At 39.7% G+C, this 144179-nt stretch overlaps 1 protein-coding gene across 1 annotated transcript; it reads left to right on the top strand.

Moving 5' to 3' along the window:
* Positions 1–24811: 24811 nt before the first annotated feature.
* Positions 24812–125447, top strand: TTC39B (tetratricopeptide repeat domain 39B). The gene is made up of 20 exons (XM_069474206.1): positions 24812–24956; positions 51319–51353; positions 73027–73119; positions 78676–78786; positions 81619–81750; positions 82742–82818; positions 87840–87907; positions 90842–90906; positions 98822–98927; positions 100026–100091; positions 101633–101741; positions 102312–102379; positions 102470–102529; positions 103992–104153; positions 104776–104867; positions 108725–108851; positions 111691–111799; positions 118188–118305; positions 120578–120694; positions 123546–125447. The coding sequence occupies exons 1-20, from the start codon at positions 24915–24917 to the stop codon at positions 123634–123636; spliced, it is 1848 nt and encodes a 615-aa protein (XP_069330307.1). The 5' UTR covers positions 24812–24914; the 3' UTR covers positions 123637–125447.
* Positions 125448–144179: the final 18732 nt, after the last annotated feature.

Raw genomic sequence — 144179 nt, 5'->3', positions numbered from 1 at the left:
TGGAAACATTTGTATCTGTCTGGGTCTTGCTTTTACGCTTTGTTAAGCAGGACCAGAACAGAATTTGGTCAGGACTAATTTTGCCCAGCCCTGAGGCAGTTCCCTTCTGAGTTCTCTACTTGATGTTCTGTGAATTGGTTTGTCTGGCGGGAACATGAACTATTACCAGAGCAGCGTGACCTCCAGGATTGTTCCCCCTGATCACCTGTGTACTGGGAGTAACTAGCTGAGGACTCAAGGGGAATCTTTCCCAGACTCCAGATTTCTCTCTTTGTAACTCTCTTCTTTCTTGTACTCTGCCCTGTGAAGCCCAGCTGCCTTGGCCTCCCTGAACTTTCCCCTGTATCCTCAATTCATGGGGACTATTGGGCTTCATCTAGTTTCCCTCAGCCTAAGCTGTACCTGGAAACTCTCTCCAGCTAGTAAGCCTGGGCATTGATGGGCTCACTTGCTTTGTTTCCCATCTCTCAGGGATCCCATCTTGCACTGCCTGATGTCTGAAAACCATTATTTATACACATAATTTTTTAGTCATTTTAGGTAGATGGATAAATCTGGGCCTTGTTACTCTATTTTGTTGGGAAGCAGGAGTCACTTTCTTATTATTTTTGAGCTTGACATTGAAGGATACCAGGATATGCCTCCTCAAAATATGCCTCTTTGGCGTACGGATCGCTTTGAGATAAAGGCAACTGGGAACCAACAGATGCAGGAAAAGTCCTAACTGCCTAAAAGTAGAGTATAAATTTCCCCCTTTGTAAAATAAATTTATATTTATAAAGAAAATTTCTGTTTATAAATGTGTCTCTGTACTAGGAAGACGGGTACTCTGGGAGACAACCTGTATCACTTGAGAGACTCTGGTCTGTACAACAAGACAACTCTTATTTACTACGTATTTCCTCCCTCTCTCTCCTATAATTTGCCTCCCCCACCCAGAAGCTCAAAATTTCTTCTTCTTCTTCTTCTTTTTTTTTTTTTTTAGCCTAAGGTGATATATGAGCCTCAATTATCTGGCCACCTCCTTGAATCTTATTTCTTTGTGAAACTCCTGTGGATACTTACATAATTAAACTTTTTTCTCTTGTTAATCTGCCTTTTGTCAGCTTAATTTCTAGAGCCCCAGTGGGAGAACCTAGGAAGCTAGAGGGAAAAAGTTTTTTCCTCCCCTACAGCATATATAATAGAACTGCTCCACTTGAGCCTACAAATGTGTGTGTGTGTGTGTGTGTGTGTTTGCTGATCAATGTGTGTGACAATGCAAAGAGATGGGGGAGGGTGATAGGGATTAAGTCACTTGTTTCATTTAAAACATAATCTCCAAATGCATTTTTGAATAGTAGTTTTTTTTAATGACATAAAAATTAATGTTCAAGTAAATGATATAAATATAGTACAGATAATATAAAGTGAAACCTAAGTATCCTGCTTGACTCACAACTCTATCATCCAATCCCATCTGAATTCCTAGAAAGAATCACAGCTAATAGTATTTTTGTGTATTTTTCTTTTTTTTTTTTTTGTAGAGATGGGGTCTTGACATGTTGTCCAGGCTGGTCTCAAACGCCTGGGCTCAAGTGATCCTCCCACCTCGGTCTCCCAAAGTACTGGGATTACAGACATGAGCCACTGCACCCAGCTTGTTTTTGTAAAATATAATTCAAGCATGGTATAGCATTTTTGACACAAATAATCATTAGAGACATAATTTAAATTCTTTTTTTTTTTTTTTTTTTTTTTGAGACAGAGTCTCACTCTGTTGCCCAGGCTAGAGTGAGTGCCGTGGCGTCAGCCTAGCTCACAGCAACCTTAAACTCCTGAGCTCAAGCGATCCTCCTGTCTCAGCCTCCCGAGTAGCTGGGACTACAGGCAGGCACCACCATGCCCGGCTAATTTTTTCTATATATATTTTTAGCTGTCCATATAATTTCTTTCTATTTTTAGTAGAGGTGGGGTCTCGCTCTTGCTCAGGCTGGTCTCGAACTCCTGAGCTCAAACGATCCGCCCACCTCGGCCTCCCAGAGTGCTAGGATTACAGGCGTGAGCCACCGCGCCCGGCCCATAATTTAAATTCTTAATATTCTATCATTACTTCAAGAGCTAACATATTTAATAATTAATTTTTTGCTATATCTTTTAAATTTTGTTTTGATTATGCATTTTAAGGAAAGTTGAATAAAGTGAGAGCATTTTCCAAGAGCGCTCTACAGTTTTTCATTAATATTTTAAAATAGTAATATCTTCTCATTTTTCAATTTTGAAAAAGAATAGAGAAATATAAAGAAGAATATAAAAATTATCTTGAATCCTACCACCCAGAGATGACTTTGACCATTATAGCTACTTAGTGATTCTTTTACCAATTAAATTGGCAGAAGACATCTTTACCCTAATAAAATTATATGATATAACACATAAGGATTGTCTTGGCTATATGTAATATGTACCTAATAATTGTTTTGTGTGTGTGAGACAAGATCTTGCTATGTCTCTCAGGCTAGAGTGCAGTGGCGTCATTATAACTCACAGCAACCTCAAACTCCTGGGCTCAAGTGATCCTCCTGCCTCAGCCTCCTGAGTAGATGGGACTACAGGCATGTGCCACCATACCTGGCTAATTATTCTTTCTTTTTTTTTTTGTAGAGATGGGGGTCTCACTCTTGCTCAGGCAGGTCTCGAACTCCTGGCCTCAAGTGATCCTCCTGCCTTGGCCTCCCAAAGTGCTAGGATTACACTCATGAGCCACTGTGCCTGCCCCTAATAAACATTTGTTCTCTCTCTTTTTTTGTGCTCTCTCTCTTTCTTGTTCTCTCATTTTCACTCTCCTTATTTAATTACTGTTCTCCTGATTAGGTTTATGTGATGTTCAGTAAACACATATTGATGAACTAATTAAGTAGGATGGCTGATTTCATTTATTAATTCAAAATATATCTCTTGAGCAAAACATATATAGTCCCTGTACTGATGAAGTTTTTACAGTCTCAGGAGAGACTACTGTTAATCAAGTAACCATACAAATAAATATATACCCACAAACTATGATAAATACTATGAAGGAAAAGAGGCTATGAAAGAACATAACATGGGCCTGATCAAGTAGAGCATCCAGGAAGTTTTTCCTGAAAAAGTATTCTGTCCCACATAATTGGAAGATGGTTAGGAAGTGAAGTCTTCCATGTGCCCCAAAGGTGAGAAGACTGAGTGTGTACTAGTAATGTGTAGCACATAACCAAGCCTGTATTTGTAGATCATAACTCTGATAAGAATTATGATAACAGATAAAATGTATTAAGCACTTGTATGTACTACACATTTTATGTGGTTTATTTTATATATCCCTTACTCCATCTTTATGAGTTATAATTGCCCCCATTTTCTACATGAAAAAAATTGAGGTTTAGTTGGATTAAATGACTTGCCAGAAGTCACAAAGCAGGAGAGTGGAGATTCTGTTTGAACCTAGGTTGGAACCTGGGCGCTTGCTTGGTGCCATCTTGCCTCCCCCATGAGAAGGATCCATTGGTGAGCAAGGGAGCAGAGTCAGCGAGATCAGCTGGGAAGTCAGGTGAGAAATGACGAGATGCTGACTTGCCCAGATTCTGGGCGGATGGAGAGAAGAGGCATTGCAAAGGTGCGATGAGAGGACTCAGTGACGCATCAAATGTGGGAGTGAGGGAGAGGGGTTAGTCAACAATAACTGAGTTTTCTAGCAATTTGCGAGAGGTTTAATGCACCACGAGAAGTGTGGATGGAGATGTCAAGCTGGCAGGAGGAAACGCAGATTTGGAGCTGAGTTGGAGCTGTTGACTTGAGAATCCTGCACCTGCAGATGACAGTTTACAAAGGTAGTGGGTAAGATATCCAGGGAGAAAACAGCATGGAGCGAGAAAAGGGTTAAGACAACTTTTGGAGTGAGGTCAGAGGAGGTGTGTATGGGATCCTACTGTTTAGGGGAGGAAGGAGGATGAAGAGGAAGGAATCAAACAGAACAGAGAGCATCTGTCAGAGGGACTCAGACCTCTGCCTCCATGGCAACTTGGAATTCAGTAACACAAATTCCCATCTATGAAAGAGTGTTCATGTCTGTAGGTTAGAGCACTACCTAATTAGGACTTTGCCTTTAGACATACGAGGTCTGTCTGGAAAGTATCCAGCCATGTAATATGAAAAATAGAGATATTTATTGAAGAAGATACGAGAAACATTGTAGATAGGACAATGACATTCCAGTCCCCTTCAAAGTAGGCACCTTGGGACCTCACACAGTTCTCCCAGTGTCTCTTCCACTGTTCAAAACACTCTGCCAAATCCTTTGTTGGCGTTGCCATCGGCTGCCTTGTCGTATTTTTCTGAATCTCATCGAGGGTCTGAAATCTCTTTCCTTTCAAGGGTGATTTTAGTTTTGCTAAAAGCCAGAAGTAGCAGGGCACCAAATCTGGGCCGTACGGGGGCTGAGTCACTTGGGTGATTTGATGTTTCACCAAAACACTCTGCACGAGACGTGATGCATGAGCAGGCGCATTGTCGTGATGAAGCTGCCAATCACCAGGTGCCCATAGCTGCGGCCGTTTTCTTTGCATTGCATCTCTCAGCCGCCAAGAACACTGAGGTAGTACTCCTTATTGTTTGGCCTGGACGAGTGTACTTGTGATGGACAACACCTTCCCAATCAAAAAACACAGTGAACATGGTCTTGAGCTTGCTGCAACATTGCCGCGCCTTCTTTGGGGCGTGGAGCACCAGGTGGTTCCATTGGGATGACTGGGCCTTCATTGCCGGATCACAGCTGTAGACCCACGATTCATCTCTGGTTATGAGCTTCTTGAGGAAATCTGGTTCACTGGTGGTGGTTTGAAGCAAGTCATTAGCAAAAGCAGCAGGATGTTCCTTCTGCTCTGGTAGCAGAAGCCATGGAACACATTTTGCCACAACAGGTTTCATGCCAAGATCCTGTGTCAAAATCTCGGACGCAGTAGTTTTTGGAATCCCCAGATCAGCCTCTAGTGCTCGCACTGTCAGCAGCTGATCTTTGTCAGTTGCAGCCCATACACGTTCAACATTCTCAGGTGTTCTGCTTGTTGTAGGCCTTCCGGAACATGGATCACTTTCAACAGATTCTCAACCATCTTAGAAGCGTTTGTGCCACATTTTTATTTGCACTGCACTCATTGCATAGTCTCCCGAAAGACTTCTGAATCATCTGAATAGTTTCCGTGGAGGAATGTTCAAGTTTAACACAAAATTTAATGCAGATTCGTTGCTCTACTTGCTCAGTCATTTTGAATGCAGAGACCGCACAATACACATGCTCATGCAAGGCATCTAGCGCCCCACTGACTAGTACAGTGACGTCGTCATTGTGCATTCAGGTGCATTCGAGTCCACTCTCCTTGGCTGCCAAGTCACATCGATGTCTCACAAACTATTCTCATTACATTAATAATGGCTGCATACTTTCCGGACAGACATGTATGTTTTTTTTTTGACCCAGAAGTTAATGAGTTCTAGTGTTTAATTTTAATCTCTTAGCCTTTAAGAATGGACATTAAACTGAAAAGATTAGAAACCAGTTGGAAAAAGTGAACCTAAAACATAAAAGGAAGAAAATGTGTCATAGAAAAGACAATAATTAAGATAGTGTTTCAGAACAGAGTTTGGGGTATGAGCCACCCAGCCCAGCCTCTTGACCTTTGTTAAACATTAACTCCTCTAGGAAGTCTTCTCTGATTCAAATGAAGCCCTGTCATCCTCAAATGCCCTTGGTACTTTGTACTTTCTTCTGAGAGTTTACAAGGTGTGTATGCTCAGAGGCAGATTAAAATTAACACATGACTTTAATGAGGTTCAAACTTCCTGGTCCTTCACTTGCTCAGGCTTCTGTGGGTGCTGGGAGTTACAGGGAGTTGAAAGGTGACCTAAGTGGGAGGAGAAGCCAGGTTGTAACCAGAATGCACTTATATGAAAGCATGTGATAAATTGCCTAGAGGCTCACATCTGTAATCCTAGCACTTTGGAAGGCTGAGGCAGGAGGAGCACTGGAGGCCAGGAGTTTGAGACCAGCCTGAGTAATATAGCGAGACCCCGTCTCTACAAAAAAATTTTTTAAATTAGCTGGGTGTAGCAGCACATACTTGTGTTCCTAGCAACTCAACAGGCTGAGGCAAGAGGATCTCGAGCTCACGAATTTGAGGTTGCAGTGAGCTATGATGACGCCACTGCACTCTAGCCCAGGTGACAGAGTGAGACCCTGTCTCAAAAAATAAAAAAATAAATAGACTAAAGAGATATAAGAAGAAAGGGACCTGAATCTCCAAGCCTTTGGTAGTTTGTAGTGATTTATTTTCTCACTATGAATATTCATTTTCATACCTAATTTGGTATTCCTAATTTTGTACCCCCAATTCCTCTTTTGCTTAAAGGGGGCTCCCAAATCCCAAATCACCACACCCAGCTAATTTTTCTATTTTTTGTGGAGATGGGGAGGGGGGTGGTTCTTGCTCTTCTTGTTCAGGCTGGTTTCAAACTCCTGGCCTCAAGAGATCCTCTCACCTCAGCCTCCTAGAATGCTAGGATTATAGGCGTGCACTACTGCACCCAGCTGGAAACCTTTTCCACTGGACAGAAATTGTTTGCAACTTATAAATCTTTTACAATCTAACTTTAGAGTCTGGCACCAATCATTACTAGATGGCAAGTCAAATACAAGTTACAAAGCGTCTGGTTGGTAATGAGTTATCTCAATTGATTGTTCACAGTTATAGATTGAATTCTTTGTTCTACTCTCTCCCCTCTTTCACTACCGAACTTGACTAGTCTTAAAAAAGATTTTTTTAATTAAGAAAAAGGTTACAAAGGGTGTGATACTCTTAAGACAGGCTTATGAAACAATGATCTAATTTAATATATTTAATATGTTAAGTAAGAAAAATGACAATGCATTAAACATAAACCCCAAGCTTCCTAACAATTTCCTAAAACACAGTTAAACAATCTGTTAGGTTAGAAAATGCTCCATGCCACCAAACAATTAATGTGGTTGTAAACAATAGTTGTTTTGCAGGGGGCCATGACTCTCTTAGTACCAGCAACATTTTTGAGGCAGAATCCTGTTGTTGACATTTGGTGTACTTTTCAAGACAATATATGTGAGATTCTGATATTCTACCAATTGTATTAGAAATATAACTCAATACTCTTCCTGAAAAGTGTTTTGGGAATGTAAATGTAAAATTTTCCTTAATATTGGCTGAAAAAAAATTGAGTAATATGTATGTTCTAAGAAATGTGGGTATTTAAAACTAAACGGCAGTCTACAGGAAAACACCAGACATATTTTTGCAGAGTACCTCTTTAGTGTATCTGTGTATTCTGAAAATTCTTCCATCTACTCTTGTGTTCTCCAACAGACAATTTCTCTCCCTGGAGGCAAATGGTGTTTTCTGTTTCTTATATATATCATTCCAGAAATATTCTCTGCATACACAAGTAATATATGTCCTAAAAAATGCTGAATGTTCTACTTTCTGTTGCTTCTAGGTTTTGGAAGCCCCAAAGGCCTGAAATAAAATAGTGGGTGCCAGGGACCTTCATACTTACATAGTAAAGCAGGGACTTCACTAGACCATCTGTGTTGAACATGCAAAAGGAGTGAGTTTCCAAATTCACTTTGTGCCCTTGGCCTATTAACCACTTTGAGATAATGCAAGAGAAGGCTAAGAATTCATTAGGGGTCACTGAAGTAATGAGATTTGGGGAGAGAAAGTTATTAGTGTCCTGTGCAATTCTGCCCCCCTCCCCTTGCTCCCAACTCTGGGAGAGCACAAGAGGGGGATGTTTCTTCTCTTCTACTCAAGCAAAGGGGTTTTCAATAAAACCACCCAGAAAGCTTGATACACACAACTGGAGCTTGGGGCATAGGAATGGTGTCTGCCTGTGCTGGGGGAGGTCTAAGTAAAGGCTGATGGAGGGGTGGGCTGGGGACTTAGCAGGAAGGGGTCTTCATCAGGTGCAACCTATGCCTCCTCACACCTCAGGGACAAATGTGTGCTTCTCAGACTCCATTAGATGAGGTCCTCACAGAAAAGAGCTGCCTGTAGGTTGTCTTCAATAGGATCCTCGGACACTCTCCAGGAACTCCTGAGAGGTTAAGAATCCCCCCACTCCACAAAGAAACATCTTTTGTGGGAAGCACTGGGGATGAGGGAGATTGAAAACCCATCTCCACAAAGAATCTACAAAGGCCCCCTGTGAGAGGAAGGACCAGCATTTGTGATCTGCTATACCTAGAGGGCACCTGTACTAGTCAAGTAAGTTTTTGTGCCTTTTACCCCTGTCGTTCCAACCCTCGAGGCTCCCGAAATTATTACTAGTGGCAGCTGTGGGGAGGAAGAATGAGAGAGAGGAAACAGGCTGTGTTCTCTTTCCCCACTGTAGAAGCTTGAACTGTCGTGCGAGGAAGTTTTAAATTGAATGACATTTGGAGTTTTATGATTAGTAGGCTGGACTAGACTCTAGACTATCCCTGAGTGATGTGAAAATCTACAGAACCTGCCCAAGATTCCATGCAGGAGCAGAAAACGGCCGGACTGGAAGGGGCAGTAGGAGAGAGAATTGAATTGCTTCCTGTTTGTATCTTATCATTTCCGGCTTATTCGCTGTATCATCATGACTGTGGGTCAGTGAGCCCCACCCTGCTGGCCAGTGCCATGCTCAGCCCTGAAGGGTTACCAGACAAAGCACTGCCCCCTTCCTTGTGATGAGCAGGCATCCAAATTCTTGATTTGCCGTTGTTGAATGCCGGCTTCCCAAATATCACCAATACCGCCTGTTGATAAGACACAGCTGAGTTTATTGCTCATCCTGGTGAGAGAGCATACCCCAGAGAAAACTTTGGTGGTGTCTTGGAAGCGGGAAGGCAAGGTGCAAATTGAGAATGGAAGCTTGGTTTTGGATAGGAATTTCACTGTGGGCACTTGATGAGAACTAGGTAGGGATCATGATGTAAATTGTTTAGGGTAGGTGGAAACAGCAAGGAAAGCATTTGAGGGACAGGGAAGTGGAAGAGTCAGGGCGTAAACTGTCTGTAGAGGCTATTGGAGAGTGAATATGTCTCTCCTATAGATCCTCAATGAAGAATTCAGGGCAAGAGTCTCCTGAAATAATAGAGTTGTAGCAAGGAAGGTAATGGAATAGTAAAGTCATGTTAATGCAGATAGTGAGCTGTGTACTGTGTACTGTGTGTGTGGGGGGTGGTGTTAGTTCCAGTCCTCAATATATTTACACTTTTTAAAATTGTCTCTTAATTTTTTTTTTTTTTTTTGAGACAGGGTCTCCCTTTGTTGCCCAGGTTGGAGTGCAGTGGTACACACGATCACAGCTCATTATAACCTCAAACACCTGGGCTCAAGAGACCCTCCCACCTCAGCGTCTTCAGAGCTGGGACTACAGGTGCATAATGTCATACCTGGCTAATTTTTTATTTTTGTAGAAACAAGGCCTCACTATGTTGCCCAGGCTGGTCTTGAACTCCTGGCCTCAAGAGATCCTCAACTTCCCACAGCACTGGGATTATAAACCTGAGCCACTGTGCCTGGCCCTCAACCTGGTTTTTTTTTTTTTTTTCTTCTTCTTCTTTTTTTTTTTTTTTTTCACATGACTATGGATCAGTGAGTGCCACCCTGCTGGCCAGTGCCATCCTCAGCAGGCCGGGGGCAGACACTCAGTGAGGGCTGCAGCTCTTCCCTTCTCTGAGTGATGGTATAGGGGAGGGCAAGATCACCTCCACCCCCCCCCCCCCCCCCCCCCCCCCCCCCCCGAGCTCTGTGTGGTTCAGTCTCTTTGGCCGGATCTAGAAAACAAATTGTCACAGGCTGATTAACAAGAGAAAAGCATACAAATTGTATTCATTTTAAATATACATAGGGATCTTCACAAGAGAGTAAAATCCAGCGAAGAGGCCAGACCAAGATACTTTTAGACTTATACAAAGAATAAATCTGTGAAGAAATGACAGGACAAAGGGGATTGATTAGGGACAGTAAATTCTAGGGGAGTCACTAGGAGATATAGGGGGGTGGTTAAGCTAGAGGAAAATAAGTGTTACTTCGGGACATTTATTCATTCAGGTCCATCGCAGTCCCCAATTCCCAGTCTCTGCTGATATTTTCTCACACTGGTACAGGAATGGTGCCCCTCTGAGAGGAATCTTTATGGCTTACAGCATGCAGGAAGGCAGGTCAGCTAGCCCTTTCTGAAACTACACTTTCTCCAGTGTTTTCAACTCAATAATCAATATACGAATTCAGTATATTTTGGGATGGCATACCCTTCACTCCTTCAATAAGACAGGCACCCAAATTCCCACTAAGGAAACAAGGTCTGGATCAGGCATCACAGGGGACTCAAAATAGAAGGAAACAGAGCTCCGGCACCTGCAGGGAAGGAGGGAGAGGAGAAAGGGAGTCCGGTTATGTACAGTCATTGTGAGCAAGAGCAGCCTCGACCTCTGAAGCTGCTTGCTGGTACTGGTGCCTCTGCCTGTCCTGGCATCCAGGTCACATTTATGGATCCTTTTACCTGTCTCTGGATCCAGCAGGCATCCAGGAGGTAGCACAGTGCATCAAAAAGAGCTCTATATCTATTCATGCAGTACTCATTGCAGTGCAAATTGCTGCAGTCTTTCTGAAGGGCAATTTAGCCAGCTATAGTAAGAGTCTGGTAAAACTTATACTGTACAAGAGGATTAAGTTCACCTTCAGTAACTGAGACCTAAAATAACAATGATTTAAACAAGATGGAAGTTTATATTACTCTCGTGTAAAATTCCAAGAGTTGCTACATGTTTTAGCTCCAAGAAGGACACAGGTTCCTTCCAGCTCAATTATGAATCAAGAAGCGAGAACCACTTTCCAGGCACCAGGATGCAGTGTATCCATGAGGGATGTGACCAAAGCAGAGGAGGGCAAAGGGCACGTCATACCTATCTGTAAGAAAGCGACCTGAAAGCTGCCACGTAAGAGTTTTGCTCACATCTCACTGAGAAGACCTCAATCACGTAGCCAGTCCTGGCTGCAGCGGACGCTGGGAAATGCAGTCTATTTCTGACGGCCATATATCTGACGAAAAATTTTGGAGGGAGGGGGAAAGAATTCTGGGGAACAATCGACACTGTTCTGTGTCTAGCTTATTTCACTTAATAGTATATCTTGGTGATGATTCAATATCAGTACTTAAAGAGATTCCTTACTTTGATTTTTTGAAGGCTGAATAACACTCCACTGTAAAATTCCCAAATTTGCATTATTACAAATAGTCACTGTTAGGTTTGTTTCAGGTGGGAACCCAAAAAATGTCATAACTCCTGTGAAACAAAAGCCGCAGGAGTCTGGAGAGTCCAAGGTTGTAAATTTAACATTGACAACAGACAGCTGCAGCAAATGCATTCCTATCACCCCTGAGGGTGAAGTTTATCCCTCCCTCTCTCTCCTGATAAGAACCAAAGCTACCTGCTCCCCTATCTCTGCAGGTGTTACTCACTGGCTCCTCCCTCCCAGAAACCCTCTATAAAACCCAAGGCTTCCCCCTCCCTGCATCTGCACCCAGATGCTCAAAATAAACATTTTACTACACATGAGGCTCCGGACCTAACAATCACCACAGTGAGTAACCTTGTGCATAGGTAGTTTCACACACACACGCAAATACACACACACGAATATATTTGTAGGACAAATGACCATATATGGGGTTGCTGGGAATTTGTAATTTTGGTAGAATATTGCCATATTGTCCTTACTAGAGTTACAGCAATGAAAATCTCAATACCAATTATAACCCTTTCTAACATAGCACTTTATCAAACTTTTTAAATCTTTGTCTATCTAATACTTAATATGCAATTTTAAAATAAGCCAGTTGCCATGACGCAGGCCTGTTCTTAGGAGGCTGAGATGGGAGAATCACTTGAGGCTAAGGCTGTAGTGCGCTGTGATTGTGCCTGTGAGTAGCCACAGCACTCGAGCCTGGGCAGCACAGCAAGACCCCATCCCTATCAGAAAAAAAAATTAAAAACAGTACTATGATTAAAAACTTTTGAAGAGTAACAGAATATGCAACACCAAAATATGCCACTTTGGCATGAGGATTTGAGCTGAAGGCAATTGAGAAGCAACAGATACAAGAAAAACTCTCTACCCTCCCCCTATTTGCCTAAGAGCAAGACATAAATTTGTAAAGGTGTTCCCCGACCCACCCTCCAGGACAACAGTTAATCACTGGAGATAACTCTTGACCCTTAGCCCAGAGATGGCACCAGAAAATCTACCTCATAAACTTTACTAACTAGCCCTTATCTTCTATTAGTTCCGCCACATATTTACCTTTCCATAAAGGTAAGGTTCTAAGGTTACTCAAAGTCCTTTTCCTTTGTCTTATCTCTTCTCTAAAAATCTGTTGTTCTTTTTCAGGATGCTATATAAGCCCAAGTTCTAATCACCCTTTTGAGTTACTCATCACTGAGAGCTCTCATGTGAATGCTCGAAGCATATGTTAATAAACTTGTTTTCTTCTTGTTCATCTGTCAGTCTAATTTTATAGGGCTGCAGCCACAGAACCTACGATGAATAGAGAGAAAAAGGAAATTTTTCCTGGTCTACGGTTTTCACATATATCTTTGCACCCTTCACTGCTTATCTTTAAAAGCCAAGATCCCAGAGAAGAATTATGAGATCAAAAGGGGTGCAAAATTTTAAACTCTTAATCCTGTTTGCCAAACTGTTTGCCAGGAAGATATGCTAATTTTCTAATTTCCACCCAACAAATTTTGAAAAGAGATTACTTAAATAGATTGTAAAGAGGTAAAGTGCAGTAGGTAGGAAGATAACCTTTAACACATCAGAGTTTGAGTTGGAATCTTTTAGATTCTCCAAATAGTATTGATTTTTTTTTTTTTTAATCAGTTGGCTAACTTGGCTGAATACAAACAGTAAACACTGTTTCCCTCTGCAGTGAGTGGCAGCTTAAATTTCAGTTCAGTTCTTTGAACCTTAGCTGGGCAGCTTGGAGTTGGCCTCACATGTGCATGGTTCAGGGATCAGCCAGAGGTTTGGTCAAGAATTTATACCGAGAGGTTGGAGTCCCTCCTTCCGACCTCTTCTCTCTCTTGGATCTCTCTTCTCAGTTTCCAGTTGCTGAGGTTGCCCTGAATTCTGTCCTTGGGTTCTTTGAACTAGTAAAACTGCACATGTTCGATCCTTAGCCTTGGTGCAAAATGGGGTCTGCCCTCATTCTAAAGCTCGCCACCCCCTTTAGAATCTGCTTTTTTGGGTCTCTCTCCAGCACCTTCAGGTTGCTTTCGGGTCTTTTTGGGGGGTGGGAGTGCAGAGTTTATGGTTGTTACTTGCAGCAGAGTTGGCATCACAGGAGCTCCTTAGCCAAGACTAGAAGTATAATTTTCAACGCCTCTTATCCTCTTTTCTACATTTTCTCCTTAGCATTTATCTGTGTCTTACATACTATAATTACTTTTTCATTCTGTTTCTTTTGTCTCTCCCCTACTGGCATGTAAATTTTTCGAGAGCTGTGAATTTTGTCTGATTTGTTCATTGCTATATCCCCAGTGCCCAGACGCAGCGTGGCAGGGCGGATATCAGAAGTATTTGACAACCAGTAAGGCGTGGCTATCAAAATAGATGCCCAGCCAGTGAGAAACATCCCTGCATGTCAATACCAGTGTAATCCGTAACAGTGATTTGAGCTGAATATCAGCCCCACAGAACAGGTGCTAAATGAATGAATTGAGTCATTTTTTTGTACATGTAGGCAGATGTTTTTTGAAAGCATGGAGGTTCTCCGAAGTCCTGTATTCTTGTTACAGTTGAACACAGTTGCCTTTCTGAAAATATAGAATCACCTCCTGTTTTCTTTTAAAAATTGTGGAATTCATATAACATAAAATGAACTATTTAAAATTATATAGTTCAGTGCATTTAGTACATTCATGATGTTGTGCTACCATCTCTTTTTATCTAGTTCCAAAACAATTGCATCACCTCCAAAAGAGACTCTGTATTGATTAAGTAGTCACTCCCTATTCTCCCTGACCCCCAGCCCAGGCAACCACTAATCTGCTTTCAGCCTTTATAGACTTATCTGTTCTGGATACTTAATATAAATGGAATTATGCAATATGTGACTTTTGCTTAACATAATGTTTTTTAAGTTCATCCAGGTTGTAGCATGTATCAATTCTGTTTTATGGCTGAGGAATATTCCATTACATGAATATACCACATTTATTTATTCATTTATCTGTTGAAGGATATTTTGGCTTTTAGGAATAGTGCTGCCATTAACATTCATGTACAAGTATATGTTTGAATACCTGTTTTCAACTCTTTTGGATATATACCTAGGAGTAGGATTGCTGAGTCATATGGTAATTCTAAATTTAATTTATAGAAAAACCATCAAACTGTTTTTCACAGTGGCCACATCATTTTACATTCCCACTAGCAATGTATGAGGGCTCCAATTTTTCTATATCCTTGCCAACACTTATTTTTCTTTTCTTTTCTTTTCTTTTCTTTTCTTTCTTTCTTTCTTTTTTTTTTTTTTTTTGAGACAGAGTCTCACTCTGTTGCCCAGGCTAGAGTGCCATGGCGTCAGCCTAGCTCACAGCAACCTCAAACTCCTGGGCTAAAGCGATCCTCCTGCCTCAGCCTCCCAACTAGCGGGGACTACAGGCATGCACCACCATGCCCGGCTAATTTTTTCTATATATATTTTTGGTTGTCCAGGTAATTTCTTTCTATTTTTAATGGAGACAGGGTCTCGCTTTTGCTCAGGCTGCTCTCAAACTCATGAGCTCAAACGATCCACCTGCCTTGGCCTCTCGGAGTGCTAGGATTACAGGTGTGAGCCACCGCGCCTGGCCTTTCTTTTTTTTTATTATAGCCATTCTCATGGGTGTAAAATGCTATCTCATTGTGGCTTTAATTTGCCTTTTTCTAGTGAGTAATGATGTAGAACATCTTTTTATGTGCTTGTTAACCATTTGTTTATCTTCTTTGGAGAATGTCTATTCAAGTTCTTTCCCACTTTTGAATTGAGGTATTTGTCTATTTGTTGTTGAGTTGAAAGAGATATATATTTTAAGATATATTCTGAATATTAGGCCTTTATTAGATGTATGGTTTGCAAACACTTTCTGCCATTCTGTAGGCTGTCTATTCACTTTCTGGGTAGTGTCCTTTTATGTTTTAAATTTTATGAAGTCCAATTTATTTTTTATTTGTTGCTTGTGCTTTTGGTATCATGCCTAAGAATCCATTGTCAAATTCAAGGTCCTGAAGAGATACCTTCTTCTAGGAATATTATAATTTTAGCTCTTACATTTAGGTCTTTGATCCATTTTGAGTTAACTTTTACATATGTTGTGATTAGTGGTCCAACTTCTTTCTTTTGCATGTGGACATCCAGTTGCCCCAACACTATTTGCTGAAGAAACTATTCTTTCTCCATTGAATGGTTTTGGTATCTTCTCAGAAATCAATTGGCCATAGAGGTATGGGTTTATCTGTAGGGTCTCAACTCTATTCTATTGGTTTATATTCTATCTCTATGTCAATCCCACAGTGTTTTGATTACTATATCTTTGTAGTATGTTTTGAAATCAGAAAGTGTGACTCATCCAACTTGTTCTTTTTAATGATTGTTGTGGCTATGCCAGGGCCTTTACAACACCATATGAGTTTTAGGATCAGCTTTTCCATTTCTGCAAAAAAGTCCATTAGGATTTTGATAGGGATTGCATTGAATCTGTAGATCACTTGAGGAGTATTGACATCTTAAGAATATTAAGTCTTTCAATCCATTAACACAGGATACCTTCCAATTTATTTAGGTCGTCTTTAATTTCTTTCAGTAATGTTTTGTAGCTCTCAGTGTACAAGTACTGTACCACCTTTGTTAATTTTATTTGTAAGAATCTTATTCTTTTTACTGTTATTATAAATGGAATTATTTCCTTAATTTTCTTTTCAGATTGTTCATTGCTAGTGTATAGAAATACAACTGATTTTTATGTGTTGAACTTGTGTCTTGAAATTTTACTGAATTTCTTTGCTAGTTCTAGTAGGTGTTGTGTGTGTGTGTGTATGTGTGTGTGTGTGTAAATTCCTTGGGATTTTCTATATATGAGATCATTTCATCTGTGAATAGAGATAGTTTTACTCCTTCCTTTCCAATTTGGATGTCTTTTATTTCTTTTTCATACCTAATTGCCCTGGCTAGCATTTCCTGTACAATGTTAAAAAGCAGTGGTGAAAGTGGGCATCCTTGTCTGATTCCTGACCTTAGGGGAAAAACTTTCAGTCTTTGACCATTGACTATGACATTAGCTGTGGGTTTTTTCTTATATATGGCCTTTGTCATATTGAGGAAGCTGTCTTCTATTCCTATTTTGTTGAGTATTTTTATCATAAAAGGTTTTTAGTCTTGTCAAATACTTTTTCTCCCTCAATTGAGATGATAATGTGCGTTTTTTAAGCCTCATTCTATGAATGTGTTGCCATTGTGTTGATTGATTTTTGTATGTTGAACCATCTTTGCAATTGCTGAGAGAAGTCTCACTTGGTCATCTGTACGATCCTTTTAGTTTGCTGTTGGTTTTGGTTTGCTGGTATTTTGCTGAGGAGTTTGGGTTCAATATTGATAAGGAATATTGATCTATAGTTTTCTTTTTTGTGATATCTTTGTCTGGCTTTGGCATTAGATAATGCTGGCCTTACAGAATCAGTTAGAAGGTTTTCTTCCCCTTATATATTTTTGGGAAATATTCCTTTAAATATTTGATAGAATTCACTACTGAAGCCTTCTGGTTCTGGGCTTTTCTTTGTTGAAGGGTTTTTGACTGCCGATTCAATCTCTTTATTTGTAATAGATCTTATTCAGATTTCCTCTTTCTAGTTGTTATTTTGGTGGTTTGTGTATTTCTAGGAGTTGTTCCATTTCATCTAGGTTATCTAGTTTGTTGGTATACCATTTTTCATGATATTCTTTTATAATCCTTTTTATTTCTATAATGTCATTAGTAATATTCCCGCTTTTATTTCTGATTTTAGTAATTTGAATTGTTTCTCTTTTTTTTTTTTTTTTTTTTTTTGAGACAGAGTCTCGCTCTGTTGCCCGGGCTAGAGTGAGTGCCGTGGCGTCAGTCTAGCTCACAGCAACCTCAGACTCCTGGGCTTAAGCGATCCTACTGCCTCAGCCTCCCGAGTAGCTGGGACTACAGGCATGTGCCACCATGCCCGGCTAATTTTTTGTATATATATATTTTAGTTGGCCAGATAATTTCTTTCTATTTTTAGTAGAGACAGGGTCTCACTCTTGCTCAGGCTGGTCTCGAACTCCTGACCTCGAGCGATCCACCCGCCTCGGCCTCCCAGAGTGCTAGGATTACAGGCGTGAGCCACCGCGCCCGGCCTGTTTCTCTTTTTTTTCTTAGACTAGAGGTTTGTCACTTTTGTTGATCTTTTCAAAGAATCAACTCTTGGTTTTGTTGATATTTAATCTTTCTTTATTCTCTATTTCATTTGTCGCTGTGCTAATTTGCTTCTTTCTGCTAGTTTTGAGTTGAGTTTGTTCTTGTTCTAGCTTCTTATGGCATAATGTTAGATTATTGATTTGAGATGTTTCTTCTCTTTAATATAAAGGTCTTATCCTTTTTGCACAGACTAAACATTTTTTATCTTTTTCTTCCAAAGAACCCTTTGGTATTTGATGAACTTTTTCTGGAATTATTTCAACGTTATTCACAGTATAAAATCTATGACTTTTTTAGATTCCCTGTGCATGAGCAGTGACATAAAAATACATTTTAAGTCTACCAAGGGTCTATGTTTCTAAAGGTCTTGGAATTGCCTGATAATAACAAAATAAACAGAATTATGGTGGGTGGTGGGTGGTAGGGGTAGGGTAGCTTCTAGAGTATGTTTGTTGTACTAGACAGCTTTTGGAGTATTTATGCCTTTCCTAATCTCTCCAAAAAATGATCTCCAGACCATGGTTATATCCTTCCTGAAATAACCTTGAGAAGAGGTCCTTAACATGTAGTTTATCCTCACTGAGTAATGACTTTGGGCAAGCCATCTAATGTCTCGGAGCCTCAGTTTCATCATCTGGAAAATGTAAACCCTTCCTATTTCATAAGGTTTTTGTGAAAGTGCTTAAAAGATAAGAAAACAGTTAATGCATACAGAAATAACACTTTTCTGCCTTTGAGCCCAGGCATAACTGCTGAGCCAGATCAGAGGCTCTCAGACTACATCTGAGGCCCATTAGCCTGGAGCCTACTTTCCACCATTTAAATATGTTTACAGAGAGAGCTCTCTGCTGGGAAATCAATGGGGAATTTCGAGTCATCTAGAAACTTCAAAAAGAGGTGAATGTGTAAACACAGTATAACGTATATAGACTATCATAAATTGTTTTACCTTAAAATCCTTTCTCTCCCTAGCACATTAGCTAGTATAATATTTTGGGACAATTACTTAAGAGACCTACTAATTTGGGAACATGTAAAACCATTTTGTTGGCTACTTCTAGTCACCACATCCCAGTCTCCATCACAACTGTGGGTCAAGGAGATCTTGCTTCAGTTCAATCTCTAGAATCCCACAATTGTGGTCTTTCAGATATGGAAGTTTATAAACTCTAACTTCTCACTCTGTATTACACACACACACACACACACACACACACACACACAGCTAAAAAAATTAAAGTGGACCGTTCAAAGTAAAAAACCCAGGTCTCAGCTGGGCACAGTGGCTCATGCCTGTAACCCCAGCATTTTGGAAGGCTGAGGTAGGAGTTTGAGGCCAGCTTGGGCAACATAGTGAGACCCTGTCTCTACAAAAACTAAGAAAAATTAGCCGCTGTGGTGGCATGCACCTGTAGTTCCAGCTACTCGGGAAGCTGAGGTAGGAGGATCACTTGAGCCCAGGAGTTCGAGGCTGCAGCGAGTTATGATTGCGCCACAGTACTCCAACTTGGGTAACAGAGTGAGACCCTGTATCAAGAAACAAACCAACCAACCCAGGCCTCAAGGTGAGGGGAGATGAGGCTTTAATACTGGTGTTGTGATACCTGTGTAGGCGTCAGGCTGTGGCTTGGAGTAGTGAGACCCTATCTTTTTTTCACAATAGTCAAGGGGACAAAGTACAAACTTATGAAAATAAAATAAAGCGGTTTTGTTGAGTCACAGAAAAAAAGATATATTCTTATCACTTAAAGATTGTTTTCCTTATTGTTGGAAAAATATCAAGGAAAACATTGTCACAGCTTTCATTCAGACCAAATGTTAATGTTAGGCCACGTGTGCTAAATAGTAACATGTTTTAGTTCCTTAAGACCATAAGGGGCAAAATATCCTACACTGGGTAATGTATACATAATAGAAATTTACTTCTCACAGTTCTGAAGGCTGGGAAGTCCAAGTTCAAGGTGCTAAAAGATTTCATGTCTGGTGAAGTCTTGCCCTCTGCTTTATAGATGGGTCCTCTTGCTGCATCCTCTAATGGTAGAAGGGGAAAGGCAGCTCCCTTCGATTTCTTTTACATACATAAGAACAGAACTCTCATGATTTAATCATTTCCCCAAAGGCCCTACTTCTTTTCTCTGCTGCTGCTGCTGCTGCTTCTTCTTCTTCTTCTTCTTTTTTTTTTTTTTAGAGACACGGTCTCTGTCACCCAGGCTGGAGTGCAATGGCACAATCATAACTAACTGCAGCCTCGAACTCCTGGGTTCAAGTCATCCTCCTGCCTCAGCCTCCCAAGCAGCTGAGAGTATGGGTGTGCACCATCACACCTGGCTATTTAAATTTTTTTATGTATAGATAGGGGTCTCACTATGTTGCCCAGGCTGCCTTCAAATTCCTGTCCTCAAGCGATACTCCTGCCTTAGCCTCCCAAAGTGCTGGGATTACAAGCATGAGCCACTGCATCTGGTCAGTGACTCTTCCTTTCACTTGAACACTTAGAGGCCATTGCAGAGTTATTAATTGGCCTAATCTCAATATTGTTGTGTCAGGGAATAGGAAGGCCCAAAGAGAGGGAGAGAGATGGGGGAATTGCCTGTCTGTGGAGCAGTCAGAACACACATAACATTTGTCAACTAAGTTCACTGTCTAAAATGGGAATGGTTCATGGCACCCCAAAACAAATACAATAGTAACATCAAGGATCACTGATCATTACCATAATAGATATAATAATAATGAGAAAGTTTTAAATGTGAAAATTATCAAAATGTGACACAGAGACATGAAGTGAGCACATGCTGTTGAAGAAATGGCACAGGTGGACTCACTCAACACAATGTTGACACAAACCTTCAATCTGTAAAAAACACAGTATCTGTAAAGCACAATAAAGCAAAGTGCAATAATATGAGGTATGCTTGCAGTTGCATAATTGTTCCAATTCAGCTGTTTGTTCTGGTCCAACATTGATCAGAAGTTCTAAAATGATTTTGCTCGAGTGAGTGGGGGCGGGTTGTATGAGAACTCAGAATATCTAATAACATATAATAGAAATCTGGAGGTTGGTACTTCAAGTCTTTGTATGGGAGCACCACAGATATCAGGAACCCAGACTCCATTTGCCTCTTTGTTCTACTCTTCTAGCTTAAGGCTTCTATTCTCAAGGTATTACCTCGTGGTCCAAGAGGGCTGCAGCAGCTCCAATCACCACGTTTTAGGCAGTGGGAAGGAGGAAGGGCAAAAGGGGAAAGGGGCACATGCCCCCAGTTGAGTTATTTCCCTTCAAATATATTTCCTAGAAGTGAAGTATATTTCACTCAGAATTCAGTTACACCTGCCATTCCTAATTGTGCAAGAGTCCTTTGAAATTAGTCTTTTAGCTAGGCAGTATGCTGCTCTTTATAAAATCAGGTTGTCTTACTAATGGAGCTAGGGGAGAATGAACAGGGGGTGATAATGAGCTGCCTCTGCCACAGATAACCTATCTATTCTTATTGGTCTTGTTTTTAAATCTTGAATGCTCTGCCCTGAGATTGCATGTTGCCAAAGTTACTCTTTGTGGTGTTGCTCTCTTCTTTGGGTCTCACTTTCCTCATCTGAAAAAACGGTGTTACTCTAAAAAGATGTTGTGAAAATAAATAGGAAAGCAACTGGAAAGATTTTATATATATGAAAAAAGTGAATAAACAACTGTTACGTAGAGCAAAATTAATGTTTACCCAGCTCCCAGTCCTTGGCACAGGGATATTCTGAAGGGAAGATTTCAGCCTCCATTAAGTGATGAGGTTTTTTTTCCCCTAATATGGAAGCCTCTGCTAGGGACGTGAATTATTTCTCTTTAGGTCACTGAAGGACTTCCAAGTGCTTAGCGCTTATATAATTTTGAAAAAATGAGTAGGTATTAAAGATAGTCATCATGCCTGCCACATTGCCCTAGAAAACAGTATTTACATTTTAGACTACATATAATTTACATTCTTTAAATCTTCCTCATTATTACTGGATTATGCTAAAACATTGGCATTACTGGGTCTAAACAATAATGCTTAACATACTATGAGCTTTTCATACTTTCATTCATTCATTCAATAGCCATTTATTATTTATTATGTGTTGGGCACTGGGGTTTTTGTTATAGATACAAAGCACAAGGTTCCTCCACTCCTGGAGCTTATATTATAGCGTGTGTGTGTGTACGCGTGTGCATGCGCTGTTGTTGCGGGACACAGATCATCAACAAATAAACAAATGAACAAGAGAGGTCCAGGTAATGATCAGTGCTCTGAATCAGGAGGATGTGACAGAGGCTGGCTGAGAGGGAGGAGCTGTCTTGAAGGGGAAGTTTTCCTTGAGGAGCTAAACATGAATGTGAGACAAAGCCATTGACAAACACGAGTTACAATGAGCACTTATTTCATGGATTTGAGCTTCTCCTACTACACAAATCATGAAGATTCAATTTTTATTTAAATCAAGTATCAGCAAAAAACTCTACATCAGCTAAGGGTAACAGGTTCAGGAACATTAAAGTTTAGATTGTGTGCAACATTAGATTTATTTTGAAACCCAAACAGCTCCTAGTAGGTGTGGCTTCAAAATGAACCAATTCACACATCCTCTTGCTTAGTCTCTATGCTAGTTGCTTCTGGGAAATGGAAAATCTGAGTAATCTCACTTGACTGTTAGAGTATAATGTTATCAGTGAACTGGCAAGGGGAATTCTGTTATGAAAACAAATTCTAATTTCTCTTTGAAAAAAGACGTTTTATATTTGTGATTCATGATTTTGTAAAATCATATGTGTAGCAAAAGAAAGCTGACATCTTTCTGGAGCAAAGTAAATTTGATTAGATGTTCCAGTGGCCAGAACACATTTATTCATTCAGTATTTATAATTGAAACGTAAGTGTTGCTCATACTGTGACATGAATTTAAAACATAAAGGGTTTTAGATTTGATTTCTCATGTAAAAAGTTAGCAAAAAATCCCATCAAACTTCATTGATAAGTATAGACTTTTGAAAAATTAGACTTGATTCTCATTATAACATAATCATGTCACTAGTCAGAGCCAAGTTCTTTTGTATATTTCTAAAATTTGAAAAGTTGAAATTCATAAGACAGAATAACAAAACATATGGGATAAGAAGAAGCCACTAACAAGATGGTTTTATGTCAAAAAAATGTGGTATTAATTTAGGAACCAATGAACTTTAAAAAACGGAATCATGTGTGAGTAATACAGAGTAGAATCTGGACCCAGACAGGAAATCAAGCCTCAAAAAGTGAAACATAAATAGGAGGAGGTAGGAGTGGGGTGGGGGATGAGGGAAAGAGTGGAAACTTTTAGGGTTATTGAAATTAAATGACATCTAGGTCCCTTCTAGTCCACCTGATTCTAAATATCCAAAGAATATGTTAACCAGTTTTTAAAAACAGCTTTATTAAGATATAATATACATAATCATAAAGTTCAACCATTGTTAGTACACAGTTCAATTATTTTTAGTAAATTCAGAGAATTGAGTAACCATCACCACAACCTAACCCATTTTTTATGTGGTTTTTGGGGTAGAAAGCATTTTATTTTTCTATTATAAAGGTACATGGCAATTCATTAAAATTGTAGAGCATGTATCAAGGATGTAAAGGTGACTCACTGCAATTGTGTGTAATGGACATGTACAGGCAGCTGCTCTACTGAAACAAAAAGGGAAAAAGGGAGGGAGGGTGGCTGGAGTCAGTACAGAGCAATGGTTATCCGCCAGGCCCTAGATCAGACTGCTGGGATTCAGATTTTGGCATTCCTTCTTACTTAATAGCTGTGTGGTCTCAGGCAAGTTACTTAAACTCTCTGAGCCTCAGTTTACTTATCTGAAAGATAATACTAACATATTTTATGTGGTTATGAAGAATAAATGAGATAATATATTAAAGGGACTCAGCATAGTCCTAGCATATAGTCAGAACTCAATAACAGCTATTTTAATAATTATCACTGGATGAGTATTAAATAGCCTTTCATGAGCCAGACATAAAAGATCACATGCTCTATGATTCAATTTATGTGAAATTCTAGAAAAGGCAAAATGATGGTAATAGAAAGCAGATCAGTAGTTTCCAGAGCCCAGGGAGTGGGCGTAGGAAATTGACAGCAAAGGGTCACAGGGAACTTTTTGGAATATTCTATATTATGATTAAGATAGTGTTTTGTAAATACTTGTCATTGAATTTACACACTTAAACTTGGTGAATTTTTTTGCATGTAAAATAAAGCTGACCTCCCCCCAAATTCTTAAAAATGTAGCTTTTAATTTTCCAGTTAAATAGTTCAATTATTTTACATGTCAGAAGGAAGATTCAATTTCTGAACTCAGCCAGCAAATATATGTAGAACACTTGCTATGTGCAAGGCGCTGTTCTAGGTGCTGGGGATACAACCTTGAAGCAGACAGACACCATCCTACCCTCATGGAGTTTATAGTTCAAGCACAAATTATACACATGTTTGGAGCTACAAAGGGGTCAGTGCAGGATGCTATGGAGAGGATAAACGGGACCGGGTGGGGGAGGTAGAGGAGCTCTAAGTTGTATAAATCTCTGTCCCGTGGTTTTTCTATTTATAAACATACACATAAGCAAACACAGCATCCCTGTATCTGAAGACGATGCTCTCAACCTACTGTCTGGGCAGGTGGCGTGTCAGAGGCCTCTAGGTGACCATGACCCAAGGCTGCCCTCTGGCCACACCATCTGGGAGATGCGCTTCCCACCTGGCGAGGGAAATGGCCTGGCACCAGACCAAGGACCAGGTGGATGCTTCCATGCCCCCCGAGGAGCGCAGCTTTGACCTTGGCCTCATCAACTTGGCGCTCTCCGGGTTTTAGGCGCGCTCCAGCCTCCGCAGAGCACAGGCGGCAGGTAACCTTGGGGAACCTCTCTGGGGGCGGGGAGGGGGGAGCAGTTCTAGTCCCTCCAAGACTCCATCTACAAGGTGACTCCGCCCGCGTTGGTGGGGGGGGGGGTCCGCCGGCTGGGGGCGGAGGCGCGTTTCGAGAACCTGGTTGGCTGCTCCCGTCCGAGCCGCATGGGGGGCGGGGCAAGGCCAGAGGGGCGGGGCAACCGGGGCGGGGCCAGAGGCGGGGCGGGGCGCCCGGCGTCCGCTCGGGAAATGGATGCTCCGCGGGTCCGCCTACGCGGGGGGCGGGGAAAGCGCTCGCTGAGCTGCGATCTAGCCCCGCCCGGACCCGGCGGGAGCGCCGGGCGGACTTCTTCCTCCCTCACTAGCGCTGGGCTGAGCCCGCAGCGGAGGCAACGGAGTCGTTTCTGAGTTCCCCGCTCGGTTTTGGGGCGGCAGCAGCCGGAGGAGGAATATGGCGCTCGTAGGCAGCCGAGCGGAGCTGGAAGCCGACGAGGTACTATCTGATGGGGCGTGCGGGCACGTCCCCTGGGGCCCGGGACGGGAGTCCGGGAGGGATGAGAGAGCCCGGCTGGGGCGGCCGAGGTCCCGCCCCCTTGGTCCCCTGCCTGGGACCGGCTACGGGTGGGAGTACCCGGCCTTGGCAGGTCTGTCCCGGCTGGAGCACGGAGGGGCGCTGCGGCGCGCCGAGCGGAGAGGCTGCCAAGGTTCGGGGCGCCGGCCCCGCGGGGTCGTGGCGGCGGGTGCGAGCGAGCAGGAGCGGACGACCGCAGCTCTGAGCTGTTCAGAGCCTCTCCAGGGACTCCTGGGCTTTACGAGGTCTGACCCTGAAGTCCCAACTCTGGCCCTCCGGGGTTTTATGGAATCGTCTCCCGATATGGGAATCTCACCATCTTTGGAAGTTTCCTGGTGGCAGAACCAACAGGTTCACGATCTATGAAAAGAGGGGGACAGCCGGAGGGAGGAAGAGTCGAGGGGTATCTTCCCGGACGGCAGGGTCGGGCCGGACTGCTGAGAGGCTGGAGGGCTGGAGGGCAGAGCAACAGCCCGGGCTGTGGGGCTTCTCCCTCCCCGGCGCCGGGCCCGGGCACTTCCCAAGCAGGTCCCCAGTGTCTGTAGACGGAGGGAAGGAGCTTTGAGATGCGAGTCGGGCCTCCGGTGCTCTCGACTGTATTTAAATAATTAGCTACTTCCTTCCGTCGCCGCGCGCCTGGGTCTGAGCACCTTGGGGCGGGCGCGCTAGACCTGTTGATTTATTGACTGCTCCTTTCAGCACTTGGCAGCTGCGGAGAGAGCGCGCTCTCTTGCGCTTGAAGTTGAGGCCGCTCCGGCGGCTATAGCAGCACCCACAGCTGCTGCTGCTGCTGCTGCCATTTTACCTGACTTGAATTTTACAAGTCGCTGTCTTTAGAAGGCTTTGGTTTCAAATGATGCAATAGTGGATGATCTGGAGGAGGCGGTTACGATTCCTGCCCATCTCTGTAATGCCAGGAAACTTTTGACAGCGAATACTATGCTTGAAATGTGGACCTTAAAATAAAAAGAAAACAAAATCTGAACTACAGCTCCTATACATGACTGGCAGACAAGAGGCCGGGCTGTCTAGAACCTTTCTTACAGCCTATTCCTTGTATTGAGGGCCACCCCAAGACCACAGACCAGTGAACTAGAGTATGTTCAGCTGCATCTATTTATTGTTGAAACTTTTAAACTACACATAAAGACAAATGATGAAATAGCATATCTGTAGCTATTTTCATTTGTGGCAACCTTTATTTATAGCTTTAGGCTATCTTTTTGGTATGACCTGGAGCCAGCCGTTTTCCTTCGTGTTCTTCCTGTCCTAGTTCTCTGTAATCAAAGTAGTAATGCTTTCCTGGTGCTTTGACCATACATTCACTTCCTTCCTTGAAAGTTTTTATGAGTCCTTTTGTATGTTAAATTAAATAGCCATGTTTGTAGCATGCAAGGCTCTCTACAGTATGGTCTTCATTTCATATCCCCAGTTTGTCCCCAACAATTCCCTATGTAAAACCATTTAGCTTAATCATATTATAAACGAGGAAATGAGACTGTGAGTGAAATATTTAAATCCTGGTCTGCTTGTCAGAAAAAATTTGCTATGCCTAGGGCTATATAATTGCCAGACCAGGACATTGTTGAGGGGCTGCTATATTAATAATTAACACTGGGACAATAGGGGACAATAGGTGTAAACTGGGACTGTTGCAGACACACTCAGACATATCGTCACCCAAGCTATGCCCATTGCCTATGAGATGAACCAAAGTATTGACATGTGTTAGCTGATGAGAAAGGCTCTATCTCTGTGTGGGAAGTTAGGTTTTAGAGCAGCAGAGAGCCTGGCACACAGATCCTTGGTAAGTATATATTTGTTGAATGAATGAATGACTGCAGAAAAGATGTTGCTTAAAAACTTCTCAGTTTTTGCTATATCCTTTTTTTTCATTCAATAACTGTTAGTCTTCTTTTACTTGCTAGGTACTGTAACAGTCCTAGTAGATAAGCGAAGTACAAACAGAATTCTTTGTTCATGCCAAATTCACTTTTGTCCTTCATGGTGTACCATTTCCATTGGTACATATTTAGCAAGCATTTATTGAGCATTTGCCCTGTGCTCAAACTTGGTAGGTGCCTTAGAAGATATAGTTTTGGCCCTCTAGGGTTCTCAGTCTGGGTAGGGAGATGTGACATGTCTACAAGAACTCTAGAAAAGAGGTCAAGTCAGGGTAAGCAAATAAGAAGTAGTGTATTGTAGACTGGGTACCTTGGATTTATTTGTAGTAAGTCCCTAACTTTCTGTAAATGGACTGAAGAACCCTACTCATGAGTTAATAAGAACTTTGTTCTTTAATTTTACTGGATGTGTAAATAGCATATTTCAGCTAGGAAGATTTTCATACACTTAAGAGAGAGTCTAGTAGTCTTTGTAGCCACAGTTGATATTGATAGTATTTGTAGTTATTATTTGATAGTCTTGGGAAGTAAATAGGGACAAAGGGGTATAGTTGGAAAAGTACTAGGCTGGGAATTAGGAAACCTGTCTCTCAGCTCTCTTTGCCCCACAGTCATTCATCATTTATTTGTGCAAACATCTGCCTATCTTAGGTGCCAAGCCCTGTGCTAGCCTTGTGATACAATAGTGAACAAGACAGACAGGGTCCTGTCCATGACTAGTGACCTTGATTGAGCAAGTCTCTTAACCTCGAGGGCCCTTTCTGTTTCCTCATCTGAAGAAGGAGTGGCTGGATGAGCCCTAAGTATAATTCTAGCTCTAAAGGTCTGTGCTTTTGTAGGGCAAAAAAGGAGGTCCTTTTTCAGAGAAGAACCAGTAATATGGGAATCCTTTTTCTTTCAAAGTACCCAAGGAATGACAGTGGTAGAGAAGCTCTCATGGGAGCTATGGGATGGATGTTTTCTTGGGTAAACTGATTTTTCTAAAGGTGCTAGGACAATAAATGTGGGAGCACAGATGTTAGGACTTGTATCCTCAATGGAGGCAAAAATTGGTTCTTGGGGGAAAAAGCATCTTAGATATTATAATGGTTTGTGGCCTGCAAAGCTCAATTGACAAAATCTTATTTCTTAACATTGAAATTTCTCTCGTTGGGTTTCCTTGGGTATTGCACGAGCACCGTTGACATTGAGTTCATGGAAGACATACAGAATTTTTGCAAGGTCAATACAACAATTTATGGCAAATATTAAATAGATGTCTATGATTGGAGGACTTTCTCTCTTATTAGTTGCTTGATCTTGAAGTTATATCTCTTGATCGGTGACCTCTACATACTTACGGGCTGCCTTTGGCTGCCTTGTGAATGTGCCTTGCTAACATTCGGCCCTCTGTGTTTTTGTGTGTGTGACTTGGGATTTGAGAATTAAATGAGAATAGTTTATATTTTATTATTTAATTGTATTAAAGTTATTTAACCTGCTGATAATTATGTCAAGTGATGAAAAGGAAAATATTGATAATATCCGAATATCTTGCAGCTAGTTAAGTTGAAAATTGTTTTCTCATATGAAACAAAAACTTCATTAGAAATAACTCTAATTTTTTCAATTGTCTTACTTTTGCTGGAAAAATAACAGTTTTGAATGTTTTTCAAAAATTTGGTTACACTGCCATTATATAGTTATAGAAATTGATAATTTACATATACAATTTGATGCATTATATTTTATATTATAATTACATTAAAATACTCAGCCAATACAGTTATAAGGTTAAATGTTAGTAGCCTTAAATTTTTAAATTTTACTTTTAACTTAAAAATTTTATTGCATCATTATGAACCTATTATTGAATAAAAATAGTAAGCTTTATACTTAGGCTCCCTAAGGGGGTGATAATGAAAAAAAGTTGAGACATACTGGGTTAGAGAAAGAAATGGTTTATGTGACAGATGCTTTCACGGCCTGCTTTTTGGCCCAGGAATTTTTAGATTTAGTTCTGATTTAGAAAATTTCCCCTTGGAAGTTTAGATGAAGTTTTGATAAAATTGATTATCACAATTTTATTAGAATCAGAGTCATTCTTTCATTCCACCAAGTGTTCATTGAACACCACTCAGGTGTCAACAGTCTTTAGATGCTGGATATACACACGAAAACAAGACAGTTGTTACCCTGGCGGAATGCACCGTCTAGTAAAACCGTGACATAGGTAAGTAGTTATATTTTTGTGTCAGGGTAGGTTTTGGGTAGGAGGGCAGTATGGCTTATCATCCAAAGCATCCAAAGCAGTGTGATTTATCACCCTATGAAAGTAATTGGGGTGCTTTCAGTAGTTACCCCAGGACAACAGGTGCAGTCAGGGATGGTTGGCCTCCCTCGTATAGGGGCTGCCAAAGGCCTGAAAGGAGAGATGGTGTTTGAACTGGATTTTGAAGGGTGAGCAGGGTTGTGTTGGACAGAGCCAGTGGGATAAGGTTCAGGCTTTGGAGGAAGCTGAGATGGGCTGGAATGAGAGCAGCATGTTTGGCACAATGGGAAGGGGACTGCTGAGGGCTGAGATCAGAAAGGTTGGCTTGGATCATGTGATGCCATGTCTGGAATGTCAAGCAAAGGAGTTTGGGTTATAGCTCTTAAACAATGGGAATCTGGACGGTTTTTAACTAGGCAAGTGTGATAAGATTATTTTAGGGAGATAAATCTTTAGGAGGGGGATGCAGCCAGGTTGTGGAGGTGGCAGCAGGAAGGGCAGGAGGCTGTTGCGACAGTTAGTGTGGGAGGTGATGAGGACTGAAGTGAGGCAGAGGCTGTGGGTTTGGAGAGAAGAGGTCAGGTTTGAGGAACTGCTCGATGAGAACATGAAGGAGGACTTGGCTTGGTGGCTTGTGCGCCAGTTTGAGGGTCAGTGATGCCGGGAGAGAGGGAGGGAGGAGTTAGTTGTTCAGTGATAATTTTGGGTTCCTTGTGTGGCTGGGTGGGGTGCTTTCACCTATGGAGGAGAAGGAGTAGGGTTCAGTCCCATCCCCTTTCAGGGTGCAGAGGATGGGGAAGGACGACAAGCAGAATAAGTAACCCTCGTGGCTCACGGCGAATGTTCTTACTGAGGAGCATGTGCCATTTGTTCATGACAGAATGCATTTGGAAAATGTGAAGAAAGGATGTTTGTAAATTGGTAATGCAGGTTAGTGGAGGAAACAGCATCACTTTACCATCAGTCCCAACTCCAGCTCAGGTTAACAAATAGGCAATTTCCCCAAAATGTTCGATTTTGAATCTCTCAGAATCCCATCTATTCTTTGAATGCTGCTTTCCCAGTGAAACTTTCCCTCATTTTCTATTCTCCTGCCCTGTACCTGGATAACCGCCTGCCTTCCTTCCTTTCAAGTCCGGTAACACAGTCATGCTTCTGTGGGCAGGTGTCAGTTCTGTGTGTTAGCTCTTTGTCTTCTTATCTCAGTTGCCTGCCCAGGGTGCTGTTACTGATTATCCATAGTGTGAATCTGATACTGCCCGTTCTGTGAGGCTCAGGGTTTCCACCTAGCCATCTGTTGACAGCCCCCACCCCCCACTGGCCATCTCAGGCGGAGTCTTCTGAACTTACTTTGTGCGTACTTCCCAAAGATGAGTACCCGGGGACTCCCATGGGTGCTTTTAAGGCTTCCTGGGGAGGGGAGGGAATTTCCTTTTTCAAGCCTGTCACCGGGCACTGACTGTGTCAGAACTCTCCTCCTCTACCCCTGTGCTTACTGCTCCCTCCTAATGCACCTCATCTCTTCACATGCAGAGCCACCAAGGCCAGCCAGCTGCATTGGTAGGGTCATCACACCTCTCTTAGGGGACTCCTGCAGTGTGGAACACCTGGCAGTTCCTAATGCCATCATGCATGTTAAGTTCTTTATTTAAAGATTGTGGGTGTGCTTTTTTCCTGTGATCTGTGGACACGTCCTGTTGGCATTGCTGATATCATGCTGACATATAGATAGGGCCTACACATTTTGAAATATTTCAGTGAAATGATACATTTATATATATTTGTTGGGTCTAAAGGTAGCTAGTAAGTGGGAATGATTCAGTCTGACCTGAGGTGTTGAGAATTGTGCTGGGCACTGGAGAAGCAAGCACAGCTCCTGCCCTGGGTTCTGGTCCAGTGGGGGGTAGGGGCAGCTGTATGCTGAGAACCACAGAGGAGGGTATCTCACCTGGGGGAAAGGGTAGGCAGGAGTGGCTTCCTGGAGGAGGCCATTTCTTAGAAATTCTGAGTCTTGTAGGGATTAGCCATGTAGAAGTGATTTGGGGACGAGGAGAGCTCTTGAAGTATGTTGCAGGGAGAGGGAATAGCAAGATTGGGTATGGAGGTGAGGGAGAGCCTGTGGTGCTCTGGGTGGCTGGAGTGGCAGGAGACGAGGCTGGAGGGGTAGTGTTTCTAGTCAGGGTTCTCCAGAGAAACAGAACCAGTAGGATACATAAATATATAGATGGATAGCTGAGAGGGGATTTATTAGGGGAATTGGTTCACATGATTATGGAGGCTGAGAAGTCCCGCCGTGTGCTGTCTGCAAGCTGGAGAACAAGGGAAGCTGGTAGTGTGGTTCAGTCCAAGTCCAAAGTCTTCAGAACCAGGAAAACCAATGGTGTAATTCTCACTTTGAGGCCAAAAACCTGAGAACCTTGGGGCCTGCTGGTGCAAATTCTGGAGTCCAAAGGCTGGAGACCTGGAGTTCTGATGTCAATGGGCAGGACAAAAAGGGTTTCCCAGCTCCAGGAAGGGGGGAGGGGAGGGAGAGAGAAAGAAAGGAAGAGAGAGGATGCAAATTCACTTTCTTCTGCCTTTCTGTTCTATCCAGGCTCTCAGGCAATTGGATGGTGTCCACCCACTTTGGGTGAGGGCAGATCTTCCCTACTCAGTCCACTGATTCACATGTCAATCTCTTCTGGAAACACCCTCACAGACATACTCGAAATACACAGAATAATGCTTTACCAGCTGTCTGGTTATCCCTAATCCAGTAAAGTTGACCTAAAATTAAGCATCAGAGAGAGGAAGGGCCATTCAGGGTCTTTCATGGCAGATTGTCCGGATCATGGTGTGCACTTAAGGCTTTCAGCCAAGGCATGGACTGGAGAGATCAGCACTAGAGGCGGCTCTCTGGCAGGGCATGGAGGCTGATTCGAGGCAGGTGATTTTCTGGTGTTTTGTTAGTTGAATGACAGTTATAGCCCTCTGAAGGCCCACTATATGCAAGGGTAGCTGTGTACTACAATAAGACTATGAGTAAGATATGGTTTGGGCCTCTGTGGAGCAGACAGTCAGGAATGTGGACACAAACAACTCTAACCTGGAATGTAGCAGAGAGGTTAGAGAGAGTTCAAGTGGCCTTGTGCTCCCAGAAGAGACGAGGGCTCTTACAGAGCAGTCAGTGGCGACATTTACCCTGTCCACCCCACCTGCCTGGGAGTCAGCTGACTTGATTTCCAGACCAGCTGTGTGACTTAGAGCAAGTCCCTTAACCCTTTTGGGCCTTGGTTTCCTCAAAGGCAACATGAAGTTGATGATCTGTCTGTAAAGTTCCTTTCAGCTTTGATATCTGTCAGCTGGAAGGTGACACTTGATCTGCGTTTGGAGGGGTGGAATTTCAGCAGGCAGTGAGGGAGAAGATCACCTTCATTCTTTGAGGCTGAGGAAGTAGCAGGGTAACATGCCCAGGCCTGGCTGTAGTGGGCTGGAGGCCTTCTGGCCCGAGCAGAGGGCCTGCAAGAGTTAAGTGATTAAGGCAGGAGAGCTGTGGTGGGTGTGTCCCAGCCAGATTTTGATAGGCCTTGTATGCTTAGCTGAAGAGTTTGGCTCTTTGTTTTGTTTTGTTTTGTTTTGACAGTGTGTGTACTCTCCTGTATTTGGGGAATATTTTTCCTTTTCTTCTCTTTTTCCTCTTTTTTTTGTGATAAAGGAGGCAACGATGATCCCATTTCTTTGGTTTCGCTTTCTCTTTCCTGACCCCATTTCTAAAGTGCAGTTTTAAACTGATGACTCTAAGCCGAGACGCAGTGGTTAAGGAGACAGACAGGGTCAGACACGTTTGAGTAATTCCACAGGCTTATGTCTCATCGCATAGACTCGCCCTAGAGAGCCAGCCTGACCCAACACCCCGGTGTGGCCAGCAGGACCACTCACGGTGTCTTTGCGGATGTGTTTGGTCCTCCCTTCCTCCCTCCCTTCTCAGACCACTTTGCCCTGGAGTTCTGGGGCTCCTGGTTTTTTCAATGCATGAGTCATAGTCCTTCCACTCAGAACTGAAGGAAACAAAGCTCAGATTTCCACATTGTTTTTCAGGTCAAATGGGGTATGATCTTTTTGAGAGGAGGCGGACAAGACAGATGAGCAGAGAGCGGGAAAGTGAGGCCTGCCTCCAGAAGTACTTATATGTCATCGTCTCTGCAGAATCATTGATCAAGTGCTCTTTGACCAAGACCAGCCACCCCTGTGCAGGGCAGTGTTGAGCTTCTGAGGGAGCAGCTAGCTTGGGTTCAGATCCTGACTTCCCGTTGCTGTCGGGCCTCAGGCATGTTATTTAACTTCTCTGATGCTCCTCATTTATGAAGGATGAAATCACATTATACTTTGCAAAGCATCCGGCCCATAAAAGTACTCCTAAAATGCTAGTTTTCTTTGCCTTTATGCTTTTACTTTAAGGTATTGTTGCCACTGTTCGTGTTATTTATGGATTTGATGAAGAATTCACAGCTAAAGTTTTGTTGTGTTAAAATATATTTTGTCCTTATTTTTGCAGTCAATTGAGAAGGAAATTCTGCAGAAGTACACATCTTAGAAACAGGAGGGAAATGATTGGCCCAAGGTCACTCAGCTAGCTTAGGCACAGAAGGATTAGAAGCTAGGTGCCCTGACTTTAAATGCAGTGCCCTTTCCACTAGGTCAGGGGGCCACAAACTTCACCAGAAAGCCAAATGCAGCTTGCACCCTTCCTGCCTAGTTTTGTAAATAAAGTTTTATTGGAACACAACCATGCCCATTTGTTCAGGTGTTGTAATACCTATGGCTGCTTTCCCATTGCAATGTACAGTTGAGTAGTTGGGAAACACACTGTGTGGCTTACACAGCCTAAATATTTAGAGGTCCTTTATGGAAAAAGTTTGCTGACACCTGCTAGGCGATTTCTAGGGGTATATGTGAGTTTGTTCCTAATGTGCTGTAAGCTTTATCAATTAAATTTGCTTATTTCCTTCATACTCATTAGGCATCAAAAACTGGGAAAAATAGAAATTGATTTGACACATCCCCTGAAGTGGTGTGGTGCCAGTTCTGCAGTCAGATGGACGTAGGTTTGCATTCCTGCTTCTCCATGTACAGCCTTGGATAAACTAGCTAATCTCTCGAAGCTTCAGTTTCTTTATCAGAAAAATGGGCCTAATAGAACCTACTTTATAGGGTTATTGTGGGGATTAAAGGTCGATGCAGCGCTTAGCAAATGGGGCTCAAACCTTGGCTCTCAGCACTATTTTTGTGAAGGCTACACTCTGTGGCCACTTGACATTGTTTTACCAACACTGTAAGGAACTGATATTGTATAAAGGTTGGCCAATCCAGAGTCCTGCACAACAATCCTCCACGGTGGGTTCCCGTGGATTCCTGTACGATAAATACAGTTACTTCTCAGGCTAACACCCAGGACTCCAACTGGGTAAATTCTGCAAGTTTACAGTCCTTTCCTTTCCTGAGGGGAGGAGGGAAACCACTTAACACAAAAGAGTAGTAAACAGGGCTCAAAGGGCCATCTGTTCTAGCTCCCTCTAAAGCTGAATGCTGTTAATATTTGTCAAGGAGGGAGGTGGCAATGTCAGTGATATTTTGGAAATGACATTTGCTGACTGACGCATAAATGATGTTGTAACCTCTGGTTCCTCCAAACATTTAGTTGTGTTGTCCCTTCTTTCCACTGGTAAATGTCATAAAGTTCTTGCAGGGTTTTCATGTAGCACCTAGATGTTCGTAGGAAACTAGGGCCTATGAAAGGTATGTTTGTGCTCAGTTACTGAGTATAAGACTTTAAAAGGTAATGGGAAGTGGCAGTTGCAAGCACTTCTGGGGCCCGGAGGGACCCTAGGGTTCTTGCTCTGTCCCAAAGCAATCTGCTGGCTCCCACTGCTCTTAAGTGCAAGTCCATTCTCACCTGGCATCTGAAAATCTGTCCACAGCCTCTCATTGCCTTTGAGGTAAGATGCAAACACTTTAGCCTGGCATATAAGGCTTTACTTAGGATCTTGCTCAGTGGTTTTCATAAAAATCACGTGGCTGGGAAGCAGGCGGCTTGTGAAAATGCACATCCCTGCGTCCTGCCACCAGCGATTCTTCCTCAGTAGGTCTGCAGTGGGTCCTAGGCTCTTGCGTTCCCAACGCAGATCTTTAACATCAGCCATTCTGATGTGCTTGTAGTTTCTCTTCTCATGCCTCGTTTCCCAAAAGGTCTTCCTTTCTTACTTCGCAGCCTTTTCATTTGCTGTTTCCTCACCCGGCCAATTCTTTTCTTCTTTTTTTTAAACATTTCAGACCTCCCTTAGGTACCACTCCTCTTCCAGCCTTTTCAGATACTGCTTCTTTCCTTCCCGCCACAAACTCAGTAACTACAGTCATGCATCATTAAACATGGATCTGTTCTCTGGGAAATGAGTCACTGGGCAGTTTTGTCATTGTGCAGACATCGTAGAGTGTCCTTATACAATCTAGGTGATATAGCCTACTACACACCTCGGCTATATGGTGTGGCTTATTGCTCTGAGGCTGCAAACCTGTACAGCATGTTACTGTACTTCATACTGTAGGCAATTGTGACATGCTTACAAGTATTTGTGTGTCTAACCATATCTAAACCTAGAAAAGATGCAGTAAAAATATGGTATAAAAGATACAAAATGGTACTCCTGTATAGGGCACTTATCATGAATAGAGCTTGCAGGACTGAAAGTTGTTCTGGGTAACTCAGTGAGTGAGTGGTGAGTGAGTATAAAGGCCTAGGGCATTACTATACGATTACTGTACACGACTGTAGACTTTATACACTGTACACTTAGGCTATACTAAATTTATAAAAAATTTTTTCTTTCTTCAACCTTAGCTTACTGTAGCTTTTTTACTTTATAAACTTTTTAATTTTTAAAAACTTTTGGCTCTTGTGTAATAACACAGCCTAAAATACAAATATGTTGTACAGCTATACAAAAATATTTTCTTTCTTTATATCCTTATTCAAGCTATTTTCCATTTTAGAATTTTTTTATTTTTATTTTTTACTTTTGAGACAGGATCTTGCTCTGTCACATTTTTTTACTTTTTAAATTTTTCTGTTAAAAACCAAGACACTAACACACACATTAGCTCAGGCCTACACAGGGTCAGGCTCATCAATATCACTGTCTTCCACCTCCACATTTTGGGGGCAGTAACACACATGGAGCTGTCATCTCCTATGATAACAATGCCTTCCCATGGAATACCTCCCGAGGGACCTGCCTGAGGCTGTTTTACAGTTAACTTTTTTTTTTTTTAAATAAGTAGAAGAAATACACTCTAAAATAATAAAAAGTATAGTAAATACATAAACCAGTAACATAGTCATTTTTCATTATAAAGTATTATATACTATACATAATCATGTGTGCTATAGTTTTATATGACTGGCAGCAAAGTAGGTTTGTTTACACCAGCATCGCTACAACCGCACGAGTAATGTCTTGCACTATGACCTTACGATGGCTACAACAATGTCACTAGGTGATAGGAATTTTTCAGCTCCACTGTAATCTTGTGGGACCAACATCATATGTGTCTGGCATTGACCGAACCATAGCTATGTGGCACATGATTGTATTTAGCATTTCTGGCTGCCTTGAAGAACTGTTTCCCCTTCGGCATACCTGCTGTGGCATTCAACAGGGATGGGATATAGGTGCTCCTGTGTTCTGGCAGGAAACCGTGGCCCTTCTCCTCCTCTGTAGAAAGTAGCAAAGAAACTCCTTTTAGTGCTTTTTTAAGTCCTTTCAATCTGGATAGAGAATTACCTCCAGGTAGTCCATTAGCATTAGAGTAATCTATTAGCATTATCTTAATACACTTAAAAACACCCAGCTTGGCATGGATGCAAAGAGAAAGGAACACTGACACACCCTTGGTGGGACTGCAAACCAGTACTCTATGGAAAGCAATATGGAGATACATCAAAGAACTAAAAGTAGACCTAACATTTTATCTACCAATCCCACTATTGGGCATTTACCCAAAGAAGAAAAAGTCATTTTATAAAAAAGGCAACTTGCACTCGAATGTTTATTGCAGCACAATTCACAATCGCAAAGGTGTGGAATCAACTCAAGTGCCCATAGATACATGAGTGGATTTATAAAATGTGGTGTATGTATACCATGGAGCACTACTCAGCCATAAAAAAAAAAAAATGGGGAACTAATACCTTTTATAACAACCTGGATGGAACTGGAGACCATTCTTCTAAGTGAAGTATTGCAAGAATGGAAAAACAACCACCACATGTACGTACTATTAAACTGCAACTAGACTGGAACTAAACTGGATCAAAACTTATATGCACATACGTAAGTAAAACTCAACGGAAATCAAGCAGGTGGGAAAGGGGGGGGTTGGGTAAATTCACACCTAACAGGTACAATGCACACTATGTGGGTGAGGGCACACTCATAACATTGACTCAAACTGTACAGAAGCAATACATGTAACCAAAACGTTTGTACTCCCTTAATATTCTGAAATAAAAACAAAAACCACCCAACTTTATTGAGGTGTGATTTACGTATCATAAAATTTGCTCCTTTTAAGTGTTCAATGATTTTTAGTAAATTTACACAGTTGTGTAGCCATCACCACAATCCAATTTAAGAAAATTTCTTTCACTCCATGAAGATTTGTCATACCCATTTCCTCTCACGTCAGTACACTGTGAACACTTAACACAACTGAAAAATTAAAAATCACCAGGAGAAAACAAAATTTCCCAGGCAGAAATAAAAATGAGCAGGCATTATATATGATGAGGTTACAAGTGTTAGGCATCAGAAAACGAAACTGGAGAATAGAGTGCATTAGTAGGAGTCAGTGGTTGGCTTTGCCCTCACAGTATGACATTGTCATCAGAAGAGAGGGCTGAGAGCTATATGAATTACCCCTGCCCACGTGAAATAATTCATTCCATTTGCAAGAAAGCAGATGAGGTATGTGTAGTTCATATGGATGATGGTTTTTCCTGATTTTCTAGTTCAGTCCTTAAGGCAGCTACTATGTATCCAACATGTTTAGATTCATGGTGGGAGAATACACAAATATTTGCACTTCTGAGCCATTACCAGTTGAATAAAAGGGACTGCCATTGTATCCAAAGTCTCAAGTAGGACAAAGAATGTAACAAAATCAGCCTCTTTTCTTGCACACCTGAATTTCAGATTTGCTGTGCCTGTTCCTAGCAGGGCATTTGGGAGAGAGGAATGAACATGGATGGGCTTGCAGACCTGAGTGGAGTTCTGCCACCTGCTGGCAGTGTGACCTTGAGCAGCTTCCCTACCTGCCCTGTGAGCCTCAGTCTCCTCATCAAACAGGGATTCTCATGCTCACCTCATGGCTGCTGTGTGCAGCTGTGACACCACAGTCCAGTGCCTGGCATACTATAAGTACTTGTTTGCAGCCATGAATTTAATTGGCAATTATGTATAAATTTTGCTGTAAGTATGTTCATATAGCTAGAATTTTAACAGAGCAGGGAAGAATCATAGTAAGATTGTTTTAAATACTGCAACTAGCCATATTGAAATCTTGGTATTAAATATTCATTTACTGATAGTACTTTTAAGATCCAGTTTTAGGAGGAAAGGTTTTGTTTTTGTTTTTATTTTTAAATACAAACAGCAGTAAATGTCCTTTTGGAGGACTGGCTCAAGCCCGGTAACCAAGGTACTTAGAACCACAGTCTCCTCATTCACACAGTGGTGCTAAATGATACAATGTGTGCGACTTTCTACTGGAGCAGATAGGGAACACTCACACAATGAGGATGATTATAATGTAAAAGCATATGATAAAAGGTTTTGGAAGCCTGAGGCATTCAGGTTTCTAACAACTTGCTCATTTAATAATAATAGCATATGTGCACATGTGGTATTTCTCATAAGTTTGATAAAAAATACTGAGGTTCTTGAAATTCTTTGCATCTGACATAAAGCAAACCTAGTTTGATTTCATAAATGGTAGGGATGACTTTACTAAGGTGTGGAGCTCTGTAAGTCTAATCATATAGCTATTATATTGAAATTTAAAAAGTAAAGCTTCTAACCAGCTTAGAAAGAATCGTTTGTTCTAAAGGTTTTCCTTTCTTTACCTCCCTTTGTAGTTCATGGCGGAGGTTACATTTTAACTGAAAAGAGAGTGCCCTGTGTGATGTGTGCCAGCCCAGTCCAAGTGGGGCTTCAGGTCTGTGAGCTTGGGGACACAGGTACCACCCGGCAGTAGGTTAGGCTCTGACATTTAAGACTGAGGGGCATGTGATGTCGCTTTATTAAAGACCGCAGAGTGTTCCATTTCAGTTGTGGCAGTTGGAGATCATCCTTTTGTAACTTTCAGGAGCAAACATAGGGCTTTGGGGAGCGATTTAAAACAGCATTGCTCAACCAACAACACCCTTCCGTGCCTCATCCTTGATTCTCCCTTTCTGCTCCCCTCTACCTGCCCTTCCTCCACCACCACATCTCTGCCATCAGCTAGTCCTGTCCAGTCTATCTTTGCAACAAGGCTCCTCTCCGGCCCCCTTTTGCCACTGCCACTGCCACCCGCCCAGTCCACACCACCCGCTTCTCATGCCTACGCTCCTGGGAGAGCGTCCCGCTGGTCTCCCTGCATCCTCTCTGCCCTCTGTAATCTGCTCTCCCCACTCTACAGCCCAAGCGCTGTTTTTCAGACATTAATCACATGTTACTCCTTCATTGAAAAATTTTAGTGGCTTTCCATGGCATTTAGAAGAAAACCCATGTTCCTTCTGTGCCCTGCACGGTCTGGCTCTGACCTTCCTCCTCCAGCATGCCTGCGGCCCTTCTCCCCCTCGTTCCCTCTGCTGTAGCCACCCTAGCTTCCATTTGATTTCCCGAACATGCCGAATTCTCCCCCACCCTGGTGCTCTGGCATGGCTGCTTCCCAACCTGGCTGACGCAGCCCGACCAACTCCTCGACTTCCCATCCTCACTGTGAAGGTCAAGTTCTGAGTAAGCCTCTCCTTGGGTCCCATCTTCAAAGCCTCCCTTCTCTTTGCTCTGCCCTGCATCCTGTTTATCTCTTCTCAGCTATGATCACAGGCGTGTGATCTTGTTTGTTTATTTTCTTCCCTGTCATCTGTCTTGTTCTTGGCAAGTTTCAGTTGCAGGAAACAGAAACTGCTCTAGGTTGTTTAATTAAGAGAATTAGGTGCTTACAAAATGCGAGGAGGGGCTGAAGGAGCGGTTGGTTCTAGGCTGGTATCCAGGAGTGACCCTCAGTTGATCTAGAACTAACCCACGCAGGGGAGGTGCTGGTACTCTGTGGCCGATGACGATAGAGGTAAGAGTTCACCGCACTCCACAGTAGCTGTGATCCAGGGACTGGGAAGCCTGAGTCAAGAGGCTTCTGCTGCCACTGCCTTGCACACAGGAAGCTGGTCACGCTGCTGTTGAAACAACCTCAGTCTGCCCACCCCTGCAGGGCAGCAGAAAATGTCAGAAAGGGGCAGGAAAATGACCTCAGTCCCCCAGATCTCGCACAGGGAACTTCATTCACGCCCAGAGTCAGTTCCCTTCCACAGCCACAAATCTGTAAGGCTCTCAGGAGCTACTGTGTGTGATTTTTACAGAGTTCCTCAAATTTCTGTTTTATCTCCAAGACTCTGTTGTGATTGACCTGTTCTGTTGTCTCTAGCTATTTCTCAGCTTTCTTAATTTTGTCAGTTCTTTGTTTTCAGATTGGCTGTGCATCTTTGCCAGTTGTCACTATAGATAGTTCTCTCTCTCTCTTAATTAAAAATAAATGATTTTAAGAGACTGGGTTTTAGAGGTCTGCATTATGATTCTCATACAAATGCTGATGGCCCTTGAGGTTCCCCTCTAAGCGTTAGAGCAATGAATAAACAGATCAGAATTATAATAGTAAGGAAACTCAGCTTCAGACAGCAGCACATCATTTAATATCCCCATTATAATAAAGTCCACTTTGAATGTACATTGGTGTGTCAGGTATGTAAGTCAGTGGCTACATACCTCAGTTTTCATTAGGAGAACTGGCAAAATAATTGAGTCTTACTGTTGAAGTTTATCTGTGCCTTAACCTTATAAGATTACTTGATAAACCAGAATTCTCATAGTAAGCAAGGTCTGTGTATTAGAATTTTCCGAGGGGATAAACTGAGAAATTTAAAAGTTGGCTAGGCCAAATTTGGGACAGGTTGAACACCAAGATACTTAAGGACAGTCATGTATTATAGACCATTGAAAATAATAGGAATCCTTGCACGCATATGAATGATAAATAAATACCTAGGTAGATAAATGGGGGAGACAGAAGCCTTTTGCTTTAGGAGAATGCCAGAGGCAGGTTGGTAGAAGTGGAGGGAATGTTGTTGGAAACTCAGTTTTCAGCTGTCATCATAAAGATTGAGTTAGGCAGGCATCTCCCTAGGTGCTAAATCTAGGGGCACAATTGAGTGAGAAGCATGATGTTTACCTGGTTTTACACTGCTACCTCACCACAGACTCCTTATTAATTCAAGAAGAAAACAGTTGCCTATGCAGTGGAGAAATAGGACAATGCCTTGACCCCAGGTGACCAAAATTAACATCACAGGTGGGGGCATATGAACATCTGTGCCTTGGGATATAAATATCCCTTCTGTAGTAGGCTAAGCTGACTCCAATCACAAGGAAACATTAGAGAAACTTCATTTTTTAATTTTTGTTTTTGAGACGGGGTCTCACTTTGTCCCCCTGAGTAGAGTGCAGTGGCCTGATCACAGCGTACTGCAACCTCAAATTCCTGGGCTCAAGTGATCCTCTCACCTCAGCCTCCTGCGTAGCTGGAACTACAAGCACATGCCACCATGCCTGGCTAATTTTTGTATATTTTGTAGAGATGGGGTCTTGCTCTTGCTTAGGCTGGTTTTGAACTCCTGGCCTCAAGTGATCCTCCCACCTTGGCCTCGTAGAGTGCTAGGATTACAGGCATGAGCCACCGCGCCTGGCCAAGATTGACATTCAAATAGACTGTAGCATCAGACAGAATATGCTCATTTTCCAGCATCTCTGCCAACTGTGGATATTATCAATCTTGTAAAGTTTTGCCAGTTGTAGGGGCAAAAATAATACTTTTAAAGTACACATTTCCAAATTTATTGGCTACTGGATTTTTTCTTTGTACTGTGAAGAGTATATTTCACACCATTTATGTGTTCTTTTTGGTTGTCTATTTCTTATTGACCTGTAAGAGTTCTTTTTATATTCTGGATAATAATTTTTTGCCTGTTAAAGATGCCTTAATTACTTTCTCCTACCCAGTTGTTTGTCTTGGAAGTTTTAAATTTTTATGTAGTCTTATCTTTTTTCTTTATGGCCCTGGTTTTTGTGTCTTGCTTGGAAAGATTGTCTCTGTTTCAATATTGTAAAAAAAATTACCCATACATTTTTTATTTTTATATATATCTCTTTAATCTATCTGAAAATTTATATGTGGGTTTAATTTAATTTTTGCCACAATAGGTAACCAATATGCTCAGCATCATTTGTTAAATAATTCATTGTAAAATCTTAACTGAATAATAAAATAAATTCCTATATGTACAGGAATCTGTGTCTGTATTCTTTATTATGTTCTATTGCTCTACTTTTAAAAATTGAAAGAAAATTTATTTTATTATTGTTTCTGCTGAATATGTGGAACTCCTAGTCTTTTCTCTCTTAGACTACCCCAAAGAACAAATTTCAGTTTTCAGCATTTCTGCTTTGCTAGTACCTGCAATCTCTATGAGGATAGGTACCATGAGAGGGAAGGAAGGTACTGTACGAGTGGTCCAACATTTGGACACACAACTTTTCTCTGCAGTAATTATGATGAAAGTGGTAATTTAATGAAAGCTGACATTATTGAGTACTACGTGGACTAGGCATCATGTAAAACCTACATACATTTCATTTAATGCTTTCAACTCCATGAGTTTGGTCCTATTGTTATTCCTGTTTTACAGAGGGTGAATATGAATCTTGGAGCATCTAAGTAACTTGCCCAAGGCCACATATAGTTGATCAGTGATGGAACTGATGGTGGGACTCTACATTCCATGATCTTAGCATTATTTCTCCCTTGAATTTAAAGCTTGAAGGCAGTGGGTTTTTTTGGACAAATAATTTTTTATATTTGCCAACCCTTTACACTTTGTTTTATAGATTTTTCATATTTTTTTCTCACTCTATCCTCAAAGAATCGAATGGGTAGGGAAGGAAATTTGATGTTTTATCCACTTGTGCAAAGGTGGGCAAACTTTCTCTATAAAGGGACAGATAGTAAATATTTTTGGCTTTGAGGACCATGTGGTCTCAGTTGCAACTATTCAACTCTGTGATAAGTACAGGAAAGCAGCCTTAGACAATATGTAAATTGTTGTGCTGTGACCCAATAGAACTTGATTTACAAAAACAGGCAGCAGGTGGAATTTGGCTCAGGCTGTAGTTTGCCGACTCCTGCAGTAGTAGACATGTCAGCCACAGGGAGGCAGAACCTGGTTTTTTAGTGCTAAGTGTTGTGCCTTGTCCACTCCCTAACCTTCTCTGGGTTGCAGCACATAGTACCATTTAGCAGTGCCTTTAGAGATTCAAGTTGCAATGATAATCGTGATAACAACTAATGTTTTATGCTGGATACATTGTTGTAAATGCTTTTCACATGTGACATTTAATCTGTGGACAACCCAGTCAGATGGGAAACTGAGGCACAAAGAAGGAAAATAGTGTCTTCAGGATCATAGAGTTAGTGGGTTGTGAAACTGGGATTTGAACCCAGGCAGGATGATTGCAAGCATGTAAAGCTTGAGTTCCCTTACTTTCTCTCTTCTGCATTAGGGGGTTTCTCAGTTTGAGGTCACTTCTGAAGCCTTACTCTTTGGGAACTGGTTCTTATGGGCCCTCATATTAAGTGACAAGGTTCTGTGTTCTCTTTTTTAAGACATTTCCTTTGGAGTAGAAGTAAAGGTGAGGGAATGCCAACTGCCATTATTATAGCTGGAAAGTTCAAGGATGGAGCAAGATAGTGCAAGAGGGTTTTTTTTGCTCATCCCTGGGCTGCATAGAAGACTTTCAGCTGTAGAACCACTTTAATAACAATAGAGATTATTTATAGAGTGTCTGTTGTGTCTACACTGTGCTAGGCACGTTAAATATTATATGTTATCTCAATTAAATCTCACAACAATGCTGTAAATTAAATGGCATTATTCCCATTGCACAGAGGGAAAAACTGAAGTTCAGTTATGGATAAATTATCTAAATCTCTGAGTCTTAGTTTCCTCATTTGAGCATTATAATAGTTCTATCTTATAGAGTCATTATGAAGATACTATGAAGATTAAATGAGTTAATGCATGTTAAGGATTTAGAGCTGTGCTTGGTACTCAATAGTGTTACCTGTTATTGTTTGTTGCTATTATTATTATTAGAACATAGTAGTAGTAATTGTAGAGGTGAAATGCTCACGTTTTATGATTATTTGTGAATTGGAAATAAGCTTATAAGTATCCACCATAGTGCCTGGGTATTAATAGATGGAATGATCATTTTTCATAGGAAGAAGCTATATAAAGCTCTATACTTTTAATTTAGAAATGCCAGCACTAGTAATGATTTCAAAATTAGGTAGTTTAAAATGTTAAAACTCAGCCACTTTTTATGTTTGTTGTTTGTTTTGTGGAAAATTACTCCCCTGCAAAAATAGTATGTCCTAGTTATTTCTCTGTTTATGGTAAATTAGGCAGATAACGTAGGGTTGGCAGTAGAGGACAGGGGTGCTGGACATATTAAGTAATTTATGGGGTGCATTTTACATAAAAATAGTAACTGAGGCGTATGTACAGGGGAGTAAAATAATTTGCTCATTTATGTTAAACAAATGCAATATGCAATTGTAAAAAAAGTTATTTTACATATGCACTTATTATATGCTGTACATTATTGTGCACATTTTATGTTTGTACATACCCATTCCTCTATGGGATTATGTCCAAAACTATGGGTATTCCTATTATAATGGCAATTTAAAGTATTTGTTCATTGTTAATTTTGACTATACATACATGATTTTTCTTTCAGGTACTGACTTTAGAAAAGACCTTAATTGAGGTGCAGCTTAACCCCTGCCTTAAGCTGTACCTCAACTCTATATTCATAATGAAATGCAGAAAGGGAACATTTTTTAACACACTAATTCATGTGTTAGACTAAAGCAATGCTATCCATTTCCAATTTTTTTGTGAGAGCGACATCTGGTGGTTCCTTTTTAATTCTCATGGTTGGAAATTCCAAAGAATCAGGTGTGAATGGCTTTGTTTGGTCCTCAACGCCAGCTAGCTATTGAGGATCAAGTTAGTACCACTGATGGGGCTAACCTTTGAAAAGCCCAGCGTTCCATTTGGGTGAAGACCTTCCCTGAAGGAATTTAGTTTTAGCGTGTGTGATGGACAAATAGCTGCCTTGCAGAAGATTTCTGTTTAATTCAGAGAATTTAGGATTTTGATTAAGAAATGGCATCTATGCTAACCTCTCTGCTTTATTCATGAGAAGGCTGGAGCCCTGAGAGGTTGAGTATGTTGGCCAAGGTCTCACTGTGTTGGCCAATGTCACCTGTTCCATGCCTTCAGAGAACATTGATGCTCTCTCATGCAATAAGAATTTAAAAAATGTAGCACTGCATATAAGATGCAACTGATGGTAGCCCTCAGGATCCACTTGAGGAGTTTAAATGCTCCAGAAGGCCATGGGCTACTTTTTGAACTTGACAAATAGATTACAGAGAATTGAATGGCAGATATGAGCAGAATGGAACATTATTCCTGACAGATGAGCTCAGGGTACATATATTTTTTTAAAAAAATGTTTTTTGCCCAGTCTTTCTTCTGAAAGTCATTCACAAACACATAATAAATGTATATTTTAAATTAATTTATCCTGATTTAGAAAAATAAATACTTGTTATAATAGGGAGTGATATCACTTAAGTTTACATATTTCTCATATGATTCCTTTAGCAATGTGCTCTTTCTCTTTATGTGTGAGAAAAGTTACAGCCAATATTTGAAGAATAGTCCTGGTGTGTCACTATGATAATCATTATAATAACTGCTGTCAGTCTGGTTTCCCATTTTGGACATCTTGACTCACAGAGGTGAATGCCATGTGGAGGAGTGGTGGCAGTCCTTAGGACCCTGACACCCATGGTGCCTACTCCTTGTCCCAATCTGGGGTGGGGAGGGGAAGCTGGGGCATCCTCTTCATGTCTCACCTCTGTGGGAATGGTCCAGATGTGCCCCAAAGCCAAGCGTAGAATCTGTGACTTGTCAGAGTTCCCAGCAGCTCTAGAGTTCTTTGAGTCCGTGATACCACATGCACAGCTTCATTGGTCAATAGATAGAATGTTGGGTGAAAGTTCCAGTGAGGAGGGGTCTGGTTCTGGGGATTGGGTGGGTGGGTGGTTCTCATTGAGGAGGAAGGTGTCTGCAAGCTCCATCAAACCTCGTCAGCTCTGCTAAAGGGTAATGGTTCAGTGAGCGCACGGTAGCATCTGCTCTGAGGCCCATGACGTCATCCATATGAAAAAGAGGGAAAAATGGAGGATGGGGCTGAGGAGGAGGAAGAAGAAGAGGAGGAGGAGGAGGTAAGAGGGGAGAGGAAGAGGATGTTCTAAAGAAGTGATTCCACTTCATTGATTTGCAGTTCCTAATTTTAATTTTTGTCATGTTATTTCCTACCTCCTTTTCCTTCTTGGAGTAATATTTGTCACACATTCCTTTTCATACCACAAAATGAATTAAATTTCTGATGGGGAAGCCTGAAAATTTGTAAATCTACTTGGTCCCTTTGGAAATTAATACGGAGTATAGAAATTATTACTGTTAACAGCATATCTGTCATCTTTACTGCTTGGTTCTCCTCCCTACAGATAAAAATAATGTAAACATTTTTATCATTAGTATTTTCATTATTTAAGATTCTTAAACGAAATAAACATTTATTAAGAACATGCTGTCACTTAAATGTACTTGTATTTTTGGGTACATAAACAAGGCCCTTAGAATATGCATTTGCATGCATTTTTGTTACTCAGAATATGACAAAATTAACAAGTTAAGATGGAAATTTTTTGGAAAAGCCCAAATAGTTGGTGCAGCACCCGGTCAGCTTTCCTCACTCTGTCAGTTCCTTGAGTGTCCGCATCTGTCTGAGGGCAGGGGTAATTTTCAGGCTATCCTCCCAGCAGGGAGCAGCCTTATGTCTGCCAGGTCATCTAGGGAATCCTTCACCTGACAGGTTGGCCCATTTGCTAATCTGCAACATGAAACTGCTCAAGGTGAGGACCTTCCACCTCAAGACAAGGGTATTCAGCCAGCCAGTTAGCGAACAATTATGTGCCAGGAGTCTACGATGTACAAAGTACTGTGCTGGGCTATAAAGTAGATTCAAAAAGAGTTTAATGGGCCCTTGACTCTAGCTAGGGAGAAAAGGTAGGCTCTTTGAGAAACTAGGTACCGTTGTGAGGTAATGTAGAATTAGGAGCCAGGTGTGGTTCAATTAAAACATTGTTACACCATGCCCAAGGGTAGTAGCCCCTAAGGGTTGGCCCCTGCCATTGGCATGGAGGACGCAAACACAGCTGCCTTCAAGGAAGGAACTAAACACTGAGGGTTTCCTGTGAACACATCGTATTTGCCAGCAGCGTAAGATTTCCTATCTTACTTTGCTTAAACTGGTAGTAATCTGTATGCTACCCTGACTGTGCCTGTTTTAACTTGAGTACCCATGGCTAGCCTACCAGTCCTGGGGGACTTAAGGGAAACCAGCTTATGGAAATCACTAGGGAATGGAAACCAACGTGGCGTAGCTCTGGGAGGTTGGTGGTGAGTGTGAAGAAGGAGACTCTAGGTAGAAACACCGAGTTCTGCTCCTGAAGAATATACTTGGGTATACTTAGTGCTGGGAGGGAGACATGGACTTGGCAGTTGCAGATGAAGTGCCAAGCCTAAGGGTCCTGTTGGGAATCCCGCAGAGGAAAGGAGCTTCCTGAGGCAGCAGCAGGAAGGAAAAGGAAAGCCACCGTCCTTGGGGCTGTGGTGAGGGAGGCATGAGCAGAGGGTCTCTTTGCCTTCTGGCATTTCATCCTCCAGGTGATGAAACGCCATCCACATCAGTTTTCCCAAGGACCCGGGAACCTGTAATCGCAGAACCCGGGGAGAGAGTGGGTTGTTGCTATTCATGTCCAATTATTATTTCCCCAAATTGGAAATATGACTCTCGTAGAGACAAAATGAATATGTCAAAATTTAATTTCACCCACCAATGAGGAAAACAGCGAGAGGGTAAACTGATTCAAAGGGTATTTGAGGAACTGGTTATTTATGTGCTTAAAAAAGAATGTTAGATTAAGATTGCCAGGCTGGAAATAAAGCTGGATAATGTCGTGCAGGGTAACAAAACCATAACCATAACCTTCGAGGTAATCTTGTCTACCATTCAGAAGTCTGTAAGTTAGCGTGTAACTTCACAGTGTCTGGGCTCTAATCGGAGAGCAAACAGCAAAATCAAACACAAGTACATCCTGCTGGAGCGGCAGCCAATCCTGGGGGGGGGGCTTGCTAACAATGCGCAGTATGACATTGAGAGCCTGTGCTACCCCTCATCCTCCACCCCCCAACCCCTCCCCATCCCACCCAACCGTCTCATCGCCACACTTTGGGTAGTTTTTATGAACATAAAAAATGCTTTGAAGTTCAAGAAACCTGAGCTTGAACCCCAGTTCCTTCCCTCACCAGCTGTGTAGTGTTGGGCAGGTAATTACGTGCAGCTGGGTTCGCTTGCTGTAAATTGGGAGGAGCAAAGGAGGAAGCTTTTGTCAAGTGCCTGGCATGTGATAGGTTCTCAATAAATCTTAGTTCTTCTCTTTACCGTTCCCCTTTTAAGAACTGAAAAATCTTCACTGTTTGGCCTTTGTAGACAAAGTATGCTTCATTGAGAGAACTCCCTGCATTTGTTTCAACAAAATGGAGAGATACTGCTTAAATGAAGACAATTTCTTACTTGATTTTTTTTTTTTTTTGAGGGTGGGGATGGGAGTATTTCTTGTTCAAATGAAAATATTAGCCTGGTCTCCTTTACTTGGGCAGCGGGCTTCCCGTGTCATCCCTTGTGAAGCCCCCTCAGTGAGTACTTTGGTGTCTCTGTGTTGAGGTTTGTGGGGAGTGGGGAGAACGCACGGGGGCCCTCCAGGAGCTCACGGTTCCCGACCCCCTTACCTGGTCAAGGGAAGTGCAGGTGGGGTCAGCAGAGATGCCAGAGGGATTGTGAGCTGGTCTCTGGCACAGGGGCTCGGTTAGGACAGCCAGATTTGGGTTTCTGGAGAGCACATTCTCTCCCCTTCTCCGTAATTCTTCACATGATAACCTGCGTACTGGCCTGGATTTTATCTTCCTTACAGAGTATGATATTCATGTAGATTCGTGGGCCTGGGATCCTGAATTCTAAACTCAGTTCTGCCACTCTCTGTAACTTTGCTGCTGCTTTTTAGTATTTAGGTCTAAATTGTTCACTATTAATGGTCACACAAGGAAAAAAATCTCTAACCCTGTTTCCTAATTTCTGCATCATAACTCTAAAGGAGGTGTGATATCGTAAGTTTCTTGACAGTCCAAGCCCAATTCATTCATTCATCAGGCAACAAGTATTGAGCAACAACTCCGTGTCACGCCCCCGCAATTTTTCTGTGTGCGGGGTAAGCGAGAGCCTGCTCTGATGGAGACAGATAGTAACCAAGTAAACAAGGAAGATGATTAGAGATTACAGTGAGTGATATGAGTGAAATAAATCAGATGATGAGAAACTATCATCAAGCTGCTATTCTTAATAATTTTAATTAGGGGGGTCAGAGATGGTCTCCTGAGGGAGAGGCTTTCTAAGCTGAAAACTGAAGAATGGGAAGGAGTCTGCCATGGGAGGAATGGGGTGAAGAGTATTCTGAGAAAGGGGACGATACAGAGAGCTGTGGGATGAGTTTGCCGTGTGCAGGGAGCAGAAAGAAAGGCGTGTGGCTGAAGTGGAGTGAGGTGCGGGTGGGTGGAGATGTGGTCAGGCTGGTGAGGCCGTTTGGGGCTGTGTAGATGGTGGGAAGCAGGGGGGCGGTTATTCTAAGGGCAATGGAAAGCTCTGGAAGAGGGCTAGGGCCCTGGAATGTTATGTGCTTATTCAAAGAAGAGAAAGAAAAGAATAACTCTGGCTGTGGTGTGGAGGATTGAAGGGAGGGTGTCAAGCATGGGAGTAGGGAGCCCAGTGAGGTGGCTTTTGCAGAGGTCCCTGGTTATGATGGTGGTGGGGATGCTTTGAGGATTAGGCTGGGTTATGGTGGACCCCAAATTTGGATGAGGAGGTTTGATTTTTGTAGCTATGAGGGAGCTGTTGTGTATTTGTGAATTTTTGAGTGAGTGCATATGTGCTTGTGAGCGTGTGTGTGTGTGACTGTGAGATTGTGAGTCTATGTATGAGTGTAGAGTTTGTGTGTGGGGTTCTGAGTGCATGGAAGTGTGTGTGTTTCTCCTGTTGCAGCTTGTGATGAGGCCAGTGGCCTGCAGGAAAGGGCTGTCATGTATGCACAGAGGAAGCTGGGGGAAGGCTGGTGGCGGGAAGAACAGCTGGGAGAGTGGTGCAGTTCCATGAGAAAAGGCGGCCCAGAGGAGGCTCACTTGTCTAGCTGTGGGGAAAAAGAAGGCAGATCCTGTTATATATTTGGTTTATTCTGTATCTGGGATGAATGAGACTGAGGAGTGAGAGATAACACAATTAAAGAAGTCACACACCCTAAATTAGCCCAGCTGGATTGCCCACTGAGTATTTTACCAGTCTTAATTAAAAAAAAATTAACTTCATATGCTTGATTTCTGTGAACAGAATTCTGTTAATCAGGGTTAAGTTGAGTGATTCTACTGCAGAGTCTGCCCTCCCGCCAAAATGTTCCTCCTCATACACATAATTCATTTTCTCTTTTACATTTAGAATTCTTGAGAAACTCATTGTATTTTTTATTTCCCCCTCAGGACATCTTTGAGGATGCCTTGGAAACCATCTCTATGTAAGTAATATAATAAGAAGTATACAGTAAAGAAAAATTGATCATTTTCTTACATGAAATGTAAATATTTCATTCTTGTTTTTTTGAGTACTGTAGTGGCTACTGTCAGAGAAGTCCCTTCTCTGTAATTGAAGAGTTAGGATGTGATTATGCTTAAGAAAAGATCTGTCTAATGTTACTCTCATACATTTTGGGGTATTTTTTCTTGTAACATTAATTAAATTAAAACGTTTTCCAACTAATTATTTTGTTTATAGCTAACCCTTTTAATACTGATCCGTATTTATTTATGTTATAGCCTCATATTGTAGATTTTTGCTTTTGATTTGTACTTAATTTTATTACAAGCATTTACTATAACCCAATATAGTTTTTAATGACTAAATCATATTAAATCAAGTGGAATACCACAATTTACTGATCTACTTCTCCATTGTTAGACATTTAGGTTGTTACTGGTTTAAAATCTTAAAACTAAGTAATGAATATTTTCATGGGTATAGCTTTGTCATATTTTTGAATTATTTCCAAAGGTTAATGTTACAAATGTAGGATTACTGCATTAAAGGAGATGAATATGTTTATTACTCTTTATATATCTCAAATTACCTTTTTGTATTAGTCATTTTTAGCTACTGTAACAAAATACAGTAGACTGAATTACTTAAACAACAGAAATTTATTTTCTCACAGTTTTGGAGGCTAGAAGTCTGAGACAGGGATGCTAGCATGGTTGGGGCTCTTTTACTGGCTTGCAGACTGCCACCTTCTTGCTCTGTCCTCATGTGGGGGAGGAGAGAGAGAGAGAGAGAGAGAGAGAGCGCGCGCGCGCGCTAACGAACAAGAGAGCCAGTGCAGGCACAAGCTCTGTGGTGTAATTTTTTATAACGGTGCTAATCCCATCATGAAGGCCCTACTCTCTGACCTCATCTAAACCTAATTGTCTCCCAAAGGTCCCACTTTAAATATCATAACATTGGGGGTTAGAGTAGGGGTACAGGGGACACACAATGCAATTTACAGCACTTTCAAAAGAGGTTTATCAGTTTACTTGGCTACCAATACTATATAAGTGAAATGGTTTAAACTCTAGCATTACCATCACTGGGTATTATTTGAAAAAAGTTTTGCAGCTTAAATGATACCTGTTCTAGTATTTAAATTTTTTCTTTACTATCATTGTTTAACGTGTTGCATTTCCTTTTGTATGACTTGTAGTCTTCTTTTGCCTGCTTAACTTTTTTTTTCAATGTTTTCCTTATGTACTTATTGACTTTAAATTATATGTACCCTAATCTTTTGTTGCATTTGCTACAGATATTTTCCTCAAACTGCTATTTTTCTTTATGTTACAATTAAAATTTTTATTTTGTCCAAAATTTTTAGTGTTTCTATTGTTGAATGTTCATATGATTTTTTAAAAAACCTAATTGCGATTAGGATTTTAAAAAATGATCTTTTTATTTTGGAACAGTTTCTGATTTATAGAATTATTGTGAAGGCAATACAGAGAGTTCCTATATACCCTACACCTGTTTTTCCCTATTATTAATTTTTTAAGTTAGCATGGTACATTTGTCACAATTAATGATTTAAATTCGTACATTATTAACTAAAGTCCATACATTATTCAGATTTATTTAGTTTTTGCTTAGTGTCCTTTTTCTGTCTGAGGATCCCAGCTAGGATACCACTTTCGTTTAGTAGTCATGTCTCCTGAGGCTCTTCTGGATTGTGACAGTCTCTCAGACTTTCCTTGCTTTTGATGACCTTGACAGTTATTTTGTAGAATGTCTCTTAATCAGAATTTGTTTTTTTCCTCATGATGTGACTGAGGTCATGTGTTTTTGGCAGCAAGACCACAGATGTAAGGGCCATTCTTATCACATCACAGCATAGGTCTAGGATATCAATGTGACTTCCCACTGTTGAAGTTGAACTTGGTCAGCTGGCTTGAGGTGGTGTTTGCCAGGGTTTTCCACTGCAAAGTTAGTCTTTTCCCCCTTCCCTTTTCACACTGTACTGTTTGGAAGACAGTCTGTTTATATGATTATTTAAAAATTGCTTTTAAGTTTAGCAAGTTAGCACCATCTAGAAATCTTATAATTGTTCAACCCTGCTCCACTCTGTCTGTTGCTCCATCCTGGGTGTGGGCAGGAACCGAGCTTGGGCCATAATGGGAGACTGCAGTCCAGGTGACGGGCCGTGGGGCCAGTGATTGGAGTTCTCCAGTGGAGGAACTGCTGTCCCCAGTGAGGATCTAGAATGCCAGAGACACAGACCAGAAAGGGGCTCAGGCCTCACAGAGAAGAGCAGGTCTGGCCGACATGACCAAGACTCATGAGCAGTGCGCATTAACACTTGTGTTTCTCCAAGGTCTCACTGGCTCCAGCAGGCTGGCAGTGGCTTTACCTTTGGGATGTCTGAAAGGCACTGCGAGTAGTTTCTAACATCTACTAGTTTTTAAAAAATCAAATCCTAGAAAAATACCCCAACAAAACAGAGCCCTGAATTTGACCCAGCTGGAGTTAGTTTAGATTCCTATCTCACACCAGGCCTACAATTGCTAGCCCACAATTCCAACACCATCTGCTAAGTCCAAGAAGGAAAGAATTTATGTATGATATCTCCTTTATCAAATAAGTTCATTAAAATAACACTCTGTTTCTGGGCTTCGTATTCTGTTCCTTTGATCTATATGTCTGTGTTTGTATAAAATTGACTCTTTTGTTCAACTGTTTTAAAGGTTTTAGTATTAGCATGGCTGGTTCTTAGAAAAATAGCATCCAAAAATGACTCCTGTGATGGAGATGCTTTTGATTCATGACTATCAGAAACCTCTTCATGTAACTTTTTTGTTTTTTATTTTTTTAAGTAAATTTTATTGTGTATATTTAAGGTATACAATGTGGTATTATAAGAAGAAATAGTAAAATAGTTACTATAGTGGAACAAATGAACATATCCATCATCTTACATACATACCCATTTTTTTCCTCCTGTGACTAGAGTAGCTATAATCTACTAATTTAGCAAAAATCCTGAATATAATACATTATTATTAACTATATCCTTCATGTTATACGTTAAATTTTTCAATTTGCTTATCTTACATATTTGCTAGAGAGATCTCTTGTGTACTTTTAAAATGAGGAATTCTGGAAGCCTTGTGTGTATTGACTTCTTTTATTCTACTGTCAACCGTGTTACAGTTTTTCTCATCCTATAAACAATAGCTCCTTAACACTGCCTCACTTCCTAATGATCGAACATTTTCTCTTCATTGCCACCTGAGCCTCGCTGTGGCTGCATTTATCTGCCAGCATTTTCTTTCTTTTTTTTTTCTAATTTTAACTTCCCTGTCCTGCTCAGTTTAGCAAATCTACAGGTTTTCCCATTTCAGAATGTACCTGGCTGTTTTAGTTTCTGGTATGCATTATTTCCTGTGTCCTTTAAGACTGTCACTTAAACTTTTGTTATCTTTTCAATGTTGCTGAAATGTCCAGCTGCTCTCACCATGGCTGTAACAACATTATAGTATTAATAGTACTTCATCTGACAGAGAACATCACCTATATGAAATAGAGCCCAACACCAGAAAGGGTAGCCAGAGTTAGGTATTAGAGTTCATGCTCTAAAAATCTTGTGCTTTACTTGTAGTAGAGGCCACCATCCAGAGTCTATAATGATATTGATCTGATTCTAATAAACTTTGCTTTTTGGTCTTTTCATAATTCTGACATACAGAGTTCTGGGAGGTATTGTAAGGGGATGGTTTTAGAAGCTAGTTTGTTGGTAATGGCAAAAACTGGCAGTGAAAGGAAAAAGAAAATATTACGCACAGCCGTAGAACTGCAATGCACAGCAGTGTGGTTTCACTTTGCCCAGGAGCACACGACTACACGTACCTTCCAGGAAAGGCATGGCAGCAGACTTCACTGTCAGACTTGAGCTACGGTCCCTGCCTGCCATTTCCTGGCTGGGAGTTCTGGGGCCAGTTTCCCTGAGCTTCAGTTTCAGCAGATTTATTGAGAGCATTAAGTGAAATTTAATTTAAATATGATAATGGGAGTAAAGCGCATAGTAGGTATTCAGTAAATATGGGTACTTTACTGCCTTTCTTGTATGATATTAGTCTGGGTTTTCTGGAAAAATAGAACCAGTAGGAGATATGTATGTCTGTATGTGACGGGATTTACTCTAAGGGATTGGCTTAGGTGATTATGGAAGTTACGAAATCCCCAGCCCTGCCTTTGGCAAGCTGGAGACCCGGGAGAGCTGATGGTATAGTTCAGTCCAATCGAAGACTTGAGAACCAGAAGAGACGATGGTGTGAGTTCCAGTCTGAGTCCAAGTCCAAAGGCAGGCAAAGACTGATGTCCCAGCTCAAAGACAGGCAGAGTGAGAGAGAGGGAGCAAGGGCAGGGGAGAGAGAGAGGGAATTTTTTCTTATTCATCCTTTTCTGTTCAGGCCTTCGGTGGATTGGATGAGACCACCCCATGCTGGGGAGGGCAGTCTGCTTTACTCAGTCTGCCAGTGCAGATGTTAATCTTATCCAAAAACACATTCACTGACACACCCAGAGATAATGTTTAGCCAAATATCTGGGCACCTCCTAGCCCTGTCACGTTGACACCAATCCACACCCCCTCCACTCCAGGTGCTGACAGTCTCCATGGAGAAAATTATCTTCGTATTGCTGTCTCTGAGACATTGGAAAAATATTAAATTATATCTAGCATATTCCATTTAAGAAGATAGAGACTTGTCACATATACTAAGAAAATTTCAGAAGAACTAATAAATGTTTTACAATAATATTTTGAGAGTTAATAGGATATACTCCATTCACAGGGAAAGCACACTTGGATGGTTCCCTTTATTTCTCCAACATAGGGTATGGTATTCCTGTTCTTAAGTCTGTCTCCTGCATTACTAAACTTTTTTGAGATTAAAAATACTGCAGAAATAATCCATTATTCAATATTTTAAAAAATAGTGTGTGCTTTTCCTCTGATTATAAATACATGTTAATTGTAAAAATTTCTTTAATTATTTTTATGTGAACTTTTCCTTTGTCCTAATTTCAGGGTTTTTCAATATTTCTCTCTCTTCTCCTCTTAAATTTGTGATGCCATCGCATTCCCTTTGTGAATTGCTCAGTGGAGCTCTTTTTCTTTACTCTGACTGAACCACACATTTGGTTTTATGTTTCTAGTGCAAAGAGTAATACTTCAATCTCTCTGTATCAAGATATGATCCTCTTGTCAACCTGATGATTAATTTCTTCCAGTGAATATTTTCTCTTGAATTCCTAATGAAAAGATTCATACTAACAGTTGAGGGAGGACTTAAATTGTTTCCGCAAATGAAACTACTTTCCTTTTCTGCCTAATTGATTTGCTACCCCAAACATAGATTTTCCTACCTCTGGATCTTTGAAGTAACAATTTTGTTATTTTTACTGAGTAATTAATTTTGGAAATTCTTAGTTTTGCAAAGTGGTGGATCATACAGAAATCTCCACCATTTAGAACTGGAGGATAAATTAGAGATTAAAAAAAAGTGGCATATTGACCATTTTTTAAAAAAAAAATTAAAATTGTTTATGATCTTTATGACATGCTTGGCATAAGGAACTCTTAGGGAGGGACTGTAAATTAATCCCATCTCATGTTATATAGAAATTTGCCACAAATAATATGCAGTTCTAGATTAACTCTGCAGTGGTCTCCTGCTTTCTAATTTAACAGTTCCATACTGGTTTGTGCTTCTTGGCACTCTGATGACTGCCCTTTTTTCCCAGCATTTGTGCACAGTTGCCATCTCTGACAATATAGTGGTGGGTTTAATAAAAGTCTGTTCATAAATTACCTGTGACATGACATATGAATTAATGCAGAGTTTTGAGAGTTGCAAAAGAGGGCTGTCTTCTGTTTGGGAGGTAGGGGCAGCTGGCCTATGCTTTGGGTTTTGAAGGATGGGTGGGATTTCAGCACAGAGCAGTGGGTGTGGAACACCAGTGGGGCTGTGGATGCAGGTGAAGTTGGGTCACGGAGGATTCCCGGCCTTGTCTAGTGGGGAGAATGGACTAACCACTTGAAATCATCCTGCCTTGGTAGTATTTTTGATTAACCTGTTTCTCATAAAAACTGCAGTGGGAAACAGGACAAAAATCTAACTGAGAAGCCTGGTGGGGTACTGGTTAATCAAGACTTTGTTTTCATGTTAGTTTAGAGAAGTCGGGGGAAACAAATTTACATACAAAGACTGTTAGAACAGACACAGGCTTAATATGTTCTCAGCAGTGGTCTCTTACATTCCATAGCATCTTATGAAAATTTTGGATTTATCCTTACATTGAAATCCTTACATTTTTTTTTATTGTTGTTTTGTTTATTTGTTTGTTTTGAGACAGGATCTCACTCTGTCACCTAGGCTGGAATGCAGTGGCCTCATCATAACTCACTGCAACTTTGAACTGCTGGGCTTAAGCAACTCTCCTGCTTCAGCCTCCTGAGTAGCCAGAACTACAGCCCCATGCCACCATGCCCAGCTAATTTTTCTATTTTTTATAGAGACAGGGTCTCACTCTTGCTCAGGCTGGTCTTGAACTCCTGGCCTTAAGTGATTGTCCCACCTTGGCCTCCCAAAGTGCTATGACTATAGGTGTGAGCCATTGTGCCTGGCCCAAAATCCTTTCGTGTTTAATGGAGTCCTGTGGTAGTGTGAATACAGCGGGGATTAATGTGTTTATGTTCAAGAACTGCTGTGTATTTGTACTTAACCTGTAGAAGGTGAAATAGGGAGACATTTTTAGGCAGGTGATTAGAAGCTTACGATGGAAATAAAAATATTTTGTAGCGTCACATTTCTCACTGACATTTTCTTTTTTCATACCTCTTTTGAACCATAAATTGTAAAATAGAATGAGGTAAGGCTTTTAGGGCCATTTTTCCCCCTCATTAGTTTAGATCAATTGATACAGTAGTTTTGTCTGTTTTAATTAAGGGTGATTATCAGTGAATGATAGTTGAAAAAGATCTAATTAGTATTTTTCTTCTTAGTGGTTAGATTATAAATAGTAACTACAGGCAGAGTTCGATTAGTTAAAAAAAAAGCATGTATGTATATAAAATTCTGTGTGTCAAATCTGCCATTGATTTAAGAGATTCTTTGCCATTTAAAAAATTTGGCCCCAATTTAAAAGAAATTACACCTACAGTATGTAGTTTCCTTTGATTAAAATAATTCTATGTAATCACTATAAGAAAATTAAGGCCATGCATGATTGGATTTTTAAAGCATATGTATTTTAAAAGAACATTCTCATTGTCTCAGTACAGTTATATTGTTTGGATACATAGACGGATCCTATATTTTCAGTAGAACTTAGTCAGAAAATTGTTAAGGATGTCTTCTCAGACAATTTCATCTAAGTAAAAAAATTATTTTATGATATGTCTTTAACCTATTAAATAATTTATTTGAAAGCATTCTGTAAAACTGCAAAGTGTAAAGCAAATGCAACATAATATATATGCCAGTTACTTAATGTATAATGTCATATTGAGGAGCACCGCTATTTTTGTAAAGCCATTATTCCTCCCAAGATGCAAGACATTTTGATATAGCTATTTCATGCAGCCTCACAATGGCTACCTCAAACTATAAAAACACTTTTAAAAAAGTAAAAAAAAAAAAAAATGCATTTTGTTAAACCTGTATCTAAGAAATAAGATAGCTAAGAAATAAGATATCTATGTCTAAGGTATCTATAGCTAAGAAATAAGAGTGAGTGTTATCCTTGCTTATTTCCCCATTTCTGAGAGTCACTTCAGCAGACCAGGGAAAAGGGGAGCATGTGTGCTTTCATGATGTTTTTTTTCTTTTAAGGCTAGTTTTATGAATTTATAGACACTCCAGGTTTAACAAACATTTGTTGAAAGCAGTCTTTATATCTGGCAATAAGCTAGTTTGGGGGGCAGACTTGATAGAGGGGGCGTGGGTGTGGATGGGAGTCTCCAGGAAGTCTCTAGTCTTCTTCCTCCACACTCATTCTCCAGCCAAGCCTCAGTGTTGACACTGGGGCCAGGGTTGAAGGGTGGAAAAACGCAGGTATGGGGATGTATGGCTTTGCATGGTTCTTAATAATAAAGGAAAAAAGCTAAGATTTTATTGTTTAAATTTTACGATCAAATGAAGGAAAACAAGTCTATGTTCTTTGGGTAGGGAAGTATGTTTTAAGCCGGGCACCAACAGGAGAAAAGAATGACAGTTTTGATCATTATGATAAAACCATTATAAACCCATTTAGAAGAGAATTAACCAAGAAAACCCATGGACATGTATGAAAGAGACATCTTTCTTGATGTCTTTCTCTTTCATATGAAAGAGACATCTTTCTTGACATCTTATACGTCAAGAGACAAACAGATTAAGAAAGATGGAAAAAGTGGTAAAGGGACATAAGCAGACAACTGAAAAGAAGAAATACGGGTCATAAGGCTGCAATATTAGTTTCCTATGGCTGCTGTAACAAACCACCACATGCTTGGTGGCTTAAAACAACACAAGTTTATTCTCTTACAGTTCTGGCAGTCACAGTCTGAAATGGGTTCTACTAGGTCAAAACCAAGGTGTCCCATGACCATGCTCCCTTGAGGGGTACTGGGGGAGAATCCATTTTCTTGCCCTTTTCTGGCCTGCAGAGCTGTATTTCTTGCACTCCTTGGCTCATGGCTCTTCCTGCCTCTTCAGAGACAGCAGCATGGCATCTTCACATCACTCCCTGAGTCCATGGTCACATCACCTTCTGGCTTTGGTGTCAAATATCTTCCTACCTCTCTCTTGTAAGGAAACTTTTGATTGTCTTTCTCACTCTGAAATAGTCCAAGGTAATCTCCCCATTTTAGGATCTTGAACATCTGTCAAGTCTCTGTTGTCATATAAGGTACCATTCATAGGTTCTAGGGATTAGGACCTGGGTGTCTCTGGGTGCCATTGTTCAGCCTACCACAGCTATAAAATAGCATGCGTGGTGGAACAGCATATAGACATATGTACATCTGCATATGTGTGTGAATGAAGCCCACACAAGGACACACATGCATGCAGTGTGTTTGGAATTGGTTATTTCAGTGTGGTGGAATTACAGGGTATTTATAATTTTCAAAGTCTCATAATTTTTTGGTATTGACAGAATTGTTAATGGAGTATATTTTATTAATGATCAGCAAAAGCAAAGTTACTTTCACTTTGGGAAAGATCATTTTTTAATGGACTTAATTTTTTAGAACAGTTTTAGATTTACAGAAAGTGTTCCTATCTATCCTACACCTAGATCCCCCTATTATTAACATCTTACATTAGTATGGTACATTTGTTACAATTAATGAACCAGTATTGATACATATCACTAACTAAATTCTAATACTTTGTTCAGATTTCCTTAGTTTTTTACCTAACAGCCTTTTTCTGTCCCAGGATCTCATCCAGGATCCCACTGGACATTTAGTTGTCAGATACCCTTAGGCTCCTTGTGGCTGTGACAGTTCTAGACTTTCTTCATTTTTGACGACCTTGACAGATTTGAAGAGAACTGGATAGGTATTTTGTAGCGTGCCCTCCTAGTGGGATTTTTTTTTTTTTTTCCCCATGGTTAGACCGAAGTTATATAAATGGGTTTTTCGGAAGAAGACCAGAGAAGTAAAGTGCCGTTTTCATCATATCCTGTCAAGAATATCTACTATGGCCAGGCGCAGTGGGTCATGCCTATAATCCCAGCACTTTAGGAGGTTGAGGATCGCTTGAGGCCAGGAGTTTGAGAACAGCTTGCTTGGGCAACATCTCTACAAAAAATTTTTAAAAATTAGCAGATGTGGTGGCATGTGCCTTTTGTCCTAGCCAGTTGGGAGGCTGAGGCAGGAGTATCCCTTGAGCCTGGGAGTTCTAGGCTGCAGTGAGCTATGGTCACGCCACTGCACTCCAGCCTTGGGCAACAGAGCAGAGCCCTGTCTTAAAAAAAAAAAAAAAATACATACTATCAATATGATTTATCAATGGTTTATCAATGATGTTGCCCCTGATTGCCTGTCTGGGTAGTGTTTGCCAGGTTTTTCCACTGTAAAGTTACTGTTCACCCCCCTACCCTCCTTTCATATTACAGTCTTTAGAAGGAAGTCACTATGTGCAACCTACACTTAAGGAGTCTGGGGAGTTGTGCTCACCTTCCCTTAGAGCAGAGTATCTACATAAATTATTTGGACTTTTTTTTACTCTTAGATTACATCAAGATGGTCATGTAAAAAATCCATGTCATGTTGTCATATCTCTTTCAACATTCTCACAGGAGTATTTTTAGCCTTGCTGAGATGCTGAGCATGTCTCAGTTAATTTAAGGTTGGAGATTGCTTGAAAACTTGTGGCAACTGACCATTTAAAGGATATCTGAACTTATATGGGTGGCCTATCTTTTGTAGTTTCATAAAGATTATGTTCTAATTGATTAAATGCATAAGATTTACACAAAGTAGATCAATTATTCTCTTACATATTATACGTTATTCACAAAAATAAGTTGGAAGCTGTACTCAAAATTTCTTTTGATGTAGAAAAAAGAATAAATGTTAGATGAGAGATATTTATATTAATGGAAAATGAAGGTGTGAAATACACTGTACTAATACTTTTGCAGTTGGGTTTACAGTTCTGTCTTCCTTTCTTGAGAAACCCTGACCTTTCTAAGAAGTCTATAGTTCATTTTTGTAGTTCAGTAGCCACGGTAGTTGCTGTCATTTGTTAAATATCTAGCATCCCAGCTGATCTGAGAGCTCCAGGGGAGCACGGGCCATGTGTGCTCTGCTCACTACTGTGTCCCCTGTGCCCAGCACATAGTAGGTACACGGGTATGTGTTGACTGTCATTGCACATGCCAATTCTTTTGAGCAGTTTTAGAAATATCGGTGGTTAACAATACTTCACATTTTGGGTAAATAACCATAATTCTGTGTGAAAGGGTAATATAAAATGATAGTATCAAAGAAAAAATACATTTAGTTGTCATACTTCCTTAGTTGTCATGTCCCTTCCATGTGATACATACATATGGAAGAAGAAGGCAAGAAGTAAATTATTATAAAACATTAATAACTATTATTATCTGAGTTATGAGATTATGGTAGGTTTTAATTTTTTGTTTTTCTATTCTTTCCAAGGAGTTTATTATTTTATAATTTGAAGATCCCAGAATATGTTACCTGGCATTACTTTTATGATCAGAAAAACTAGTGAGCCCTGTAATAAAAACGTTTCAGTTCTAGTATGTGCAAGAGCCCTTAAGGCAAGACAAGACATTTATCTAGTCACTGACCATCTCATTCCCTTGAGAGCTCTTTTATCTATTAAATATTTAAACCAAAAAAGTGCAGCTGAACTTTAGAATTATGTTCTATCTTAGAATCATTGAACTAGTGTTTGCTAAGCCTGCTTTTTTTTAGTTTCATCAAAACCACTTTAAATTATTATTTATCAAATATTAATTTAAAAGCATAGTTTTCCAACTATATTGGTATCATATGTATGTTTAATTCCCTTCACTAACTTTTGTACATGAGTCTAAAAACTTCAGAGAAATTAATTTCCCCATATTTAGTGTTTAAAAAAGTCCATGGGTTATAAAACCTAAGTCTAACCTGAGAGTAACAGCCTGTTCCTACATTTTCCTTAAAATAAAAGAGGTAATTCATTTTATTCCTCAATTGACCTTTATTAGGTAGGAGTTGAATCCCTGGATTAGATGAAAAATCATTTAAAGATCCTATAGTTTTTATAAATCCAGGCCATTTGTATTTTTCTAGCCTGTTTCTCTAGGATAATTAAACAGTGATGGATTAGAATTAGGCTGCAGCAGAGATTGGGGGAAAAAAATCTCCCGGCATCCCTTCCTGCAGAAGCATCCGCTACAGCAGTGCTTGTAGCTGCCACTTTAACTGACATGTCTTAAATTCTGCCCTGGAAAGCTCTGGGATGCTGTCAACAGCCTGGCGGCAACTACTTTGCTTGTGCCTGATAATTGAGAGTCTCATTGGAGACCAAGGAATAAAACAGAAATTGAGGATTTTTGTTGGCTTTTAAATTGAGGATTGTCTTTTCTTTTTGTTGGCTTTTTAAACAATCTGGTAGAAGAGAGGGAAAGACATCTTCATAGTGGAACTGTATTCATTCTTCTTCCAAAGTTACAGCTGCTCTAAATCTGTGAGTATGTTGTATTTATTTAGCAGTTCCTGGGGGTATGATTACAATGTTCTCTCTAAGTCTGTGAGGATTTAATTTAAGGAAAGCTATGCAAATTTTTCAAACCAGAGTTGCATTTCTCTGGAGCTCTGTAGTTTTTGTTAGATGGCATTGTCTTCATCAAAGGCTTCATGTCAAGCTTGCTAGGGCTTCCCCTCCAACCTCCTTCCCCCACTTCCCCTTTTTTTAACTTCTAAGGTGAGTGCTAAAATTGGAGAGAACAGCGTGTCTTGCCGCTGCAGAGGATCTGGTCTTTCCGGGATGCCATGGCTGGTTTATCGCTGCTGCAAGGTGTGCATCAGGGTTGCGGAGACTCCCTGCAGCAGAACAATGGCAAGATGCTGATGGTTCACTTTGTATTTACTGTGTTTGTCTTCTGTCCCCCGCTGGCTTCATTGTAGGGTTTTGTTTTGTTAGGGTAATTAAAACCTTAAAGATTAATAAAGTGGCTTGTCCTAAGAATTAGTGTGTGTTGAATCCTCATAGACCCTCACCTCTGACCTCGCTATGTTGGCTTCAGCGGGTCCCTTTGTAGCAGATTACAGTCAATCTGAGCTACCAAAAAATGACCTTTGCATGACCACCTTTTGAAGTTGTGATTTGGAATCATTGCCCCTTTTTTTGTGTGTGACGCAGACCCTAAAGTATAAACATCTGTCCTTAGTCATCATGTCCCACTTTCCCCCTTTGGAATTTGCAGGAGACTAGAACTGTGTCCTTTCTGAATTATTAGTGAATGAATTTTGAGCATTTTGTAAAGATAGAGGTTAATTTCTGTGTCCTACCATAACTCCATAACTCCCATATGTTATTTGTCTTTGTTGAAGAAAAGTCTTATTATTTTAGTGAACTGATTTATATAATTTGGTTACCGATCTCATTCCTTTATCTTAAAATCACATTAGCTAAAGTGATTTTTAAAAGTTGTTATGTTCAGAGATCAGTAGTCAAAATACTTTTAAACACCAACTGGTAGCAGTCATCTTTATAGATAGAGAATATATTTGACTTAGGCTGACTTATTATATGAGCTTTTTGGGTGCCAGTATTTTGGTTGACTTCCTGCAGCATAAAATAAATCAAAGATTTTAAAGAGAGAATTTTTTTCTACCACCCAGAGATCAAACATCTGCTGTTTTTATTTTTAAACATTTTGTCATACCTAAATGTAGCAACTTTGAATTTGATTAGGAAGGATTGCTAAAATTAGGAAATTATGCTTTACTTAGACTTGCAAAGAACTTATATTCATTTATTCATTTCATTGATTCATTCAACAAATGTTTACATTTGTTGTGAAGCTCTTGCCAGGCTCTGGGGATATGATACTGAACAAAATTTATCTGCCCTCATGGAACAGATATTTTTAGCAAGTGAGGGAGGCATTCAAAAACTAATTACCTACTTATTTTGTTATAATTGTGGTAAGTTTTCAGCTATAGAAGTATAGGTACTTTGTGGCCAAACATATATAGGACATATACATACTTGCAAGTAATTCTGCCCCAGATCTGAAGCCAGAGATCCCTAGAATGCTTGAGCCAGAAAGAGATGTTGGAAATAATTTAATTAGTTTAACAAGCATGTGATCAGCACTATATTAAGTGCTGGATTTAGATCAGTGAGTAAGAAATGGTCCCTGCTTTGGAGGAGATAAATCTAGTGGGAGAGGAAGGGAAATTGGTTATGTTAATATATTCTGTCATCATTTTTCTATCTTTAGTGGAGAGGAAATGAACTAGATTCTTTTTTAAATGTCTTCTGTGCCAGGTCCAGTAGCTATGGTAAATCTGATTTTTCTTCTTCGTCTCTTCTTTTTTTTTAATCTTCATTAACCACCATGTGATTGGTCTTGTCACTCTCATTTTACAGATGAGGAAAATGAAGTACACAAAGGTTAAATCAGCATTCAGAGTGCTGACGGTAACTCTATCATGCTAAAAGTTGGCAAATCCATGCTCCTCAAAGCTGTTGCATTATGTGTCTTAGTCATAGGTTGATTGGGGAGCCCCCTCCTTTTTTCTCCTCTTCTTTTTTTTTAAAGCTACAGCATACTACTGGATATCATGTATGATGAAATATGCAAAATGCTTTGTTTTTTTGGTCTCATGCCCAGAGATCGTCCTAACATTTTGCACTTGCTTTCCACTTGTTAACATCATATTTACACTTATGTCTTTGGCTCATTTTAGAAACGGCAGGACTGCATACATGGGCAGATTATGCTTTAGTGGTAGGCCAGTTAAGGAACATGGAAAACGTACATCCTAGAAAAGGAATGCTAATGGGAATAATCAGGGGGTTCTTGAATTTTAGGTTCAGAATACTGCCCATCAACATCAGCAATTACCCACAGAGCCAGAATGTTCAGAGTTACACATAGGACTAATGTGCTGGAATTCCAACTAATGAGTTGGAATTCTTGCAAATTTGAGAATTGATGAGGGTAGAGAGTTAACTTTTCAGTAGAGATATTCTATTTTTTTTTTTTTTTTTTTTGCCCCTCCCACACTCCCAGCGAGATATTCTAGATCTCCCTTGATTCCCAAGGCCATGCACCCATTTCATTTCTGAAAGACAATTAGAATGTTCTTCCTTAACCAAGGTAAGCTTTCCCTCTCTGCATCCTGTGACCCACTGATCTTACCATAAAACCATTCTAATATTTTTACAAAGTAGTCTTTCAAATATGTGAAATGTTCTCCCCACCTCCCTGGTGCATCTTGGTATTTCTAGGCTAAATATGCTCAGTTCTGTTACCTCTTCCTCATGTGACATATTCTAGACCATTCTGATCTCTTTGCATTTGACCTGTCATAGTTTCTAGATGGTGACAGCCAAACTGGACACTATTCTTGGTAGAGTCTGGTTAGCTGAGAGGACAAACGAGTCATTTCTTCTCATGACTCAGTGTACTTCTTCTATTAATGCTGCCTGTGCTACTTATCAATAGCTGTGTAACAAATCACCACAGAACTTAGGAGGCTTAAAACAAAAGTGGTCATTTATTTGCTTATGAATCTGCAATTTAGGCAGGTCTCAGAGGAGCTGCCTTATCCCTGTTCACTTGGCGTTACCTGAGGTGGCTCAGCTGGAGCTGGAGCAGGAGCTGGAGGATCCACTTCTATGATGGCTCATTTACTTGGCCGGCCAGTTAGTGCTAGTTGTCAGCTGGGAACTTAGCTAGAACTGTTGGCCAGGGGCTTTGTTCTTCTCCAGGTGGCTGCTTGAGCTTCCTCACAGCATGGCAGCATGGTTCCAAGCTTTAGTATTCCAAGTGACATGAAGTATAAGCTGCTAGTCTTTAAGACCAGAGCCCTCAAACTAATACAGTATTGGTATTGGTCAAGTAGTCACAGAGACCATCCCAATTCAAGGGGAGGGGCCAGAGACCCTGCTTTGACAGGAAGAATGACAAAGAATTTGTGGCCATCTATTAATATAATCTACCACCCTTGCCAAATTATTAGTCCCTGTGCCCCTCCCTCTTCTAGTTATATTAGACTCCTTAAACTTGTCAACTAAAACCCAAAGAGTTATATCTGAACTCTTGTTAAGGTGTGTCTCCTTATCTTGTATTTGGACAATTATTTTATACATGACAATTTTGTTCTTCCTGGGTTCCTCCTAGAATTACAATTGGCCCTCTGTATCCAAGGGTGGTGCATCTGAGAATTCAACCAACCTTGGATTGAAAATATTTGAAAAATTGATAATAAAAAATAACACAGCAATTAAAATTAATATACATAATAAACAATATAGTATAACAATTTCCATGGCATTTACATTGTGTTAGGTGTTATAAATAATCTAGAGATGATTTAAAAGTATATGGCAGGATGTACATGGATTATGTGCAAATACTGTGGCATTATGTATAAGGCACTTGAGCATCCATGGATTTTGGTATCCTTAGAGATCCTGGAACAATCCCCATAGATACCAAGGGATGATTTTACTCTTTTTAAGATTATTTGAATCTTGACTCTGGTGTCCATCATGTGAACTATCATCCATCCTATCACTGTACATCCACAGATATCATAAGAATATTTGCTGTGCTGTGTCCTCACTGAAAACATGCTGGACAGGACAGGCCTGCGATTATCGGAGACTCTTCTCCAGACTAACATCAAGACATTAACCTAAATATTGTGTGGCTCTGGTGACTTAATCAGTTAAGAAATGATTTAATAGTGGTGTTCTATCCACATTCTCTGAATTAGACAGAGAGACTTAGGTGTATAATTGAAGAAGGCCAAACAGAACATGAGTTTGATGTGAATTTCATTCATGGTTTACTTTTCTTTTGCTATTTCATCAGTCCACAGGTGTGGAAAGTCTTTAGTGACCATTCAAGTGGTATGAATGGATTTCTTTGGTGATCACTTCAGATTAGTGTGTTATAGAATATCTTATTTCAAGTCATTAAAGGTGACCGTATTTTAGAAAGCAGGGAAGTATGGGACCAAGACTTGAATTTCTCTTGTGGTTTGGGGCTACAGTCATCCTCTTCTTAGTTAGTAGTTGGGGCAGAATTTGAGCCTTTTCATGACTCAGCAAACCAGGAGCCAATATATAGTATTTATTTGCCATGGCCCCTCCTTGATATTAGCTTAGATTTTTTTTTTTTTAAATGATAGCATCCTTGTATAGCAAAATCATTTTGTGTGCCTGTTTAACGCCACAGGCGGAATAAATACAGCACATCAACTATGAAAACAGCCAAATATTGAAGAGTTAAAGAAAATTAAACTCTAGGGTTTAATTACCTGAGTATTTTTATTTCTCCTTCTGTTTCATTTGTCTTTTCTACTAATAGATGTTTGTGGGGAGAGCCCTTGAATTTCCTGAAAGCTGCTTCTTTGTGAATGAAGGTCTCCATGATAAAATATTCACGGGTACTTTCCATGATCTACATACGTGACATAAAATGCCAAGTAGCAAGACTGTATTTGGTGCAAGGGTGCTAATAGGATCAATAAAAATGTCATTCATTGAACATTCATTGAACAGCTCTGGGCTAAGACAGCTCCTGTCCTCAGGAAGCTTATAAGATGCTCACCACATCTGAAACGGAGACCGATAATTGTACAGTTGTAAACTCCAACCTAAGAACCCAGAGAGAGACACTATCTAGCCTGATAAAATGAGTTTTAGGCAGCCTTTTTTTTTTTTTTTTTTTCTTTTTTCCTTCCTCTTGTGGATCATGAGGGGAATGAAAGGAAAACTTGTTTTCAGCATTGTTGTTAAAAAGATTTCTTCTTACTCTTTGTCTTGGGTTGTGATGCTTTAAAAGAAATAACACCTTCCCCACATTCAGTGTCAGACTGAAAACCTGCGTTTGCTCTGTGTCCTGGAAACACCTGCATTCCCACTTGGAGGGACATAACGAAAATGGCAAAGGCTGCCTAAGTGTCCTCTGCCCTGTGACTGCAGGAAACATTAGGCAGAACTGCGGAGTAGCGGGAATGTGTGGTCTGTTTAATGGGAAGTTCTTGGCTCCCATCACTTAACTCTTCTAATAACATCAGCGCGACTTACATCCCCTTACATTTATTTATGTGCTGTTTCAGTTTAAAAAGTGATTTTAGAAAACAGAACACATTTCTTCCTTGTGACATCCCTGTGAGACAGACAGGGTAGGTATTGTTATCTCTCGTCTGCTTTTGTGGGTGAGGACACAGGCCAGAGAGGTGAGGGTCCAGTCGTGCTGCTTGCAAGTGGCCGGCACGCCTGCGACGGGAACTCCGTGTGTTGTCCTGTGTCCCAGCCTGCTTACTCCTTACTCACAGTATAGTCATGTGGTGAGAAAGTATAATTATAGGTTAGGTCAGAAGTTTTCTGTTAGAAATAAGAAAGCCCTTTAGTGGGGAAAGGATTTTTTGTTTGTTTGTTTTTTTCAAGACAGGATCTTACTCTGTTGCCTGGGCTAGAGTACCATGGTGTCCTCATAGCTCACTGTAACCTCAAACTCCTGGGCTCAATCGATCCTCCTGCCCCAGCCTCCCAAGTAGCTGGGACTATAGGTGAGCACCACCATGCCTAGCTAATTTTTCTATTTTTTGCAGAAATGGGGTCTTACTGTTGCTCAGGCTGGTCTTGAGCTCCTGGCCTTAAGCTACCCACCTGCCTCGGCCTTCCAGAGGTTGTTTTTTTTTTTTTTTTTTTTTTTAAATTAAAAAATCAGCAGAGAAAACCAGAAAAATGAAACAGAAGTCATACATATCTCTTGCCAATCAAACATTCTGTTGTTTGTTTTAAATAATGTGAAGGAGTATGATTTGCTTTGTCTAAGAAAAATTTGAAAAGATACAGGCTCTGGTTTGGGTTTCCAACTTAGTAAATTGCTGTGACTGTGGGCAGTAGCATCTGTTGGTGGTAATTTCTTTTTTTTTTGAAAGAGATAGAAAGCCCTACCTTCCATTTTCTCAGTGAGGACGGTCTGAGTCACACTTTATATTTTATGTGCAAATGAACTTTTATTCTTTTCAGCTGTTCTCACTGTGCTCTGGAACGCTCAACCTCATTGAGGACACAAAAACACATTGAGTTTTCAATTAAAGATTACATCATCTGTTCAGATTCCAAACAGTCTCTTCTGGAGTGACTCAGGTTTTTGGGGAAGTGTGGGAGTGGTAAATGCCATGAATCTGCTAATTTATTAACTAAGTAGTAATCATTTAATCTGTGCATGTCCATGAATAAGTAAAAATTTGTACTCTGCATCAGGCCTATCTCTCTCCCTTCTTAAAGGGTTCTCCCCTCTTTCCTGCTTCCAAGGTGAGGTAGGATGCAGGAAGAAGTGGGGTAGGGATGGCCTTGGTCTGGGTACTGCTCTTTGGTTGAGGGCCCCACCCTGTTGTCTTTGCATTGGCTTCTCTCCTTGCTGCCTTTGCCACTAAAGCATCTGTGATCGCTGGACTGTGTGCCCCTGACCCTGAGACCTTGGCATTCTCCGCCGGCATTGATTGGTCCACAGGTGTCCGAGATTCAGTGGCCACTTGCATTCGATCCCTCTCTCTGCCCTTTGTTACAGAATCATCTTTATACTAAGCTATTTTTAAGAAAACATCTTATTTTGCAATAATTTCGAACTTACAGAAAAAGTTCAAGAATAATAACAGAGATTTTTGAATACCCTTAATTCACTGTTAACATTTTGCCACAATTGTTTTATTATTCTCTCTGTATACATATTATTTTGTATTTTTTCTGAGTCATTTGAGAGTAGGATTTCACTCCGGAGAATGTAGTCTAGAAGGATGAATCAGAATCTTCCTTGTAAACAAGGGAGCTTTCATATTCTTTTGTTTTCTCTGCTTTCTTCTGACTCTTCTGTCTTCCAAGTTGAACTCCACTTGCTTAAACTCTTCCTTCTATTGAACTGTTTTTCAACAGTTCCGTTTGGTTGCATTTCCCATTGTTGATCTTCTTAAAACAGTATGTCTAGAACATTTGGTAGGCCAGGTGTGGCTGGTCTGACCAGAAGAGAGTAGTGTTATCCTTCATTTGCTCCTTTGTCCATTTATTCAGTCAACTAGCACAGTCTTATTGAAGGTTTGCTCTTGCAAGACACTGTGCTAGGTGCTGTGATATAGTACTGCCTTCAAGAAATTTGTGCTCTGATTAAGAGACAATTATATTTCTTAAAAAAGAGCTATATAAAAGAAACTTAGGACAGATTATCATTTTTCTCATTCTAGATACTATCCTTGTATTAATACAGCTTAAGCTGCATCAGCGTTAATATTCTGTTGTGTTCATAAGTTCCCTTTTAAATAATTCACACCTTTTTTTTTTTTTTTTTTTGAGACAGTATCTTCTCTGTCACCTGAGCAGCTAGAGTGCAGTGGCGTTATTGTAGCTCACTGCAACCTCAAACTCCTGGGCCCAAGCGATCCTCCTGCCTCAGCCTCCAGAGTAGCTGGAACTATAGGCTTGTGCCACCAGGCCTGGCTAATTTTTCTATTTTTGGTAGAGATGGGCTTGGGGTCTCACTGTGTTGCTCAGGCTGGTCTAAAACTCCTGGCTTTAAGCAATCCTTCCGTCTTGGCCTCCCAAAGTGCTAGCGTTACAGCCATGATCCACAGACCCTGGCCAGTAAAAAGCTTTTGTGATGGAAATAACCTGCCTTCAAACTACGTTTCCCTTTACCTGTGGAGTTTTCTTCTCTGACCAGCCCACACCTAACCACCACCCTTGTAAAAAAAAAAAAACCTCAATTTCTCCCTACCTTGTGTATAAAATTTAGAGAACTTGATTTGTCCAAGATAAGATGAATGCTGAATGTAAAATATTACAGAGCATTGGGGAGTCTGAAAGGTGGGAGGTAATCAAACGCCACTTAACTGAGGGCATTGTACATCTTACAATTAAAAAAAAGAAGCTTCCCCAAAGGGATAGTCAATAACCCTTTCTTCTGCCTCTTTTGTTAATGACTCTAGCTTTTCTCTAGGGGACACTTACTGTTAAGGTGAGTGGAAGTGGAAGGAGATTGACAGTTCTATTATAAAACAGGGTAGGCCTTACTCTTAAACTCTTTCTGGAAGTTTCCTTCTTTGAGCAGATCTGCCCCCTTGGTGTGTCTGTGGGATATCTCTGGGTTTAAATTGGCCTAAAATTCTGCGAACCAGATTGGTCTTCACCTTCTGTGTGTTACCTCAGCTCTCTACTGTGTGTGTGTGTGTGTGTGTGTGTGTGTGTGTATATATATATCATGGGAAATTAGGCAGTTTATTAAAAATAAAATACCTTACAGAATACATGTCCTTGGTATCAGGAATTTTTTTTCAGGAAATAATCAGACAGGTGAGTAAGGGGCTTATTACAGTAGTTTGTAATACCAAAACTTTGGGAGCAACATATGTATCTAAAAATGGGACAGGTAACAAATTATGATATTTTCATTCAGGAGAATGCTAGGAGAATGCTGTGTAGACACTAAGTGTGATAAAGCAACTCTGTATTTGTTAAGAAGAAAAGATTCAGGGTAATTACAGTATGTAATAACTTATAATAAATATCTTTAAAAAGTTTTAATAAAATGTGCATAGATGTACTTGGGAAAAGATCTGGAAGGATATATTCAAAATACAATGCAATCTTTAGGTGGAGAGCTACAGAGTGGTTTCAATTAATTTATTTTTTGTGTACTAGAATAAAAAGAAACAGAAGTTTATTTTATTGGGGCTATATTTCAGGAATGTTCAACACATAACAGTAAACTTTTGTTGCTTGATGTTTAAAATTGATAAGAAATGGAGGTGAGATGTACAAAATAATTGAAAGGTTTATATTGTGTATTTACATTTGTGGAGATTTTTCCCACAGGACAAAGAAATAAAAACCTGACTCTGCCTTTTCAATGAACAGATCTCGCTCAGATATGGCAACAAGCGGCCTTCACTTCACGTCATGTGATACAAAACAGCCATCCAGACATCAAGGAGCATCTGCCGTGCGCAGGTCAGGAAGGGGGTGTGGGCATTCCTGGGGGACCAGGGGAGAACAGTCCAACCCTTCAGGGAATGTCATACTGATAATCGGAGAGTGTTTTGTGTTTGACAGACTAGTGGGGGGTGGGGAGAGGCCCAGGCAAGTACAGTGCCCATTTTACAAATTAGGGGAGGCGGTGAGTAGCTGCTGAGGGTCTCAGAGAATAGGTGGCACTGTTATATAAAAGCAACAACAAAACTAAAGTTTTAGGGTACAACTTCCTTTTGAGTCTCTAAAATTTTTTAATGATTATTTTTATTATAAAATAATATAACCACATTGCCAAGCATTAGGGAAGGTAGGAGAAAGGAGAAACATTAACTGTGATTAATGACCACTTTAATACAGACTGTTAGAATTTTGGTGTATTGCATTCTGGTCTTTTTCCTAGGCATGTGCTTCTGATATCGTTGTAACCATAATAGATTTTTTTTTTTTTTTTGAGACAGGGTCTCCCTCTGTCACCCTGACTAGAGTGCAATGGCGTCAACATAGCTCACTGCAACCTCAAACTCCTGGGCTCAAGTGATCCTCCTGCCTCAGCCTCTTGAGTAGCTGGGACTACAGGCATACACCACCATGCCCAGCTAATTTTTTTCTATTTCTTGCAGAGATGGGGTCTCACTCTTGTTCAGGCTGGTCTCGAACTCCTGGCCTCAAGTGATCCTCCTGCCTTGGCCTCTCAAAGTGCTAGGATTACAGGCGTGAGCCACTGTGCCCGGCCAAGTTTTTCATCATAGAAATAATGTGAACAGAATTCAAATAAATTTGAGAAGAGGAGGAAAAAAGTCACTAATTATCTCCCTACCCAACATAAATCAGTAAAAACTGTGAGTTCTCAGAGGGTAGAGACAAAATATCCAGATAAATAATTGAAAATGGCATTGGTAGTCTGCGATCTGGTTATCTAGGTCCACAATGTTAGTGGAATAAGTACATTATGGGAAATCTTACAGCTTATCTTAGTCTGTTTTCTGTTGCTTATAACAGAATACCTGAAACTGAGTAATTTGTAAAGAAAAGGAATTTATTTCTTACAGTTTTGGAGGCTAAGTCCAAGATCGAGTTGCCACACCTGGTGAGGAGCCTTCTTGCTGGTGGGGACTCTCTGTAGAGTTTTGAGGTTGTACAGGGCATCACATGAGTGTGTTAACATGCTTGCCCAGGTATCTCTTCCTCTACTTATAAAGCTACTAGTTTGACTCCCATGGTAAGCCATTAATCCATTAATCCACCAATGGATTAATTCATTTATGGGGTCTCTGCCCTCATGACCCAATCCACTCTTAAAGGCCTCCACCTCTTAATGTTACTTTACTGGGGATTAAATTTCAACATGAGTTTTGGAGGGGACAAATATTCTAGCCATAGATGGCTATTGAGGCAAAGCAGAAACTTTCTCTGGATACACTTAGCAAAGGATCTAGAATTCCTGTCTGCTTTTTGCTCCATAGTAGTTCTCTCCTTCCACACACACATATTTTCAAATCTTTGTAAATAATGACAGAGCAAGACACTATCTAAAAAAAAAAAAAAGACAAGAAAAACTGTTTAGAAAATGTTGCTGAAGCAATGATGTTCTGAACTTACTTTTATTCATCCTCTCTCTTCCATATTGATATTTTATTCTTTCTCCACTGTAATCATTCCTAACTTGTTTGATTTAGTACAGTTGATTAGATAAATGAATAAAACAGGTTATTATTCAAATAAATCCCTTTAATTTTACTTAACAGCTCTGAATTATTGAAGGGTATTCAGTTACTTACAAAATAATGATGATACTAGCTGGCATTCCTTGAGAACTTCTATGTAGCAGACACCACCCTAAGCACACTGTGTGTATTAACAGCAGAGCCTCTGAGGTGGTTGCTTTTACTAGATCCATTTTACAGGTAAGGAAACTGAGTTACTGGGGAGGAAAAGTGACTTGCCATGACCATATATAATGGAGTCAAGAAATAAATAAAACGATCTGGTTCCAGAGCCTAGATCTTGCACTCAAGCTTATTAAGTAATTAATAAAGAAAGACATGGAATTAGAATGTAAGTGATGATAGTACTAGTATAGTCCCAAATTTTTATGTATTTGTTTTGTATATTTTTCTTTTTTTAAGTATAAGACTAAAAACTCATTCTGCCTTAGACATGTCTTCTACATTAGAAACAGGAAGAAAGAGTCCTCACCTCCACTGAAGAGATACATATGTGTATATATGAATATAAAGGCACCTGTGCAGGTCTTCAGCAGGCCAGGAATATGAATAGGTGGGCTGGGCACCCATGGCTCTTGCAAAATGATACATGGTTAATTTGCATAGGGCTTGAAAGTTCATAAAGCACACTCTCAGCAACCATTGCCTTTGTTTCTCCTGCAGACATTGCGAAATAGGAGGATGTTTCAAAGATGAGGCAAGGACTCAGGGAGGTTAAGTGGTTTTCTGAAGGTCACAGGGCTAGAGAATGGCAATGCCGACTTCTGTTTCCAGTCCAGGAAGTTTTTTATTGTATCAGCCAGGCTTGAGGGGGATGCCGTGTTGATGAGCCTCCTGCAAGATGCTTGGTTATTTTGAAATAGCTTTGCTCACCAGTCCAGTCTGGCTGGACAGGTGTGGTGGGGCCAGAGTTCCACTTCTTGTGGTAGGTGTGGGTAGCCATTTTAGGTTCTTAGTCTAAGGAGGCAGTATGAGGAGCATCTATTTTAGGAAGAGAAGAGTAGTCTGAGGATGAATTAAAGCAGAATTAGTATCATTTGGGGATTTGTTGGGCCCAGCCCAGGCCTACTGAGTCAGAAACTGTGGAGGCGGGGCTCCGCAATCTGTTTTAGCAAGTCTTCCAGGTGAGTCTAATGCATGCTGAAGTTTGGGAACCATGGAACGAAAACAGTGATTGTCAGGAAGCATTCTTGGAGAGAGTTGCAGAATTCAGGCCTGATGTGATGGGTCTCGATGAATGTGACGGCAGTAGAAATGGAGAGGAACAAGTGTCTCCAAGAGATGCTTGAGAGAAGTCTTGGCCAAGATGAAAGTTGCTTTCCTGGCTGTTCCTTGCAGAACACGTGGTAGCACTGGAGGGGTGGAGGGGTGGAGAGGGTGTTGATTCTAGGTGAACGTCATAGTAAACCACTTAGGATTGAGTTCACTGTGTTTGGAGGTACTGAGCTGGCAGTTTTGTGTATCCCTCTAAGCTTGGACGTGTATAGTGTATCCTCCCAGGTGACAGTGTGGCCAGCTGAGATGCAGAGGTGGGTGGTTGTTTGGCAAGGGAGCCAGTATCTGTTCGCAGCCCATTTCCTGGTGGTAGTAAAGGATGAGCTGTAACCTCAGAACTGGTGGGAGTGAGAATTAAGGGAACACACGAGAGTAAAACTGGACACCTAATATTTGAAGGGAAGTGGTGATTAGAAGGAGTGAGGATTCTGAGTCACTGTATTTCCCTTTGTTCTTAGAATAAAATCTGTCCTCTTTGTGACTATGGTTTCTGGCTTTTGCCTGTTTTCTATCTTTTCTCCCACTTGCTGCCTTGCTTACATTCGCAGTTTAGAAACCCCCTTTCTCCCCCAGCCTAGATATTCCCATGGCTGGCTCCCTTGTACAGCACTTGGATGTCACCTTTTTGAAGAGCTTGCGTTGACTATCTTTGTTAATGTTGGGCCTTTGCATCCCTGCCCCTCCCCCAAACCAGGTTCTATCCCAGACGGCTTCTCCCAATCTGAGATGACCCTAGTCAGCGCCTGGTCTGCTTGTGTAAATTTGCCCTCCCCTCCCCAGTAGAATGACAGCTCCTTGAGGGCCTGGGCTCCTGCGTATCTTGTTCGTTCCTGTATCATCAGCACCTAGAAGAGTGTCTGACATATAGTTAGTGCTCCATAAATATTAGTTGAATGGATTATAGATAAAGATTTGATTGGAGGGAGTAGAGGTAGGCAGTGGGGGAAGAAATGGGTCCATAGACACCATGCAACACAAGAGGGCTAACTTGGACTGGTGGTAGAGATGAAACAGGATAAATTCCAGGGACGTCCAGGAGGTAACACTGACAAAATCTGGTGATGGACTGATGTAGGAGGTATCAAGCAACTTTCTGGTGAAAAATCTTCCTGTGAGAGGTTTGTGCACTCCATTCTTATTTGATCTCTTCATTTACTAGAAACTTAAAGGCAAAGCAATTCTTAGCTCTCTAGCTACCCCTCCATCAAGAGCTTGTCTCATTTCTATTCCACCCTAGACGAGGTGCCTCAAACTCTAGGCATGAGGAATTTTCTATTTTTACTCAGAACAACTCTACCCACCCACCCATCCACCACTCAGCAATATTTATTGAGCACGTACTATGTTCTAGGTGCTGCCAAAGGCATTGGTAGCACACTAGTGACCAAAACAATCTGCTTGCGTTTATGTCCTAGAAAGGATAGGTAAGCATGTCCACAAATTCCACGTGCACAAGATACTTTTGGATGGTAATAAGTTGTGCGGAGACAGCATGGGGTAGGGTCAGCTAGGCTGCTCTGTGTCGGTGCTGCATTAGCTGAGATCTGAATAACGAGAAGGACCATGACAAGACCTGGGGCGGATAGTGGTTCCAGGAAGTGGCTTCAGAACCCATTTCTGGTGCACTAGAGTAAGCGATGTGGGACTCATTTTTTTACTGAAATATTTTCCCATTAAAAGTTGCTATGCACAAAACATTTTAGAGATGTCTGTAGTTTTAAAGAACAAGATTTTTGTCAGCCATAAGTGATTAACAGATAATTTTCAAAATAGGATAAAATCATGACTCATACAGATACAAAAAATGAACACATATTAAAGATTGTATTTAATCATTAATGATAACTGATTAATTATTAATCAGTGAGGACACTTGGCAGATGTTATAAAAGGTTCAAAGGAGAAATCAAAACAGAACAAATTTGTATGGAGTAAAGGAATGTCGAAATGCATGTGCAAATTCAGGAAAATTAGCTTGTTCCACAGTGGGGGAAGGAAGTTAGTTGAACCTCTGCTGGCCAGGACGAAATTTCCATATCTAGAGACCATTATGTTGTGCTGCTATTAGTTACCTAAAATTTACAGAGTTGCGATAGCTCCCATAGAGTCAGAATCAAATTACCTGTAGCTGTCTCCTCTAGAGGCTAGACAATGCATAGTTTTCCACTGAAGCACCTTTTTTCCCATATATAATCAGACTAAAACAAAATGATCTGCCTCTCCCCCATGAACAGAGGTACGTAATTCCTACACTTGCTGTCTTTGGAGTGATAGAGAACTGTGGTCTGTTTAGTGCCTGCTCTGAGCCAGTATTTGTCAGTTTATCTCATCCTCACAACACCCCCATGAAGTAGGTGGTGGTGGTCCCATTTTACAGATAAGAAAGTTGAATCTCAGGGATGTTAAAGACACAGTGAGTGGCCAAGTTAGAATTCCAGTCTGTCCTCCTGTCTCCAGAGGCCACACACACTTCCTGGGACAACTTGCTAATAGTAAAAGCTATAGAAATTCTGTGTACTTTTTTTCTTGACTTTAGTTCATCATCAGCCAAGGTGGATCTCAAGAGTGGCCTAGAAGAATGTGCTGTGGCATTGAACTTATTTTTAAGTAACAAGTTTACAGATGCCTTAGAATTGCTTCGTCCATGGTAATTAACTTTATTTCTTTTAGATGTAATATTTTGCAGTTATTTCTGATGATTCTTTGATGTCATGCTTATAAATTACTTTATCTGTTCCTACTTGAATATTTATAAGCTAATTTGGTTAAGACTCTTTACTTTTTGTCAGTTTTAAAAGTCAGTCAAGAAATCTGTTTTTTTTCAAATTTAATCAGTAGAAGATATGTGATTCTTTCTCATGTTTTAATTTCTATATTTGTTCAAATGTTGTCATCTTATGTTGCAGGCCTTCAATTTTGCTTTCTTCAGTGAAATATTTTTATGGATGTTCCTCTTCAACTTAAATATCATTGAAAAATATTTCCTTTGCAAGGGGAGGGGAAGAACTAGAATATGCTAAAAAAAATTTAAGACAATAAAAGTATTATTGGGATTTCTTATTTATAGGATATATAAGTTAACTATTTCAATTAATAGTTAATTTTTGAAAATTTTCAAATGTGGCAAAAAAAAAAAAAAAAAAAAACCTGTGCTCATCCTGTTTACTGGGCTTTTAGCTTGGCAAGAATAATCTTACATTGTGCCTTCAAAACAGTCACTTTCTTGGATGAAGCTTATACCTCATATAATAACTTGCTAGAAGATTATTCCCCACAAGAGTGGGGAATCCCATTCCTTCCTTTCACCTACAGGGTGACCTGACCGTCCACTGACTTTGAACCTTAGAGGCTAATTTACCTACTGAGGATCTGCTGTGGGAATTCTGTTAAGATTTAGAGAGCTGTGATCAGGATTGGGCAGTGAGCATCTCACAGGTTAAGAAGAAGTGATGAGATAGGTTGTGAAGCCCATAGTCTAAGGAAGTTGACCAGTGTTGTCTCCAACACTTGTCTCATAGTCTCCACCTTGCCTGTCTCCTGCCCTTTCCCTCTGTCCTTCTCAGTCCTTCAGACGTCTGTCTTCTGATTCTACCTACCTTTGTCATCTTCCATCTGCTTGTCTTTCTCTCTCTCTCTCTCTCCCCCTCTGTCTCTTCTTTCAGCCTATCTGCCTATCTCCTTTGGTTTTGTTTTTGTATTTTTTATTGACATGTCATAGTTGTACATATTTTGGGGGTACACATGGTATTTTGATACCTGTATACAATGTGTGATTATCAAGTCAGGCTAATTAGGATATCCATCACTTCAAACATTTATCTTTTGTGTTGGGAACATTATAATTATTCTCTTCTAGTTATTTTGAAGTATACAATAAATTATTAACTATAATTTCCCTACCATTCTATTGAATACTAGAAGTTATTCCTTCTGACTATATGTTTGTGCCCATTATCTCCTATGTTTTTAATTCAAACAAGTCTCCTTTATTTCCCCTGCCACTGTCACCCTGCTGGTCATCGTATGGAACGAACATAAGTTATTTACTATTATATTCAGTTAAGTTTTATATTCTCTGATCTTTGTGCATGTTTCACTGTTAAAAATACTTTTTTCTAACTTGAATCCTTTTTTTTTGCCTCCTGGAAGAGCTTTCAGTTAAAAATGTGAGGTTTGAAACCACAATTAATGATTAACTTTGGGCTGCTCTTATTCCTTGTGGTTCTTTTGAACAGGCAAGTGCCCTTAATGTTCAGGACAAACTACTAATTTGCAAATTATTATGCCAAAGGATGTTTATACTGTTTCCATGGGGAGAGGAGAATAATGTGGGTTGCATTTGTTTTGCATAACAGCAAGCTGTTGTACATTAATATTTAAATTAAAAACAAAACCATGCATTTCTATTTTAAACCTTATAAGTAATTAATATAACTTAGGTTTTTCTTTTGTTTTTTTTTTTTTTTTGAGACAGTCTCACTCTGTTTCCAAGGCTAGAGTGCTGTGGCGTCAGCCTGGCTCACAGCAACCTCAAACTCCTGGGCTCAAGCCATCCTCCTGCCGCAGCCTCCCGAGTAGCTGGGACTACAGGCACACACCATCATGCCTGGCTAATTTTTTCTATATATTTTTAGTTGTCCAGCTAATTTCTTTCTATTTTTAGTTGAAATGGGGTCTCGCTCTTGCTCAGGATGGTCTCAAACCCTTGAGCTCAAATGATCCTCCCGCTTTGGCCTCCCAGAGTGCTAGGATTAGAGGTGTGAGCCACCTCCCCCGGCCAAATTAACATAACTTAAGTTTTGAGAAAAGAAATGATGGTGTTTTCACAGCCTGAAAATCTGGATGTCTACCATACATTAGGACTAATTAACATCCTCAAGAATCCCAAAGCAATTCTCACCGATAACCTGATAATTTGAATTATCAATAACTTTAATTAGGAATCTCAGATAATGGGATTAGATTAGACTAATTTATTATAAAAATCTTGCTTCTTCTTGACCTCTGGCTGGAGAGAAGAGGGAATGATTTTAAATGAGACTTTATCTTCCTAAAAAAATCAGAATCTTTCGCAAAATACATTTCCAGCAGCTTTTATTTTAGCACTTATTTCAGAGCCAAAGACAGTGCCCTGCCCCTTGCTCAACTGAAAAAAAATGGTTTGCTTTGAAACCTTTGAATCCACTGGCTGCCCCCTTGTGCTGAAACAGGGAAAAGCATATTGTGTACTCCTGCTTCAACCTGGAGCATTTTATTTTGCCTATGTGGGTTTAAATTGCAAAGTCGTTGACATTTGAGTTTTTAAGAGCACACCTCTCACAGTTCATATCATTTCAGGGATTATGGTGAAGGAGTAAAGGTTATTACTGTGAAAGTCTGGACATGCATTTACTAGGATTTCTTATGATCAGTATCAGACAAAACCTGGAATGCTTTTTCTGTTGCATTAAAATGTACTAATTCCCTGTGTTCTCCCCAGGGCTAAGGAGAGTATGTACCATGCCCTGGGCTACAGTACCATTGTGGTGTTGCAGGCCGTCATGACCTTTGAGCAACAGGACATCCAAAACGGCATTTCTGCCATGAAGGATGCTTTACAAACCTGCCAAAAGTATGCCTGAGTAATTAAATACTTGAGATGTGACTGTAAACCTTTATGCCTGTGTGACACAATAAATGGTGTTTGCCTGACTGTGTTTGAAGTTGGCCACAGTTACAGAAAAGGGCTTCAGCCTCAAAGCTTCTCAGCCTCATGTAGTTTTTAATATAACAGTATTAAAGTATTTCTGTTAGGAATTATACTAGCATTCCTGTTTTACATCTATACCTTCCACTTTCTTTTTGACAGCTTGGGGCCCCAGTTACAGAGACGGTTTGAGGGGGATTTCAGTGGAGTTAGCAGTAAACATCTCTTGAGGTCTTCCTTGCGTGCCGTACCGAGCAAGGAACATTCTTGTTTTCTGTGAGAGATGCTCTGAGTTCAGAAGGGAACGTTTTAAGACGGACGTATTTGAAGACCATAGTTGTACATGGGTTTTAAAAAGAAAAAGGATGTCTTTGAATACTTCGGGTTGGTCAAAATGAGATGGATTTTTAGTTTATTTTAAGCTTTACTCTGTATGTATAGGAAGACCTTAGCAAAAGCTATTATTAGCATTGGTGAATTTTAACATGGGTAAAATTATATCCTCATGCAATTATGTTGCAAACCCCTCAAATGAAGGGTTTCCAAATATTGCACTTTAACTCCTTTTTAACCTTTTTTTTGTGGAAAATCTTATCACGGAAATATTGATTTTAGACGTAGAGATAAGGGTAGGTGCTTTGCAGGTTTGCAGGTTTGGTATTCACTGGTGTGTGTGGGTTTTCCCACACACACGTGTTTGGTAATGTGGATTGCGTTCCCATGGTTGCCAGCCAGTGCTGGGTGTAGAGTGCTGGAAGAGGACGATCTCTGCCCTGCACACTTCACGGTTTAGAATTCCAGCTTGGTGACTCTTTAGTGTGATTGTGACTGAAATGAATGTCAAATGAAAATGAGCACAGCTTGATTTGTTGTTATTTTTTTCTTTTTGTTTTTCATCTCCTATTATTCAATGCAGATTTAGGAAAAAATTCACGGTTGTAGAATCTTTCTCAAGTCTTCTTTCTAGAGGATCACTGGAACAGCTGAGTGAAGGTAAGAGTTATTTAAAAGATTACTTTTTTATTTTTTGTAAAATTAAAAAATCATCTCATAAATTCAATACTGAAGTGTATATAGTAAATGGAATCTTTTTTTCTTCCTCGTCTTGCTCACTCTCCAGAAGTAACCATTGTTAATAGTTGGTTTTGAAGCTTTGCAGATTTTTCTGTGTACATATACAAGTATATACATAAGGGACACATAGGGTTTTTGTTGTTGTTCACATATTGTTCATTTTTTTGCAAGCATAGACTCACATAATATGTGTTGTTCTACAAGGTGATTTTGACATTGACGTTTTCCCAGGTCAGCACATATGAATGTATACTTCATTCTGTTTAACAGCTATGTAGTATTCCATAGGATGAGTGTATGTAATTTACTTCTTTTTCTCTATTGTTTTTATTTTTCACTTTTATAAATAATGCTGTCCTAAAATCCTTGTGCATATGTCTTCATGCATTTTTTTTCAAGTATTTCATAGGATAGATTCCTAAAAGTAGAATAACTGGGACTGAAGGTTTAAAAATTTTAAATATTTGTAGGAATTGCCAATTTTTTCTCCTAAAACTGAGGTCAGTTTTTAGTCTTACCATCCATCTACAGTTTTCCACAAGCTATTAAAATTGTTTTCCAAGGTAAAAGTAATTTTGATATCTTTTAAAAATGATAATGGAAGATATTTGATTTGTGAACATTTAGGAATATTCAAGAATCCAGGAATGGCTACAGCACCCTGATGAGATGGATGGGAGGAAATGATTCCTGTTGTCAATTGGGTGGAAGTTTCATGATCAGCTCTGTTTTGTCAGTGTTACACTCTAGTCAGAGTGGTTCACAGGAAAGGAGCATCCAGAAAATCCTGTAGAAGAAAAACTATATGTCCTTCAAATATGGCCATTGTAGAATAAAGCTTATGCCATCCCAGGAGAATTTGTGCCCCTATTGTCATTGTCAAACTTGTTCTCTGGAATACATAACACAAAATACTAGAAGGAGCTTTGGCTGATTAAAGCAAGAGCAATCCTGGATACTGCTGGCAGAGTCATTCCTAATGGTCAAGTGTATGTCAGACACATTTCTGAGTGTTTTATTACGAAGTTTTGTTTTGTTAGACAAATACATTCAACTTGTTACGGACATTGGAGAACTTGGGAACATTTGCATGATGTGAGGCTAGAGTGTTGATTACAGCAGAGGATTATGAGACATATCACATCTTTGGGACCTGTTCCAAAAGGGTATGATGTTGACCCCCAAACCGTGGTAAAACAGAATGGCATTTCATTTGTCAGTCCAGGCAGCTGAAACCCATCATCTTTTCTCCAGAAACGGACCTGCAAATATTCATAAGGATTTATTTATCTCCTTGATTTCAGATAGAATATGTCTTCATATTTTACATGTTTGGACCATTTATGTAAATTGGTCCCAGCAGGTCCAAAGTCCACTGAAGTGGGTCAATGGGAAATTAATTAAGTAGGCCCCAAAGAAATTTGACGCTTTGATTTGCATTCTCCTTTCTGTTACGTCTATGTGGCTTTTCTCCGGTAGCCCACTGACCTCTGCCTCTGTTTTCCTTTATAGTATGAAGGCTGACATTTGAGATTTTTTACCTTAGTTTTGGGAAGAGTGACATGGTATTTTTGGTGTGAGTATAAATAGTAATTTTAAAATAAAATGATAATGCCCCATTTTTTAAAAGCTGTGACAGATGCTGTCCTTGGTGCCTTCCTTACTTAACATTAGCCAATCTAATCTGGGTAACCTCCTCTTTACAGACTAGGAACTGATGTTCAGAGAGATTAAACAAATGGCCAGGGTTCCCGGCTGAGCGGGGGTGGTTAAATCTGATCTGCTTTCCCTGAGCCATGCTCTTTCCTAACGCACACATTCTCCTGTAGGTGGGCAGAGAAGGGCACAAAATGTATCCTATCTGAATGAGTGAAATGTTGAATTATTTCTGTGTTAGATGTCTTGAAAATAGATGATATTGTGTTCTTTTTATAATATCTTTAGCTAATGGCACTTTAGGAAATCTGGAAAAAGGTAGAAAATTACTTTTTTTTTTCCCTTTAAGTTTCAAATTCTTTTTTTTTTTTTTTATTTCATCTTATTGTTATGGGGGATACAGAATTGCAGGTTACATACATTGCCCATGTACCGCCTTTCCCCTCAAGTCAGAGCTCCGAAAATTACTTTTTACTAATTATTTAAAAATAGGCCAGGCGCGGTAGCTCACGCCTGTAATCCTAGCACTTTGGGAGGCCGAGGCAAGAGGATTGCTTGAAGCCAGGCGTTCGAGACCAGCCTGAGGAAGAGCGAGACCCCATCTCTACAAAAAATAGAAAAAAATTAGCTGGGCTTGGTGGCGTGTGCCTGTAGTCCCAGTTACTTGGGAGGCTGAGGCAGCCTTGGGAAGCTGATCTTTTCAGGGATTTTGAGGTTGCAGTGAGCTATGATGATGCCACTGCACTCTAGCCTTAGGCGGCAGAGCAAGATACTGTCTCTAAATAAATAAACAAACAAACTAGCTTGTGACTATAGCCTATTCTAAAATACAGGTTTGTTTAGACTTTTTCATCTAAAGACTGTACTTAGCTAGCATTTCAGTGCATCATGAAGATATTTTCTTCGTGGACTAAGGAATTTATAATTGAGAGTTATTCTGGCAGGTTCGTACTCATAAATACCTAATGGCTAATTCTGAGAACTAAGGAACTGTACAATGTAAATCAACCACGGTGAAAGAATAAGACTTACAAATCAAGTTGTATTTCATTCCTCGTGAGTTTGGCTGTCACTGCAACCCAAACAGACTTTGTGTTCGAGGGAGCATGTCAAAACATTGTAGCTTTAGTGTGGGATTTGTTTTTCCTCTTGGTAATTTTCATTTACATCCTTGAGTGTCTCCTTGTCTGCAGGAGTGTCTATATTTCATTAAACTTTTCATGAGTTTAACGTGAAATGCACCAACTCTTTTCTCTCATGCCTGGCAGATTGCCCTGACTGGGTTTCAAATTGCCTTTAAAAACAGATACTTATATGCAGTGCCTAGGATATGAAAGGGATTTACTATGAAGAATACTTGTTTGTGGAATACAGAGTTCAAACTCTCCTGCCTTTTCTCTCTGCATTCTGTACATCTTTTGTGCTGCTCTTAGATTTGTCCATCTGTAGCTTAACCCTGATCTGTCCACCCTTCTGCCCAGATCTCTGCAAGGACTCACTGTTGCTTACTGAACCAAGCCCAGACTCTGACATTCAAGGCTGACCACAAGTGAGCCCCAACTTTGCCTTTCTAGCCTCATTGCCCTCTCCTCCCTTGACACAGCCTGGCCTTTCCCCGTAGGTGCTCTGGGCTTTCCTTGCTCCCTCTTAGCTCCTGCTAGTGCTCCACCACCACCGACCTCACCCACTCTGCACCTGCCCCAAGCCAGCAATCTGTGCTTCCGAGCACGCTTTCCTAGTTAATAATTCTGGACAATTCTCACTTTGTTACAAAGTTACCTAGGAAGAGGACCCTCTGGTGGCTATGTAAAAATATTACCAGTTTGTGTCCCACTGAACATACCAAGAAAATCAAGAGGCACACTTGGAGGGCAAGCATTCCGAACAACTGAGACCCTGACTGTGGATGGTGCTAGAATGTGCACAGGTTGCAACTGTCATGGGTTTGGCCCCATCTATCTGTGTGCTGGTGGGGATCTTAGCTGCAGAGTTGCTTCTTTGTAAATTAAACATTTGGAATATGAATGTGGCAGCAGTCTGGACCCATTTGTGAGAAGCAGTGGGTTGTATGTGTGTAGGGTGGGGGTGGGGTTTGTGTATATAAGTACAAGAAAGCAGTGTTCTTATCTAGTTGGATTCAACAGCATTCTCAATAACACAGAAATACCTTATTTTCCAGGTACTGATTCGACATAAAAATGCTTTCTGCTTTCTGAGCTTTTACCAAGAAGCACTGACATGGCCAGGGGCAATAATCTTAGTGAAAGTAGCTAGCATTTATCAAGTGCTTACTCTATATAGCAAGCTCTTCACACAGTGCCTCGTTTAGTCCTTCCGCTATGAAATAGAGATGTTATTAGTGGCCTTTATAGATGAGGAAACCAGCAGAGAGAGGTAGGCTAGTTTGCACAAGGTCCTATAGCTAAGACGTGGTAGAACCTTTCCACCAACCTAGGCTATTAAACACCCCAGGCTCGTTCACTTAAATACCATACCAATTTGCATCCTGTGAATCAAGCAGGAATCTACTGACTTTATATATACAAAATGCAAAGATTTGACTCCCCAGTCTCTGCAAGTATAATGGATTATTTATGAAGTGAGGACATGTGTTTTGGGGCACTCCCCATGTCCCTGTAATGTATGTAGCTTTACCTAACCCTGGTGCCTTGTTCTTGTGCTAGACAGCTAATTGATGAAATTGGCCTGAAACTGGGTTAGTGCTAACTCTTTATATCAAGCCTTCTATGCGTGAGGAGTCCTAACTTGGGCATGTAGGGCAATTCTTTTCCACAGGACTCTAGAAGAATTGCTGCTTTCTCTTTAGGTTAATAATGTATCTAGTCATTGTCATAATTATCACACCTTCATACTTTAGTTGTTAGAATTCATAAATTTACTTTTTCAATCTTTATAACTGTGTTAAACTTTCATGTTACTATTAAGTTAAAAAATAAGTGGTTTCCTTTTTTGAAAAAGTGCTTTTAAATTTTGGTTTTCTCTTATGAGCTGAGTTTGAGTCTCTGACACTAAGTGCCTGACTCTTTGCAGTTATGTTTGAATGGGCCAAAGATGACTTCCCCAAACATTGCATATATTCTAGGAAAATCTTGCCGAAGGACCAAGAACTGAGGTTATCATTTTGCTTTTATGGAAGAACCGAAGCAATCTAGGTTTTTGTTTCTCTCTTGGGTTCATTTATCTACCAGGCTTTCCTGAACATCTCAGAGCATTTACGGTGGACATGGGATTTTCCTTAATATGATTTTATTTGTTTTTAATAGAGGAAATGCATGCCGAAATCTGTTATGCCGAGTGTCTCCTGCAGAAAGCAGCACTCACGTTTGTGCAGGTAATGAACGTTGGCTTAGAATTAGTGTTGGCTGGGAAGACTGCCAGTACTGCAAAGAAAAATGTGGCTCATTCTATGTTGGTGCTTCAGTTCTTTTGACTTAGAGTGGTAATGAAAGATGTTTGTTATTCTGATAAAGGTTGGCGGTAAAGAAGACTCCAGATAGCTTTATTCTTACTCAAATGCACTTAAAGTCCATTTAGGATTTCAATCTGCTGGGAATCACTGCCCTTTAAAGAAACTGCTTTGCAACTGCCACACCTGATTTCTGGGTGCTTCTGTGTGAAAACTGTGATATTATTCCTCTTTGCGCTTGCTACTGGTAGAGGATTTATCTGCACGGGAGTGGCCCAGGTGGAGGTGGAATCCTTGATCCTTGGCCACTCCCTTCTTGCACCATCTGCTTCAGCCAAGTTCGCTTACGCATGCATAGATAGCCAGACTTTCCATGTATACTTCAGATTTTATTTTTCTCTTTTTTTCTATTCTCATTCACCCTTCTTGCTTTTATTTCTTCTTTTGGAAGAGCAATTTTAAAAAGTCACTAAACAAAACAATGAATCCTTATGTGACATTTTAATATCACTTCTAGGAACTGTTATAGTCAGTACCTGCCTATTTCTCTGTCTTCCAAAACTTCTAAAAAACATAGATTTTCACATAGTGGCCTCATGGGTGGTAGTGATGGCTACAGTGAGGGAGTGGTGGGTGGAGATTGTAAGGAGTCAGAAAGAAATTCAACAATAAAATGGAAAATCTTCCTCAGTCTCAACCTTTTAATTGTTTTGGGAGTCACCACTTTCTTTCTCTGGAGGTTGACCTCTTAGGTTGGATTCTGGTTTCGTAAAATTCAATCAACGTGGTCCATGACCCTGTTTCCTAAAACCCTGCACATTACAAAGGCTGGTTGATAACAATGGTCTTACTGCCTCAGTAAACATTGTCATGATAGTCATGGAGGCCCAAAATTGTTTTCTGATGTGTTTTCCAAATGGGGATTTGGCATCAAATCTGGGGTTTGAAGGCTTATTTTATATGTGGGGACTTGAAATTAAACATCTGGGAGATTGCCATGATTTTTCCCTCTTCCTCATGCTCCCATACCCAGGGACTTTCATACTCATGCTGCTTTTGCCTTTTGTAGATTTCACAGTTCCATCTCTTTTCCATTCTATTCTATCGTTATTCTAGTAGAGGTGCTCGTGTAGTAAGTATACGGCAACCTGGTGACTCTCTGTCTCTAATGTCTTTCACCTCCAGTTCCTTCTCTATTCTGCCATTGAGTGCCCTCTCAAAACTGAGACTGTGACCTGGTCATTCCTCTGCTTTAGCATTTAGTAGCTCTGGTCAACTCTGGCGGTATTCTGTATCAGACTGTCACAAACAGGGTGGAGTTCGAATGAAACTGGTGCCTCTCCCCAAATTCCCTACTCCCCATCTTATGAATATCCTCAGATACCCCCAAAAGGGGTATATCGCATACTCGAGTGGCACGGGTGGAGGTAGTTGTCTTACTCCTTGGTCATTCCCCTCTTTGCGATGGATTCCTTAGCAGTGCTGAGTTATGTACACTCACATGACCAAACCCACCATGATCTTTAATGCTTTCCTGCATTTCCACCTGAGTCTTCCTTTGCTTAGAGTTCACATCTGCTTTACTTCTCTTCACCTGGCTGCTTCCTAACCATTTTTATGCTTTAAGCACCTGTGCTTCCAGGAGGCGTTTCTGGCTCTCTGCAAAAATGTGCTGTCATGACATCCTTTGCATGCCTCCTTCCCTCCTGCCCTGTGCATGCCTTAATCCCTGAGCACATCGTATTGCCTCTGTCTGTTTTTGCATTTGGGTGCCTGGTATAAAATAGGCTTTTGGTAAGTGTTTGATGAATCATGAAATGAAATACTCTTTTCTGAGGCAGATTTTAAGTTAATTTAAGAAATTCTTTCTTGCCCAATATTGGATCTTATGTAATCCTAAGATTCCTTAGAATAAGATAAATATTTAAGTTGTATAGTGAATTTTGTATCTATTGAATCTTATAATTAGAATGTTAAATATTTAAGTAATTAATGAAATTAGTAAACTAAATTCAGTTTTTCTTTTGCTTCAGAAGGATGCTTAAGTCCACAAGGAAGTAAATACTAGAGCATCTTTCTGATATCAATGGACTAGAAAAACATTCTCCTTGGAAATTTGAAACATGGGATTGTCTCCACCAGCACCATCTGTTAGAGTAACTTCCTTCAAGCAGTTATTTGATATAATTTATTGAGAGCATTAGAATCCTAGAATGCTGACCCTGAAGATGCCATTCATCTAGGCCAACTGCCTCAATTTTATGATCAATGACCATCAGACAAGGAGAAGCAAAGTGGTTTTTGTTTTTTTTTTCCCCCTAAAACAAATTTGCATATTAGTGACAGCCACTTGAGAAACCAGACCAGTTATTTTTGGTCTACAAATGTGTATGAATGAAATTCACAATGTTAAATAGACTTTCCCTGCTAAACTACCCTGTGAAACAAGAACCATAGTTCTATTTACTGGATATGATGGGCTGGAAAAGTTGGCCTTAGAGCAGATCCTAAAGTCAACCATTTTGGATTCTGTTGGACCCAGAAGAGAATTGCTCAGTAGATATTGTTGTTCATTAAAGTAGGTTTGGACTACATATGGCCCCTAATTGGGGAGGATTACCTCCTTAGTAATATAAAGTAATGCAAGGATTTTTAAAATATTTTTTGTTGTCCTCTAACTTGGAAGAAAAATTACAAAAAATTTTCACATTTCTTGCATGTATAGCAAGAAGAATGTGCAAATTTCAAAATTATGTCCTCAAAGGATAGTTTTTTTTCTAATCACAGAAATGCACAACTGTGGGGACAGTTTAAATATTTTTGGTAAATGATCTAATTATTTAATTGAATTATTTTCAGGATGAAAATATGATCAACTTCATCAAAGGTGGACTCAAAATTAGAACAAGTTACCAAATATATAAGTAAGTTTAAAAGTAAGATATGGTTTTTAAGCAATATTGTGCTATATACTATTTTGTTCTTCAAAATTTTCATAAACTAAGTATGACTAGGTTTTTTTATTTGGTGTTGGTAGAAATGCACTTCATTATTGGCTGAGTATGTATGTATTCAGTGCCATAGGACAACAGATTTAAATTTAAATACAATTTTAATAGCAAAATAGCTGAAAAGAAAATTACTGACATAATATCTTTTTTTTCTGATATAATTTCTGATTAGATAATCTTAGTTTCTCTCTCCTAAGAGCAATTTATAAATTTAAAATAACAGGTATGTCTTTGGTTCAGACTCTAGAGCAACACTACCCAATAGAACTTTCTGCAGTGGATGGAAATGTACAATTTAGATGGCTCATAATGTTGTTCATATCTTCTGTATCCTTTCTGATTTTTGTCTAGTTCTGTCATTTCCCCAGAGTGTTAAAATCTCCAACTTTGAATGTACAGTTATCAATTTCTCACTTTGGTTCTGTCAGCATTTGCCTTGTAGATTTAGGAGCTCTGTTGTTAGGCTCATGTATTTATAATTGCTCTGTCTTGCAACCTTTTTATCATTATGAAATGTCCTTATTTAATTCTGATAATATTCTTTGTATTGAAATCTATTTTGTTTCGTTAGTATAGTCACTCATGTTTTTTGTAGTCTTTGCATGGTATATATTCTTTTACTTTGAACCTATCTTTGTTTTTATATTTAAATTACATTTCTTATACATGCACATAATTGGGGAATTGATATGTTTGCACTTGTGACTACCATTTTGGTTTTTCTCTTTGCCTCATCTATTCCCTGCCCCTTATGCTATCTTCTTTTGCTTTAGTAAATTTTTTTTTTAAATAGTGTGATCCTTTATTGTCTTCTTAGCTATATCTCTAATTTTTTCTAGTGTTTGCTCTAGTGATTATAATATCCTGCTTAACTTATCACAGTCAATGTAAAGTTAATATGGTAGCACTGCACATAAAATACAAGAACTTTGCAAAAGTATAGTTTTGTTTATCACCTGTTGTCCTTTATACTATTCTTATGATATATAGTACACTTACATATCATAAACCCTACAATACAGTGCCAAACTTTTGTTTTGAATAGTCATATATTATAGTCTTCTTGCTTTACCTGTATATTTACCGTTTTTGGTATTCTTCATTCATTCCTGTTTACTTTCAGACTGAAGAACTTCCTTTAGCATTTCTTGTAGCATGTGTCAGCTTTCAACAAATTCTCTCTGTTTTATCTATCTGAAAATATCTTTATTTTTGCCTTCATTTTCAAGGATATTTTTGCTAACTACAGTATTCTGAGTTGACAGGGTTTTTGTTGTTTTTTCTTATTTCAGCCCTTGAGAAACTGCCATTCCACTTTATTAAGGCCTCAATTATTCATGATCAGAAATCAATTGTCATTTGTGTAATTGTTCCGCTATGTCTAATGTGTCATTTCTTCTGGCTTTTTTGAAGCCTGACTATTTTGTATATTTGGGTCTCAGCCATCTGACTTTGATGTGTCTAAGTGTGATTTTGAGAAATTTATGGTTATTATTTCTTCAAATATTATTTTTTCTTCCCCATTCTTACTCTCCTCTGTCCTTCTGAGACTCCAATTATACATGTTAGTCTGCCTGATTTTGTTCAATAAGTCACTAAAGTACTGTTCATTAAAAAAGTTTTTTTTTCAGATTGGATATTATACCAACATCTGGGTCATCTTGGAGTTGGTTTCTACTCATTGCTTTTTCTCTTGACTATATGTCATATTTCTCTGTTTCTTCTCATATTCAATAATTTTTTATTGTACATTAGTTATTGACACATTATAGAGAGTCTGTATTCTTTTATCCTTTCTCTGAAGAGTGCTGGTTTTTGTTCTAGGAAGTGTTTAATTTGACTAGATTTAGACTCCAAACTCTTACTCTCCAGTAGTGAGCAGCATCTGAAATCTGTTTCACTCCTTCTGCTGTCTTGCTCCTGCTTTTCCTTAGAGTCTCCCCAGTGTTCACATACTTCATGAGTCAACCAAGCATTTGAGTGGAGTTTTAACACAAATTTTGGTGTTCTCTTCCTGTGTGGTTCTCCCATATATGGACGTTTTCCCATCATCTGACAGCCACTCTGGCAGTCTTGACCTCTGTACTCTGGCTTTAAAGCCAGTAAGATGGTGACATTCCATTTGAGTTCTAGGTGCCCCACACTGAATAGATTGGAGAATGCTTTGGGGTAAATAGCTGTGTGAGTATAAAGTTCATACAATAGTTGTTCACTTCTTTAATGGTTTAATTCTTTTCCAGTTTCCTTCTATATATATTTTTTCCTTTGCTTTCTACTACCTGCAAATGTAATTTAAATATATATTTTATATGTTTTCCAGAGTTTATAATTGTTATTTGTGGGAGGGTTAATCTAACATAAGCTACACTGCCATTACTGGAAGAAGAACCAAAATTTAGTGTTTTAAGGGGTAATTTTACCTAAAATCATTTCATAAAATTGTGTTCCATTCGAAATCCTAGAAGGGGTTGGTAGATTTTGGACACTTATCATACTATTTTTAACTTTTTTAACTTTTTATTTATTTATTTATTTATTTATTTTTGAGACAGAGTCTCGCTTTGTTGCCCGGGCTAGAGTGAGTGCCGTGGCGTCAGCCTAGCTCACAGCAACCTCAAACTCCTGGGCTTAAGCAATCCTACTGCCTCAGCCTCCCGAGTAGCTGGGACTACAGGCATGCACCACCATGCCCGGCTAATTTTTTCTATATATATTTTAGTTGGCCAGATAATTTCTTTCTATTTTTAGTAGAGACGGGGTCTCGCTCTTGCTCAGGCTGGTCTCGAACTCCTGACCTTGAGCGATCCACCCGCCTCGGCCTCCCAGAGTGCTAGGATTACAGGCGTGAGCCACCGCGCCCGGCCCATACTATTTTTAGATTTCTTCTTGAAATATGTTTAGAAGATACAAAAGAATGTTAAATTAAATGTTAATTGCTGTTCTAGTCATCAAAACTTAAAAAAACCAAAGGAATGAAAATAGTCCTGTAATGGCAAAGGCATACAGGCATACCTCATATTACGGCTTCAGTTCCAGACCACTGCAATAAAGTGAATATCTCAATAGAGTGAGTCACTCAAATTTTTTGGTTTTCCGGTACATTTAAAAGTTGTATTTACACGATACTATAGTCTATTAAGTATGCAATGACATTATGTCTAAGAAAACAATGTATATACCTTAATTTAAAAACACTTTATTACTAAAAAATGCTTATGAATATCTGATTCTTCACCAAACCGTAATCTTTTTGCTGATTGAAGGTCAAGCCTCTATGATGATGTCTGCTGACTCATCAGGGTGGTGGTTGCTAAAGGTTGGGGTAGATTAATTGATTGAGAGAGGGTCTCACTCTGTCACCCAGGCTGGGGTGCAGTGGTGCTATCATAGCTCACTGCAGCCTCAAACTCCTGGTCTCTAGTGATCCTCCTGCCACAGCCTCCCAAATAGCTGGGACTACATGCGTGTGTCACCACTCCCAGCTAGTTTTTAAATTTTTTGTGGAGATGGGGTCTCACTGTGTTGTGCAGGCTGATCTGGAACTCCTGACATCAAGCCATCCTCCTGTCTTGGCCTCCCAAAGTGCTGAGTTTATAGGCATGAGCCATCGTGCCCAGCCAATTCATTAGAATAAGACAACAAAGAAGTTTGTGGAATTGATTGACTCTTCCTTTCATGGAAGAATTCCCTGTAGCACACCATGCTGTTTGATAGCATTTTAGCCACAATAGAATTGTTTTCAAAATTGGAGTCAGTCCTCTCAAACTCTGCTGTTGCTTAATCAACTAAGTTTATGTATTATTCTGAATCCTTTGTTGTCATTTCATCAGGGTTCACAGCACCTTCACCAGTAGTAGTTTTCCATTTCAAGAAACTACTTTCTTTCTTCATCCCTAAGAAGCAACTCCTCGTCCATTCAAACTGTATCATGAGATTGCAGCAATTCAGTCACATCATCAGGCTCCACTTCTAATTCTAGGTCTTTTGCTATTTTCACCACATCTGCAGTGATTTCCTCCACTGAAGTCATCCTCTCAAAGTCATCCATGAGGATTGGAATCAACTTCTTCCAAACTTCTGTTAATGTTGCTAATTTTACCTCCTTCCATGAATCACAAATGTTCTCAATGACATCTAGAATGGTAAATCTTTTCCAAAAGGTTTTCAATTTTCTTTACTTAGATCTAACAGAGAAGTCTCTATCTATGACAGCTATAGCCTTACAAAACATATTTCTTAAATAATAAGACTTGAAAGTCAAAATTATTCCTTGATCTATCAGCTGCAGAATGGATATTGTGTTAGTAGGCACGAAAACAACATTAATCTCCTTGTATATCTTCATCAGAGCTCTCAGGTGACCAGGTATATCATCAATGAGCAGTAATATTTTCAATGGAATCTCTTTTTCTGAGCAGTAGGTCTTAACATTGGGCTTCAAAGTATGTAAACAATGCTGTGAAGAGCTGTGCTTTCATCCAGGCTTTGCTGTTCCATTTACAGACACTGACACAGTAGATTTAGCATAATCCTTAAGGGCCCTAGGATTTTCAGAATGGTAAATGAGCATTGCCTTCAACTTAAAGTCACCAGATGCATTAGCCCCTAACAAGAGAGTCAGCCTGTACTTTGAAGCCAGATGTTGACTTCTTTCTGGCTATGAACGTTCTAGATGGCATCTTCTTCCAATAGAAGGCTGTTTCATCTGCATTGAAAATCTGTTTAGCATAACCACCTCATCAGTTATCTTAGCTAGATCTTCTAGATAACTTGCTGCAGCTTCTACAGAAGTGCTTGCAGCTTCACTTTGTAGTTTTATGTTATGGAGATGGCTTTTAACCTGAAACCTCAGGAACCAACCTCTGCTAGTTTCAAACTTTTCTTCTGCAGCTTCCTCACCTCTCTAGCCTTCATAGAATTGAAGAGAGTTAAGGCCTTGCTCTGAATCAAGCTTAGGCTTAAGAGAATGTTGTGACTAGTTTGATCTTTTGTAGAGACCGCTTAAACTTTCTCCGTATCAACAATAAGGCTGTTTCTTTTTCTTATCCTTCATGTGTTCCCTGCAGTAGCATTTTTAATTTTCTTTAAGAACTTTTCCTTTTCACTCCCAACTTGACTGTTTGGCACAAGAGGACTAGCTTGTGGGCTGTCTTTGCTTTTGACATGCCTTCCTCACTAAGCTTAATCATTTCTAGCTTTTGATTTAGAGTGAGAGATGTGTCACTCTTCTTTTGAGCACTTAGAGGCTGTTACAGGGTTATTAATTGGCCCAATTTCAATATTGATGCCTCCGGGATAGAGAGGAGAGGGGGAGAGAGGGGGACTAGCTGGTCAGTGGAGTAGTCCGAACACGTACAACGTTTATCAATTAATTTCACCGTCTTATATGGGTACAGTTTGTGGTGCCCCAAAAAAGTTAACAATGGTGACATCAAAGATCACTGATCACACACAGATCACCATAACAGATAAAATAATGATGAAAAAGTTTGAAATTTTGTGAGAATTACCAGCAAGTGACACAGAGACATGAAATGAGCACATACTCTTGGAAACGTGGGGCAGATAGACTTTCTTGATGCAGGCTGCCACAAACCTTTAATTTGTAAAAAATGCAATATCTGAAAAATGCAATAAAGCAAAGTTCAATAAAACAAGGTATGCCTGTATATATCAGTAAACCAGACCACAAGTTTTGAAATAGCATGTGTATGTGCGCACATGTGCTTACAAACATGTACGTATGCACACAAACATTTCTGGGAATTTGAAATATATTAAACTACTATATACATATACATAAGTCCCTTTCAAAACATTAGGGAAAGATAGGTACTTTGATAAATGTTTTTGGGAAAATTGTTCATTTAGGGGGAAGAAAGACCATTAAAACAAAAATTAAGTCCATATAAATTTAATATTAAAATACTTTTCAAAAATTCTAGCAGGAAACATAGGAAAGTATTTTTATAATTCTAAAATATAAAAGTCTTTAAACCTTTTATTTTTTATTTTATCTCCTTTGAAATAATTTCAGAGTCATTACAAGGAATTTCTGTGCATCCTTCACTCTGATTCGCAAATGCCTGCATTCTGCAGAACCACAGTAGAATTATTAAATCAGGAAACTAACATTGATACAATATTAATAACTACATTATGGCCCTTACTCCAGTTTTTCCACTTGTCTCATCAGTGCCCCTTCTCTGGTCCAGCATCCAACCCAGCATCCTGGATGTTGTATTTAGTTGTTGTGTCTCCTTAGTCTCTTTTAGTCTGAAAGAGTTCCTCAGTCTTTCTTTGTCTTTCATGATGTTGACATTTCCAGAGAATACTGGCCAGTTCCTTTGTGGAACATCTCTTAAGGTAGATTTATGTAGTGTTTCTTTATGATTAAATTCAGATTATGAATCTATGGCAAGGACCCCATAGAAGCGCTATCAGTGGGTACATGATGTCAATTTCTTTTTTTTTTTTTTTTTTTTGAGACAGAGTCTTGCTTTGTTGCCCTGGCTAGAATGAGTGCCGTGGCGTCAGCCTAGCTCACAGCAACCTCAAACTCCTAGGCTTAAGCAATCCTACTGCCTCAGCCTCCCGAGTAGCTGGGACTACAGGCATGCGCCACTATGCCCGGCTAATTTTTTCTATATATATTTTAGTTGGCCAGATAATTTCTTTCTATTTTTAGTAGAGACGGGGTCTCACTCTTGCTCAGGCTGGTCTCGAACTCCTGACCTTGAGCGATCCACCCGCCTCGGCCTCCCAGAGTGCTAGGATTACAGGCGTGAGCCACCGCGCCCGGCCGATGATGTCAATTTCAAAGGCCTTTTTAACCATGACATAAAGTCAGAGACTGATTGACTTGGCCACATAAACATTCGTATTTTATCATGGTAAAATGCATCATAGTAAGTACAAATGGAAATGGGTTATAAATGACAGCATGGGATGCTCATAGGTTGTTGGGCATCTAAATTGGTTTGTCTTAACCTTTTTTTAAAATGGAAGTTAGGTCTATAGGCTTGCTAAATTCAGGTTAAAAGTATTTGGTTAGAATATATTCTAAGCAAAGTTGCCTGCTTTATATTTGCATCACACCAGGTGATATGTGGTATCTCATTCCTTATTACCTTTACAATATGTATTTGTCAATTTGATAAGCAATTCTCAGCTACTAATAATTTCATATCTTTGTCATTGTTTTATGTTTCTTAACCATTTGAAGTTGACATGAATGGGAAAGAGAAATGCATAGAAAAGAAATTACAGTGAGCAATTGGAAAGATTTGCATGGATGGAGCAGGAAGAAACCAGAGGTCACATGGGGCAGTTGTGATGGCCTTTGCTTTCTTCTTTGTCTTTCTTTGTCCCAAGCTCTAATTTATTTAATCTGTTTGAGACCATGGCATTCACACTGAAATTCAGGTCTTCTTGCCAGGAGCATCTCAGCTCCTAGGTGGATGGTCGGGTTGCTGAAGTGTGCACAGCAACTGAGGAACTAAGCACTTCTGGGAGGTCTCCTGTAAGATGTGAGATTGCAGCCCTGTGGGCTGTGGGTCCTGGGTCGTGCTTGTTGGTGGATGAACCCTCTCTTTAAGCCCAGAAAGAGGTCCTGCTAAACACTGCACAAATGGGTGTCTCCTTTTTCCTTGGTGATTATTGCCCCATATCCTTCATAGCAAACTCAACCTGGCATCATCCATTTAAAAATTTAGTGGTATTTCAGCTAAGGACATTTATTTTATAATGTGTAAGTGTGAAATTTGATTTAATATTTATTTTCAGAGTTATGGTAAGCTTATACTATACCTTTTTTTCTTCAATCTAGAGAATGTCTTTCAATTCTGCATGAAATTCAGAAGAACAAACTTGAGCAGGAATTCTTCTATGAGTTTGAAGGGGGAGTCAAGCTTGGCACTGGGGCCTTTAATTTGGTAAGGAAAAAATTATATAGAAACTAGAACCTGTAGTAGAAGAACCTAAGGTGAGGGAGCGATAAACTTTGAGGAATGATTTTTTGTTTTTTTTGATGATTTCTGGGGAGATGAAGAGTCTGAGTAGAAATCTGTCAAATTCCAATGTATTATTTAGAGATTTTGAAATGTTATTAAAATTTGACTGGAACTGGTGAGAAAACGAAGTGGTAAAGAGAATCCCACGCATGAGTGTATGTGCCATTGTGGCCACTTTGTTCATGAGCCTATTGGGCAGTGATCAGGCGGCTGGGGAGAGAGTCTGACTGGCATCCACAGAACAGGTCATCCTGTCATCACTTGGTTACTAAAATCCTCCTTTGCTGAGGTCACCCTTTGGTGAACATTCACAAGGGACACAAACGTATTCACATTTTCTGCCCATTCAGAGAGATCTGTCCACATGTTCTTCCCCAACCCTCCTTGTCACTAATTTTCTAAGTCATACTCCTTCCAAGCCCCTGACCATCTAGCCAAACCATTGACCGCAGCCCGTGAATCAGTATATAATTGCACATATGTGCATATGATCATTTCTCCTTCTAAGCAAAGTTCATAACCAGGCACACTGCCCAAGGTTCTGCCCCCTGGGAGAATTTCCCATCACACTGTCCTTCAAGGATGTCCCAGGAAGGGGCTAGCTATAGTGCTACAGTAGCCCACTTCCGTGTGGTACCTGCATATCGCACAGAATATGATAGATTTTTGCTTTCTGGGAAAGGAAGCTGAAAGAAGCCCTTTTTGGAAGTGAGCACTGGGTGTTGCCTTCTCACCACCTCGTCACTGCACATAAAAGGTGCTGGTATTCTTTAGAGAATCCTAGAAAAGCCAGGCTTAAAAAAATTTTTTTTTGTCATTAGTTTCATTTTTTTAGCTAAATGAAATTAACTCATAAGTAATGACTACAGTATGTGATGATTGAGATGTAGCTAGTGATTTAAACTTGTTTCTAATTTTTCATATTATTGAAGCATTAAAGCTGTAAGTTTAGAATTTAACTTTTGTCTTCAGTTAGATACACTAACACGTAAGTACACTTGTATTTTTTTTTTTTTACAGATGCTGTCCCTTTTACCAGCAAGGATAATCAGACTACTAGAATTTATTGGATTTTCTGGAAACAGGGTACAAATTTAATTTTATCTTAATTTTGACAGGGAAGAGAAAACATTATTTCTTGAGTATGAAGGCAATACAACCTGTCCACATAACTAGCATGATAATTGCAGGCAATTTGTTTGCAAGACTACAAAGAGCCATTTGTCCTTGATCATATTTTTTGGAGTTAGATATGATTTTTCTGTTGAAAGTTAAAATTTTTTACTTTTGTTACCTAAATTGTGAGATTAAAAATTATATTTTTAAAAATAATTTACTAGATCTTAATTACTCTTGTGTTAAAATATACTTTGTTAACATTTCAGCAATCCCAGAGTTGCCTTATGTAAAATGAAGAAATTAGGCTATATTTCCATGTCTAATATTTGGTGATTATAATGGATCAAATAGCATAGATCCAATCTAGTTACAATATTTTGGATTTCCTTATGTTTTTACAAGTTTTGCTATAAAACTAACTGAGAAAATTTATTTTCCATGTTATTCATGAAATTTCTGGTTTTATAATGAATATGTAATATTTATTAATCATAACACTCAACATGGCATTACAAGAGTTGCCTCACCATAAAAGCTGTCTCTGTCAGTCAGGAGAGCAGGTTTTGAGAAAGATTTGAGGACAAATAAAACAAGCTATAAGTTTTTTCTGTCTGTTTCACTGTCTATGTTCTTCATTAACTCTTTTGTGTTTATGGTGATCCCTTTATGATATGTTCTGTCTGTTCTGACTCTGTATTTCATGATCACCCCTCTCCTTAACCATTCATCTTCTATCTTATTCCTTCAGTGGCTCCAAATTGCCTCCGCAAAGTCCAAACTATAACATGGCTCCAGGGACCGCATGGTCTGATTCTACCCAGTGCTTCCAGCCTTAATGTCCATACTCTTTGCTTTCCCAGTATTCCTGTTAAACTGCGCAATTGGTTGTTCCCGACACAGGCCCTGTGCCTCCCTGCTTCTGTGCTTCTGCTCTCTGTTTTGGATGTTTCCCCCAAGCAGCCTCCTCGTAAATAATGTTCTCATGAGAGCCTTTCCATGAAGGTTTGAGATATATGTCATCTATTCCACAAAGCTCTCCCTCATGCTCTTCCAGTGAGGCTCAAGTACTCCTGACTTTCAGAATCATTTATTTATCTTTCTTACAGCACTCCCTGTATTCTAATGAGATCACATGTTCATGCACTGTCTTCCCTATTTGATGGAAAGACCTTCAAAGACATAGCACCATATTTGTTCATACTCACCATGGTGCCTTGTACTTAGATCTTCAGTGTGTTTTAATGAACTAATGTTACCATCCGAAATACAGCATTTCTATGTAATGAGCACTGCCTTTTTCTCTCCCTACAATCACATGTATAAAAGGATTTGTGCCAGTTTAAAATGTAAAGTTTGTTTCTAGTTAGGCATTACCACTATTCTAAGCTCTTGAAAACTGAACTCCACCCTCACGGAAGGTGGGGATATATGAACTAGGGTTTTAAAGTTTCTGAATATAATTTTCCAGCCATGTGCTTTTCCTTCTAAAATGCATTTAATTCCCACAGGAGCTGGGCCTCCTGCAGTTACGGGAAGGCGCGTCAGGAAAAAGCATGAGGTCTCCCCTGTGCTGCTTAACCATCCTGGCTTTTCATACTTATATCTCCCTGATACTCGGTAAGGTCTGATGACATTATATTTCATTGACAGTTGATTATCTTTGATCTGAATAAGTAAAACTTTAGAAAAATCAGAGATAGTAGTCCATATCTGTTTCTGTTTTGTTTTTTTTTTTTTGGATAAAGATGGAAAATAGGGACATTTGTCATAGTGACATTCAGCAGAAGGAATGGGGTAGTTTCTTTCATTGAATATTTTTCTTGTGTTCTCAGCTAAAATTTGTGTATTAAGGTGATCTATTTAATCATATTCATATTAGATTTCTTTTGTGAATAAAATGAAATTTTTGGCTAAAATAAGTTAATATTGCCATTAAAACCAGAAATTCTAATTCAAATCTAAGACAGCCACCTCTGTTCTTAAGAATTAGTCTTTCTTAGAACTTTCTTAAAATTTTAGATGAGACTTGTCTTTATTTTATTTCCCAGGTATAAAAATGACAAAATAATAGTTTTCATCTTTTCTATGAATAGGCCTTTGCTATATATGTTAATGAAGTTTGGAGAGTTAGTGATAAATATCTATCATGTTTCATGACAACTGAAGCTTTTCCTGTTAAATTTCTAGGGACAGGAGAAGTGAATGTTGCGGAAGCAGAGAGCCTCCTTGCACCCTTCCTGCAACAGTTTCCAAATGTATGCTTAGTATTTCAAGTGCATATTTCAACCAGCATTAATCAGCCAGCGTTGATCGTTGAACGGTGTGTTTTCTTCCTTTTCCCACAGGGCTCGCTCATGCTGTTTTACCATGCCCGAATAGAGCTGCTAAAAGGGAATATTGAAGAGGTAATTTATTTGGCAGTAGTGATTTGGAGGAGTTGTCTGTATGGCAGAGTTGTGTCACACACTCATTCAACCAAAGTAAATTTGGCTATATGGACTAGACAAAAGTAAAGGGAAAAAATAATGTAATTAAAAAGCCAAAATTTTAATTTGTATATACATTCTATTATATATCATAGATTACTGAATATAGTCTGCATTGACACATAAAGTGCATGAGGCAATTCAGGGTAGAATATACAAAATATCAGGTGGGCAATCTAAGGGATTTCCCAAAATCCTTTGAGTACTATCAGGTTCTGCATTACACATTGACTGTGGAGTCCAGCCCCTGTGTAAGATGCAGCTCTGCTCTGCTACATGCAGCTCCTCATCAAAGGAAATTACCGGTTCCCTCAAAGAAGGAAACACTGGGGTCAGAAGTAGAAAAGTGAGGTGCCATTCAGATAAATACATTCACAGTTTTCTTCCACACAAATGGGCTCAAACGTGTATTTTTCTGTAATTTTTTTTTTCTATTTACAATACATCTTGGATCTTTTTCCAGGTCAGTATATCTAAATTTCCCTCATTCTTTTGATGTCTGGGTTCATTTCATGGGATGGACATACTATACTCACTGGAGTGGTCCACTGTTCATAGACATTTGGCCACTATAAACAGTGCCACTGTAAACATCATTGTATGTGTATTTCTGTGCACAGGTATATTTACTGAAGACAGATTCTGAGTATTAGAATTTCTGGGCCAAAAGATGTTTGCATTGTGATAAATCCAGCCAACTTGCCCTGCTTAGGGTCGTTCCAACCTAAACTCCTATAAAGTTATGATAATGCTTGTTTCCGATGTTCTTTGCCAACTCTGGACATTATCCCTCTTTTAATTTTTGCCAACCTGATGGCTAAAAATGAGAATCTAATTTTTAAATTTATATTGCCCATTTTTAAGTTTCTTCATATGTATATTTGTCATTTATTTGTATATTTTTCTTATTTGCCTATTTATATCTTTGCCAATTTTCCCATTGATTGTCTTTTTCTTAAAGGATTTTATAGAATTGTCATATGCTAAGGGGTTAATCTTTTGCCAGTTATATAGATATTGGTATCTTCTCCCAGTCTGTCTATTGCCTGTATCTTTGTTTAAGATGTGTGTTACCCTATGGGTGTCCTAACTTTATCATTGTCAGTCTTTTCTTAAAGGATGTTTATATTTTGTATCTTGCCTGGAATGGAACTTGCCCACTCCCACGTTATAAAGTGCCAAGGCCCCTCACAAAGTTAAATAAAGAGGCAGAACTTAATTGTATCATTGTATGTAAGGAAAGGAACATATCATCGTATTGAGTGGTTTAATAAGCAGTAATTTTGTTCTTTTTGTACAAAGTGTTTTATGTATTTTTCCATTAGGTTATTGTCTCCTTGTCTAATATCTGGATGATCAGCTTTATGCAATTGACTTATAGGCACAAGAGATATTTCGAAAATGCATTTCAGTTCAAGAAGAATGGAAACAGTTTCACCATCTCTGTTACTGGGAGCTAATGTGGATTTACGTATACCAACAAAACTGGATGCAAGCGTATTACTATTCAGATCTGCTTTGCAAAGAGAGTAAATGGTCCAAGGTAAAATGCAGTGCTTTAATTAATGTCATTTGTTTGCCAATAAGTGGCCAGGATGATTTTCATTTAGGAGTGTTTGTTCAGTAGTATGACATCAACACTGTTTTTGCAACTTAGAGATCCACAAAAAGAGGACATGTGCATTAAGTACCTGCTATTTACAGGCTCTGTTCTCAGCAGTGCATGCTTTGAAAGCTGTCCAAAGGGTTCTTTTCAAGAAGAAAGTTTTACCTCTAAAGCTGAACTGCATTTATATTTAAAGTGATTACATTTCAACAGTCTTGATAATTTTTTGTAGACTTCTCAATGCCCTGATGACCTAGCTTTTCATGATAATAAAAATTAATTCTATTCCACTTGTGAAAAGTTGGGAAGAATGAGATAATGATCTCTTGTTCATTCTGTCTACTTTCTTGCCCATGAATGCTGTAGTTGGGTAATAGGAAAGTGGTCTAAATTAATTGAAAAGTATTGGTCTCATTTTGAACAGGCAATATAAAACTTTATTTCCTTTAATTTCTTTGACGCTTCTTAACATTCTATCTGGAAGATTTGTAGGTCCTTCCTGATTTGCAAGGTACCTAGGGATGTTCTATAACAAGATCCTTTTCTTCATTTTCTTAAGGCAACATATGTGTTCTTAAAAGCTGCAATTTTGAGTATGCTTCCAGAGGAGGATGTATCAGCAACTAATGAGAATGTGGTAACGTTATTCAGGTAAGCAAGATACTATTTCTATAACAAAGACCCTGGCTGTATGAAGGAGCACACAATTACATCTTCCGTCTTTTTTTCCTGAATGCTCTCCCATGCTTCACTTTCATATTTCTGTAACTTTTCTACTCATGTGATGTGGGAACCCTTAAAAGAGTACAGTTAGCCAAGAGTCAGAATGTCATTCTTTTAGTAGGATTTTGCAGATATGCTGGTGTGGTTAGAAATCTAGAGAAGACATTGTTGTATTTTGGGAGTAGGGTTTTATTGTTGGGACTTTGCTACTGCATTTTGAAGACAGTTTTCTAAATTGGTGTTGTCACAAAAGATGTTAACTATTGCTGTGAATCAAAGGTATTGTGTGGAAACTTAAACACAGTATAACATATCCATAGTGCTTATTAGTATTGTTAAGATTTGTAAAACCTCTGCTATGAAGTAATCTGTTTAACTCTATTTTATCTATCCATCCATCCCTCCGTCACCTTTTTTTGAGCACCTACTCTGTTAGGGGTTATATATGGGTTACATGCTGAATAAGCAGGTGTGTGACCCCTGTCTTTGTAGAGTTTGTAGTCTTGTAGTGGAATCAGACATCAATGAAATAATCACACAAATAAATGCAAAATTACAACACATGGCTAATTTTTTCCCTTAGAATCCATGTGTAAGAGCATATAGGGAATGCCGGCCCAGGTGGAGGCTGAGGGTGGAGTGGAGCTGCCGTGGCAGTGGGGAGTGGTGGTGATGCAGTGTCAGAGCAAGGGAACAGCACGAGAGAGGACCTGTTGCAGGAAGGAGCATTGCACATTCAAAGAACTAAAAGGTGATAATGGACAGGACATAGTGCTCCATTAGGTGTGTGTGTAGATATATATATGTAGGTCAAAGGAAAAGAAATGTCAAGAATGACCATCTTAGTTCAGGCTGCTATAACAAAATACTATAGACTGTGTGGCTTAAACAACAGAAATTTACTTCTCATGGTTCTGAAGTCTGGGAAGTCCAGATAAAGGAACCTGTAGATCTGATATCTGCTGAGGATCCACTTCTTGGTTTGAAGATGGCCGGCTTCTTGTTGTATCCTCACATGGTAGAGAGCAAGGAGAGAAAAAGCAAGTTCTCTTGTGTCTTTAAAAGGGCACTAATCCCATTCTTGAGGTCTCCACTCTCATGAACTCTCATGGAACCTCCCAAAGGCCCTACCTCCTCATCCCATCACATAGGAGGTTAGGATTTCAACCTAAGAATTTTGGGAAGACACAAACATTCAGTCCATAGTACTTTCAACACATATTCCATTTTAAAATAGGACATAATATGTATTTAGTGTTATAGGGGTCATTAGTAACCCTAGCAGGAGCTTATAAGATAAAAGAATGGAAGTGGAAACCAGACTGGAGTTGGTTGAAGACTTAATGAAAAATAAAGAAATGGAGATAGCATAAATACATCCCTGAATTACTTTGACTATGTAGGGGAGGGGAGAGAGAGTGATAGTTGGAGGGAGATATAAGGTCAAAGAATATTTTAATGGAAAGATTTAAGCATTCCCAAACTCTACTGGGAAGGATCCAATAAGGATAAGTTGCACAAATAAGCAGGAAATGGGATAACTGATGTTGTAAGGTTCCTGAGGAGGCAAGAGGAGATACAGTCCATGCATTAGTGGCAGGATTGGCTTTATCTAGGAGGGTCCAGTCCTGGTTGTCCATGGTATCAGAAGGGAAAGGAGTCAAGAACAGGTACACGGGTAGGCAGGCTTCTGGGTTACCACCCAGCCTGAGGTGAGGAGTTCCCACGTCACAGCGTCTGTTTTCTTTATGAAGTCAGAGGCAGGGTCATCTGCTGAGAGTGAGGGAGAGGGCTGGAGGACTGAAGAGGGTGGAGAATGAATTCATTGTGTTGCAGAGAGTGGGACAGCGAGGTGGCGAGAGAAACACAGTAGGGGGAATGTCAGGCAGTGCAGGGGCCCATTTGAGGTTGATGATGACTTGATAGTGATGCCAACCTGCTCTCGGTGCAACTGCAGGGGAGATGGGCCCTGAGCTTCATCCAGGGCTGGGTTTGTGCCAGATAAGTGTCAGGACTAGGCTGTAGGCAGGGGAGTTTAGGAAATGGGCCAGACAGGAGTGCAGCAGTAAAGGCAAGTGCAGCCCAAGCAGGAATATGAAGGGGCAGGGAGAAAGGAGGAAGCTGCTAGACTAGGAGACAGTTGAAGGCCAAGGGGACTGTATGTCTTAACAGAATGGGAGTTAGAGTGAAGAGAATGGTGTTCCAAAGGGTGGTGGACTTGAATTTGTGCTTTGCAGTAGAGAAGTTATAGGTCGTGCTCTGAGGTGGGTGTGAGTGTGGCGTGGGAGTCCCTGAGGTAGAAAGGAGGAGACACCACTGGAGATGAGGAAGTCAAGGAACCGAGGGGCCCCACTGCATTCTTCGCACATAATTGATGACCACCCCTTTTAAATGGCATACTGTATTCTGTAGGCCGCATTTCAGAAATAATGGTTTAGGTGAACCCTCTGGCTTACCAGAACAAATTTGACATTTTTTCAACTCCTTTTAAAGGCTCTTCTTAAAAATAGGCCCATGGATACTAACTGTAGCATCAACATGAATAGAAGCCATGGTATAATAAATGTCACCTCTTACTGTAAAATGCATTTCCTTATTTCACAGAAATAACAATTAATGGAATTGTTAAAGTCTTTTAAATCTCCCTCTATTATTTCCTCCACTTCAGATTAAGTATTCTCCATATCAAAACATTTATGGGAAAGACGTAATCATTCTTATTTTCAGGAGAAAGCTTGAGGTCTGCTCTTTCATAGAACTGTTGTCGGGATAATGAGAGGAGAGTCCTAACAATGACTGTTCTTTTCATACAGACGATTTGATCTTTGGACCACAAGGGTTCATGTCTAAGGCAAGCTTCCCCTCCCCCGGTCCCACCTCACACTTCCACTGCCTCTTGCACCGATGTCAATGAACATCAAATGATGGGGCATTCTGGTATAAAATCCATACCCCCATATGGTGCCCAGAAATAACCTGATACAAGCTCAGCTCATACTGGATTTTTTTTCCTCTTATTTCCTCTTATTCTTTCTTTCAGTGTTGTAATTGGATATTTCCTTCAATCCTTTCTCAGCAACTTGTTTGATGCACTCATAAAGTTATATACATGAAAGTGCTCTCAGGAACATGTAGTCTTCCCGTACACTGTCGATTTTACGTGCTTGTGAATTTTATAATTGGAATTCCTTAGAATTTTGAGAAGTTTGTAAACATGGCACATATCCTAGGCTGATTATCTCCAAAATCACCTATGCTTGGGAAACATTTTCTCCAATTGTAAATCAATCAATGGCTGTCTTTTGAGCCATATTATTTTATAGATCTCCGTCATACTTACAAATAGGAACAGTTAATATTCCGTGTGTCTTCTTCCCTCCCTCTGGGTATCCACAATATAAGCAAATACTTTGGGCTTGTGCCTGTTTATTTATAGAAATTACCAATTGTATAACTAGATTACCCGGACCGTATTTGATAAGTGTAAGACATTAGCTAAGTTGACTAGAGAGAAATACGTGTCAGTCAGTGGTTCTCAAACTTGTCAGTCAGTGGTTCTCAAACTCGAGTGTGCATCAGAATCCCCTGGAGGGCGTATCACAACCTGGTTGCTGGGTCCGCCCCTGGAGCTGCTGATTCAGTAGTAGGTCGGGGTAGGGCCTGAAAACTTGCAATTCGAACAGGCTCCCAGGTGCTGCTGATGCTGTGGCGTACACGTGACAACCACAGGTGGAAATAATGTGTGTGTTCTGATCACCTCTCCCTGGGGCCCGGGCTCTTCGCAGACAGGTGGACGGCTTGAAGCAGAGGATTGCTGGTAAATCTCTCCCTACCGAGAAGTTTGCTGTGAGGAAGGCTCGACGCTACTCTGCCTCCTTGCCTGTACCTGTGAAGCTTGTCTTGCCTGCCCTGGTATCCACTTTTATCTTACTTACTGTTCATGTGCTAGAAATAAGTTATCTAGTCACAGCTGCAGGGAGCTTATCTAACTTTGGTTGTGAAGTTCAGCTTAATTAAAAACCATTATGAGCATCGTTGTAAGGGAAACATTTATAAATAATTAATAAATAAGAATTGTAGCTAATGTTTTCTGACTAGTTGGTATGTTCCAGGCATTATGATAAAGCTATTAAAAACATATCATTTAATTTTCATAATAACTCTGAGTAAAGTTTTGTTGGCCCCATTTTACAGACCAGAGTGGCAAAGTTGACTTCATTGAAGTCGGGTTGAATTACAATGCAAGCCACATGTATAATTTTACCTTTTCTAACTTTCTAATAGCCGCATTAAAAAAGTAAAAGGAAACATGAAATTAATTTTAAGAATGTATTTTGTTTTACTCAGTATATGCAAAATTTTGTCATTTCAACACGTAACTGATAAAAACTTAGGAGATATTTTACATTCTTTTATATGATACTAATTCTTTGAAATCTGGTGTGTCTTATACACTTGGAGGATGTCTCAGTTTGGACGTTTCATATTTCCAATGCTCAAGAGCCACAGGTGGTTGGTGTCCAACTCACATTCTTAATTGGTATGCCCTTTTAGGCGAGGCTTCTGTGAAAAGTGCAATTTCAACTTAAATTTTCTTAATGAAGTCTTCTTCAAAAAATACTGAATATATCAAATTACTATGACTCTTCTGGGGCTTTAGTTTTTGCATAGGTAGTTGGCACAGGAAAGCTACTTGATGCAAGTGATGCTTGTAGTCCTCCTTTGGGCTTTCCTGAATCTTGTTTTTTTTTTTTTTAATTCCAGAGTTTATGTAGTTATTCCCCTTTGACAGTTATTTAGTTTTTTTTGTATATGTGCATATAATTCTCTGGGAAAGATTTCTAGAACTGGAATTCCTTGTTGAAGGGTATATATGCATTTAATATTTTGGTAAATATTGCCAAATTTCCCTCCCAAAAAGCTGTCCCAATTTAAGTTAATACCAACAATGTTTTACCATTTAAGTTTGCATTTCCCTATTGCTGTGATGGAACATCTTTTCATGTGTTATTCATTCATATTCAAGAACATCTTATTCATTGTTATTTCTTCTTTTGTAAATTGTTCATATTCTTCCTAAGTTTTCATTGGGTTGTTTATTTTATTATTGACTTACCAGAGCTCTTTAAACATTCTATGAAAAAGAAGATTGCAGCCCCTGATAGGTGTCAGTTAAGAGCTACCCTGCAACTAGCACCTAGGCCTAGGTGTTTCCTACCGAACATAGACAACCTCAGAGAACACTGACATCAGCCAAGGCTATTCTGTGACTGTGATGGAGCCAGACAAAAATATGACCATTCTGTAATTATGTCTGAGCACAGATAGAAACAAGAATACTCTGTAAATCACAGAAATAACCAACATCCCCCTCTTCCAGCTCACCTGAGAGCCTGCTGCTGCTGTATCAACCACAGCTTTGGCTCTGTGCCGGATTCATTTTTATCAAGTGATTTGCACTGGAAAAGCATTTCTTTCTCACAGAACTTTCCTGAAAATCTTCTAGACCATCATTGTTCTTCCTCTGCCCCAGTACTTAGATACCAGTGCATACATAAGTGTATCCTTCTTTGCCTATTAAGAATCTTAAGGAAGATTAACTCACTGCACTTCCTTCTCCAGGTCTATGGATACAGACTGTGCAGGGAATTGGCTAGAATTAGCAGTACCTGGGGTTTTTTTTTTTTTTTTGGTACCTAAGAATTTTACCAAAAGCCTCTTTTTCATTAAATCTTGGACATGAGCTTGCCTCCTTCTGGTATAAATATTCCATCAATAAAAAATTTTGTAAAGATCATCAGCATAATTAAAAAATATTCTATCAGTTATTGAATGTAGCTCTTGCTCTTTGAGCAATAAGAAATTGTTATATGTCAAACGGAAGGTAGAGTGTCATGATCATAATTTTCAGTGCCATAAAGTAAAGATAACTTTGCTGCCAATCCACCTGAATGTCTTCTTCATTTCTACTACTTCCCTGGTAAGAGGCTTTTCAGGCAATATTTTTTATCATATTTTAAAATTCATTTATTTCCAAGAAGATACTAATTACCCTTATTTTGTACTCTTCAAAAACATGAACTGCACTATCAGGAACATTAGAAAAATATTTTCAAGTAAAAGCACATTTGCTTTTGGTCCAAAAAAAAATTTCTCATCTGTTAGCCCATTAAATATAATCTGCAATGAGAAATCATTAGTTTACATTTTCAAGAGCTGTCATTCAGCCATATGGCCTTTAAATGAATGCGTTTTCTGCATATTGGATTGCATTACTGGACTGTCACATGTTTTTAATGGTATAAAAGAACCTAAGCCCAGTAAAATATCCCAGTGTTCATTTCCAGTGAAATTCTTGGAAACATTTTATGTAAACAACTGGCAGACATTTTAAAATATTTTCCTTTACTTTAACAAAAGTTTACATTAAACAGAATTGTTCATAGTAGCAGTTTAAAGTATTTATTTCTGTATCTGTATTCTATTATCTTCCAGAAGAATCAAGTAACAGTAGGTACTGAATGAGTACTTGTTATATGAATGAATAAATCAATTTTTCAGTAAAAGCATAATATATATATGTATTGAATTTATTCACAGTATAAAAGGCAAAAGCTAAGGAAAGTGATCTCTAAATATTGTCTTGAGAACTCTAGCAACCAAGGGAAAACATACATACATAGTTTTGTGATCATTAAGGACATTGAATAACCTCACATGATTGCAAATGGTTTTCATTTTTCCTCATCAGGAAATGATGTATGTCTGGAATGGTTTTTCAATAGTGAGCAAAAGAAAAGACCTTTCTGAAAATCTATTGGTAACTGTTGAAAAGGCTGAGGCAGCTTTACAAAATGAAAGTAAGTATGAGAAGTAAGCACCTGGAAGTCTTTGTGCTCCCTTACCGTTCTCCTGTGTTTCCCTGTGCACGTCTGCCTGTGTTAATTTGTGTGCATCGTGAGGACAAAGAGCTTGAGCTGCAGGTGTCTGGGGGATTGCAATCCAGATGAAGGGAGACAAGTTACATACTGCATCGTGGATGAACCTTGGAAACATTGGGCTAAGTGAAAGAAGCCAGCCACAAAAGACCATATATTGTATGATTCCATTTATATGAAGCATACAGAATAGGCAGATCTATAAAGACAGATAGTAGATTAGTGGTTGCCTAGGGATGAAGGAATGGGGGTGGGGGGTGATGAAAATGTTCTAAAATTGATAATGGTGATGGTTGCACAACTCTATACAAAAACCACTGAATTGCCTACTTTCAGTGGATAAATTATATGGTATGTGAACTGTATGTTAAAACTGTTAGGAAAAAAGGTGAAGGGAGGAAGACAGGCATTAGAGTTCTAGAGCAGCACAAGGACAATGTACACTTCCTTCTGGTTTTAGTTTGCCTTTCCATGCCTCCTTATTGCTAACAGCTAGTGTGCTTCTGCAGACACCGGGAATAGTTTTCAAGTTGGAATCTTATCACAATTTAATGATTTTACTCATTACCTTTGGTTGTGCTGGAGGCCCCCTTCCAGTTTACTGGAAGCTATATTTCCTGGAAGCAGCTGACATGGAGAGTCAGGCAATCTGGGTTTATAGTCCCCGCTCAGCAGTGGTCAGACTCTGGGGAACACATCTGGTTTCTTTTGAAAAAGAGCATTGTGGGGCCAGATAATACCCAAAGTTGTTTTCTTGCTCTGACTCTTTTTTTATGTTCATCAAGGAGAGCAGGAGCTGTGGCATTTTTTGATTCTGTATTTTTAATAGAGGCTTTATCTTTTGGTAATGCCATAAATGATAGTCTTTATTGTATTCTTTATCAGTACCAAGTCACTTAGGTATATCCTAAGATGTAATGGTCTTTTCTTTTTGAATATTCTAACCACAGAAGTAAAATGAAAACTTCTGGGGTGATAAACATGGTGAAGGGCATAGAAATTCAGGAATAGTGGGGGAAAATTTATAACAGTTAGCTCATTTTTCTTAATTGGAAAAAGATGGGCATTCTAGGAGCTCTGGCTCCATCCTCAATATACTCCCCATGGGGGGGGGGGGCGGCGGGATGATTGGCTATGGCTCCAGGGATGAGGATTTCATTTGGGTCTTTTCTTGCACTTGTAGCTATGGTATCAAACTAAAATGTTTAATGAGATTCCTCTTTACAATTATTCTTTTAAAATTAAACACATAATTCTTAGGTATAGGAAGAAAAAAGTCACTCATTTTGCTGCTCTAGCACAATTAATTTAGAATTTCTGTATATTCCATTCTAGCCTTATTTTTATATAAAATATAAAAATACATATCTAGGCACAGCGTACCTAGATATATACTAGCCTAGTTTTTTTTTTTATTTAACGTATCATAAACTTTTAAAGTTTCGATAAATAGCCTTTATAAATTTCAAAAGCTTCATAGCACTCCATGAAGCTAAGGTATCGTAATTTAACCAGTTCTTTCGGTATTAGGCCTTTAGGCTGCTTTACCTATTTAAAATAATTCTAGCTTTAGATTTCTGTCCATCAATAGGAGAAGAAATATAAGAGAATGAAAGCTGAGTCAGTGGGCTTATCTACTAGCAAGGTCAAGGTTTCAGGCTGGACAGCTACAGCATCAAATAGAACAAAGAGAACAGTGCTGCCCTGAGGCCACAGACACTCTTCTGTCCTCACCTCCGTGAGCCATCTTGCAAATACAGACCAGTGGTCACAGGGAGACCAGGTGAGTGGAGTACTCTACTCCACCATTGAGAAACGGTCACATGCAAAGCTCATCTGTTGATGAGGGGTGAGTAATATCACCTTTCCATATTAAAGGTGGCACTTTTATAAAAGAACCAAGGTTCCCTTTTTCTTTCTTCTTGCTCCCCCATTCACAGTAAAGTTAAACACTTAAAAATTTATACTGTTTAACAAAGAACCATAGGAGCAGATGTGTAAGTGTAGACTACAGACTTGCTCTGTGGACATTTCAGACTTCCTTTGTGTGTTCTTCTGGATTCCCAGTACTAACATATTTTCTGTGTGTTACTTTCTATTAGGATGGAGTTGTGATAAATTTCCTTTTTTTTTTTTTTTACAATTGTATCTTTTTATTAAAAAATTTTTACATTTAATTATGGTAAAATACACATAATATAAAATTCACCATCTTAATCATTTGTAAATGTACAGTTCCGTAGTATCAACTATATTCACATCATTGTGCAAACAATCTTCAGGACTTTTTCATACTCATTAAACAACAACTCAGTCCTCCCTTCCCGGCCAGCCCCTGGCAGCTCCCATTCTGCTCTCTGTTACTTTGAGTTTGACTACCCTAGATACCTGATGTAAATGGAATCATAAAGTATTTGTCCTTTTGTGTCTAGCTTATTTCACTTAGCATAAAGTCTTCAGGGTTCAACCATGTTGTAGTATGGGTTAGAATTTCTTTCCTTTTTAATACTATGTAATATTCTATTGTAGGTATATACCGCATTTTGTTTTCTCCATTCATTTGTCAGTGAACATTTGGGTTGTTTTTGCTCTTTGGCTATTGTGAATAATGCTGCTAATGAACATGGAGGTACAAATATCTCTTTCAAACTCTGCTTTCAGTTCTTTTTGGTATATAAGCAGAAGTGGAATTGCTGGATCAATTGGTATTTCTAATTCAACTTTTTGAGGAACTATATTGTTTTCCATAGCAGCTATACCATTTTACATTCTCGCCAACAATGCATAAGGGTGCTAATTTCTCCATATCCTCACCAACACTTTTTTTTTGAGAGTAGACATACTAATGGATGTGAAGTGATCTTTACTATTTTTAATGTGAAATCATTTCAGAAAGGAAAAATATTTTCTTTTGACTTGAGTGGAAATCAGCATATCATTTTGATATTCAAATGAAGTGAAAATATCTGAAAGTTCTTAAAAAATGAGATTTCACAAGATGTGTTTCAGTAAAATCCATTTGGGCTTTTGAGCAAATTTACTAGAATTCATTTTTATTTAAATGATTTGGCTACTCTCATTAATTAGGTCATTTGAACACCCTTAGTATTTCCATACAGATATAAACTTACAGCAGATAGAGGAAGCATTGTTCCTGCCTTTAAGGGAATTATCTATGATTAAAACCCACATATGTGCAAACTAAATGAATAGAAGAATATGTTTTAAAATAAGTAGATATTGCTGACTGCAATAGTCCCAGCTACTCTGGAAGCTGAATTAAAGGACCACTTGAACTCAGGAGCTAGAGAATAGCCTGGGTAACATAGTGATACCTCATCTCTAAATAAATAAGTAAGTAAGTGGACATGTGAAAACTGGGAGCCAAAGGAAAACCTCTTTTTATTAAGTGAAAACATTTGTAGCATACCTTTTCCCTCAGAAGAACAGGCCAGCTTGTATCTTCTGTTTTCCTACAACGGTGAGGATTTAGTAGAATCAATTCTGATGTTTGAATGTCCATTCTGGATAGCATGGACTAATAAGTACCACCAGGGAGTGGGGCCTTTGTATATCAAGAGGTTCTGAAATTTGTGAGAAGGACTGTTAGAATTTTCTCTATTTGAACGGCTCTTTACTCCCTACTCCAGTTTATTTTGCCTCTCCATTGGTTGGGGGGAAAATTAGAGGAGAAATACATGCATCAGACTATGCTTGTACTAATAAAATGCACAGGAAGTTTGGAAAAGCAAATCCCTCTTCTCCACCCATTACTTTTTCTTCTAATGACAAATTGAGATGATGGGTTTAAGAGGATATTTAAGCAGAGTCGGGGGAAGCTGAGACAGACAGACAGACAGACAGACAGAAAGACACGCTGTACTTACCCGCAGTCATCTCTTTGAGTGAAATGATTAGTTTATTTTCTGAAGATCACCTTTGCCAGATGTTGCATATGAAATTTATGATCTCATCCAGGACTGTTTTTTTTATGCAGGAAGATTATCTTTCCCCCTTCCCCCTCTACCTTGAACTATTAGAACCTTTTAGTAATTAAGCTCCTATTCTTCAGAGTAGGGGGGAAAAGGCCCATAATTGGAAAATGGAGTGAAGTTGTAAGCCTGAAGTTACATCATCTTCCACCCTACCCCCATCATTGGAAAGTGGATGTGTTTTTGCTTCTCCCAGCTTTGGGAAGTATGTCTAAAGTAAAAGATGGTAGAGGATACAACTGATCCTCTACTGTGGCAGTGCCCTGGCCATAGTTACTAAAGGCTGGTCGCTGATACAACGGGTAGACCTCTGAAGACAGACAAGCACTTGGTAGCATCCCTGGAGGCAGCATTTGGTATTAATCCGGATAGTTGTTTCATTTGAGATCTAACTAAATGCAGCATATAGCCAGCAGTTGGTACAGCAGTTCCATTTTGACTATTTGTTGCAGTTAGTTTGCTTGGTGAAATTATGTCGCAAATGTAATCAGAGTTATGTAAAAGGAGAAGTGTTACCAACTTTATGGCTTTTTACTTTCTAAATCTGTTTTCAAAATTTTCTTTTAGGGGCATTTCAACTAGTTTCTAAGTTCAATGTAGACATTTTTGTAGGTTGGGCTTCAAACTTCCTTTTTCTTCAGGCTACCCACCATTTTATTATTACGTTCAGCAGATCTTTTGTGATAAAGTTGTGCTTTGGCAACTTTATCTTGTAATTTTCTTTGAATGTAAAACAGAGAAAGGTTCATCTGTGAACTCATTCACAAGGTTGAAAACCATGACAAAGCATTTATATTTTAAGGGAAAATAATTATCTGGCAGATAGTGGTCTGTAGTCTGAGGAAATAATGGTTTTGCTTTCTGAGGTTTTTAGAGAAATGTGGTATTTTTGAACCCGTTTGCCATATCCCTAACTCAAGAGATACATAAAAGTTAAGTGTGATTTTACTGATACTTTAACTTCCATGATGTTGTGTCTGTTCCTCAGCAAAATCATCATTCACTGAGCACCAGAATGTTGTCATAACACAAACTGTTAATAAAATGTTACAGGAAACGCAAGAGAATGCACAAAAATGATACCAAAAACTAGCATCCAATATGGACCCCATGGCTTTGGTCCTAAGAGATACTGCTGCTTCAGTGTATATTTCAACAAACATCCATGATTAGAAGCATGGATAGGATATTTTTTTGATAGAAACATTGTCCTAAATAAGTAATAGAAAAGGTAATGTGGCATTCATATCTGTGACTTTCTTGGTGAGTGACCTCTCAGAGTTTGAAAGTTAGAGGTGAATATCCACTGTTTTCAGCTCCTGGAAGTAAAGTGACCCTTTTCCAGTTGGCTTAGTAGCATCATTAACCTCCCATAGACGAGCAGTGCCCCAGCTAAAACATCAGCATGTGTTGATGGTGAGTTCCGAGGTTTGTACTAAATGCAGGAGGATTTGGATATGAGGGACTCTGAGGGCCTCATTAGTTCCCTTTCCTGCCCCCCCCCACCCCCCACCCCGTTGTCACAGCCTGAAATGTGTAAATTATCGGTCTGTCTTGGAATGACTTCTTAGTTGCATGTTACTTGCAAAAAAAAATGCAAAAGTGGTAAATGCAGAATAGCTACCTTTGTCAGATAGATGTCACATGTGATATGGTTCCTTCTGTTCACGATGTATTTGCTGTGGGCTGTAGAAGGCAAAGAGCCATTTTCAAAAGGGAAAAAAGCGGCGAAAGAAAATCCTTTCTATTACCCTCAAGCAGTTAGAAGTTTGTGGGGATTTTAGGTGCCTTTCATGTACTTCAGAACTCTTTTGTCTAATTTTATGGTATGATTTCCCCCAAAAAGAACATAACCTGGGAGAATTGCTAAGTTGTAAACATAATGATCTGGAGAGGTATTCTACTTCCTGAATTTTTAATGGGTACACGGCCATCTGCTTCTCCATATGGAAGTGTTATCCTCTTCTGCATTGAAGCCAACGCAGAAGCCAAAACAACAGGAGGAGGCAGCCTTCCTGTTCCTCGTGGCTTTACCTTTTATAGAATTAATAAAGCTCGTAGTTAGAGTTCAGATTTCCTGTTGTGTAAAAGGTTATAAAACTCAGAGTGTTGACCACCTGAAGAATGTTTTGTACTAATATAGTAAATTCAGCATTCTTTTAATTTAAAATAATTTCATTGTATTTTAGTTAGGCATAACAAATGCTAAAAATATTTTCCTTGTTTTTAAGTGATGCTTCTGAAACCTAATAGCTGTTCATTCTTCCTTTGAATTAGGATTTTTAAAGGTAATTTTCTTTATGTGTCTGTTTTTTAAGACTTTCATGACTTCTCCGTGGATGATGAGTGCTTAGTAAAGTTACTTAAAGGATGCTGCCTCAAGAACTTACAGCGGCCCTTGCAAGCCGAGCTGTGTTTTAATCATGTTGTAGAAAGGTAAGGACAAATGATAAAACCAACCTGAACGCACATGGTGGTTTCTAGGGAGTTGCTGTGAGAAAGTGATGCAAAATGCTTTTCTCTCCCCCTGTTAAACTTTCACTTTGTGTTACCAGAAAGAGGATCCAGTAGTGTTTTCTTTGTTCCTTGTAAATGAAATTATGGTCTAAGTTGGAGCATGGCTTTATGCATTTCTACTTGATGTTTAAAGATGATTCACAAACCTAAATTTGCATCCTGGCTAACAGGTGTCTAGCCAAACTCTGGAAGCATCATACTGAACCTCTGATACTCCTAATTCATGCATATTTTTGCTTGTCCATTCATTTATTCCATAGATCTTTGAGCATCCCCTGTGTGCCAGAGACTGCTGGATTCTAGGGATTCAGAGTTGAGTAAACAGAGTTGCCATCATTGTGATAATAATTGGGCAGGGAAGACAGACATGTGACAAGCACTGTAACACTTCTCTGTTGGCAAAGGGCACTTCTTCTGGATATAACTGAGTTTGTCTTTTTCCTCCTAATAGCATTGGTGATGACGTCCTGTTTCTTTAGTAACCATAGGGTTGAATCAAGGTTCTGATGCCTGGCTCTCTTCTCTGTATCACAACAGCAAATACCTACAGGGCCAGACAAGTAACCTTACTGAATGAGGCCCCACTGAGTGGTAGCAGGTGTAGGTGTAGGGATTGGTGGACACTGTAGGTTAGGGAGATCGTGTGCAGCTGCCTTTCAGCTCTGATTGATTATTGTTGCACACAGTGTGGGCCCAGTAGCAATAATCCCTACTATTTTTAATGAAAAGCCTGGAATCTGGATTTTATGTAAAGTTGCTTGATTTTTAAATATCGGCTCAAATGTTTTGAAAACACTGCAAGCCACAGAGATCACAGCTGCAACTGCCGGTTGACATCCTGTACCTTTCCATCTAAGCCACCTGATCCCTTTCTTCCTGACAATGTTAATGGGAATATAGGAGGACCAGTGCCCATATAAGAAAGAAGACAGTATCTATTTCCCAAATAAGTAATATATTTAGTAAACACGTTAAAGAAGTATCCATGGAGTTCTATTTTATTTGGCGTTTTTGTAAGGATTAAAAGGATTATTATAAATAAAAGGATGACCCATTGTGCTGTTTTTAATATTTATTGAATTTCATAGTGAATTGTTTGCTCATGTGTTTCATTAATATAATTTTGGATTGTGAGCTTACCTGGAGTGGGGTTTTATCTTTGAGGCTAGAATGAGGAAGAGTCTCTCTAAAGTGATTTTGCATTTTATTTTTGTCAGGTTCCCTGAAAGCTTTTTCAGCCCAGGACCACTTTCATGTTAATTTCATTCTTTACCAGTTCTTGGATCATTTGGGCAATGTAAATTCGAATTGCAAATTCATGGGAGGGCAGGCCTATGGGTTATTAATTTCTCAAGGAATGGTTTTTTCCTTCCCACCAAAAGTGCTGGCCAAGGAGACAACTGTCCTTGTCTTCCTCCCATACCAGTGAGTGGGTTTTTTCTCATCTTCCCTTCAGGGATCCCAGCTTTAAATAGAGGTCTCAGTTTCAGCTTCCTGCCTTCTACGGGCCCAAGGCCTTATCTCCTGCGTGAATATTAAGACGTGAAGCCTTGGATGACTCAGCGGGAAGCAGATCCTAGGACTCATTCTGCAGCATCCCACATACGCAGAGTTCTACTTTTTTAGTTCTAGCTCTGTTTTTGGTACCTGAGAGTTTTTTCTTATGTTCTGATGTGAGCTAAGCTGTGCATTTGTGATGGTGTTACTTACATATTTTTTAGTGCTTCTGGATGTTTTGTAGCCAGAGAGTTTTCATAATGGTGCTGAAAACAAGTGTTGACTCCTTTATTGACATTTTTAAGCATTATAAAACCTTATAATACAAAAGGAGTTGAACCTTACAGCTTTCTTATTTCTAAATGGAGTCATTTCTTGAACATATTCATGTTTAAAAAGATGATCTTGTCATTTCCAGGATTAATCTTTTTAAATCTGTACGCACTCATCTACCTATGGGACAGTAATCAATCGTTGGTGCTGAATTTACATTAAGGAATAAAAATATATTAAAAACACACTATTCGTTGTCATAATTTAGTAAGTTCCATAACTGTATAATGGCAGCTTCTCTTTGGTCATAGGCTTAGTGTTGCACCTGTTTTCTGAGGAATGAGGAATAATATATATGTTGAAGAAAATGATATGTTTCTTGTTCTGTTAAGACTTAATTGCTTTTTCTTGCTCTTTTCAGTGAAAAGCTACTGAGGTATGATCACTACCTAGTGCCATTCACTCTGTTTGAATTGGCATTTTTGTATAAAAGCCAAGGGGAAATTGACAAAGCTATAAAGGTCCTAGAAACTGCAAGGTAAGTGATGAAGGGAGCTTTTCCATGATTGCTATGGACTCAGGAATATCAATACTGTTATAACAACATAATATTATACACTTAAAAATTAATTAATGCCAGATTAGTAGCAATGTTACTTTTACTAACTTATGCTTGGTTTATGCTCATGACTTTTGCTATAATTGTGCTGTTTCCAACCCTCTTTCTGCCTTACTCTATTTACAGATGTGATTGTGGGCATTGATTGGAGAGATTTCTGACTTACTCTGTTCTATATCAGGGATTGGCAAACTTATCTGTAAATGGCCAGGTAGTATTTTTGGCTGTACAGCATAAGGTCTCCATTGCAACTACTCAATTATATCAAAAACAGCCATAAATGATGTGTAAATAAATAGATGTGGTCTGGATTTGGCTCTTGGGTCATAATTTGCCAACCTTTGGTGTATTCAACCATATCTATCATCTCCTCGAAGAGCCACTGATCTCATGAAGCTCTCTGATCTTCCCCTGACTTTCTCTTCTTTCTGTCTCCCTTAGCAGTTTCAAAGTATTTTTATCATGACAACGGCTCTTACCATGGCTCACTTAGGTGAGGCAAAAACTCTGTGGTCTGTTTGCCTTGAAGATTTCCTGCAGTGGAGAAAGAATGCCATATTAGCTCTGGGTCATACTTATCTTAGTGATTCATCAGTTTTTTCATTTAATCAAATTGAGTAAATATTTGCTGAGCACCTATTATGTGCTGTATGCTAGTAAAGGCTCTAGAAGAGACTACTGTAAATAGGCAATGTTTCTGTTCACTTAGATGGGAAGAGATTTTAAATAAACAAAAATATCAGTGGTATGTGTTTTGCTGAGATTTACAATATGATACAGGGTGCCTGGGTGTTGCCTTAGATTGGGTTGATTTTAGAAGATTTCTTGAGGAAGTGATATTATAGTTGAGATTTGCATAATTAATGCCTGTCCTGAGAAGATCAGTCACCAGAAGCCACAGCTAGGGAGCCTCTAGATTGTGGGCTTGGGCCACTAGGTCAATGATGATGCTTTTTACTGAGCCGGAGATACTTAGAGCAGGTTTGGGGAGAGAAAGAAGCATACTTCTGTTTGGACCATGATTCTTTGAGATGGCTATTAGGTAGATGGCGAATTGGCAGTCAAATATACGAGCATGGAGTTCATTGGTAAGGTCAGGGCTGGATGCAGAGATTTCAAAGTTACTAGCACAGACATAGTGAGCCGTGAAGCCATGGTACTTGATGAGGTCATTTTGGGAAAGTTATATAGCTGGAGAATGAGGTTGATCACAGTGCCTGGGATATGCCATCTTTTTAGACATTAAGATTAAGAAGATTAAAATCTTACTAATACAGTTGAGTTAGGAAGACATCCAGGAAAGCCAATTGAACAGTATTTCAAAAGGAAGAGCATGGTCAGTTATGAGGGCAGCTGCTAAGAGGTCAAACAAGGTAAGACCAGAGAAGTGGCTGCTGAATTTGGCAGCATGAAGATCATTGGTGACCTTGACAATTGAGGGGAGGAAAGAAATGGAGTCCACTACTTTAGGCTACTCTTTTAGGGTGTTTGCTGTGAAGAGAGCATAGTATGGGGCACAAGCTTCAAGGGCATTATAGAGCCAAGAAGAGTTTCTTTAAAAAAAAAATCTATTTATCTATGTGGGTGGTATGAGGGCATGTTGCTTTTAAAGTTAATATGTTGGGAGTGAAGATGATTAATATTTCAACTGTGATATATACATATCTTCCAGTCTAGTTACTGGAAAATTATGGACTATACTGTTGCTAATATACATTATTTGTACTATTTGGTGCTATTTATGCGATGTCCAATTAGGCAAATTTATAATGATGAAAATAAAAGACTGATAATTCACTACCAAAAAGCAATCAAAAGCTACCACTAACTCAAGACAGTATCAATGATGCAAACATAAAGATACTTCCCAATAATTTCAAGACTATCAGTTGTCTGCGGTTTCCCATATGTAGTAGGAGCTTTGCCAAAATCAGTGGCCAGAGATTTAGGAAAATACTCAATTGCATCCTTTGGTAAACTCTAGTAAGATGTTGATTTTAGTTTATGCATAATACATTTTCCTAACCCTCATCAAGGTTACCAGTAAGTAGCCCTTAGACCTATGTAAATGAAAGGCTGCAGAAATACATGCCACTGCAAAGAAAGAAGTGAGAGCCTACCCGTGGGCCAAGGCAGTATGTGAAACTATTTCATTTTGCTGATTCCTAACAATTCTAGTAAAAGGAGGTAAACATGAATGATCTAAGTCAGGATTGAACTAATTTTGGTTTTAAATATGGTCCCTTCTGACCTATTATTATATAATTATTGACCAAACCACTGACATTTGCATGTGAGAATTGGAATAAGTAATTTTGGTGTCATTAAGTGATCCTGCTGGCTTTGTTGCAGTTATTGCTTCATTAGGGTTTCGAGGGTTTCGTTTTTGTTTTTGGTGTGATTGAGCATGTTCACCATGTTTATATGAAGCTGCCTTAAAATTTCCCAATTTAAAAAAGGACTAGTAATAATTCACAAAATTTGTTAGGAGCTCATAATCTTGCTGTGTTTGTGAATGATTTGCTAATTAAGTAGAACCTTGCTATTCAAAGCATGACCTTTAGATTATCACCAGAAAAATATGAGAAGTACAGACTATTGCTGTCCTTCCCCGCCCCACAGAACCAGAATTGCATTTTACCAAGATCCACTGTTATGCATATTACAGTTTGGAAGTAAATAAGGAGATTAGAGAGAGGAAGAGATGAGTGGGGGTACCCTGGTATACCAAGAAATTTTGACTGTACCATTTTGTTGTTATTGTCTTCAGGAACAACTACAAAGATTACTCCTTGGAGTCCAGACTACACTTCAGAATTCAGGCAGCTCTTCACCTCTGGAAAAAACCTTCCTCAGATTGAGCAGAACATGAAGGATGGAATTTTTCCCTCAATTAGCATCTGCTGTATATTAGACCTTAAATTAAAGTGGAAAAATGATCTTGTGAATAAGAGACAAAAAACTAATTTTATTGTCAATATTTTCTATCATCTGAGTAGTTTACTTTTGGTCTACATAATTTTTTTTCCTATGGAATGATGTTCACTACTATCTAGAAAATTCTTATATTTTGCCTCTCCAAAAACAATTTCATATTAGATTTGAATTGGTGGGGGGTGAAGAAGTCTTTTAAGAGACTTACAGGTACAATAAAGTCTAATTAAATTATTTATTTTTTTAATGTGGAAATTAATATTTAAGTAGCACATAGCTTACAAGTTGAATCAGTTTTAGATTTGTTGGTCATTTAAACTTCAGAGATATTTTGTTGCCTAGTATTTATATTTCAAAGGGGAAATAAACATCACTTAATTTAAAATAGCTTGACAATGACTTTCTGAAGGCTTCTGAAAAAGGCAGAGGGCATGAACAGGGATGTGATAATGTACTTTATAGGTTGAAAAGACCTGTATCTATAAACGATGATGAAATATTAAGTTATTGTTTTTTTACTCTTCATGTTGATTAAAGGTGGGTACACTTTTGAGAAATTATCCTGTTTTTGAATGTACTTGTCTATTATAACACAATCCAAAAACCGCTGTATATCTAAAGGGAAGAAAGTGTCATATTTTAGGAATTATTCTTAACTTTGACAATGAGAGCCTAAGATATGTACATTGATTATTTTTCTTATAGGAATCAAAGTTCCTGCTGCTTTAAATGATATGTAAAATATTAATAATTTTTACAGTTATGATGTTGGTAAGATCTAATTTTCTAATCTCTCTAGCACTGTGATGGTTCCTTGTAAATATTTGGACTGAGTCCTTTAATTGGGAGATAGAATCAGGGCATGGAGAGGAAGAGAGCTTGACTCTGTATGGTCCTGGCTGTGCTATGGGGTAGCAGTTAACAGGGTGACCCATGGGAGTTCCCTGCTCTGTGTGCATCACCATATTTTACAGATGACTTTCAAGGTCTTTTCAGTTTTATAACTGTGAGTTTCTATATTAGGTATTTTCCACAAATAATGTTAATATGTTGAATCAAAACTATTCCCACTTGGAGTATGTTTTATTTTTCAATCATCACTGTTCCCACCGCCCCCCATTTCCCCTTATGTATGTGTCGTGGCTAAGGACCAGATTGCGTCCGGAGTGAGCAAAAACCATTCATGAGTTGATGAATCTGGGTTTTGTCCTATTTCTATTTCCATTTTGAAGAATAACTTGACATAGAAGCCTCTGCAGTTTAACAGAAAGAGCCCCAGCGTAGGAGTCAGGAGATCATCTCTGTCGGTTAATGGTTCCATGACATGGAATAAGTGACTCCCCTTTTCTGGGGCTCAGTGTCCCCTGCGTAGATAGCAATGTAGTATTTGGTTCTTGTGAGGGATCAATTAGGTAAGGTGTATGGTAATCCTTCTGTAAACTGTGAAAGGCTATACAAGCATGAATTATTGTAATAATCATGGTTTTTATACACTGATTACAGTATCAACATAAAAGTATTGGCTGAGTCTGTGGACTCTGTTGCAAAATGAAAGAAACATGGAAATTCAAATACCTTTAAATCTTATTCATGTGTTTAGCATTGACAATAGCCCAGATTATGAACTTGCTCTTTGCTCTTCCCTGCTACACAAACTTGTGTCTAGCAGTATTTAGTGTGGTATTTTCTTTAAAGTACTGATTTTTTGACCAATACTGAGGATATATTTCCAACGAAAGATGATTGCTATAACTCTAGTCAGAGTACCACCCCTTCAGATAATATGGTGGTAGATATCAATGTGTTATTAATATTATATAACTTTAGGTACAGACTAAAGAGGGAGTAAAATTAACTGCCATTACAATTAGTAATGGGAAGTATGTTAAAGATTATTTGTATATAACTTTGGAAAATATTTTATAAAGTCCTTAGAAGAGCTTTGGTAGCATTTTTTAAAGCTTATACACCCATATTATTACTGTGAGAAGCTGCAAGTCAGAGCTGAAAATAAGTAAAAAAAATTCTCTTTTGGGTATAAAATGAAAAAAATTTTAAGAGGGTTTTAAAATTTTATTTTAACTCTGCCTTATTAAATATAAAAGAAATTCATCTCTTCCATAAAAATTTTTCCTTTGTTACTTTTCTTATTTTGTTATTACTTCCTGTTCATGACTGTCATTCCTGCCCATCCTAGAAGCTTGGGCTAGTTGAACTTTGATGTCACTCTGATTCTTAGATCAGGGCACAAATCAGTGGGGCATGTGTAAAGAAGAAAGTGCCCTCTCCTTTCCAAATAAAAGTGAATGTTTTCTCCTTTGAAGCTACTATTTGAGGTGGTTGTGATAGATACTAACAGTCCCTGCTGTTAATATTCAGTATGATTCCACTTCTTATCCATTCCTTTAAAGTGAGTCTGTTGATCTTTGTGAATAGGGGTGTTTCCCCTCTCCTTGAACATTAAAAATAATTTTTCCAAAGGTCTTTTTGACCAACTGGAAAAATTTCTGTAATTACTCTGATTAATTCTTCATTGATTTTCCGGCCCCCCATATTTCTGGTTTTTTTTTTTCCTGGTTGTACTCTCTATATTTAGAAATCTTAAATTCAAGTACATTTAGTTAAAATGAGTTAACAAAGACTCCAGTGATCATCTTGATACCCTAAGATTTTTGTGATTCATTGGGCTTGGAATGGATCTTCGGAAATTATCTTGTCTTCTGCAGCCTCTGAACAGTGTTGTTTCTCCTTCAGTCCTGCTCTGTGCAGCACATGTGGCTACTGAGGTCTTGTCACAACCAGGGCGCTTGTTGGAATGATGCTGGAAGTCGAGGGAGCATCTGTTCGTACGTGCTGCACTTATTTAAAGGCCTCCCAGTATCCTGCTTCCTGGAGTTCTGGCTTTTACTTGCTGTGTACTGTGATCACCAGATTCGTGCTTCAAATACCTCTCTGTGAAGTTTGCTTTTTCTGTTTAAGTGCCCTTAAACTTTCATGTCATCATGTTTATAGTGCAGATGACCAAAGTCATTGGCATTTTTGAACATTATTCTGCCTGTCCCCCTGAGCTCCTTATATATTAATACCAGACTAAGAGACTTTATTTTTGAGATTACTATTTTAATTTTATTTTACAGATATTCTTTGCTTTTTCACAAAGTGCAACTGTTAGAGAGGTAGAAGCGTGACTCTCCCCTTTGAGGTGTTAGTAGATTTAATTATTAATATTTTCCAAGATAACATTCTGAAAAATTTAGTGAAACCTTTTCATTCTCTTTATGTTATCGATGTTTCAACATTGACCCTCTCAACTAGCCCAATGTTACTATTTAAAGGTTTTTAGACACATTACCCACTTAGCGAATAATTTGGCAGGTGGTTTAAAGTTATATATATTATGCCTTTTGCTGCCTATTAATCTTTTTGAATGTGTATCATACCTAGGTAATATGTATAAATATGTTTGAGATATTTTTAATCTCTTTAGACATTTCTTAATAAGATATATCTATAAATAAATATATAAATAAAACAACTTACAGATATTAAATAGACCATGTTTTATACTGTTCTTTCAGAAGGAGTGTGGGATTTTCCCCAGGTGGTTCTCCCGCTCCCAGTCCAATTGTTGACATGTTTTTTTCTTTAATTGTTAGATTGCTTGTTGTAAAACCCTATTCCTGCTTCCCATTTTGGTAGTTTTGTCTTTTGTACATTTGCTGTTAGATTTAGTTACATTAGAAGGTTGAACTTGAAATGTAATGAAAAGGACACATCAGAATTTATCACCAGGAAAAATATCTTTTGCGTTGAACTGTTGTTGCTATCTGATCTTGACGGTTAGACCCTCTTCTTAAGAGGGGACTGTTGAAGTCCATTCTGGTCTATGTATAACTTCATAACTACAGAAAGAAATGGTGCAAGGACTGTTCAGTGGACTGAGATGCCTGAGCAGGTTCTTGGTCTCAATCGTCCAGAAGGGATTTGTGGATCCAGCTGCAGAGGAAGTCCAAGCTTGGTTCCCTCCTGTTGACGATGTATTCATGACATGTGTTAAGCACAGCAATGCTGTAACAGGATTTGCATGGAAAAATCAAAGCAGCTGCCTCACTGTACTTAACTACTAAAGAATGAAGAATGCCTACAGATGTCTAAAGATTGGGTATTTAATAGGGAAGTTCAAGGGATAGTAATAACAAACTTCATTAAGTGAAACTTGAATATTAACATACAGTGCACCTTGTATGTTAATCCAATAGTTCTACAAACAGTAACTTAAATGATGAATTTAAGGAATGCTGGCATATCCCAGTGGGAGTTTTTGTTTTATTGCTACCTAATATTTTCTAGTAAATTGGTTTTGATTATTGGTAGTCTGTTGGGCACCACTGGGGGAAAAAATGAAGTTGGTCTCAGTGTAGCCAAACTGATAGCCAACGAAATTGAATGAAAAATTAGTACAATAAAGAATGTTCTTTATCTTTTCATTTTTAAAGGAATTACATTATTTTCAAGTGCTGGAAGGTCTTAATTTGAAGGTATGATGCACTGTGGTTTGGAATTCACGCAGACATTTTAATTCATTTCTATTTTTAATGGACACAAATGTCCAGATAGCAGTTGTTGGGATAGTAAATGAGTACAGTTTTCACTAATTCACATTTTTTCATAAAGTGATTTATTTTTCATAGTAGACAGTTGCTTTCTATAGAGTGATTTTTTTTCTTTACGAAAGTAATTTACATGAAAAGAGAGATTACGGTTAAATTTAATGACTTAAGCATTGTTGGGTTCTGTTTAACAGAAGGAGAACACATATGTTTCACCAATATGTGTGGTCCAGAAAAATTACTTAATTCTCAACAATATGTTGCATTTTCATATTGTGTTAGGAAAAATTCTATATGTAGTTTATTTTTTATTTTTTTCCCTTTGCTAAGTGTTGACATCCAAACACCTGAATGAAAACCAACTGACTCATTTATATATTAGTGTTTTAAAATATTTATTTGCAAATATTCATAGGACACTTGAATTTTTTTGATGCAAGTTGGTAAATCATGTAAAGGCAAATATATATATTTAATAAGTGAGATATATATAATAATTTAGTAATAAGTATTATTACTAAAATTTATTTCCAAAGCAAATTTATTTTGTAGGTGCTTCATTTGGGAAATTTTGCTTTGCCTTAAAACATACAAAATAAACCTGTCTTGTGATATGACAACCTAAAAACCCCTGTTAACTTGACATGTAGGAGGACTTTGAAATTCTTTGATAATGTGTTTTTCACTTTTGTTTGGATTAAACAAAAATAAAATTAGAGGCCATAGTATTTTGTAAACCAATGTGAAGTTTCCTGTTCAATCATCAAAGCTACCTGTATGTACTTTATAATTCAGTGTTCTGTCAGCAAAAGTTGTCATCATTTTATCTCTTTCTCTTCTCATTACATTTGAGTTCAGTCTCCTATCTTTCCCATTTTCAATGATCACAGTTTTTACAGAGCAAAACATTTTTAGAAATTGAAGATGTGTGAGTTCTATGTAAAATAAATGTGTTAGTAACATCCATCTGCTGATCAAGTAGGCATTGGATCTGGTACCAGAAAGTGAAATAGATTGTAGCTATAAAAGTATTTTATCAATATAAGTCGAGAAGAAAGAAGAAAACTGTGAACTTCTCATATTTTTAATATAAAAACTATGTTCCCAGTGAGTATTCTCTTGCTGATTTTGTGTTAATGTTATCATCTATGATTTGTAAGCTAATGCTGATATAAAATCTAAAATTTCAACATGAAGGCAGCAGTTCTTGGAGCCTATTTTTACCATTAAGCTGTTTTTAAAAACAGATGCCATCCTAGAAATTATATTTTTAAGTGCAAACAAATCATCCTAACTTGAAAGTCAACACATTTTATTTTTCATTCCTTGGTATTACTGAGTATGCTGCATTATTAGATATGTGTTTAATTTGTCAGATTTTCTTAGAATTCTATATTTTCATATTGCTACGCTGGTTTACCTACAACATGCAATTGAATTGTTATTTAAATAAATTACACTTGATGGAATTGCATTCTTATTCTGGTTGGTCTACATGTGGAAGCAGTACACAATATCTGTTTTGCTGGTCTTTCTAAACTTGAATTTTTTTTCTTGGTAAGACTTTTTTTCCAACCTTAACAGGCAGCTCTGCAGGCCCTGCTGTGTGCCATGCTCTTGGCTGAGCCCTGGGTGTGGAGAGACACAGGGGGTGATACTGGTGTCTTGGGGGAGGATTGACTTCTTTATTTTCTTTTTATCATCTGTTTAATAGCTCAGAGATTTAGGTTAGCTGCTAACATGTCCAATTTAAGGAGGAATCTCAGTATTCAGTGTAGCACAGTGAAAGAAGTACTAGTCTCTGGGAATCAGGAGTTTGATATTTGAGGCTAGATTTGGCTGGGTTGTGGCATGTGATCCCTGTCCCTAGCCCTTCTCTGAATGTTTCCTAACCCCTCTCTAAAATGGGGACAATTCCACTGCTCCCTTTAGCTCTAAGGAGGATCAGAGGAGAAGGTATGCAAGAACTGCAAATCCAACAGAAAGAGCTTTCTTTCACTCCCCACCTGTATGAGGTAGGGTAAACAAATGTCCGTCACATACCAGGTGTTTCTGTCAGGGGTGCCTTTTCATGACATGATTCAGAAACTCGGCTTCTTTCAATCTTGTGGCTCTGCCATCTTCAACGTATGGTTGCTGAGGTCACTGTGGTCTTTGCACCAAGCTGTTGAAAAGCATGGAGGTGTGTGTGAGGGAGGTGGTTCATGTCATCTGTTCATGTGCCATTGGCTAGAACTCAGTCACGTTGCTTCACCTAATGACAGAAGAGGCAGAATTGTAGTCTAGCTGTGGGCTCTGGAAAAAGGAAATGGCTGTGGTGAACAATTAGCTTGTCTTGGCCACATTTGCATCTGGGCTGGATCCACTGTGGGTGTCCCACTGTATCCCACGCTTTCATGCTCTTCTTCCCTTTGTTCTTAGGCATGAGCTTAATAGATTTGCAAATGCATTGGTTACCACTCTGAGGATGAAGAAATCAACTTGAGCTAGTTTAAAAACTTGAGCAGGCATATACTAAATGGATAAGAGGTGCCTGTGGAATTTGGGGGGCAGGAACATGGGATGTCCACAGCAAGTATTTTAATTCAGAATAGAAAAGCTGAGAGACCTGGAGAGTATTTATTTTTGTCTCCTTCTGTGCATCCACTTCCTTCTTGGCAGATGAACTTCTGCTAGTGGTTCACAGGCTACGTGATGAGAGGAATATGTCCACAACAACAAAGGCCTGTTTTTTTTGTGTGCTCCATCTCTATTTCAGGCCAGTGAGGGATCAAGTCCACACCATCCTCAGACAAAGCCCTGGACTACGAGTCTCCACTATTTGGAATGAGAAGAGGAAGGAACATAGTGTATAGGAATTGGGTCTTAAAGCTTCCACCTGGAAGAGACATATTTTACGTCCAAAGCAAATCACACAGCTTTACCTAACTTCAACTGAGCAGGAAAATACAACCCTAACGTGTCTGGGAGAAGCAGCAGAAATAGATGGTAAATAGCACTGATGACTAGCTTTCTGGTTGTCAGATATCTGGTTCACTCTTTTTCGTGCACACAAAATACACTCACTTCTGCTTCAAGAGAGACAGCTAAAAAAATCCCTTCTAGATGTGGCATCTCTGCAACATGCCTTATAGTCTTATTTCAAATCCAAATGTGGCTCCAATTGGTCTGGACACCAGGAGCTAAAAAGTTATTTGCCCTCTGTACACAATTTATGTACTGGTTGCTGTGGTTTGAATGTCCCCCTCCAAAACTCATGTTGAAATTTAATTGCCATTGTGATGATATTAAGAGGTGGGACCAGTAAGAGGCTTTGTCCTCATGAATGGATTTGTTATTGCAAGAGTGGGTGGTTATAAACCCGAGTTTGGGGTCAGGCACAGTGGGTGGCTCATGCCTGTAATCCTAGCACTTTGGGAGGCTAAGGTAGGAGAATTGCTTGAGGCCAGGAGTTGGAGACCCCATCTCTACAAAAAATGGAGAAATTACCCAGGAATGGTGGTGCATACCTGTAATCCCAGCTATTTGGGAGGCTGAGGCAGGAAGATCACTGGAGCCCAGGAGTTTGAGGTTGCAGTGAGCTATGATGACCCCACTGCACTCTAACCAGGGGCGACAGAGCAAGACCCTATCTCAAAAAAAGAAAATTAAGTTTGGCTCTCTCTTGCCCTTTTGCCTTCCGCCACGGGATGATACAGCACAAAGGCCCTCACAGATGTGGACCCCTTGACCTTGGACTTTCTAACCTCCAGAATGGCAAGAAATAAATTTCTTTTCTTTATACATTACCCAGCCTGTGGTATTCCATTATAGCCACACACAGCAGACTAAGACACCGATTGAGCAGAGGTTGCATAACCACAGTAGACACTCCCGCTCAGAAGGTGAAAAGTAAAGCCTGGGAAACCACAGCAACCACTGGTCTGAAACGATTCTAAAATCCCGTGCTTTGAGCTGCCCTACCTTGGGAATAGGGAATGTGCTTTGATTGGGCCTTAATCCCATTTCCTGGGGGTAGCTTTCATGTCCATTGGTCTCTGTGGCATCTTGTTTCACCTTCTGAGAGATTTTTTATTTTCCATAATTTTTTTTTGGCTACATTTGAACCGGCTGTCAAAGAAATTGCCCTCCACAGGAACTAGGCAACTTTCTAAACCCTTTCCTGCCTCAGACTGGGGCCAAAGGATCATTTATCATTTTAAGTCTCAAAAAGTCACAGCCTTTTCAGTGCAGGTGTTTCTGTAGGAGCACAATTCTCTCAAAAATTTATTCTGTTTTTTGTCTGATTCAGCATCATATGCCAAATAACCACACCACAGTATGTCTAAGACATTACTCATTCCCATTGAATTGACTAAACCTAATATTAACTTGAGTCAATACCGTCTCTGGAACTGATTTGTGTATTAGATTGGGTTAGGATATGCTATAGTAATGAACAGTCCCCGGGTCTAAGTGGCTTCAAATAATAGTTTATTTGCTGCTCACACTGTATGTGCATTTTAGATCAGTAGAGAACTGTGTTCTACATTGCGGAAGCCATTGGAACCTCCAACATCTAGAATGATACTCATTGCAAAGGGAAAGGAGTTTGCCAAATTGCACACTGGCTTTAAAAAAACCAAAAATGCCTTTATTGAGGTATAATTGATATACATTAAATGTACTCCTTTTAAATATGCAGGTCTACATTTAGTAAATGTATACTTTTATGCAACCATCACCATGATCCAGTTTTAGAACACGTCCATCACCTCAAAAAGTTTCGTCTTGTCCTTTTGCTGTTAATCCCCAATCCCACCCCCCTAACCCCAGGCAAACAGACCTGTTTGTCTCTATAGTTTTGCCTTTAATGCAAAAGTTATATGAATGAAATCATATAATATGTAGTCTTTTGCTTCTGGCTTCTCTCGCTCAGCATTATGTTTGTGAGTTTGATCCATGTTGTTAGATATATTCATAGTTCATTTTTGTTAAGTTGTATTTCATTGCATGAACATACCATGTGTTGATTATCCATTCACCAGTTAATAGGCATTTGGGTTGTTTCTAGATTTTGGCTTTCACCAATAACACCACTTTGAACATTCACAAACAAGTTTTGTGTGGACAAAAGTTTTCATTTCTCTTGGGCCGATACCAAGGAGTGGAATTCCTGGGTCATATGCAAGCCTATATTTGACTTTTTAGGATATTACCTGTCTTCCAAATGGGCTGTATCATTTTTCATTTCCATCAGCAGTGTAGGAGAATTCCCATTTCTCTGCATCCTCACCGACACTTGATGTTGTCAGTCTTTGTTGTAACAGTTCTGGTATATGTGAAATGACATTTCATTGGTGTTTTGATGCTTTTTTTTGAAACAGGGTCTCACTCTGTCACTCAGACTGGAGTGCAGTAGGCTGATCATAGCTCACTGGAACCTTGAACATCTGAGCTTAAGTGATCCTCCTGCCTTAGTCTCCTGAGTACTGGGACTACAGGCGTATGCCACTATGCCTGGCTAATTTTTTTAAATTTTTGTAGAGATGGGGGGTCTCAGTATGTTGCCCAGGCTGGTCTCGAACTCTTGGCCTCACATGATCCTCCCAGCTTGGCCTCCCAATTTGCTAGGATTACAGATGTGAGCCACCATACCTGGCCCATATTGTTTTCTTAAAAAAATTGATATATAGTACATATAACATAAAAGTTACTGTTTAAAAGTGTACAATTCAGTGGTTTTTCGTATATTCACTAGGTTGTACAACCATCATTATGAATTCTAGAACACTTTCATCACTCTAAAAGGAAACTCTGTACTCATTAGCAGTCAGTCCTGATTGCCTCCTGTTTCCATCACCTAGAAATCACTAATCTAGTTTCTGTCTTTATGGATTTTCCTGTTCTCAACATTTCATGTAAATGTAATTACACAATATATGGCATGTAACAGTACTTCATTCCTTTTTAGAGGCTGAATAGTATTTTATTGTATGGATATATCACATTGTCTTTATTCAGTAATTGAGGGACATTTGTTAGGTTTCTCCTTTTTGACTATTATGAATAATGCTGCTACAATCATTCATGCACAAGTTTTTGTGTGAACATATAGTTTCAATTTTTTGGGTACATACCTAGAAGTGAAGTCGCTGGGTTATATGTTAATTCTGCATTTAACTTTTTGAGGAACTGCCAAACCATTTTCCAAGTAGGTGTATCATATTACATTCCCACCAGCAATGTATGAGGGTTCTAATTTCTCCATATCCTCCTAACCCCTATTATCTTACAGTTTTTAAATGAGTAGCCATACTAGTGGGTATGAAGCGGTGTCTCATTGTGGGTTTTGATTTGTGTTTGTGTAATGACTAATGAGGTTGAGGATCTTTTCACATACTTATTGGCTATTTATATATTTTCTTTGGAGAGAAATATCTATTCAAATCTTTTACCCATTTAAAAATTTGGTTGTCTTACTAGAACTTTATCAAATATTTGATTTGCAAATATTTTGTTCTATTCCGTGGATTGCCTTTTCATTTTCTTGATGGTGTCCTTTGACACAGAAATGTTTTTAATTTTGATGAGGTCCAATTTATCTGGGCTTTTTTGTTGTTGTTGTTGTTGTTGTTGCTTGTGATTTTAGTGTCATATCTAAGAAACAATGGCCTAATCCAAAGTCACAGAGATTTCACCTATGTTTTCTTCTAAGAGTTTTATAGTTGAGCTCTTTGACCCATTTTGAGGTAATTTTTGTACATGGCGTGAGATAGGGATCCAACTTCATTATTTTGCATGTGGATATCCAGTTGTAGCATCACCATTTGTTGAAAAGCACACTGGCTTTTAAAGCTTCCACCCAGAACTGTCACTTGCATCATTTCCATTCATATTTCATTGGTTATGCTCTGCTTCAAGGGGACAGGTGGTAAGTACAATTCTACCATATTTATCCATGATTCCAAGTTCACATGTTAGAGTTCTGTGACTGTCTTTCTTAGCACAGGTTCCAAGTCCTTGAAGGGGGAGTTTTTATTGGTCTAGCTTGGGAGAGGTGATGTGACCCTCCCTTCAAACAATTGTGACCAGGGGAATAGGGTCATTTGGAATGGACATGGCTGCTGGAAGTTCACCTCTATGGACTGGGGTGTGGGACAGTTAATGAGAAAGGATCACTATAAACCCCCAAAATATCATCTATGGTTTTGAATCTAATTCTGGTTTAGGTCATTTAAAAAAAAAACTCATCCACAACTGTATGTTCCCCGATTATACCTTTGTTTAGCAAATACTTACTGAGTTTCTGCTGTTTCTTGACACTCTTCCAGGCACTTGGAAAATGCTAGTGAATAAAACAGAGATTGCCTTCTTCACGGAGCTTTTATTCTAATGGGATGAGTCAGACATTAAACAATAAATGGGATAAATAAGTTATATAACACAGGGTTTGGCGATTTAAAGCAAGACCCTCAGGTAGCCTGCCTATTTTTATAAATAGTGTTATTAGGACACAGCCACACCCATTCTTTACATGTTATCTCTGGCTGCCCTCCCACCACAATAACAGAGTTGGGTAGTTCCAACAGAGACCGTAAGGCATGCAGCCTTGAAATATTTACTACCTGGCTCCTTAGGAAAACATTTGCTGACCTCTACATAATCTGCAGAAGGTGATATGTGCAATGGAGAAAGGAAAAAACAGAGCAAGTAAAGGGAACTGGGAATGTTGGGGTGGAGAAGAATGTCAGTTGTGGTTAGAGTGGTCAGAGTGGGCCTCATCCGGAGGGTGAAGTTAGAGCAAAGACTTGACAGAGGGAAGAGCTAAACAGATATCCGAGGGAAGAGTATTTCAGGCAGAAGACCAAAGCCAATGCAAAGGCATTAAGGAGTGTGCCAAATGTGCTCAGAGAACATCAAAAAGATCGTGCGATTGGCTTGAAGGGAGTGAGGACACTGTAGCAGGAGATGCATCAGATCGTGGCCAGTACTGAGTAGGGTCTCAGACTGTACCCTGCTTGCAGGCTAGCAAATTCAGCCTGCACAGTTTTGTGGATTCTGGCAGAAGACATGAGACTCCTGAGTCAGAGACAAAAACACTGTATTACTCATGGCACAACCAGCAGCATGAATATCAGCACATTTGCATCAGTTCCTCTTGTCAGCCAAGTCCCACGAGGGTGAGGAACACAGGTGGCTGCTTCATCCCCAGTGGGATTGTGTCACAGCTGAGGAGCCTCAAGCTCAGGGAACCTGAATCTTTCACAACGACTACAAGCAAATCTTCCTGCCCTTTGCTCTGGAAGGAGACGTTACATCTTCCAAAGCTGCTCACTCTCTGAACATTTCTAAGAAGACAGTCTGGAACAAAGCTGGTCAGTGCCTCTTCCTTCGAGATTTGCAGAAAAACAAGAGACTGTGGAGAACTGTCTCCCGATGGTAGGTTTATAAGTCACCTTTGGAAGGCAATGGTAAAAAATCAGAATGGTAAAAAGTAAAAAAAAAAAATCTGTGACTTTTATCCTGACTGGAATGAGGAACCACTGCAGTTTTCAGCACAAGAGTGGCGTGAGCTAACTGACATGGCCGCCGTGTTGAGGGTGGGGTGCGGTGGATCAGGCAGAAGCGGAGAGACAGGAGGCCGTTGCAGTGACCCAGACCGGAGTGTGGTGTCTGGGGTCTGAGGCTGAATGAGCAGAGGGTGCCTCGGCTGAGAGGGGCAGATTGTGGGGGAGTGCTCAGAAGGCAGTTTGGACGATGAGTTTAAGATCTCTATTAGACGCCTTGATCGTGAGTGGGCAGTTGGATAAATGACTCGGGAATTTGGAAGAGAGGTTGGGTTGAAATAAGAAGTTGGGAGTCCTCGGCGTACAGATGGCATTGAAAGCTGTGTGACCGGAGACTTACAAAGAGACCTCAGGGAGTGCCCATAGGATATTTCACCAGGGATTATGACGGGGGGTGAATTATATGCTCTGTTCACCCTCAAAGCTAAATTGGGCCTGCTGGGGTTCAAACCGGATAAAATGTAATGTAGATGAACAATACTAAGCACACACTTAAAAATGAGGTCTTCCAATTAAATAGGGCCTTTGTCTGGCTTTTTGAAGACTTCCATATCGCCTAAAGAGGGAGAGTGTCATTTGAGCTTTAAGTGGGGGTAGGGGGAAGCCAAGCATATAAAATCTCAAATCTTAATTAAGAAAATTTGACAATGTTAAACAAGAAGCAGCTGCAAGGGGGAAGATTTGTGTGCATTTTTAGCCCCACTTTGAAAGCCTCAGATTGATTGTCTTTGGAGCAGAATGGAGGAAATTGTCACAAATCTTGTTTTCTGAGAAACCAGTTATATCAACATTACGGCACGCCACTGCCACCGCCAGCTCGCCAAAAATAACATGAAAAGGAATGGCTGCAAATCTACTTAGAATTAAGCCAGTAATTATTGCGTTTGTGATCATTTCCAAGAATTGTTCCTACCCAAATATTAAATGGAAAATAAGGAGCTCATTCTAGCCTTGAAAGTTTTCCATTTCATTTTTCTCCTTTTCTTCACTTACTAATGATTTATGTTAGTAAACTATTAATAGTTTTAAACAGAACACGTCTATGTTAAAAGAAAAGTCATTTTAATAATAGTTCGGAGACTTCACAGTTTTCTTTATTAAAAGAGAAAATAATTTTCTCTCTTTGCTTTTTATTTCTGTGTCTGAAATTACTTATAACACTAAAACTCCTTAAAATCCAGATTAAAGGTCTGTGTTCATTTAAAGTCCTGGGGGCACCAACTATTTCCTGATCTCCTCTCTATTATCAAGTAAATAAATCTTTTTTTTTTTTTTTTTTTTTTTTTTTTTGAGACAGAGTCTCACTCTGTTGCCCAGGCTAGAGTGAGTGCCATGGCGTCAGCCTAGCTCACAGCAACCTCAAACTCCTGAGCTCAAGCGATCCTCCTGCCTCAGCCTCCCGAATAGCTGGGACTACAGGCATGCACCACCATGCCCGGCTAATTTTTTCTATATATATATATTTTTTAGCTGTCCATATAATTTCTTTCTATTTTTAGTAGAGATGGGGTCTCGCTCTTGCTCAGGCTGGAATAAATCTTAATTTGGCCAAAAATCTGCTTGGCAAACTGTGGGTGAACATGGAGGAAAAAGTGGTGCTAATGGAACTGATGTAACAAGGGAGATAAACCCTCTTGAATTTGTCTATAGAATGGCTTCTCTGAAATTAGATGGAATCGTTTATTCCAGGAAAAAATATTTTTTAAAATGATTACTGCATAATTCTCTAAGAATTACTCAGTATTTCTCTAGCTCCTTCTTCCCCTGTTCCCTTATTCCCCCTACAAGTTAGGTATATCAGCAGATCATGTACATATTTATGGTGCTCATTAATCTAGTAGGAAGCATGTGTTAATATATTCCAACATTTCATTACCTTGGGGGATTCTTTTTTTTTCTAATCCTTGTCTAAGGTTTACACATAACTTGTATCCGGTAGGAACAAGAACCCATTCCTCCTCCACCCTTTCTCACCCAGCTGATCCCCCTAAGGCCACATCAGGCAAAGTGTGACCACAAAAGGTGATTTACTGACTAGCTGTCAGAAAGATGAATGCTTCTTTTAAAAATAGCTGCATGATGTTCACTGTCAACAGAACTGTGGCTCTTGGAAAGGACGTTACATTTAGAACTGTCTGGAAAGGTTCAGCTCATTGGTAGAACAAAAACTGGCGCGATGCTCTTTTAGCCAAACAGCTTCATTCGTTTTCAGGGCCAGACCTTGTCCCTCAGCCGTTTGGCAATCTGTGTGTGGAGTACCGGCTACGGTGTGGTGCAGTGGTTCTCAACTTTTAACGTCTTGAACTTTACAAATCTTTTTGAGGGGGTGCAGGGAGGTGGGAGAGGAGGCGCAAAGCCATCTTTAAATATGATTGCTGTCTAAGCAGAAAGTGATGTGTGTGGGGAGGGACAGTATTTCAGATTAATACACCACTATTTACCTCCAGGGCACCCTCCTCCTTATCTTTCCAGATGACCTCTCTGTCCCTAGACTTAGTTTACACAAACATATAAAACAGTAGTAAGTGTACAAGATTTTTATTATCGAAATCCATGGCTGGATCATCATTGTTGGGTAGAATGTGGGGACTGAGGGAGCACAAATTCACAATCATGGAAGTTAAAACCCGTGTCCCCCATTTGGTTATGGAGCAAGTCAATGCCAGGTCAACAGAATCTCCTGTAGTTAGAATCCATTCTCATGGCCCTTATACAGGCCACTGGGAAGCCCACAGACTCAACGATTGTTCCATCTTTTCCTCCAGATTAACTTTCTTTTTCCACATCCCCCACAGTGATTTTTCCATTACCATTTGATGTTCAATTTTCATTTCCCCTAACACTGGTCCCTGGAAGTCTTCCCAAGTCTCAGGAAGCGTAATAGATTCGGTTTCGCCTTGTTCCTTTCTCAGCTACTTCATCATAAATCTGATTTACAGATTTATTTGAGCAATCTTCTGCCCTCCAAAGGAAGGGTCTATAAAGCTTAGTCCAGAGGAAAAAGTCTCCTGTTCCAAGGCCGGCTAATTTCTCCCTCCACGTGGCCTCTTGCAGCCAGCTGGCCACAAACTGTCCTCTTCATACTGCCTTTTGTTGGCTCTCCCATGGATGTTGCTCACTGTCCCTGACTTTCCAGCCACTTTTAGGTCTGTCACTAGCCCGTGCCCTGGGGAAGACCTGGAGATGAAGCTGAGGCTGCTCTTTCCCCTGTCTTGGTGGACATGTTGCAGTGGAACAACACAGGTAGTTCGTGTTTGCCCTGGTCATTATACTCAGGTTGGGCTTCCAAGCTGTTATCTGGAGCAGTCAGTGAGGTTGTGCTTCTTTATTCTGGGTTGTGGCTTGGACATTTATTTAGCCTTAAACTAGGATTTAGAATGACTAAAGGAGATTGTGTTAGACTACCCTGCACATTTACAAAGGTAAGTCATGCTTTCCTTACAGGCTGAGAATGAGGGATAGAAGGTAAGCTGGGAAATCCCAGGATTTCTCAACCTATCCTCAAATCCCTGGGTTTAGACCTCAGCTCATGTGTGATGTGGGTGGTCGATGATTGCAGTGGCTGTTACTTTTGTTGTGTTGTTCCAAGCAAATATCCACTTTGTTTCTTTTCTATGTTTTGACATACCAAATTGTTCAAATAATGCTGAGTGGTGACTGTCCAGGCACCTACTGAAATAAGAAGGGTTTTAAACAGGAGGCAATTATACAAAATCAAAAGGATAAGAATGGCTATTAACGGAAGAAACACAGATACCAAACATGAGATACTGAGAAAGGAGTAGAAAGTCTACTGGAAGGACATTCCATTGTTTAGTTTGGGGAAAGGCCCTCATGCACCATTTCTGGTCAATCGCCAGTGGGCATAGGTATTTGTTTCTTAGTTCCACAACTTCTTTTCTGAGTGGGCCTTACCCAGATAACCCCGGCTTCACAGATGTAAGTTCAATAAAACAAGATTTAAGTTCAATAAAACAAGATTTACCGACATTTACCTCCACCCCTTGACTGAGTGGGGAAAGGGGCAAGTAAGGTGGGTTCCACACTCACCCTTCAGGCCACGAATTGCATCGTGGAAATCTGCGAGGGGAGGGTGGCTCTCACGCCATGAATCTCAGAGGTGTGCATTATCAGCCCCATCTGCTCAGGAGGGACAACAGTTCTGCAAGTTGGACATTGGGCAGGACACATAACAGCATGGACCAGAGTCTGTTATTTCCAGGTGCCCTGGGGAGGGCCAGAGGGCTCTTTCTTAGTGGGACAGACTGGGGGCAGTCAGGGCTTATCTAGAGTGGCTAAGCTTTCTTGGAGAAGAACACAGGGGCACAAATACCCTACCCTAAACCCAGTTTTACTCATAATTTGGTGAAATTCCACTCACTGAACTTTAACCAATGAGGTATCGGATATCCTTTTTTGTATACTAAAGCCTGTATAGACTTGAACCAATTCAGAAGATAATCCGTTGGGCAAAGGGAAAAATCCACATCACCAGGTAGCATTTTCTTGGACTTCCAAGGCACCACAGAGATTGTTTTCCCCCTAAGATCACTACCTGTATGAAGTATGTATATATGTGTGCATTCTTGTGTGTGCGCACACACACACAAAACACCCAATGGAAGAGTCTCTTTGCCTTGTGCAGAAACATTCTTATTGTTCCAAGATTCAATGGGCTGCCCTACGGCATTCCCGCTTTCCCACCTTGTCTTATGCCTACATGAAGCTCATCTATGGAAGGAGGCTGCCCCACTGGAAGTCTTCCTTCTGGTTTGGAGCTGCAGGGCCAGCAGGGTCAGGCAGGCGCCTAAGTCCAGTTTGTCAAGCTTTCTGCTATACTCCAGGGGCTTGGCACGCTCCAGCTGGGCCAAAACACAAACGTCCCCTTTCAAATGTCAATGGGATTTGATCAGCAGGGACAATTTGATGGCTATCTTTTGGTCACCTTGCAGGATTACCTTTATATCAATAATTTACTGAGGCAGGGACTTTCAGAACTTTTGTAGTCTCTTGCAAACAGCCCTGGCAAAGCTTGTGCGTTCAGCGTGTGTTGAATGAACCCATGGATTACTGGTGTCAGGAGTCCTTTTCTGGACTTGCCTTAGCTTGGTGGACCTCAGGCTGTGTTGCCTTCTGGGTGGTCTACATAGGATAGTCAGAAAAGAGAAGTCTAGAAGGCTCCTAAAGGCTTGACACAGGACTACATGTTAATACAGAGAGAGGGAGGTGGCAAGTGAAATCCATTTCCTCACTAAGACAGCAGCTGGGCAAAATGGTTTTACAAGCAAGGTGGATGGGCTGAGTGGGCTATTACGGGGATTGCTGAGGAGATCAACTCATGGCAGATTGTTTTTGCTGCTATTTGAGAGCCGAGTCAGGGTTCGACAGAAATCACACTAGGTACTTTAAGAAGAAAAGGCCAGCCTGAGCAAGAGCGAGACCCCATCTCTACTAAGAATAGAAAGAAATTATATGGACAGCTAAAAATATATATAGAAAAAATTAGCTGGGCATGGTGGTGCATGCCTGTAGTCCCAGCTACTCGGGAGGCTGAGACAGGAGGATCGCTTAAGCTCAGGAGTTTGAGGTTGCTGTGAGCTAGGCTGACGCCATGGCACTCACTCTAGCCTGGGCAACAGAGTGAGACTCTGTCTCAAAAAAAAAAAAAAAAAAAAGAAGAAGAAAAGGATTTAATACAGGGTATTAGGTGCTTACAAAATCATTAGAAGTATTGGTGGAGTAGGTTCTATGTGTGGCTTCCAGGAATGACTCCAGAACACCAAAGAAGTGACCCACCAGGGACACAATCAGGAAGAGGGAGAATTAAGAGGCTACCACATTTAACCATGAGTTGAAAAAAAAAAACAAACCGTGCTGTTTAGCTGTAATGTTGGGATCAGGAAGTTACCTGCTCTCTAGCTCTGTACACAGAACCCTGCTGCCAAGAACTCCCATGTCTCCACAACCTTGCTTGCCAGTAGGAACAGCCCAAAGTCCCAGGAAGATGGTGTCTGCCTCACTTCTGCCTCCAAATCTCCTGTTGGGGCATCTGACTGAACTTGTATCCAGATCTGAGGCAGCAAGGGCATGTGAAAAATGTAGTTTTTAAGCTTTCCAGCTCCTTCAGTTCAGGAAGTCACCGCAGAAGGAGGTTGGGATGGGTGCTGAGGAATAGCTGTCTAGATTTCAACACGTCTCCCCCGTGGGCCCCTCCACCTGCAGCAGCTTCAGCTCCCCAGCAAGGTGACTGAGTGTGAGCTCACTGGGCTGTTCCTGGTGGGTGTGCCTGAAGTGGTTCACCAGGGCAGACGTACACAGGCCACATGGACATCTGGGACAACAGCAGGGATGGAGGCTGAGGTAGTTACTGCCAGGAAGATAGCAGCTTCTGGCTGGGTGAGTGACAGGCCACAACCATCCCTTCAAGGTTTGTAGGGTGACTCCTGACACCATGCTTGGTATTGGAAGCTCCTGTCCTGCAGTGCACTTTCTGGTAGCAGCTGCGAGGGAGCAGGGTGCGCAGGCTGTTGCAAGGAGGGTGTTTGCTGACTAGCTTCTCTCCAGAAGTGCTGACGGCTACGTTCATTATGTGGGCCTTTTCACAGGTGTGTGTTGGGCAGATGGGGAATTGAGGTTGCCTTCTCCTGGGGCCTGCAGCTTCCTCTGGTGGTGCTGGTGGCTTCAGGGCCAGCCTCGAGCACAAAAAGTGTGTGAATGGACAGGTGGCCTGTGGGGGGGGTCAGCAGTCTTTAAAGAGTAGTGTTTATGGACTGGCTCTCCTAGCACCCTGAAGTTTCTCTCTGGCTGTTAGGTCTTGGCCCTGGCCATAGGGCAGGAAGCCACGTGATCACCTGGAGAGGGTAATTTCCTGGCAGGCCCAGGGGTAGTTGCCTTCATGCAAGATCATGCCAATGCCTGCTTTAAAATCTCCCATGGCTTTTGATTTGCATGAGGCCAAAGTTTAAGTTCTGTATATGGCTTTTAAGGCTCTATTTGATCTGGGCCCTGCCTAACTCTGACTTCAACTCCTACTCTTCCTGGTTCACTTCATTCCAGCCACACTCGCCTTCTCCTTATTCCTCTAACGTGCCAACTGTGTTCGCCTCATAGACTTTGCACTCACTGTTTGCTGTGCATGGACTAAACTTCTCTTGGGTCTTTTCTTGGTTAACTGCCTCTCATCAACTGAATCCAACTCTCAGCTCCTCAGAGGTCAGAGTATCTAGTTCTTCCCTTAACAAGAAATGGCTGAGTCCTATGTAAGGAAAGTCACAAAATTTAGTGGGAGATATAGTAGAAGATTTGAACAAA

This window comes from Eulemur rufifrons, chromosome 7 (genome assembly GCF_041146395.1).
Source record: "Eulemur rufifrons isolate Redbay chromosome 7, OSU_ERuf_1, whole genome shotgun sequence".
In the NCBI taxonomy this organism is placed as follows: domain Eukaryota; kingdom Metazoa; phylum Chordata; class Mammalia; order Primates; family Lemuridae; genus Eulemur; species Eulemur rufifrons.
This window is presented reverse-complemented; position numbering and strand designations above follow the sequence as displayed.

Bases quoted from the DNA above. Each gene is read 5' to 3' on its own strand.
- TTC39B (XM_069474206.1), top strand. From the start codon at position 24,915: ATGGCGCTCGTAGGCAGCCGAGCGGAGCTGGAAGCCGACGAG. The intron at 102,380-102,469 runs GTATGCTTAGTA...CTTTTCCCACAG, and splicing joins TCCTGCAACAGTTTCCAAAT to GGCTCGCTCATGCTGTTTTA. The intron at 102,530-103,991 runs GTAATTTATTTG...ATTGACTTATAG, and splicing joins TAAAAGGGAATATTGAAGAG to GCACAAGAGATATTTCGAAA.